Source organism: Grus americana, chromosome 25 (assembly GCF_028858705.1).
Source record: "Grus americana isolate bGruAme1 chromosome 25, bGruAme1.mat, whole genome shotgun sequence".
Lineage (NCBI taxonomy): Eukaryota > Metazoa > Chordata > Aves > Gruiformes > Gruidae > Grus > Grus americana.
Window position 1 is genome coordinate 2391462 of NC_072876.1, and position 113889 is coordinate 2505350.

Genomic DNA, 113889 nt, shown 5'->3' on the forward strand with positions numbered 1-113889 from the left:
AGCCCACTGCACCATTGATATGTTGCCTTACTTATCTTCCAAGTAGAATATAGGTCTAACTAATGAGAGCTTCATTTCTTCCTTACAGGATCAGATTGTCCTCATGACACTGTAATTCAAACCCCTCAAAAGATGCAGCATGGTCATCTTTCAGCTGGACCCCATTGCAAAGAGATAAATCTGGCTGTACCCCAAAAGTATCAGGTCTATCCATCACCCAGATCTGCCAGTTTAGGAAATTGCAGCATCGGGGACCCGCCAGATAGGATGGGGGAAAACTTTGTCAGCACCGTCAACACATCACGACAGCTGATGTGTCGGTGCAGGAAGACAGAAGATGCCTCCGACAGCTGGGGCAAATCCTGGAGGCTTGCAAAGATTAGGACCACCCCCTAAACAGGGCTCCAGGATTAGACAGGAGGTGGCAAGACCTTCCCACTTGCACATCGTAAAGCAAAGCGGAGATGCCAAAAGCCCAGAATAAACAACAGGTCCATGTCATCTGGGTGGGAAGGGCTCCTTGAAGCTGTAACATCCTCCATGCTCATACCCTTTTGCCCCTGCCCTTGTGAACATCTCTGGAGGGCCCAGATGGGCTCTTTGCACCCCAAGAGAACTCTGAAAGCAGCAGGGTGGATGTCACACGCTGTTACCTGGGCCACCACTGATTTTGAGCATGGCATCATGAGGTCCTTGACACAAGCGATGTGCTTCACTGGAGCAGAGGATGGAGCCAGGCTCCAAGGGATGGTATCATGAGTGTCAAGAAGGAGCTGTCACCCACAGCCTGTATAGCATGGGGAAGGGGACACCCAGGACTGACAGGGTCCCCATTGCCATCCCCAGTGGGTTTTATTCAAAGCCACGCAATGGGAGAGAGCAGGAGCCGTACTCACCTTCCTACAGCCACATCCAGCCCTGCACACATTGTGTGGAATATGAGCCCACAGGAGACACCACAAATGGCTGGAAAAATGGCCAAACTCCCTGGGACTTCAGTAGAAAGGAGGTGCCCAAACCCCTTTGGGGGAGGATATTGCCACTGGTTACTGATGGGAGGGTATCGCCACTGGTTACTGATGCGGGTGGAGATGGTTTCTGTGTGGGGCTGTCCCCTCCTTTCAGCTGCTTCTCCCCCCGCATCCTGCCCTTGCCCGTTCCCTCTCCAGGGGGGTTAAGTCAGACCTCCAGAAAACCAGGGAGGTCATATGGAAAACATACAGCGGCTGACCACAAATGCCAGCAGTGCTGAGGCTCGGGGCGGCTCAGCGCCCTGCCTGTCGCGTCACATCTCCTCCCGGCTCCCAGCAGCATTTCCAGCCTCCGTGTCACCATGATATTCGCAGCGCGCTGAGTCAAGCAGCCGGGGCAGGCGGCAGGTGGGCTGGGACGTAGGCAAGCTTTCCATTTTGTGTATCGCACGCAAGCAGACGCTTACTTCACCCCAAAGCAATGACTGCAGGCAGGGGCTCCCGGGGCCAAACCGGCACATGGGCTTGACCCCTCTCCCAAAGCCCCCGGGGTAGTGCCTGCTGTGGTGCCACCCTGGGGCAGGAGTTTTAAGCAAGTGTTGCTTTAAAATGTCCTTGTCTGGTCTAGAAAACACAGCCAGGCAATAAAGAGACATCGTCAGTGTGATTCAGGGTATCTCTGAGGTCCCGTTGGGCGTCCCTGGCTGGGCACAGAAGTAGGGTTCATGCAGCCCAGCTCCAGAGTTATCCCCATTGCATGGGTGCACATCAGCTCACACCACCATCACTCAGCATCGCCACAGTTTGATTCATTGAATCATCAAATCATCGATAACCCTTTCTTCACCAAAAGGGTTGTCAGGCACTGGAACAGGCTGCCCAGGGAAGTGGTTGAGTCACCATCCTTGGAGGTATTTAAAAGATGTGTAGATGTAGTGCTTAGGGACATGGGTTAGTGGTGGCCCTGGCAGTGCTAGGACAAGGGTCTTTTCCAACCTAAATGATTCTGTGATTCTGTGATCAGTTGGGGCAAGGAACAGGTTCACCACCACCAGGTCCTCCAGCATCGGCTCACGGAGCAGCACAGTGGGTGCCTGGACCTGCAACCTGCACACTGGGATCAGGAGCTGCCAGATGCGGGCAGGACTCATGGATGCAAACACTCAGCACTAACGACCTCTTTGGGGTGTTATTTTGGGCCTGTCATGGGATAATTCTCCTCTGAGCTGTCGGGGGGAGAGAAATAGAGAAACCCATGAAAGATGTCCCAATTCTGCCCAGTGCCTGGAGCTGAGCCAGGGAGCTCAGTGCCAGCTCCGTGACCCCTCCAGCCCGGGGACAGCACTGCAGGGGAAAACCACTGTGGAGTGGCATCACCCGCTGCCCTCAGCTGAAGCGGTCCCCGCAGTGCTATCCGTGGGGTCATCGCACATCACAGCCAGGGTGTGAAGTGAGCAGCACCCTCCAAATCGGCAGCTGCACCCAGGGCCGGCCGGGACAGGACGTGACAGGCCAGCAGAAGCACTCGCACACCTTGGCACCACATCAGTCACTTCCCGTGTCTCCAACACCCAGAAGCAATGCCAAACCCAGGGCATTGATCTGCCTTTGGTGGGGTTCTTTTTCCAATCCTGCCTTACTTCTGGGGCCGCCAGCAGGAGCTTACCTAGCACGGGGAGGCAGAGAGCCTTCTGGGGCTGAGCCCGTGCCAGCCCCGCCGTCCTCAGCCTGCCGAGGGTCACCTCTACCAAGGGTTGGGGACAGCAGCTGGGGACGCCAATAAGGCTCTGTCACCACCTGCCCTGCTCGGTCCCGCTCTGGGGCAGGGAAAGGCTGCAAACAGCAGCTTGGATTTTCCCTTCTGCATTAAAAGCGGTGGCGCTCAGAAAGTCTCAAAACGTCGCAAGCCGCCTTTGCTATTTCATTCAGGACATCTACACACGGCAGTTGCACCCGGGAGATGCAACCACACACCTGACTGCTTCTGTCCCTGAGCTGTAGCAACCCTTGCGCCAGCAAGTGGGGAGCTGGGAGGCTCTGCAAGAGAAGGGGGAGGAAACAGCTCAGCCCTGGCCTCCACCAGCACCGAAGGTGAAAGTCTTTATCATTCAGTATCAGCAGGGAGGTCAAGTGTTTGCTCTTTACTGCACAGGGGCAAACACCACTACCCAGACCCCCATTTTGCTCATCTCCATGTCCACAGTCCCAGGCAGCAAACAGTGTCCCAGTTCACCCAGTAACCACTGGTCCCCAGCAAGGGGGGGGATGCGAAGACATCAAGGCACTGAAACCCTGCCAGGGTGCACTGCACCGTTGGCCAGTTACACCCCGAGCACACACTTCTGGTCTTACTTGACTTTTGGCATCCCCTTGGGTCCCCTTACCGGCATTGAGGACTAAGGCCACCTTAGGTGTCCTCAAGGCCATTGCTCCTCTCCGGCCTCCAGTCCCTCCTGCAGGATCAGCACTGGGGGCTGCTGTCTCCATTACCCTCCCAGCTCCTCCTAATTTTCTCACACCCCTCCTTTCCCCGCCTTAAATGCTTTTACTTGGGCCCTCACCTGCCTCCTTTCTGCACCATCCAACCTCCTCCCCGCCTCATGGGGAGTCTCTGCCGTGCTCCATCCCACCGCAGCCAGAGCAGCCAACAGCTTGTCTGGCTGAAGGCATCACAGCAGATGGGTACGAGCATGATGTCCTGCAGCCAGACCCAGCCCAGCCCTGTCTGTACCCTGCCATGTCCAAGGGGTTTGTGGAGAGCTGTCCCTTCCCTGGATGCTCTGAAGCAAACAGGATCTGCTCCCTTAACTGGGCAGCATGTCCCAGACCCACCCCACATCCCTCTTTTACCCTCGCGCCTTCATTCGGTGCAGCAGCCTCCCTGCTGTGCCCCTCTCCCTGGAGAGTTTGCTGGATTAGAGGGACTATGAGAGCGGTTGGACCATCCCCAAATCCCAGTGACTCCCTCCATGTCCCAGTGAACTGGGAAGACAAACCACTTTGGGGTTATCCAACCATGGCCCAGCTGCACCCTTCCCTGCTGCCACCAGGGAGCATCATGGGGACATTTAATCAGGCCATCCTCACCCTGGGTGCAGCTGAAATCCTCCAGATACTGTGCCAAAGCTTTAGGAAGATGCTGTTCCCTTTACACCTGGTCCTTAGTGTCCCTGGTGTCCACACAGCCAGATTTGACCCAGCCCTGCTTTGGATGCACAGGCTCGATTTGCTGCAGGGTGCCTGCTGCCATGGTTGAGGCACCTGGGTGCTGGTCCCTGCCCTGCCCCATCTCTGCTGTCCCCATTCAGCTGTGCGACAGCCCTGTGCCTTCCCTGGAGGTAGCATCACCCCAAAGCACTTCCAGAGCAGCTGAGCCAGGACATGGGCTTCAGAGATCAAATGGGTTTTGACCTGTTGACCCAATAACCTGCAAGGGAACAGCCATGGAAGGGGACGCTCCATCCTCCTCCTTGTTGACGTGCATGTCAGCGCAGGAGGGACACTTGTATTTTTGCAGGGGAAGGCCACTGCATCCAGCCTGCCATGACCAAGGGCCAGTGAGGGCCAGGGCTGAGGCTCGCCGTGGCTTTTGCCACAACGCATGTGATGTGTTAGGAGGTGGCAGAGAGCCCAAGAGATCTAGGGACAAGAGGGAGAGATAGGGGAGTCCCGTGCCTCCCAAATGCTGGCCCTTAAGAAGGAAGAGGACTTCCCCAGCGAACGGCGAGCTGGATGGAGGGACCCACCTCCTGCTCCATGGTGCAGCTGACACGTGGAGACAGCCCATCCTTTCTGCAGGCTGGAAATGCCCCGGGATCCCACTGGGTGACAGTGGCTGGAGGGATGATTCCTGCCCGGCACCTGTAAAGCCCTCGGGGATCCCATGGGGTGGTAAAATGCTGCAGGAATGTGAAGCGATGTGCAGGGCTCTCGCCCAGCCCTGGGTGCCGCTGAAGGTGAGAAGCTGATTTAATTTCACAACCTGCAAAGCCCCTGGGGAGGTGGACACAGCCAGGCCAGGCACCAGGGCTGGTTATTTTCTGTCCCTGTGTGTTGGGTTTGCGTGGCAAGGTTTTGGTAGCGGGGGGGCTACAGGGGTGGCTTCTGTGAGAAGTTGCTAGAAGCTCCCCCTGTGTCTGACAGAGCCAATGCCAGCCGGCTCTAAGACGGGCCCGCCGCTGGCCAAGGCCAAGCCAATCAGCACCTCTGTGATAACATATTTAAGAAGAAGAAAAACACTTAGAGAGAGAGAGCTTTTGCAGCTGGAGAGAGGAGTGAGAAGATGTAAGAAACTCTGCAGACACCAAGGTCAGTGCAGATGGAGGGGGAGGAGGAGCTCCAGGCGCCGGAGCAGAGATCCCCCTGCAGCCCGTGGTGAAGGCCATGGTGAAGCAGGCTGTCCCCCTGCAGCCCATGGAGGAAGGATGAGGGGGTGTAGAGATTCCACCTGCAGCCCATGGAGGACCCCACGCCGGAGCAGGTGGAGGCACCTGAAGGAGGCTGCGGCCCGTGGGAAGCCCACGCTGGAGCAAGTTCCAGGCCGGACCGGTGGACCCATGAAGAGGGGAGCCCACGCCAGGGCAGGTTTGCTGGCAGGACTTGTGACCCCGTGGGGGACCCCACGCTGGAGCAGTTTGCTCCTGAAGGTCTGCACCCCGTGAGAGGGACTCCATGCTGGAGCAAGGGAACGATGAGAGGAGTCCTCCCCCTGAGGATGAAGAGGCGGCAGAAACACCGTGAGATGAACTGACCGTAACCCCCACTCCCCGTCCCCCTGTGCCGCTGAGGGGGGGAAGGTTGAAGCCAGGAGTGAAGTTGAGCCCGGGAAGATGGGAGGGGTGGGGGGAGGTGTTTTAAGAGTTGATTTTATTTCTCATTCCTCCACTCTGTTTTGCCTAGTAATAAATTAGATGAATTCCCTCTCTAAGTTTGGTCTGTTTTGCTCGTGACAACAATTAGTGAGTGATCTCTCCCTGTCCTTATCTCGACCCACAAGCATTTTGTTATGCCTTTTCTCCCCTGTTTGGTGAATGAGGGGAGTGAGAGAGCGGCTCTGGCGGGCACCTGGCCTCCAGCCAGGGTCAACCCACCACACCCTGGCAGTGTGACTTGCAAAGCAAAGTGTTGGGGCTCTCCATGAGTTCACATCTTTCTGCAAGCCAGTCCACGACCCACATCCCACCCCACCACCTGACAAGGAAAAACAGCCTTGGTGGTCCCTATTTTTCTGTTGCTCATGACTGTGGTCACCTCTTCCTTGCAGGGCACAGGAGAACCTGATGTCCTTTTGCACCCCAGCATGGCAACCAGGAGGGACAGGGAGGGGGGAGGATGGAGCTGCCAGCAACCGGTTATCTGATCCCGGCAGCTCTGGTGTAAACTTAGCATGGCCTTTCGGAAAGTACTTGCTGTGGCAAAACACGCAGTAAATCACTGTTCTGAATGCCAACAATATTTTGAGATTAGCAAATCTTACAGAGCTCCTTGGGTTAAAGCTCGTTTTGGGGTCGTGGTTTGCAGCCCTGCCAGTGTAACTGAGGGGCTCTCGCCACCCCGGTACCCATCAGCCCCCAGGGATTACACCAAGCTGTAAATGCTTCTTGCTCTATGGAGGAGATGGGGCAAGGTCTGGGGTCAGCACTGGGTGTGGGGCTGCAGGATGCCCATGCTCACGTGGGTGCCCACCCTGCGCTGCCGAGGAGCAGGACCAACCCTCTGATTTCCCTGCCCTCCCCTTCCCAGCCTGCTCATCCCAGCTTGGAAAATCCCCAATTTCCTCCTTTTTTTTAATCAAGTAGCAAAACCAGCTTCCCAGTGGCTGCCCTGGCCCTCTCCAGCATTGTCCCATGCTCCCCAGGGTGAGCCACCGTGACCCCCAGCACCATCACCCCAGCCCCTGATCCCTGGTGTCCCCAGCACCCCCGGCACTGACAGGTCACCTAACCACAACACTTTGGGATGAGGATGCCCAGGACTTTGCAAAAGCCCCCCAGAAGGTTGGACCCCGGTGCCACCACCTGCCTCCAGATGTGCCATGAGTTTCCCAAGCTCAGCTGAGGGATAATTCTGCACCAGGACCCTGCCTGTGGGACAAAGAGGAGAGAGGAGAAGTTTGAATTGGGCAGATAAAGGGGCAGCAAGTACCTAGAAGCCAAATCCAGGGGCTTCCAGATGGAAAATCAGCCATAGGCTTTGCACGTGACTAAACCCTGAAACATGCTCCTAAGGCCAAAATGGCCCAGAGTTGGCATTTTAACCCAGGACGAGTCACTGGCTCAGTACAGGAGAGACTGGGGAAAATCCTGTGCTACACCTGAGGCTGGGCTCTGCGGCTCGACCCTTTCCATCTATGGATGCCCGCTTGCAAACAGCGATGCCAGCCCAGCCAGGAGCCTGTAAACTGAGACGTCTTTGCACCTCCTGACCACTAAATGGCCTCGGAAAGGAGCAGTTTCCCTGCACTATATTTGCAAGGGGGCTGCAGCCCAGCACCCATCCTCCCTGCCCACCTAGCACTGCCCAAGCCCCTCTGCTGAACACCACCTCCAAGAAATCCTAAAGGTGGATTGAAATGGTTGGGATTAATACCCTTAGGTGCAAGGAAAAATGGCCAGATTAGCTTTGTTTTCTAATCCCCAGGAGTTTTGCAACCCCCGCTGCAACCACCACGCAAGAAATGGTCCCTAAAGCTTTTTTTCATGCAAAAATGTGCAGCCTTTGGGGTCTGTGACTTGGACTTGGGCTCTCTGCACGCCAGCAACTGGAGCAGGGGTGGCTTTGGGGGATCAGGGATGCGCCTTGTTAAGAAGCCACGATTTTAGTGACCCATGAGGGTCGACATGTCTTCTGCTTGCTGAGCGTGGGTTTGCTTTGCTTCTGGTCGTGGGCCAGAGTGTCCCAGCTGGCTCTCAGCCTCCCTGTCCTGGCAGCCCCCCTGCACCCACAAGGATCAGGGGGAAGGGGAGCAGGCAGAGGGTGTTACCTGGCACCCCATTTTGGGGAGCTGGGAGTGATCACCAAGCACTGAACACAGCAGCGAGCAAAGCATCAGTAGCAGAAATGGTGCAAACACAAGTGAACTGAACCCACACATCCTCAACCCAAGTGCAAACCTCCCACGAGCCAGATAACCAGAGAAAAAAGTCTCTCCGGAGGAAGGTCCCCTCTCCCACAAGGTCTCCCGGAGATGTTTCTTCGCTCTAATGCTGCCATCCAGTGGGAGAAACTCCCTGGCATGGGAAAGGCTGGAAACCAGGACCTTGGGGTCCCCAGCCCCAAGGGGGGCACCCACCACCACCATCAGCCTCGGGCTGCCCTCGGGGACCTCCCTGCCAGGGGTGCTGCAGCCAAACCTGACTTTCCATCTCCAAGCCCCGACCTCAGCCTGGCTGCTATGGGCAAAATAAAATCCATTTGCACACCACACGCTCGAGCTGCTCCAGCACCCTCCCAAAACACAGCACCCAGCAAGGGGACAGGGAAGGGGTGAGGATGAACCAGGATGAGGAAAGGGGGAGCAAGCCAAGCCTTCTTCGAGTGTTGGAGGAGGCTGAGGAACTGCGGTGCAAGCAGGGTCCCAGCGGTGAGGACACTCCAGTCCCAGTGCAATGGAGTCCCACGGGATGCTCACAACGGTGTCCCCCAGCCATCAGATATTTGCAGTCTGAACACATCACGCCCACAGAAAGCTGAATTCCAGCATGTATTCATCAGCACTGGGGCTGCAAGGAGAAAGGAAAAAAAAGAAAAAAAGGAAAAAGAAAAAAAGAAAAAAAAGGAAAAAAACCCCACAAAACTCCCCAGGTTTTGTTCAGGAAAGCGAAATGACTTTGGCAGTGGCAATGGAGCAGCGCGACAGCAAGTGTTGCATCCGCAGTGGCCAGCAGCCCCAAGGATCCCACAATGTGCCTGTTTGTTGTCCCGGTGGGTGGCTGGCTTCCCGCAGAAAGGAGCTTTCAGTGGGAATATTCAGAAGTTCAACCTCTTTCAGCAGCGCAAGGTTTGCTGGATTGTGCGATGGGCACAAAGGGACAGTGTTTCCTCGGGAGCGGGGAGGTTTTGTGGCTGGGAACACGGCTCTTTTCTTCCCCGCACAGAAGCCGTCTGAGCGGAGGCAAGGCGTTATCGAGGCGGGATCGTAGTCAGACACTTGCCTTAAAGGGAGAAAGCAGAAAAGATTTGTGTATATGGGAAAAAATAAAAGAATTTGGGGATTTCTTTTGGCTGAAAGCAGCAGCTGTTTTCCCAAGGTGGCTCCAGTTTCCAGGAAAGCAGGGATTTTCCTCCAAAATCAAGGGGGAAAACCCCTAACTTTTTATTTTCCTTTCGTGCCAAGAGGAAACTTCTCCTGGGAACAAGCCCTGTGCACAAATAAACAAACTGCCCTCTCCTCCGGGAAGCACAAGTGCTCTTCCACCCACTCCAGATCAGCCAGAAACCATCCCCTGGACCAGCAGTTCCCTGATAACCCCAGAGAGGCAGCAGCATCCCAGCCAGGTCAGAGGCACGTGCCCTGTGGGGACGCGTTTCAAAAGCATCTGCCACCACTGCAAGCAGGCAAAGGCCATTTCTCTCAGCTGCAAACTCACCCTCAAACGCCAGCCCACGCTCCGGGAAGGGGATGGGAGGTGTTGCAAAATATGAAAGGAGGAGATTTGGTGTAGGAAATCTGGTCTACATCTGCAAACAGCCACTCTCCAGCGTTAGGGCTGAGAACAGTGCACAGCTCATCACACCACACCTTAAAAGCCCTGTAACCCATAGCTGTGCCCAAAGCCCCTTCTGTGTGTTTAATTAGTGCATAAGCACTGCATAAAAATGGCAGAGGAAATATTAGGGGTGTGGACAGGCTAAGTAAGGGAAAAAGGGTTTTGGTTTTTTTTTTTTTTTAAAGATATCGCTGGTTTTAAAGAGACTTTCCTTGTTGGTGGGTCTGGAGTGGTAAAATCACCCCACAAAGGCGAGCAGCTCCACAGGCATCCCGGCTGCATGCCCGGGATGGAGCAGTAGTATCACAGTGCTAACGAACTCCTCTCCCTTCCTGTAACGAAGACCGATGGCAACCAGCCTCGAGCCCAAGAGTTGGCCAAGGCGCCTCTGAGTCACTCTGAGAGGGGGAATAAATCTCTGCCCAATGGAGAAACGCCAGCCCGAGGGAAAGCACAACCCGGCCGGCGTTCCCAAGCAGAGTCAAGACAAGCTTGCAGCCGATGGCCATGGAAATGAAAGCACGGTGGCATCGTCAGGGCGGCTCGGCTGACTCCCCATCACAGTGCAGAGCGGGAGACCCCAAAACCTCTGTCCCCTGGAGGGGATGGTTAAGTGTCATCCCTGGCCTGCAGCAGCTGCACTGGGCACCGTCCCCGGGACAAGCAGGTTTCTGGGGAGAAAAGGGAGGCAGGGAGGCCAGAGCAGGGCTCAGGCAGGGATAGGGATGCTGGAGATTTGGGGCAGAGCACTTTGTCCCCTGCAATGTAGGGCAAAGCCACCCTTGTCCCGGGGGTCCCTGTCCCGTTTCCCACCCTGTGCCAAGGGGTGCCCTGTGCCCCTGCCCGGGCTGTGCCTGGCTCCCCGCCGGGATGCCCAGCCCCGTGTGCGGGGGTGCTCAGCTCCCCCCCCACGCCCGGTGCTCCTGGAACCCCCCTATCCAGGTCCCTCCCGGGAGCCCCGTGCTTGGTGCTCCTTGCTCCCCCGTGCCCAGTGCTCCCGCTGTCCCCATGCCCGGTTCCTTCTGCTCCCTCATGCCCAGCTCCTCCTGGTATCCTCGTACCCAGGGGTGCTCCCGGCTCCCCCATTCCCGGTGCCCCCGGGACCGCCATGCCCGGGTGCTCTCGGTGCCCGGCGCTCCCAATATCCCCGTGCCCGGTGTTCCCGGCAACTCTGCAATCAGGTGCTCCCGGTCCCACCCCCCTTTCCCGATGCTCCCGGGACCCCCATGCCCAGTTCTCCCGGCTCCCCGTGCCCGGCGCTCCCGGGACCCCCCGTGCCCAGGTGCCCCCGCTCCCGGGACGGGCTCCCCGTGCCCCGGCCGGTGCCAGGTGCGGCCCGCCGCCCCCCCCCCCGCTCCTCCTTTCCGCTCCTCTCCGCCCCGTCTCGTCCCTCCCCTCCCCCGGGAAAGCGAAAGCGCGGCGGGCGGAAGCCGAAGCTCCTCGCCGGGCCGCGCCGCTCCGCACCGGGGCCGCTCCGGGGCCGCACCGGGGCCGCTCCGCGCCGGGGCTACCATGGCCTCCATCGGCAACTTCTTCCGACGGAGCCTGCGGCGCTCCCGCCGCAGAGGTGAGGGTCGGGAGGGGACGCCGGGAAGCACAGCCCCGCGTCGGGCTGCGGGAGGTGCCGGTGCTGGTGGCGGTGCCGGTGCCGGTGCGGGTATGGGTGCGGGTATGGGTGCGGGTATCGGTGCCGGTGCGGGTATGGGTGCGGGTATCGGTGCGGGTATCGGTGCCGGCCCCCGGACCGCGGCTGCGGGAGCCGACGGCAGCCGGCGCAGCGGGGACTTTCCCGGGCAGCGCAGCGCAGCGCGGCCACGCCGGGTGGGACCGCCGGTATGGGGACCGGCACCGGCACCGGCTCGGTCCCCTCCAGCCCTGCCCGTACGCGCTCCCCAGCGGAGCCCAGCTCGGGCCGTCTGCCCCCGGGGCTTACCCCATCTCCCGGGGCTTGCTCCATCCTCAGGGGCTTACCCCAGCCCCCGGCAGTGCACCCCATCTCCCAGGAGCACACCCCATGCCTGGGGGTTCAGCCCATCCCGGGAGCTGCACCCCACCCCCTGGGAGCCTTTCTAGTCCCAAATGAGTCTCCCCCATCCCCGGGTGGGGGTTCCCAATCCCCTGGGGGGTGCCCCATCCCAGGGGCAGCCCCCCAGGCTCCCTATGACCACATCCCCCAAAGCTTTCCCAGCAGTCTGCCCACCAAGCGCAGTGTTGCAGGGCATGGAGCGGACATCCGTGGGGGGCACGGTGCCCCCCGAGGTGGGTCAGTGTTGCAGAGCCTTTAGAGAATGGTGCAGAAATCGGTCCTTTGGGAACTGTGAGCTTTTCTGAGATACAGGATGGATTGTCGCGGTTTTCTCGACGGCCATATCTCAAACCACAGCACAGCAGGTTGGGACAACCTGTGGATTTGGGGGGGGGGCTTACCGCAAGCCGCCCCCTCAGGTCTGTTTTGTGCTGGCTGGCTCTTGCTCAGGGTATGATATATATTTTTCCAAGCTCAGCAGAAGAGGTTTGATAAAGCAAAAGCCATTTCCTCTCTGCTGGGGCAGGTGGGTGGCTGCATGGCGTAGGAAACAGAGCTCCCCTGCAAACCGTCACAGGGGCCAGTAAAGTTCGGCATGCTGCAGCCTGGGACTTTTCCGGGAGTAAAGAAACTGGTTGTGCCACATGACGACGTGGGTCAGAGCACAGCCCTCGGCAGATAAGAAAACACAGCCTGGTCAGGGAAGCTGGTTGTGCAGCAAAATGTCTTTTTCTGCTAGTGCTGGCGGCGCCGGTGCCATTTCCGCATGGGCAAGGGTGCACTGCAGCAGCCTTTGCCCTCTCTGTGCCCAGGGAAGGGAGGGGTGAAAATCCACAGCACCGGCAGCCGGTTGCCATCCGGAAGCTGTGTGAGCCCCCACAGCCACCTGGCTTGTTCCCCTCCCACTGCTGGGGGGGCTGTGGGCTGGTCCCCAAGTCTTCCCCACTTGGGCTACAGGAGAGTTGTTGGCCAAAGCTCCTGTGACAGTGGCTTGTGTCCCCCAGGACATGCAAGGGACTGCAAATCCTGCCAGTTTGGGGGAGTGCTGGGACCTCTGATGCCACATTAAACCCATGCAATACTGCATGATGGTGCCTGGCCCCATCTTCCAGCCCAGGGATGGGGTATTATGGTCTTGGAGGGATTTAGGCTCTGCCAGAGAGAGCTTTGCAACCAGATCCAGCACAGGGGAGCGCTGCCAGGTGATGCCACACTTTTGGCAGGGCTTGCTGTGCCAAGTCACGCTTTAGACAGGCGCGTGGGTCCATCTATGAGAGGCAGACCCACAGCCCCGCATGACCAGCCTCCCCGGAGCGGTGGGTTTTACTTGGCTGTTTGAAAACGCCATGGACATGATGCAAATCCCGCCCTTGCTTGAGAGCACATCTTGTATTCTCTGAAATACAGGATGGGACTGGATAGGCAGGATTTAACCAGACTTTCACCTTACCCTGGCAATCTGCGATGGGAAAACAACTGACACCGGTGTCGAGCAAGGCTGGGGGATGCCAGCAGCCCTCCCCGCTGCACAGCCCGATTCCTTGCGGTCCCCCCAGCCACAACCTGCCCCAGCCCTGTAGGCGAGATTGGACTGAAGCCATTGCTGGAGCATCCCAAGGAGGAGCAGGAGAAGCAAAGCACATCTTGTCGACCTTTATTCCCTGTCCCGGAGCACTTTGCTGGGCTGTCATCTGAGTGATCCCCATCGAGAACAAACCAGAGGTGTCTGCAGCTGGGTCTCATCCTCGAGATGCTCCTGGGCTTCCCCCTGCAGTGAAGGGACCTCTTCCAGAAGAATTTCACCTTGCCAAGAGGAAGGGCTTTGCAAGTGGAGGTGGAGTGGCCTCAGGGTGCACGTGGGGGGTGGCTTCATGCATCTCCCTGTCCCAATCTGGGAAAGATGTTTCTTGTCCCTGGGAAAGGACATCCCATGATGGGACTGCGAGTGTCACCTCTTCAGATGAGCTTTTTGCTCCTCTTGGCTCCCAATGACCTAGAGCAAAGGCTGGAAAGGTGTTTCCAGACTAAAGGAGGCGGCTACAGAGCCAGAGGGGATACACGGGATGGGGTATCCACCAGCACTGCTTTCAGAGGAGGATGTCATGCACAGGGGAGAAGGATGATGGGAGCAGCCAGCCATGGTCATGCCTTACCCTGCTGAGCTGCGGCAGAACCAAAAAAGCCCAGGTTAAACTCTGGGATGCAGAGACAAATTGCAAGAGTCAGTTGTTTCATCCAGCCATGTGTTTATTTTCCTGTCTGTTATTCCTAGGAGCAGCTCAAGCATTTTTGTTCCAGCTGCCCACTGTAATCAGAGCTGAGACCAAGCCTGGGCCAGTTTTGGTGCCAGGAACCTGGGATTTAGAGAGTTGCAAGTGGCTGCTGGGAGAGGGAAGAGCTGTGGCATGGCCTGGCTGCAGCTTCCTGATGGCATTTAACTCCTCTTCTTCCCATCCCTCGGATCTCGCTGCCCTGCCACAATCATCCCAGGGCCCTTGGAGATGTCGGTTTGGGCACTTTTCACTCTTATTTCTAGTTTTTCGGGTTGTGACAGCTGATGCTCTGCGGCTGTGCTCCCCAACCAGCCGAACAAGAAATGGAATGTAATCTCAGGGAATTGCTTTGCTTTGGGAGCTGTGGTTTAGGGAAAACCCTTGAGTATCTCATTTGCAAACAGCAGTTCCCAGGACTGAGGATATCTGGCTGGGAGAGGTTGGGATTCATCTTGGTGGAGCCGTTGGAGGTGCTCGAACAAGATCTGTGCTGTTTGTTTGCTGTTTTTTTCCCTAAGGGAATAAAATTAACTGCTATAAAAGCATTCGCACTCCTTCCCGCAGATGCTTTCTGCAGAGACTGTCTGCTCTCCGCCATCCCACATGCCAGCTTTGCTCTGGGTGTCCATCTGTCCTCGCTGGGATGGGGCAAAGGAGCGCTGGGGGTGTCTGATGGCATTTTGATTTTTCCAAAAGACTCATAAAAGCCATTTCTCTTTCCTTTCCATGTCCTGTGCCTGCGTGTCCCCAGCTGTTCACTGTCAGGGACCAAAACACGCTGCGCACCAGGTCCTGGTTCCCTCCAGCCACTTTGGCCGGTTCATGTGTAGCTCTGCATCTCCTCTCCAGCCATCAGGACACCTCCTGGCCTTTCATTTCACTCTGCTCTGGTTTTTGGGCTTTATTTTTGGCTACAGAAGGAAAAGAGGAGGCCTCTGCTGCAGAAAACAACCCCTCACGGGTGCCGCAGGGGAAACCAAGAGAGCGGACCTCCATCCTCTATTCTGCTGGACAGTTTTTCTTCGAGTACCTGGTGGTGGTGTCACTGAAGAAGATGTCAGATGGACGTTATGAACCCAAGATAACCTACCAGTTCCCAAAGGTATTTAGTCCCGTGTTTCCAGAAAGATGAGTTTTCTGAATTTAGATGAAAAGGGGATGTTGCTCCTTCCCCATCACTAGAGCCGGGGAAGGAGAACAGAAAAATACCCCCATGCCCTGGAGTTGCAAACCCAAACCGCAGGAGAAAAATCCCAGGGGTGCTCCCTGGTCTTCCATCCCAAAAGGGGTGACCATGGCAGCAAAATCACACCTTGGGGAGGTGGCACAGGAGAAGACCCCATGTTTGCAGAGAGGTCCCTGCGTGCCTCTGCTTTGCCCCTCTATCCATGGGGTAGAAGAGTCAAAAATCGGATTTTTGGGAGATGCTTGTCCAGGAATGTGCAGGCACCCTCTGCGTCGATCTAAGCAGGGGGTTGCTTTGGGACACACCCCATCGCACCCCATCCCCTGGGGCTCTGGGCACCCTCCATCACCCTGACTCTTGGCATCGCTTCGTTCCAGCGTGAGAACCTGCTGAAGGGCCAGAAGGAGGAGGAGGAACGTCTCTTGCAAGCCATCCCCCTCTTCTGCTTCCCTGATGGCAACAACTGGGCCCCTGTCACTGAGTTCACCAGGTAAGTGCCCCACCACGGGGTCTCGTCTGTGGTTTCTCACCCCTGAGGGCTGTGGGCTGGAAAAGCCATCCGTCCCCATGTGTTGTCTCTCCTTGCAGCGAAACCTTTTCTTTCGTCCTGACCAACGTGGATGGCAGCAGGAAGATCGGCTACTGCAGGCGGCTGCTGGTGAGCATCCCATCGCCCGTACGGCCATCGCTGGGTCAGTGGTGGCCGTGCCACCCCATCCCCATGGTGGGACACAGTGCCTTCTGCCATGCCCAAAGTACAGCTCTCGGGGACATGCCTTAGAAAGCCACTTGCCTTGACAAAGCTGATGCCAAGCAGCAAGGGGGTGCTCAAAGGGATTTTTTTTTTTTTTTTTTGAGCTTTTTTTCTGCTGGGGCATCAGTTGGATGCTGGATGGAGGAAAGCAGCCTTTGCTGTAGCCCAGGGCTGGCCTGAAATGCAACCAGGAGATGGGACGGTTGGGAGGTGCTGTTCCCCATACTGGTGGTCGCTGCCTCCCCACCTATCTCCCACAGCTTCCCCAGCTCCTTTCCCTTGGCTGCAGCGGTCAGGACGGCTGCAAATCCCACTTGGGATCAAGATGGGGATACGCCTGTGCCCATCCAGGTGCCAAGGAGCCGGGTGCCCTCAGCCCCGTCCCCAAAAATTGCTTCTGAACAGTGGCTGCTTTTCTCAACTCATGGATTTGGCCAGCTCGGGGGCTGCAAGGTGCGATGGAGATCTTCCTTGGCTGCTGACTTACACACAGCCTGCTTAGATAGGGACGTAAAGCCAAATGGCACGGCTTGGTGATGTGCTGGATCCCACCACCCTTCCATTCCCTGGCAAACCTGCCCACTGCTGCAGCCAGGGCTGAGCTCTGGCTGTTTGAACTGGGTGTCAGGAGGGCTGAAAGCACAGAGAGCAAACGGACCCAGGATAGTCCAGTTGGAAAGGGAAAAAAAACGCCTGGGTGCTCATCCTGCCGGTCCCTGGTTCAGCAGGAGGCAGGATGAGCCCCAGGGATGGTGGGGGAGGACGTCTCGGAGGATGCGTGTCTGGAGGGGAGGAAAGTTTGGGAATATGCCAAAGGGCTTTGCACCAAAATTATTAACAGCTTTGGCATATGAATTGCCTTCTGCTGGAACCCCCGGCTTTTACAGCATCAGCTGCACCCTTGGCCTGAGCCCCAGCTCTGAGAATCCCCCAGCGAGTGATTGGGTATCCTGGGGGGAGCAAGTGGGGTGAGGGGGGGGGTCTCTGGGGAGAGCACGGAGGTGGTGAGATGCTCTAACCCTTTTCCCACCCTATTCCAGCCATCCGGCCGCGGTGTCCGCCTCCCTGAGGTCTTCTGCATCATCAGCTGCCTGGGCTGCTTCGGGCTCTTCTCCAAGGTAGGGATGTGGCTCCGTCTGGCACGGTGGTGGCCCAGGCAGCAACTGCGTTGCCTTCCAGGGTTTCACACCTCACTTTTTTGTCTCCCAGATCCTGGATGAGGTGGAGAAGAGGCGCCAGATCTCTATGGCTGTGATTTACCCCTTCATGCAGGGCCTTCGGGAATCACCCTTCCCAGCTCCAGGGAAAACTGTCACCATTAAAAGCTTCATCCCTGAGTCGGGCACGGAGGTTGGTGGGGGTCTCGGGGGCTCAGTGGCACCTCCTGGACTGCTCCGACATGGGGAGCCTGGGATATCGCTGGGCGCATCCTCCACACCTGCAGCACACATGGGTGCTCGCTGGAGCAGTGGGTGGTGGGTCGGGCTGCCGGGGGCCTCGTGCCCTGGGAATATGGGTGCCACCTCCCTCTTTGTCGAGGAGGAGAGCAGCAAGCAGTGAGGATGAGGATGGAGCCCATCTACAGGTGATGCTGCCCCATCCTTGCAAGCAGCATCTTTGCAGCTCCATCAGCCTCGCGCTGGAGCTGCCAGCACAAAACCTCCCCGGACACTGTTTAACACATCGGTGCTTGCACAGCCTTTATGTCAGAACGGTGCATCACACCGGGGGCCGTGGAGCGGGGCTGGCTGCACCCCGCTCGTCAGCCGGCGTTCGCACCTCCAGGTGCAGCACGTGGGGCTGTTGGGGTGCGCAGTGGTGCTGGGGCCATTGTGGGGTGTCGCAGGCTGCAGCTTCCCCTCCGCAGCACTCAGCTCTCAGCGTCGGCACCCGCCCTGGTTTAGCATCACGAGCAGGCAGCGGCATGGCACAGGCGTGCGGCAAGCCCGGCCCTTACCTGTGGAAAGGAGATCTGATGCGGGCACGGTGCCCACGGGGCTCATCTCACCCACGCACGGCCCAGGCTCGCACAGGCAGAGCCTTTTCTTTTGCTTTTTCTTTCTCTTGTGGCAAAGCTGGGGTGGAAAAAGGGGGAGGATCTGCCTTGGCACCAGGCAAAATAACCTTAGTGCTGAGCATCCCAGGGATATGTCCTGCCAGAGTGGGTCTTGAGAGCAAGATCTCTCCTCTGTAGTGCAATTTAGCAGCTGGCTATCAAATTGCAAGAGATTTCTTCATCCAGGAAGGCTTGTGCAAGGGTTTTCCAGGTTGCTCAATGCTCTGGCCATGGGCCGTGGGCCAGGCTGCAGGGAGTGCGGCTGGGACGGGGAGGGAGGATGTACGAGGACGTTCTTCGAAAGAGTTGCGCTTTGGGGCTCCGGGCAGGGGCTGGAGCAAGTCAGAGAGATCAGTGAGAAAACAGGGAAAGGGGTGAAAAACAAATTCTGGGTGCTGCGCAGGCTGGGAGCTGGGGATTGTGCAGGATTTGTGCTGGAAAGGGGCTGTGAAGCCCAGCCAAGCCCTATGCTGCTGGCTGGGAAGATGCTGCTTTGCTGGAAAGGCAGTCTGGCACAGGGAGGAGGGGGATTCCCCCCCCCCCCCCCCCCCCGCAAAGCTGGGGAGAGGGGCTGGGACTGTGTCATGAGCTGCACAGTCCTGTTAACCCTTCAGTGGACACCGTCTCGGGGCTGTCCCCAGCAGGGCAGATGTATCGACCAGGTTTGGGAGCCTGTTGTCTGGGGCAAAGCCAGCAGAATAGACAGACCACCTGCAAATATCCATTAGATAATTCACTTTTGGGCCATCCTAGCTAGGAATAGATGAGCTGGTCCTGCCAGAGAGGCTTTTGAGGAAGCTTTTGTGATTTTTATAGCAAAGTCCTACCCTCATCCCTCCTCCCTTTCCTGGAAGCTGCTGCTCTCAGACAAGCTGTCAGATGCTGAGATGGGGGCAGTCCCTGCCTGTCTCCTACCAGGGACTTGTGAGCACTGGAGAAAAGAGGCATTTTGGTTAAAAATCCAGTGCCCCAATAAATAAACCCCACAGCGCACATCACCGATGGCTTCCCCTGCATCCTCAGCGCTGTACAGCTCAACTCCCCAGGCAGAACAAGATGAGGTTTGTCCCTTGCAGGAGGACATGATGCAGATGCTGCAAACTCTGGGTCATTAATTGCTCCCAAATCACCTTCTCGGGGGGTCAGGGTGGCGTGGGGGACTGTTGCGCCTCCTAAGCCAGGGTTTGGTGACTCTCCCTTGGCAGCTCATCGAGCTCACGCGGCCCGTGGATGCCCACCTGGAGCACGTGGAGTTTCAGGCTCTGCTCCAGCGGCTCAGCCCCCACCTCATCCTGCACATCTTTGCCTCCGCCGTGTTGGAGCGACGGCTCATTTTCCTGGCGGAGGAGCTGAGGTGAGTCCTCATCTGTTTATTTAAAAATAAAATGAAACAAAAAAAATCCTTGAAGAAGCACAGGATGCAGCTGAGCTGGGGGTGGGGTGTTCCCTCTGAGCAGTGAAGTTCCCTTTCCTCATGCAATGCCACCGTGGTGGCTCCTTGTCCTGCAGTGTCCTGTCACAGTGCATCCACGCAGTGGCTGCTCTCCTCTACCCCTTCACCTGGGCTCACACCTACATCCCCGTGGTCCCCGAGTGCCTGCTCGACACCGTCTGCTGCCCCACGCCCTTCATGGTCGGCATCCAGATGCGGCACCTGGAGCAGGTCCTGGACCAGCCAATGGAGGAGGTATTTCATCTGGGCAGGGGAAAGCATCTGGATGGAGGCATCAGTTAGCCTGTGACCCTAGGTTTGGGTTGGCTCTGGAGCTGAAGGCTCTGGTTGTACCCTTTTCCCATCCAGGGAGGCTGGAGATTGGGGCTTCTTCCCTGTCCCCTCCTGTTAGTACCTGGGGCAACACCTCCACGTCCCCCTGGGTGCTGCCGGCCACCCCAGGACGTGTAGCCCTGACCCTGGGGGGTGCAGGGAGCTGCTGTTGGCTGGGCCAACCATTGGCATCATCCCAGCCATGCAGAAGCAGAGAAAAGCTGTGTGGGGACAAGCCACCAAGCCTGCATCAAACACGGTCCCTCTCCTGCCACCCTCATGGGCTACAGACACACCAGTCTGATCCCAGAACGGGTGGGAGGAACGTGGCTGCCTTGGTAGGGCTAAACTTGGTCGCCCTCTGCTCTCTTTCAGGCTCTGATAGTTGACCTCTGCGAAGGGAAGATCCTCCGAGCGGTAGGTCCCCCCGTGCAGGGCGTGGGGTTGGGCTCACCTGGCCTGGGTCGCCCTGGGAAGGGCCCCTTTCCACCCCTGGTCCCAGCTACCTGGCTGCTTTCACGTTTTGGGGGCAGAGACATCTTGGTGTCGCCCATGCAAGGATAATGTCCCATGAAGGGAAGTCTCCATCCACTGCACCTCTCTTGTCATGAGCCGGAGTGGCAGGGTCCATGTGTTGGGCATCCCACTCCCAGCATCACTGCAGCACCCCACAATGATAATTAATTAATGAGCTCTGCAGGAAGCCCCGCTGGTGGGCTGCACTAACTGCTGCCTGTGACCATCTGAGATGGGTTCCCACCGGTGCCAGGTGCTTCACAGCCCCGTTGCCTTCCAGGTCGGCGACGAGGAGGAGATCTTGCCCATCAAGCTGCAGAATGAGATGCTGACGTCTCTGAACAGGCACAACAACAACAACAACATACAGAGTAAGGATGTCTCTTTATATACAGTAAAATGGATGCAAGCTGCCTTCCACAGATGGCCAGAGTCCTCAGTGAAATGGTTTTCCTAAAGAGACCTGGCCTGGGATGTTTCTGCCCCAATTTGCAATAAAATGCAGCCACAGGAGACAAATCCCTTGGCCTTTCTGCTGCCCTGTGAAACATGAGAGCAGGAACAATTGATTCTGCTGAAAAAATCAGGTCTTGCCAAAATTTGGCCTGCAAAGATGCTGCCACACTGGAAAGCAAACACAGCCAGTGCTCCCTCAGCAAAATTATCACAGAACCCCAGACTGGTTTGGGTCGGAAGGGACCTCACAGCCCATCCAGTCCCACCCCTGCCATGGGCAGGGACACCCTCCACTAGCCCACGTTGCCCAAAGCCCCATCCAACCTGGTCTTGAACACTGCCAGGGAGCCAGGGGCAGCCACAGCTTCTCTGGGCAACCTGTGCCAGGGCCTCAGCACCCTCACCGGGAAGGATTTCTGCCTCACATCCCATCTCCATCTCCCCTCCTTCAGCTTCAGGCCATTCCCCTTGGCCTGTCACTCCCTGCCCTTGGCACCAGCCCCTCTCCAGCTTTCCTGGAGCCCCTGCAGGGACTGGAAGGGGCTCTAAGGTCTCCCTGGAGCCTTCTCTTCTCCAGGCTGAACAACCCCAACTCTCTCAGCCTGTCCCCATAGCAGAGGTGCTCCAGCCCTCCGATCATCTCCGTGGCCTCCTCTGGACTCACTCCAACAGCTCCATGTCCTTCTTGTCCTGGGGACCCCAGAGCTGGACACAGCACTGCAGGGGGGTCTCACCAGAGCGAAGCAGAGGGGCAGAATCCCCTCCCTTGACCCAAGATCCTCCGATCTTGGCTTACTGGTGCACGGAGGTTTTAAGTCTAATTTCTAAGGATGCAGACAGAGATGAACCAGCCAGGTTAAAATAGGACCGTCCTTTCTGTGTCCAGAGGTCCCATCCCCACCTCTCGTGCTCCTTGTCCTCTTCCAGCATCTGAGCAGGTGAACACGCTCGTCTCCGAAGCCTTTGTGCAATTCTTCGTCCGAATTGTTGGCCACTACGCCTCACACATCAAGTGGAGTAAAAACGGCTCAGGCACTTTCCAGGAGCGAGCTTTCTACAAAGCCATCACCTCCAAGAACAACCGCAAGTTTGTGAAGAAGTTTGTGAAGACGAACATGTTTTCCCTATTTATTGAGGAAGCAGAAAAGAGCAGGATCCCACAGGAAGGTAAACGTCCCCATCTCTCCTTCCCTCTCCGGTCAGGTGAGCTCTGCAAAGCCCTGGGCTGTTTGGTTAAGGGAAAGAGATGCCCCGTGCCCAGAGAGGGATGCAGCTCGAGGCTGAGGATGCTCAGTGCCGCAAGTAGCACCCATTTGCTCACAGCAGCTGCATTTTTCTACTCCTGTCAAGCAATCAAAAAAAAAAATCCCAGGGCTCATTTTAGAGCTCATCGCTTAACTGGGGATGGGGCAGGCTTAGTGAGAGCTCAGTGTTTAGGCAAACATGCCAGCAGCAGCACAAATATTTGGCTTGGATGCAGGCAGCAGCTGGGAGCTGGCTCCTGGCTGCGCTGCCTGTGAGCCCAGACTCGTCTCTGCCACCAGCTCTGGCGCAGACCCGTGGCGGCTGGGTTGGTCCTTTTCTCTTCTTGAGGATTTATGAGGCACTGGGCAGAGTTCAGCCTCCTCCCAGCCTAGGACGAGGACAAACAGGGGAGATGGAGGTTGAAGAAGCCACCCAAAACACGTACCAGTGGCCAGAGACATCCTGGCCTGGGACTTGCCACCCCCAAGGTCTTGCTGCACTTGGAGAGAGTGCAGGAGGGCGCAGGCATCGCGCTCTATCAGTGACTGCTGTGTCGGAGCAAAGCAAACGTCCCCTCAGATGGCACCGTGTGGCAGTGAGTGGCAGATGGTGCTTGTGGTGGGTCCCTCTCCAGCCCATCTCCAGCCTGCCCAGGGGACTCGGGGACCGGCACTACCTCGTTGCTGCTTTCTCTGCCCTTTATAGGGCAGGCATGGACCTGGGTCTGCCTTGGGTTGGGAGAGAGGGATGGCACAATCCCAGCTTTCCCGTTATATTCCCAGTTTAGGTCATTTTTTTGGCTATTCGCATTCCCAGGGTCTCACACTTTCTCTCTTCTTTGTCGGTTGGAGGGGAAGCACAAAAACTGAACAGGAGAGAACGTGTGGGTTAGAAACTTACCCTAACCCAGCATAATAAAGCCCATTTTGGGTGGGTCAGAGGGATGGGTGGAATTGCAACAACCCCAATTTTGCCTGGGTCCTCACCTGGGTGCAGCTGGTGGTGGTGCAGCCCTGTATCCTCCCCAGCCCAAACGCTTGCATTTCACTAACTGACCTTTTCTCATCCACAGCGTATTTCCAGCAGAAAATAACAGAGTACCACGAACAGAAGAAGCACCGGAGAGACTCCTGAAGTCCAGCCTGAGAACACAGGAGCAGGGCTGGGACCGAGCAGTTTCCCAGCAGCAGCACCACACTGCGCAGACTCGATCCGTGCCCCGTCCAAGGACAGAGCACGCCGGACTCTGCTGGATCCGTTCACCGGTTCCTACCCATCTGTGACTTACGAGATGCGTGGGCAGCACTGAACACCAGTTTCTACCCTTTCTTTTTTCCTCAGGGCATCATTGCACTGGAAAACTCTTTTGCACAGAGCTAGAGCAGGCTGTGATTTCTTTTCCAATCTTGCTAGCAACAGGGACAAACTGCGACTCACAGTGCCCGACCCTGCGCAGAGTCTTTGGCCCCATCTGGACCTCACACAGCGAGGGAGGGAAGTCAGGGAGCTGGCTGCAGGACAACAGAGGTTGTAGAGTAATTGTTAGAGAAAAAAAAAATATATATGAGTAGGAAATAGCGCTATTTCTAATTAAAACAAACCTAGGTTTTGCAAATAAGTAACATCCTATCGATTAAGTTTCTGAGGTTTCTATTATTAACAACTGTTTCACTTTATTTTCTATCAAGATATGTTCATTGTTAAGTACCAGCAGGAACAGTTGTGGTGGATTTTAGCGGCTTCCTCTGTAGCAGCTATCTGCTTCATCAGTACCGCTTTAGAGCCCAGTTTAGCTCTTTAAAGAAACAGAAATATTCTTTTCCAACAGGTTATTTATTTGTTCTGTAAGCAAACTGTGAAGGCCACAGGGCTGTGCTTTGTAGTAGAGGGAAACAGCCGATCAACAGCTTTGGATAGGGAGGAAGTAATTGTTAAACTCAGTAGTAAAACATGTCGACATCCTCCTTGTTTCTGGTTTTGATGACAACTTCTTTTAAAACCTTGCAGTTCATTGAAGCACTGTTGCTTAAATGTGATGCCTGCAGCAGATTTAAAGCTAAATTACAGTTCTCCCCCTTTCCCAATGCACTCATCCAGGGAATAGATATTGCAGCAGGGAAAGCTGATGTTGGCTCCAGATCTGCCTGGTTCTTTCCCAGACAAACCAGGGCTAGATAACTTCTCCCAGCAAGGGCTGGGGTTGAAGGCAGAGCTTCATCCTTCTGGCTGGGATGTTCTAGCCAAGCTGCTGTATCGCTCGGTACCCACTAGACATATGCACACATGCAGATGCTGTAAAAAATACGGTTTAACACAACTTTTGCAGTGGCATTGAATGTCACAGTGAGAGATTTTACATGAACACTAAAAAATAAGCAGGCTGACTGCCAGACAGCTTTTGCTTTCAGAGCCGTTGAACACCTAATGAAAATGAGACGAGTTAGAAGGGTTGGTGCTACCTTGTGCAACTGCTGAACAAAGAATAGGTTGAAATAGGATCTTAAGTTACTTAAAGCACTTTTCCTTTTAGTACTGTTACGGAAAAAGGGACCTAGATCCATTCCCAGTGACCAGCCCAGAAAAGCATCCTTTGGGAAGCACATCAGCTCTCAGCTCAGCTTCTCAGTTGGCTACAGGACAACAAAAGGGGACAGCAGGAACAGGAGCAACCAGGCACTTTTCTGGCACTAACTTCTCTCCCCACCATCCAGCAGCAGCTTCAGAGCTACAGGTGGTGGCTGAAGATGCTGAAAAGAAATAAAAACAAGCCCAGGGGCATAATCTGTCCCAGGACCCCCAAATCTCCCCCCCCCCCAGTCCTCTCCCATCTTTCCCCTTTCGGTATGCTGTTCCTCTTCCCGACAGCTCTGTTCTTGTTTCCTAAGCCTGCATTACCGATGTCGTTCCTGATCAGCAAGTTTTAAGGGTTTCTTGAGTTGGGTTGGCCTGAACATTGAAAAGCAGCGTGATATTATCACACTTGCTTACTCACCTGACCGGTGCAATCTGGCAAGAGCTTTAACGCCCTCCCTTTAATGCCCGGAGGGTGGGCAGACCGCCTATTGCAAGAAGTATGCACATCCCTATGATCAAGATCGGCCAAGATCGGTGAAGAAAGAAGATGCTGTGCTGAAAGGGCAGATGCTGAATAAAATACCCAGTTTCTTTCTTTGAACTCAGTCTGCCTCTCTTAAACCACCTGCTTGTGGGTGGGGGCACTGTGTTTGCTGCTAGAGACACTGGGGTAAACTCAGCTGCTGCTTGCCAGGAGCACGGACACATCCAGCTGGGCTCAGGTCACACTGCAGCCTATCAGCAAAACTCCCAGCATATTTTTAAATCCTTCTTCCCGCTCAAGATTTGTCTAACACTTGATCTAAATCTACAACAGTAAATAAAACAGTGCCAAGAAATGTTTCCCTGAACTGGAAAGCGCTCATCTATTCTGCTAAATTGTTAACATAGTTCCCAGCACAGTATTAGCCAACTCACGCTTGTACAAACAACTCCCAGGCATGGTTTGGGAGTCAGCTCAGGAACGGCTCCTGATTTGTGTTTCAATTCCTGCTACGCAGCTGCCCTGCTTGGAAGATAAGTTTCATGTTATGGCATGTGTCACCCTCCGCCAGCTGGCCTCGGTGCCAGCAAATAGTCCTGGGCGTATTTAACCTCCCAGAGTCAACGCAGTTGTTATTGTTAAGCACTTTCGGATTGCTCCAGTACAGCAGTAGACACAGCTCCTACCTCTGATCACTTCCCACCTGGCTATAACCTCTGAAAATTGCTGCAGCCTTCACCTCCTGCTCTCTGGAAATGATTGAACTTCTCTGCAATGCCATTCCAAACTCAAAGACGGGGCACAGCAGCACCGGATGTACCTGGTGTATGCGGGGTAGGAAGGAAAGAGCAGAAAAATACTAGTGTGAAACAAAACTGAGACTCAGATGAAACAGCACCAGGCCCTGAGATATCTTGACCTGTCTCTCTGTGTCAAACTCCTTGCCAAGGCAAGGGAATTCCTTTACCAGTTCTTAGAAGAGGCAACACTCCAAGTAGAAATTTCCAGCTTGCCTTTACAGTTTTAGGGGAAAACTTGCTTATCAGAGAACAGTTTGTATTTGTTTTGAAGGAAGTACACTCGGACACAGGTGTTCCAGGAAGCTCAACAGGCTGCTCTTGCAAAAGCTCTTCCTTCTAAGTGTCTTCTGAATGCAACAGAAAGTGAAAAAGCATGTCACAAGATCAGGCTGAGCCCACAAAACTTCTGTCACCCTTCTCAACTCCTTGAGCAGCCCTAAGTAACCTATGATCAGTGACAGTCCATAACATACAAGTGCCAGGGTAAAGTTCATTTATTGCATTATTTATTATAGTCCTATAGTACCCATATCCATAGCAACACTTTACATGGCTTGGATTACCAGCAGTAGCTATTCCCTGATAACACTGAAACTTTAACAGGATAGAAATAGGGATTTTTTCGTGGCTGATCACGGAGGGCATTCAAACTTCCAGGTGTGAAAAGCTGAGGAAAAGGTACCCTATTGCATTTCCTGAACATCAACAGACTTGAGCTTAGACATGTTTTGTAAACAAAAGTTTGGTCCTAGACAACCCTTTAAAGACTTCAATTCTTCAGTCTGAAGCATCAGTGACAAATTATTTGGAGCAGCTTAATCTTAAAGCCCTGAAGACTGACACCATGATTCTCCTTGTTTGCCTGTCTAGAAAACCACTTGCACGCCAGGGAGGGACTTTCCAAGCGACCAAGTTTTGCACCCACTTCATGCTGATGAAAGGAAACACATGGTTTGTGAACGGGGAGACAGGCTCTCAGCACCTTAAAATCCTTCCAGACTTTGTCTTGCTCACCCCTTGAAGGGCAGCAGCAGAGCCTGGACTATCTAGATCAAACCTTCACCCAGCTGAATATGGTTAAAACTAAACAAAATAGTTACCTAAATTCCAGTTGTATCTAAAACTGTGATACTAAAGAGACAGCTGCCACCTTATACACTGGAGATGCTCCCAGTAGCAAGGCACTTGGACCATAATATTTCCAGGACACGTAAAGAGCTATGCCCCAGGTATGTGGTCAGGGTGTAGGAACCAAACTCTCCCCCAGGCTTCAGCCTGGCAGGGACCCTGTGGGGTCCCCCAAAGAGCCCTCAGCTGTGCTTGCCATAAAATAGCCGCTCACAAGCATGCACATGCCTGGGAGTTCAAGGGCCAAGCAGGAAAGCCTACATTAGTTCCCTCCTCGTCCTGAGGATGTTCCTCCTTTCCCCAGTGCCCCAAACCCAAGGCATGACCTCCAACTCACTTGCTGAAACAGCATCATGTTGTGTGAAGGAACCAAGACTCTTCTTGGTTGACAAGACAGAGCATGTCCACATGCTGAACACTCAGCTGAAGAAGTCGGCATCTCAGTTCCACTTCCTGCAGCATCTCAAACAGGGGCCAGCCCCATTCTTTCCTCGCAAACACTTCAACAACCAAACTGGAGCCATGCTCCTCCTGTGCTCTCTCTAGCCCAAGCAGTCTCATGTCTCTGCATGGACACAACTCGGGGAGACTGCGCACTCTGCCCAGGATAGCTGGGTACTGTCCCAGTGAGATGGAAGGAGATTAAAGCTCTCCAGTCACTGAAGGAACTGAATTTTCTCTCCACTTCCTGAGCACATTTTCTAATCACAAGGGTATCACAGGAAATATATGTCATCACTTCCCATGGCCAAGTGGGGGTTTGATTTATTGTTGTTGGTGTTTTCAAGTGAGCTGTGCTTAATTCCTTCAAAGAAGAGACACATGCAGTTGTGTTCAGGTACTGCTGTGGCTGAGTAGACAGAGGCATTTTCCAGACGTCTTCAGCAAGATGCTTCACGGCCAGAGGGTTAGGATTGCAGCCACCACATTCCTAGCGTTCCCCACCAACCGTCTCCCAAGCAGCTTCCCGATAGCCATGGCAGATCCTGCTCTGGAAACCCTCCCTTCGCTCCATACAGCGAGCTGAGGCACTGCATTCAGGGTCATTAAATCTAACTTAGCCTCCCTGATGCAGTTCATCACATTTTAAAAGGTATTAAAACAGCAACAAAAAAAACCCGCACCCACCCCAATCTTACTGCACTATGTAGCAGAGAAAGCTGAGAGAGAACACAAAGCATTAGAAATCTGCTTTCTCAGGAACAAGCAGCATTGTGCTTTGTAAGTCTATGTAGGACAGAGCAACACACACATCTGAAGACAACTGTTGCTCTCAGAATTCTTCTTTATTAAGAGCAGAAAGGAAATTTTGCTGAAGTTTTATACATAAAAAAAGTAAACAGTAAAATTTTCTTTTTATAGTCTTTCCACTGAAGAAAATTGAGAAATAAGTTGTATTTTTAGATAATGTTTATTTAAAAAAATAAAATTAATTGACAAAGATACCACACTATTTTGCATGCTGGTCATCCCTTCTGCTTGCAGAACCCTGTTCAATGCATTATTCTTTAGCAAGAAACTGCTTTATCAGCAATGCATAAGCAAAAGAACCACACCAGTCTGGACTCAAACCTTGACAGCCGCTTCAGCTACACAAGCTAGTGCGATATCTCTGTTTTTACCAGCTCAGGTCTTTAGTAAATAAATTTCAAATGGACACTAAACAAGTATTTCACTAAGAGATGATGAAATATTAAAATTAAAAGCAAGTCATATTGCAGCTGTAATTATACTACATTAGAAACTTCAGTTGTTGGGGATCCATTCACCATATATAGATTATTTTGTAATCAAGGTAATTACAAAGACAGAGCATTACTCCCTGCATGCTTTCCCGGGCTTTGAACCAACAGAGTTGACTACATGTAGAGTTGACTAGGGTGTACTTGGAATTCACTCTCTCAGGCAGGAGACTAGTTAAGGAGTGTTACTGTTAACAGAGAATAAGAGTTATAGAACATTTATTATTATAAATTACTTTGTTCTTATCTGCTTTTTGCCTTAGTCTCCTAAATATCTCCACATCCATTCATGTAGAAAACCAACTCTCTCTTATTTCTCCTTATGGCAACTCCCTGTTTACTAATGGTGGTTAGAATGTGCGGAGGAGGACTTGATTCGGAATACGTAGATGTGCAGATGGGCAGCAATCTGATTGCACACACTGACACAGTATCGCAGCAAATCAAAGAGAGAAAAGATCTGCCAAGAGAAAAAATTACAGACATTCAGATTTCTGTTTTCATGGAGTATAAGACAAGAGTCTAACACCACCTGCATAATTCAGAATAAAAGCACTGGGGTCTTTTTAAGAACTAAATCTCCAACTGGGGGGGGGGGGGAATCACTCAGTGAAGACAGACAGGTTCTAGACATGCTGGACTTTCTTCCAGCTTTGTAAGAATACAGAATACTCTCAATTCTAGAGTCAGAGAGGGGAACACAGATACAGTAGCTATACAGATACTGTGAAATGCCCCATTAACTCTGAGTAGCGATAGCCAGACATAAAATATCAATTTTATTAAAAGGTTAACACTGCGTTTTGGTAGATAACACTTGAGTGCTCAGTAAGTACATACAAGTTTAACTTCAGATATTTTTTCCTAATGGGTGCTGCTAGTATTGACAGGCATAGATGCTTTCAATAAATTAAGGCATAGCCATACTACGCTTGCACTGCACATAATGTATTCCCTTGCTAACAAGACAGCAACACAAATCTTCAAAATGTCCTATTCTAAGCTTTGACTTTTTGCTACGTTGCCTTAAAACAGTGTAAGCTATGCACCAAGCAAACCGTGATTACCTCTGTTTGCATGAGCTCTATTTAAAAATCAACTCAGTAATGTAGGTTCCCAGTCCCATCAACCTCTAGGTGAGTCAGTCAGGCTCAACCCACACAAACAGTATTTGTGAAAGAGTATGCAAAAGCCTGCGCTGATTACCGACAAGGAAAGTAAGCCCATACTTACCAGGGCAATCCAGAGTACAATATACTCATCAATAAAGCTGTTAAAATACTGGTCCAGAAACAATAGTGCTGGGCCTATGAATGCTGTGTCGTGCAGGTGCATTTCACTTTTGGTCATGTGTGCAACCTACATTTAAAAAAAAAGGAAGTTTAAGAAATAAGCATATGCCAGTCAAGGCAGAGTGATTTCAGAATACACAAAGCCAAGAAAGTTACAGTTCAAGCCACATTACTGTAAGATATATCAAGCACTTAAGTAGCAGCAGCAATACTGTTTCAACCATGAAAGTCTACAGTTATGAGACAAGGTTTGCAGAGAAGTACCTTTTATTAGAACAAAGAAAGTAGCTGTAGGAAAAAAAACAGACCCTAACACATTTTCCAGCCCACAAACTCTCTCTCCTGCCAGAAACAAAACAGTAAAGCGGAAGTACACTGGTAAATTTTAAGCCTGGAAACAAAAATTCACAGCTGCTAGATCTTAAAAAAAAAAAAGTCAGAGACACTTGGTGTTCCCCTCAGTCCACCTATTAGTTCCCATCCCATAAGGACCACCTCCTCTCTCTGGTTATAATTCAAAGATCATGCCTTTTCTTGCCCAAGTGTGGCATTCCCACCCTCCCCCACACGCACAGAGGCTGTCCTACAACACATCCTCACTTTCGCGAGCACAACTGTTCATGTGACTACGTAGTAAACTGGTCTTGGGAAGAAATAAACTTTTTGTGAGTTATGTCCAACACCGATCCAGTTCACGTGGCAATGCAAGATATGTCCACAGAACTGAGATGCTGTGGGGCAGCAGTTGTTTCACCCCTCACTCGGTTCAACCAGGGCTCCTCTCCTGATAGCATCACCATCTGTTCCCTGGTACAAACCTGTTAATATTTTTAATCACTATTTCTCTCCAATCATTGAATTTAAACCCTGAGCATCTGGTTCCAAACCTTAACAGCTGTCACCTTCTCCCCCTCTCCCAAACTTTCCTCCCCTCTGCACCAGCCACCTCTGTTCCAGCCCAGCTCACCACACATGTGTGCAAATACACTGCAGAAGTGTGAATAAACAGCTGGGAGAGAGGGAGAAACAGAACTCTGGCAACTCTAAGCTGTTCTGGCACTGACTGTGTAACCATGGCATTAGCTTAAGGTTTACCACTCCCCTTTCAAACAGAGGAAAGGCTCTGCTGCACCCCAAGATACTGAAAATAAGTAAAGCATGAGCATCACTTCAGTACACAAACAGATGCAAGTTAGTCAATGGAATAACCAGAGAACTCTAAAGTCTACAAAGAAACTCCAAGGTTCTGGTGCACTTACCACTAGTTTATTTGTTATCTTGGCAGACACAAAACCAAAAGTAAGTATATATAAGCAGGGATGCCTCTCAAAGAGCTGCACAGCAGATTTCTTGTAGATCATTGCAGCTAACACGATCACTGACCCAATATGAAGAAAAGGTGAAAGGACACTCGTTCCCTAGAGTGAAATTAAAACATTAGGTTAACAAAACACACACATTGCAAAGAAACCTCAATAAGCCAAACACTCACGTTTTATGCAATGAGTGGTTTCTAACTAAAAATCACATTAAAAACATGCTGTTCTGAACACTGGTACTAACAGGAACAAAGTGTGGTGAAACCTGAGCGAGCATCAGCTGAGAATGTGGTTGAACCTTCCTCGTGCTGGGGCAGAAAAATCAGGTTTCAGGCAGCAAGGAGTGCACAGTTCTGACACCTGGCACACAGGCAGCGGCTAACACTGTTAGCAAGTGACAGAAGACATACTTTATCACTTCTTCTGTGCCCGCTAGAAAGCGGCACAGCCTTCTAGGCAGCAAATAGTTACTAGGCCAGTACAGAATTGCTTTTTTTGAAAATTGCTGGGGCTCCACAATCGTTATCTTCACTGAAACAGAAGGTACTTGTGCAGATACTTCCACCTGCACTTTTTCACCAGTAGTATGAATAACAGATCCCTCAGAAGGATCAAAACCATAACCATTTTCTTGACAAATTTCCTTCTGAATGGATTTTTGCACTGGAGTTTTCAATGAACTCTTTAGGGGGGGTGTATTTGTATAACCTGTTTTATATGATTAATTCAAAAGCAAATATCAAAGTACCAGGAATATTTTTAATCACTCAATTTTAAAACTCTTGACTCCTAAAGCTACTGTTCTCACGCAGACAATATTAACTTGTTTTTTCCAAGTCAGCAAGGAACTGAAAGGAAAATATTTTACATGTAGGAGGTATTATGTTAAATAACGTAGAAGGTATTATGTTAAAGAAAAACTACAGGCATGGCCGAAAAGCCACAGAGTGCTGAAGAATAACTAGTACTTACTGCTATAGTGGATCCATTTTTGCCAACTCCACCTGTGAAGATCACACCAAAGTAGTTTGTACAGGAGAAGATGGTTCCTGCGACAGTACAGAGAGCTGGGAATATTTTCACCTGAATATTCAGTATTGGAATCTTAACGGAAGAGAGACAATAAGTTAAAATATGCACAAACAAACTAAAATTGGGCTTAATGCTTCTGGTGCACTCAAACACTCCACTTTCCAACACCACGTTTGCTTTTCTTTCTCTGCTATACAGAGATTTAAATCTTTAGAAGGCACAAAGAAATATGTATTTTTCCAATAATCCTTCCATCAAGCTTCCTGTATCTTCAGTTACCTGAAAAGAGCCATCAAAAGCAGAGAAATGGACAGAAACCAAGAACTTCCTAGCTAAATCGCCCAGCTATCATGTGGAAGAGAAATGTGTCAGTCATCTTTTCTGAAGCTGGCTGTAAAACTAAACTGCAGCCCAAGATCAAACTGGGCAAAGCAAGAGCCATTGGAGAGGATTACAGAAAGGCTCTTAAACTGGATACCACCTTATGGGCAAGATAAGGGAAGCAAACAGATCAGACACATCATCTCAGAGTCAGTGAGCCTGAGAGCAAGCGTTAAGGTTCCTAAAGAAGTGAAAAATGAGCACAGGCAGCTTTGAAAGAAAGGCAGTGGTTTTCTTCAGTTTTTAACAGCAGTGTTTCAAGCAGAACAGGAGAAACTGGAAGTGAAGAAAGAGTTCAAAATAAACCACAGCAAATATGTTATGGAAGCAAGTGTTTAGAGAGAACTACCCAAAGCTTCCCAACTTTATCTATACAACTACAAAAAAATCTTCACTTCACTAATTCAGGAACTGCAGTCACAGCACTCAACTGCATAAACACACTTGGCTCCGCAACAGCCAGGAGTCCAGCTACGCAGATGAGTCCAAATGAGGTCAAGCTGTTTCTATTTTTCTTCAATTACACTCTCAGCATAGCTTTCGCCAGCTAAAGAACATTAGTTTTCTATCACATTCAATAACTTAACCTCTCAATCTTTTCAGGGCACAATTCAGAGGCAGAGGTGGCTTTAAGTCTTCACACCTCACCCTAAGGCAGCCTACAGATGAGCACCCAGACCACCTCTCCAAATCACTGCCCTGCAGGCTTCTGGCCAGCTGGTATAGTTTCATGATACTCAAACATATTTCTCCCTTGCTTAGGCTGCACCGATAAGTCAAAGAACATTTTCTGGAAGACAGTAAAGAAAGAATAACAACAAGCAAACAAGAGGCAGACATCGCCATAGACTGGAGAGCTAACTGTATTCATTCATTAACATTACGAGGCACAGGACTTCTGAAGGTCTCTCCTCAGTCTTATGATGGAAGGTGCCTGTACTACCCTCTGCTTCAGTAACAATACTTTGGTATTTAAAGAACGGGCTGAATTTGCTCTTCTACCGGAAGAGTAAGACAATGGCAAGCTTCACATAGGAATCAAAAGACATTAAGTTTGACATTTCCCAAAGACAAGGGGAGTTTGCTTGAAAAAACCACCCCATGAACTCCCAACTACTACTACTACCACCACCACATCTGAGAGTGATGCTCAGGAAAGGCAGAAGGATGAGACCACACTGTTATAGCATCCAGTTTGGCTAATTATGCTTCATTAACACTCTTCATTTTGCTTATACAGTGATAGGTATTAGACTGCACTTAACTGGCAGAACTAACTAATGGGAAGCAAAGCTCCATACAGAAATTTGGCAGAGGAAAGTCAAAGGAGAGGTATAAAAAGGCAGCACCTGCTAAATTGCTTTGCATACAAAATGGAAGCAGCAAGGCCAAAGCTGGAAGCAGCAAAGGCAAGCAAATAGCACAGAGAAAAAAAAAAGTATCCAAGTAAAGGGAGAAGGGGAGTTGTTGTACCCAGAACTCTTCATACAAAATGGCATTGCATCCCCTGACTTTTTAAATTAGAGGACGCTACAGGGCATGCCACAAGACTTCCTTGTCTGGTATCCCATATGTCACTACAGCCCATGCAATTATTCTGACCTTGCTGGTAACTGCCTGGTTTCACCAGAAGTCAGATGCATGCAGAACTTCACAAGACTACATCAATAAAGCAGAAAAATATCACAAGCCAAATCTTTTGCAGGCAAATTACATTCTCTGTTAAACCCTTTGAAGTTGATTACAAGAGAAAGGCTACACTGCACAGAAGGCTTCTGAATACAAGTACATCCTGGTAAAGGGAGCATTCCAAATTTTGTTGAGAAAAAAACTATGCATGTTAATAAAAACAAGCAGCAGCAGGCAGAGAATGGATTAACAAGTGCTTGCCAGAGCCTGGATTAAAGTCCAGAATCATTTGCCAGAAAACTGATGTCAGGCCTCCAGACTAGAGGCCAGAGTTTCATGTAGCATGAATTGGGATTTTAAAAAAATATAATGAAGAAACAGAGAGGACGAGAGCACAGCTAAGGGCTCATGGAAGCAGCAGCAAGGAGCACACAAGAGACTCCCTCCAGAAACTCTTCTTGGCTCACTCCTAGTCACAAATACCACAACCAGCTGGGCAACTTGTAGTATCTGTTCCGAGTTGTAGTTTAGAGCTGTATGTATGTGTGCTTCAGTCACATCTGCAAGAGGAACAACAACTCATAGCAGGCCAAAACCAAGTTTGCTTTATATTAATGAAGTGATTTTGCTTTTAAAGATGACGTTGTGGAATAAAACTCTAGCAATTGCAGCACTTTTCTCACTTTAAACAGAAAAAACCCTCTATATAATCAATGCATCAAACAAGTTGCACCTAAGCTTGCTCACTTTACTCACATTTTCCAAATGAGGATCTCGGCTGCAGTCATACTCACCATTCACCAGAAATTACCGAGCTCCAGGAGCCTTGCAGAACAGCATTTTAACACGCTTTAAAGAGAATCTACACTGACAGAAAGAAGGAAGCCAGTACAGGTACACACCGTTTCACGGAAAAAAAAGAAAGCTAATGAAAGCAACAATTGACAAAATACACAATTCTGCATTTACTCTATTCAGATTGTTTTGCTTTCCACATGTTAGCATAAGAAAGTGGAATGTTTGAGTATACAACCACATTTTATTATTTCCACACACACGCCCCAGGTAGAAACGAACCAAAAATACCAAACCACCAATTCTGCTGTCACAAAAATGTTAAAGGATTGGGGGGGGGGGGGGGGGGGGGGGGGGTAAGGAGAGGTTGTGTGATATATTTTGCTCTGCAAGTAGTAAATAACATTTCTCTCTAAATAAACACAAAATCCCACAAGTTGAATAAAAAAGCAAAAATTCTTAATTGTGATGGGAAACCTGATCAAGTTTGTTCTCTGGAGAAATTAATCCAACATCAGACTTCAAAATAGTCTAATGTTTTGGGACCTGACTTAGCTAAATGCTCCTGCAACCCAGAACTTCTATTAGATTTCAAGATTTTGCTGAAAAGGGTTATTTAATATGTCATTTTAAAGGGTTATTTAAGTTATTTAGTAACACAAGAGAACCATTTCTAAGCTTACATAAACATCACCTTGCACCGAATCGTGCTAGAGGATGCTGTGACAGCATTATTTTTCCTTTTTTAAAAAAGGTAAAAAGAAAACTAATAACATAAATTGGGAAATCCCCATTTGTAATGCAGAATAGCAGCTGCATGGGGACGTTGGTCACACTAATCCCTCTGGAGAACTTTGGCACCAATAAGCTGACTTGTAGGCTCACTTTTTTTTTTTTTAGAATTATTTCTATCCACACTCATTCTCTTTAGATGGTATTTACTTTGCAGTTTATACATAATTAATTGGGGGGAGTTGGTTTTTTAAGCCTGAAAGCACATGTAGCAAAATTGGGGTAGCCAAGGTTAGTTCATTTATCTAGATATTCTCTACAATATTAGAGGGTTCATTTCTCATAATTATATGAATCAGATTAGAAATTCATCAATTTGGGGTGACATATTTCAGTTATTTTTGACCATCTCTTGGTTTTATTGCAAATCAAGATTTCTTTGTCCACCTTAAGAAATGCATTTATCCAGCACACAAACAAGATCAATACTCAGGAAGGAAAATCTTCCAAAAAATCAGTGCTTTGGATGTTATTTCCAGAAATTTGTTGTATTTATGCATGCACATATATGCTTTTCTCTGGGCAGTGCTATTTCAACAGCCCAACATGACTTCAGTAACACAAACTCAACATAACTGCCAGCTGACAGTTATTGCCATGTGACCTATACTCAAAGATATTTATTTCCATTTATGAGGAAAAGCGAGACCTTCCCCTCACAAATTAAACTGTGCTACTATTCGCAGGTAGTTCTTCCAAGTGCCTACTAGATTATTAAAAAGGATAAAATAAGAACATGAACAAAATTACCAGAGATTGCCAAAAAGGTGGTCCTCCAATCACTGCCAGTAAATGCATTATTATTATGAAGATTTGTACTTCAGTCACATCAATTCTGATTAGGTACAAAAAGCCAAAAAAAAAGAGCAAAATTATTCAAAGCAATTTCAAGTCAGTTATTTGCAAGCTCAGCAGCTCTCCTCTATCATGCACAGTATAAAAACTCCAAAATATTGGGGAAGACAAAAGAGGCAAAGTTTATAAATAATTTAGAAAGGAAAAATATTTTTTAGTTTTATTGTTAAAATTAAGAGCCATGCTGTGCTATACTTTTTGTTTTATTTCACAGTGCAATAACAATCCATTTTGTCAAAAGGAACAGTTGGAAATCTTTTAACTGACCACTGCCAGTTGCAGAAATAAATATTCAGTTTTAACCTTGCCCACCAAAAAAATGAATTTATTTCAGATGATAAAATTCAGGAAAGATATTTTTAATCTCTATTATATTCCCTAACTTTATTTTTTAAACATGAATAGTCTCTCTGAATAGCATCAAAATTTACAGAGAAACAGAAATCCCTGAAGAGTTTATGCAAATGTAAAGGGTACAGTCAGCTGCATTGCTAACGATTACACAATTCAGTCTCTAGCATGCAGCAAGAGGAGAAACCACTTCTGGTGCTAGCACAGCGAGTCTGTTTTGCAGAAGGGCAAGAAGAAAAGGCTCACGGAAAAGACTCAATTTAAGACTTTGTTTTAAAGAGCATGCAAAAGTCTTGGAGCTAGCAAAAGCGAAAAACGGCTATACAAATGAATGCCAGAAATAGAAGTAAAGAAAAATACAAGTGAAACAAAGAGGAGAGGCTTGCTGGTGTATTATATGAAGTCATATAATACTATCTCATACTGGAGTACTGTATCAAAAATAATCCTTCAAGTCAGTCTGAAATATTTATGGCATATTCCTTGTCTCTAATTATACAGTTCTGCCTAAAAGACTCAAAAATTGCTTCTTGCAAATACATGCTTTGCTGTGACAAAAATAGCATTGATACGATCACCTGCATAGGCATGAGGGAGTAACGATTTGGGGTGGATCTGTCTGCCTCAAATGAGCTACAAGACCATATAATTAAGTTTAATATCAGATCACTGTGCTACCTCAAGTTTTCTCTACAGCCTTTGTTCCACTTTTGGAGTGGATCCTCTCATCTGAGAATCTCCAGTCTGGCCCAAATATAATTTTGTTTCAGCAGCAGATCAATATGCACAAGGGATAATTACAAAGCTGTATCTAATTCCCCACATAGACCGTCCCCCAAAAGCATAAGCAAGCAGCAGAGCAACAGTAAGTGGCATTCAATGCAATCTCTTCTCTGACTATGGATTCCCTAAGTGCTGGCTGCTGCTTTCAGCAGGCTGTAAACACACTGCATCCATGTCCCACTGAGCAACTTCACCTTTCCATCAGCCAAGAGATTTTTCTGAACAACTTCCTAAGAGCAGGACACACACCTATGGAACAAACAGCAGAATCAGCACGCAGCGGCTCTGTCGACAGTAGGCAAACAGGATATGAGGCACCCAACTCGTGACTATCGCCGTTGCAAGCTACCACTGCTCCCTCCCAAAGTCATGGAGTAAATAAACAGCGAAGGAGCAGAGAGGAGCACACAGGATAGAGAAGATGGGAAAGCAGCAATACCAAGAACTAGCCAGACTCTTAGTATATAACTGGAAAGTTCAGCCAAAGCTGTTGGAAGAAAGCTAGAGAAGATTACAATAAGATGACAGTTTCCTTTAGATGTCTTTGTAAGTTTTCTTTTCACTACCAAGCGTGGAGATATGAGACACTCAGGAAATAATCTCAGGGGTCCTCCTATATTCTGATTTGTTCAATAACAATCCTGTAAGGCAATCAGAACTGGCTTGGGGAAAAAATAATTTCCACAAAGAAGAAAGACTGTTCTAAAAATCCATATTTTCAGGCCACGTACAAACAAATCAAACCATTGAGCTACCTTGCAAGACAAAGTAACAGTGCTCAGCCGTGCAAGAAGAGAGATACACAAAACATCTGATTAAATGCAAAATGCTTCCTCCTAGCTTTTGGAGTCAGCATGGAAATGTGTTTTCAGTGTGTCCAACAGAGGAAGGGCTGAAGGAGCTCCACAAACCCGTGCACAGGTTAAACAGAACGTGTTGTAGCCTATTTCACTGCTTCTGTCAATGACCTAAAAGGATACAAAGCAACTGAGGAAGCTTCACAAAAATCAGTGACTAATAACTAACACAGGTAACTCAAGTTTATAGCTTTCCTTGGGCAGTAAAACAGGTTTCTTTTAGCAGCAGTAATCTCAATGCAAAAAAAAGTCATATACTTTAAAAAAATAATTTCAGATCATAAAAGATAAGGTATACTGAAAGACAAAGTCTTACACAGAACTGGGATCCCAACCAAATCCATGGAACCAGTGCCTGGATGCAGGTTAGGGAGGCAGCATTATCATTTACACAGCCACGTACCACCTTTGCTCCGTTGCCTGTAGTTCTGCCTTCCCCACCTCAAATAAAAATAGCATCAGGCAGCTGGAAAGGGTTCAGCAATGAACTGTGAGTATTATTTGGTTAAAAACTCCTCCCTGACTTATTACAAGAATTTCATATTGCAGAACAAATTGAGTCTTACCTTCCACATAAAGAGAAGATTTTTAACGCTAAATGGCTCCTTAAGACAGAAGACAAAAACGTAAGACCAAATGAGGAGAAACTAAACACCTAAACTATCACCTAAAGTAAAGCGTAAGTTGTTAATACTAAGGATGAAAAAGAACTGGGAACATCTTACACAGGATTCTCTTGTCACCTATGCTTGTCAAAATCACTGTTGGATAACTTTTAAAAGACATGCTCCGTAACTGCAAAGGACATACCTGGCACTAGAATTATCCAGTGATATTTTTTCTTGCAGAATGTCAAATGGCCACTAAGAAATCCAAGAATACAAGGATCCAGACAGGCAGCTCCTTAAAGCTAGACCACAAAAGAGAACAACTTTTGGAAACAGAAGCTGGGTGAAAGGGAAGGGAAGCACACCATTCCTCTGTTCATTTAACTTGAATTTAAAACAACTGTGCAACTACAGCATAAACTAAATCCATGCTGCTGCTGAAAGGCGTAGCCATCCCAACTTCTCTAAAGACCAACCACTTTCTCCCCCCAAAACCATCTGCTCAGTCCCACTTTCTCCCTTGTGCCAGCACTACAGCTTCGTGCCAGCACTACAGCTTCATGCCATCAACTGGATCAAGAAATTGGCTTAACTAAAATGACCTAACTGAAAAAAAAGGAGAAAAAGGAACGTTCCTGTCCCAATTTCTAGTATATCAGCTTTTCTTATCCATTTTGTGTGGCCTCCTGACTACTGGAAGCACAAAGGAGAGGCCACAGGAAGGTCTGCACTACCTCTTTTGGCAGCTGAGCAAAACTGTGCTGAGTCAAAGTTGACTGTGCAGCTACAGACTTAGACAAGGGAGTAAGAGGAGGAATAAACAGGAACAAGTTAAAGCTTCCAATTGCGACACAAGCGAACAGCTACCAGCATTCATAAAAGTGCTAAACAGCCCTTAGAATGCAATTAGAAAACAAAGCAACAATGGTTTTGTCAAGAAATACACTGAGCAAAGGTAACGTATGGCAATACCCGGGCAACGTTAACGTGTCAGGCAATCTAGAGGACATTCATTCCTACGCTTTAATGATTAACTTGTATTTATTAATTGCTTCAAGATAAAATATTCTAGTAATAAAAAAATCCATAAATAGCCTCAGCCTCCATACTGTTTTTAAACTCTGGTAGAACTGGGAAGGTACCCAATAAAATGGCAAGACAAAAGCAGGGCTGCAGGGAAAGTGGCTCAGTTGGGATACAGACCGACTAAAACCTTTTTGTACCCCCCCCCCCCACTGGCTTTTTAAGGAAAGATTTATATATAGCTTGCTTTACTGGCTAGGGAAATTATTTGCAAAGCAAGGTGATAACATTCCTGCTTAAATACCACATAAATAGTACTTTTTGTTCCATATAAAGTTCTATTGCACATTGGAACGCCTCTTCCTACAATAAGGACTACAGAAAACACAAACTGGAGTAGCTGATCATTTATCAGCTATAGTAGAAAAATATTTTAGCTCCAATGCAAAAACATAGGTACCACAAGGAGAAAAAAACCCACAACATTAGGAAATAAAAAATGGGGAAAGGCTGCAGATCCTCTGATTTAATTACTGCACACAACCAGTAGCCTGGTACCACAAGCAGACCTGTATTAAAACAAAACCATTTCAAAGCAAGAAGGAGATCAGCCAGTTCAAAGTCTGATTCTATTTTCTCCTTGTGTTTGTATTTATTTACTTGTTTAAATGCTACAGTGGACATCCTAAGGAAAAACAAATGGAAAGAGCAAGCAGCATGAATTCTGCAGCTGAAGTGAGGGGGTTTCTTAAAGCCTCTTAACTGGGATATTTTCAGCAATCACTTGAGCCATGCTTCCCCTAACCTGACAGGTTTTTTTGCCTGATGCTTCCTGACAAATTGAGTTACATCAGCATTGCCCAAACAGTTTACGTTGCTATGATGATGCAGAGACATAGCACACAATGTGTGGCGGATCCCTAATACCTATGAAATGAAGAAAATGAAGAAAATTGTTTCCCCCAGGACATGCCCACACTACAATAGATGGACATGAAGTTATTGTAACAGTTCCTCAGCGGACACAAAGCAGTACAGTTCCAAAGATCACTTTTTCAAATAAACCAGGGACTCTCATCTTCTAGAAAATAAACAGAAGACCCTGAATTGAGTTTTTAAGTTCACCAGGAACATCCAGGCAAAGAAGCGAGGAACAAAGATCAGACACTGAAGACAAAGCAACAAAGAACCTAGACTCAATAGTTTGTTAAACTAAAAACGCCAAGACAGAACATCAATTGCAAGGCTGGGAAAAACATTGAAAATTACCCTGAAAAATACTGATTCTGCAGCAAACTGATGTTAGGAAAGAAATAACAAACAGCAGCTCTGCAGAACTGAGGATGGCAAGCAGGGACTAGGTCAAACAATGTCAATGCTGCACCAGCTACCTTTGTGAACTAAAGGCTGCAAACAAGAATATCTAAGTGCTTTAATTCAGATAAAGTCAGGGAACCATAAGAGTTGTGAGTTTGTAAATGCCCATTTCATCCCTCACTCCCTGCATGCCTAAACTCACCAGTCAGCAGAATGCCTATAGAGCCTCAAAAGGATTTTCCAATTCTTGCCATGAGACTGCAATGTATTTTACTGCACCAATCCCTCTATAGGGTTGTGCTAAACTGTATTAAAACTGCCCAGTTCTGGTCTTTGACAAAACACCAAAGTGTGAGGTAAAACATTACAAACACAAATTACATTCCAGAGCTGCAGGAAGAGGGATGTGGGGCTGAAGCTTTTTAGGATTCTGCACATTTACACTTCAAGTCAGAGTAAACCTGTTTGAACTTGATTTCCAAAATCTTTTTGTTTTCCATTGTTTAAAGCCTTCAGGCTCTTTTAAATAACTCCTCCGTAAGCTAAAGACATAAGCAAACTTCCTTAACAATTTAAGAATTTTTCCCCCTCCTTGATGAATGAAAAGCTTTACTGCCCAGCACATGCAAGCACAAGGTTTATCTGTGTTGCAAGAATCGTAAGCTATTCACTTCATATTTCGCCAGAACTCGTAGTATTTTCGAGACCAGGCTATGTTACTATACTTTCTCAAATGTTTGTCACATGAAACAGCTATCAGATGAAAAATAGCGCGAATATGTATTTCCTGTAGCTCAGCCATCTCAGAGATGGTGCAATACTGAACTAAAAATCTATACCACCTGACCTCAAACTGTGTAAAAATAAGCACGATGCTTTGTGTGTTCTGAGTAAGTGACTTAGAAGCAGCAGCATCTTTACTTACTAGTTAAGGCTAAAGATGCCAGAAGGCACCTGAAACTACATATGCAAGAATTTAAGATGATTAAGTCTATTCTGTAATTCAGTATGCCTGAAAATTGCCTAGAATTAGTGTGCATGAGGGGACTCATCACAGGCAAAATTCTGTTACTGGAGCCAGAGGGACCAAATACTCTGCCTGGCTCAGCCACTACACACACCACTCCTACCAGCCACTGCATTTATTTGTAAAACAAATTGCTTCTTGAATGGCAAAGGCATCCTTTCTGAGGGGGGAGACCACAGGTAGGGTCTACAGACTGACACCTCCATCAGCTCCAGATGACCTGTGCAGAGAAGCAGAACTCCTCCCTCTCCTCCATGAGATGGCAATTTGTCCTCATCCATTTTAAACAATTCACTTTCATTTCAGAATTTGAGTTGTTTCCTCTCACATAACTATCATACCAATGGGGGACTTCAGAAGTCTCTGAATGTGTCGGTAATAAGGGATTATTTTTTTTTTAATTCCCCTAAGTGACTTCTTGGGCAGCATCATAATGCTGTTATCACAACAGCCTAAAATCTTGATTAAGCTCTTCCTTCCTTCAAGTTATTGCTTGCCACATTACCATTTCCTGACATTAAGTGTTTCCAGCCTTTCAGAGACTGTCAACAAAGTCTTTAAAAATTATGTCATCTGACTACCTTGGGAGCACGCCTAACTGGCACTTGGCTTAAACTGTCAGATGCAGCCAGTGGAAATGACATGCACCGTGATTTAGCAGATTGCTGATACTGTTGGATCTAAAGCAGAGGTGGTAATTAAAGACTCTTTCTAATAGCCCCATGAAAGCAGAGATTGTGCTGAACCATTACATGAAAAAAACCCACAAAAGAACAGTGTAATTTGCATCAATAGAAATTTAACAAAGGGAATGTAAGCAAGCCACCGAAAAAATAATCTCAGTTTTATTCAAAATCTGATGCAGTTCCAAGAAGGCTATCAAAAAGCTATCTTATATCCTCAAATATTTCAAAGGAAACTACTGTTTAATAATCCAACAACTATGAGAAATTTCAAGGAACCCAACTTTTAATGACAACATTTTATTGAGGGGGAAAAACCCCACCTGTATATACTGTATTAAAAGAGTTGAAATAAGGAAGAGAAAGTCCTTTCTAGAGAGTAGCACAGACATAAGGAAAAGCATTTTGAAATTAAAGACAGCCTGAAAATGAAGTTACTTAATGATGAAGCTACAAGCAGAGTTAAGCGACTAGACTACACGGATGAAGTGGCATAGTTCAAAACCTGCATTTTTAACCAGTAGCTAACGACTTTTTAAGCTGTTGCACAGCATAAAGGTCTCTGAATCAGCCAAGCAATTCTTTTTTCTGGTGGAAAGGTATTTAAACAGCAACAAAAAAAATAATTCTACAACTTTAAAAAGCAGTTCCAACAAAATTACTCTACACCCACACTTACAGAGCTGCTTACACAACCCTGATTATCTTTTAGGAGAAGCCAGAACTGTGATAAAATAAAAATAAATGTTTAAAGCAAATTTTTCTGCTTAACAGTCAGGCTTTTCCTTTGTTTTCAAGTAAAGTACAAGGCTTTAAAACAAATTTATTTTCAGTTAGATCATATTTTTACTGCACATTCATACTTTGCAAACATTTTTTTCCCCCACATATTAAAGCACTTGTGAAATACCCTTAGTAACTGATATACGAAAAGCATCTTTCTGTGCATGACAAAGGTGCTGTCTCTGTTTAGTCCATGCCATTGTTCGCTAGGTAGCATTAACGTTCGCTTTACCGTATAGTTCCAGAACCAGGGCCCCAGAGTTCCTGTGAGAAGCTGGATTGCTATTGTACAGAGCATAGACTCTGTAACATCAAATCTACGTGTGAGGGAGAGAAACATTTTAAAACATTTTCCTGAGCACTTCAGTTAAGTGGAACCATTAAAGTGGGTCTTGAGTCACGGCGTAAAGAACAAAATCCAGACAACTGCTATGCAGCATTGAGATAAAGGTTAAAAGGAAGGGAATTAGTGAGCACAAAAAAATTAGACTATTAATGAATTAAGAAAAATACTGTAACCCACATGGAATTTTACACATTCAGAGCTTCTACAATTTACAGTACAACTCCAACATGCGGGCAACAATGTGCGCATGAGGAAACAAAATTAAATTCCTTGCTCCAAGTCACAGCAAATAAAATTCATAATCAAACACAGTCTAGAACCTCTCACCTCCCTACCCCACCCTCGTATCTCCAAATGACACTGAATATACCAATTCTTCATCTAAAGATGCTACTGCATAATTTTTGTAGAGTAGAAGCACAGACAGCATCTTCAGTTTGCTGCCTCTAAGGGAACACAAGGAGTTACACCTCGCTACTCACACCGCTCCTTGGCAAATACTGCTAAAAGAAGTCAAGCGAGCTCTGGACCTCTATTCAGGGGCAACCCAACTCCATTCTGTACACATTTATTTTTCATCCCTGACAAAGGAATGAAAGAATATGCTGTGGCCAACAGAGCCACAACTACTATACATACTGCTTATGTTAAAATGCAGATTTAGAGCATTTTATAACTAAAATATTTTAAGGTGAGATCAAACTAAAGTTACATCAAACCATCTAGTTAAAAATATTTCAGCAATAACAGATTCAGCCATAACAGAGATCCTGTTATTGCAGTGCTTATCAAAGTATGCCAGGATCAGAAGCATGCAGACTGCCATCCGGTGAAACGCCAATTGATTACAAAGGTACTTCAGAGAAACAAAGTTCATGGCGATCACTGACAGATGTGCAGTCCCATGCCTGGCAAGAGGGCACACTGGAATTCAGTCCAATAAGCATTTTCGGTTTAATTAGCACAGCACATAATGCAGAATAAGCTAGAAGAGGTAACATTTGGTATTTTAGGGAATATAAGAGAAAATCACGTAAACACAGCTAACGGTCCTTTTGGACAACTGCAGTTTCTTTTCCTTTTTTTTCTCCTATGTTATGAAGTGGTATTTGTAATTCAGACATGGATTCATTTTTTAAATATTATCTGGGAAAACTTAAGAGGGGGCCATCGACCTCGGCATGTGCTTAACTCTTAGATGTTGGCAGCGATAAGTTATTTTGTATGCTGTCTGCTCTGCTGGGTTCCCTCGTCAAGCTGGTGAGAGAGTCTTGAGCCAATTAACACACAATTGATTAGTCATGCATCCAGAATATACTCTTGTCAGTGCTAATTTATTGAGCATATTCCATGTGCCATTCTTAAAAGTTTGATTAAACAAGCCATTAGACTTTACAAGGGCCACCACTGAATCAAGTTTCAGAGTTTAGAGACAGCTGCAGTCAATTATTTCCTTGTCCAGCATGGTGAGCCTAAAGGATTTAAATCAAAGTTGAGAGATTTCCTGAGAAAGTGAACCAACCACGAACAACAGGAAACAGATACTTACACTGGAGATTGCTCTGAAATCAAAGTCAATCACTACCAGTACAGCTTCTTTTTAACATTGTGTGAAAATAAGGGGGGCCATTTATGTACCATCCTCCTCAACACACAGAAGTCCTTCAACAGTCCCGTGTAGCAAAACACTCTTACTCCTCAGAACCCAGAAGTTCGGAGGCTGGGAAACTCAAGGGGATACGTCTACTATTTAATAGTTTGCGCAGCAGCACTCTGGTCTGAGAAATGATGATTCTTCCATCTGTCTTATCCATATCTACCAAGCGTGCAAGTGGGATTACTCAGGCTGGGCAATGAACTATGAATCTGAGCATGACACAAAGGATTGTTTTCTTAAGGGAACCACCGCAGCAAGAAAAGAATGTTCAGCATCACAACACAAGAGGAAAAAAGGCTAAGAGTCACATGCTAGAAGTCCAAATGCTTCGTTTTAAAGGTTGTTATAGAGTTAAGATTAAACTCATTCCAACCCAGCATCTTTCTTGGATGCAATTAAATACAAATAGCATGAATAAAGCAAACCACACAGAAGAAAGAACAGCATAAGCAAATTAAAACTATTCCCAGCTACAGGAAATTAATCTTGAGGTAAAAATAATATTTGAAAAAGTGAGCCATAAGCTTTTCTCCTTTCCTTGTCACAATATATTTAAGATAATACATGAATTTTTCCTTTTGCTCCTCATTAACATAGATTAAAAGTTGCAAAGGTCAGATAATGAGGTGAAGCACGTGGCTATTATGTTGAAGCCCACTGTTTCACAGAGCAGTAAGAACATCTTTCCACGATAAAGACAGAAAGATCAGCAGCAGCATCTCTGCACGTGACCATACTGTTAAGGGACTTGCGAGAGGGAAAGGAGGAGGAGCAGCAGGATCATGATGTGGAAAACCTCCCTCATCATTTACGTCAGCACTCAGCAATTTCAGCTGTATGTATTAATGCTGTAGCAAGGCACTTAACACTTATTTATATGATACACACCAAGCACTAGAGAAATGCTGACAGGTGGCAATGATAGACTGAAGTACACACAAGGTTGCAAGCAGCAAACTTCACACCTACCATGATATCTCAACATAAAGTTCTTGCAAGTGTAGAGAAACTAATTCCCCCCGACATCAAGAGAGACTCTACTGAGCTTCAGACTTCTCTCTGCAAACACCCAAGGTGTTAAAGTTCTTCAAGAAGTCTTGCAAAAAAACCTCAGAAGATGGAAAGTTTCAAGCCCTATAGTCACAGAGATTACTGCCTTATCTCCTACCATAATCCTGAGATCCCAAAGCTGTTCTCAAGAGCAAGAACTCAGTGTGCTAACTTTGACTTGGAAGGCTTCCATCTCTGTATTTTGATATTTGGTGTGAACTGTCTATCCAAGACAACCCACCAACTCCTTTTCTGCTAGCTGCTGAAGAGGAAGGCTTCATTTTAGCTGCTGTCTAAAATACAGCCTCATTTACTGATCTCTCCCTTAAACCTCAGTGGTAGTATTGGCAAGGAGGCTCAGAAGGTTAACCAAATTAACCTTCTTCCCTTCCTAAACCAACCCATTATCAAATGGGCTCTTGCTTATGTACAACTGCTACAGTGTCACTGAACAAAAATGTTCCCCCAAATTCTCCAACATTCCTCAATAATGGCTGTTTTGTTTGACAGCCTGAATGCTTTTGCTTTCTCTAGGGACTATTATTCAAACAGTGAAGTAACATTTTTAACTTTTCAGTTATATGAAAGCTGGTAAGAACTGATCCTTCTTCTCAGCGTTTACCAATATCCCTTTATGAAGCATCCTTAGAAACTAATTTCCATCTCATGGGGTGAGTGTGTGTATATTTACACATATATACACGCACACACACCCCTTATAATTTCTACTTTCACCAACTTTCCATATTTCAATTAAGAAAGGTTGTGATAAAACAGATAATGCAATAACTCATAGGAGAAATGTTGGAGACCATGGTGCAGTAACATCCTCGTGTGTCTGGGTGTTGGACCCTTGCAAGTACCCACTGGGTTTTTAAATTATGACTTAGCACTTCCCCCAGTCCAGCACAGCCAAGTACAAGGTCTTTCCTTCTATCATGCTGTGTCTCGTGTCTCTTTAAGACACCCAAGTTGCAATGCAGAACCCAGCTTGGATCTGACTGAGACTAATAGCTCTAGCTTCACTTCTGACTACCCTGGATTTGAGACAGCTCCTGCAGAGCCAGACTGTGCACTGACCTTGTGAGGTTAGATACAGCACCAAACCTGCATAAACACACACATCTCTAAGATACTTCTCAAAGCCTGAACAGTGAGCAGGTGCACTACTGAATCTAAGTGGAACAAGTTTGAGTCTCTAAGAAGTTGAGCTAGTGGTTACAAGCGGGCTCCAGCTAAAGGCAGACAAATTCCTTTCAGGGTTTGGGCACCATATTCCCTAATGCTTCTGGTTTCTGCAGCATATTCCAAAAATCCTAGATCTGCTTCACCATGGATGTGTGGAAGTCCATTGGGGCTTGCCAGCTTGATTTTTGTGATATGCAGAAGAAAAATGCACTTTTTCCAGACCAGAGATGCCCCAGTTATGGCACAGCTGTACCCACACAAGACTAAGCCTGAAACACAGCTCATTCTGTACTGCAGCACAGCAAGTCCACAATCCAGATAAAAACAGTTGCTGTGCTGAAAAACAGGACAGGAGAACAAAATAATTATTTGAACCGCTTCAATATTGAATGTTTTCCTGCAATTCAGAATCATCTTTTTGTTTCTTTAAGTGTGCAGTATATTTCTGCTCTTTCACAAGCTCATTCCCAGGTTGGGTGTTTGTTCTTAAACAAAACCTCTGCATACAACTGTCTACGCTCTTCCTGCTGCCTTTGCACTGTTGATGTTACTTACAGATACTCTTACTGTAATGAGCTCAACTTGCTTTGAGACACTTCCTGCTTCCTCACAGGGAATTTTTAAGCAATACTGACCTCTAGCTATTTTTTGGAGCTATTTAACCAACTCAAGCAGCCTTTTGAAAAGTCTGCATCAGCTGCCAAGATCTAAGAAAACCATACGATCGTTTAAAGATGGGAGACAGATCACTGGGACCTATCTCAACTGATTATTCTACAATCCTGGTGCAGTGCAGGGCAGCTCCCCGCAGCTGTCAGTGGAAAGAAAAAGAACCAGCACAGTTGATGTATTCAATAATTGGCCACAATTAAACTAATAGCTTTCCTACTCCACCTGCAATCCTCCATAGGAATTTAGCAGAAGTGATTCCATTTCCTCCTCCCTCAGGGTGAACACTCCTGCTCTGCAGAGTCTGACACAAAGCACACTCTGCACAGCCTCAGTGAATTGTCAAGGCAGGTACAGTGACAGCATATACAAATCAGACATTCTGTTCCGCAAGCATACACTTGATTTGACACACTAATTTTTTTTTTAAGACAATGGACTTTTTCAGCAAGCCAAGATGGTTATACATTTAACTGTTCAAGTTTGAGCTGTGTGTAAGGAATAAAATATTAATCTCACCCTTGAGCAGTTGGCTGCTCTTCTCTGTTTCCAATTTGCTTATTGAGTTGATCTCTATGTCCAAGAAATTGTATTTTATTAATCTCACAGAAATACAATTAGCAATAACCAACTTTGTGCTCTTTCCTGCTTCTTTGGAATGGAAGGCAAGTTAGAAATGCTGACACGCTTCCTAGAACATCACTACTGTTCACAGCCCCCTCAGTGTATTTTTTAACATGGAGTTACTACGTAGGATACAGACAGGAAGAAGCTACTGCGCACTAAGACCTTTTCAGCTCCTTTCAACAGCAGTCTCCAATTCCACTTATTCAGGAGTAAGAATACCTAAGCCTGCATGTTCCAGTGAATCTGAAAGGGCAGATAAAATATAGACTTTTTCAGTGTTATGATTGGTAAAATGAAAGCATCAGAAAAAAACCTAGTATGAAACAGTGAGAATCATTTAACTGGATAAATAATCTCAGTGGTTTTGTCATGGAAATGAACATCAGCTTACAGCAGTCTATTAACCTTACGACACGTGGCAAATGAAGAAACCAATGTGCCATCCATTATCTAAAATAACAATACACATACATTTGTGTGCTTATTGCCTTCTCTAAATTAGCTACATATTGATGGATCATCAAATTTTCATAATATAAGGCCATGCAGAACAATAGTATCCGCTACAAAATGCTGCCTCCAAAATATAAAGACTCCTCAAAAACAAAAGCTACAGTGAATACCAGGAGTAATGTACACATTTGTCTGGAGCACAAAAGCAAATTGGGTGCGTTTGATACTTGCATCTGTAAAGTCAAGCACATGCCAAGGATGGGGGTTTTGGGGGGGGTGGGGGTGGTGTCTGACTGATAACAGGAAAGCTTTAATTATCAGGGTCCCATAAAGTTCGAAGGGAGCTAAAAGCATTCTGTATCAAGACTTTCAATACAGCACAAAAGTAAGAAGCCTAAAACAGTACAAGATTTGAGCCAGATGTCATATTTTAAGGATTTAATTATCACAGAATTGACTGAAACTATTCTGTCTGCTTTGGTGTAGTAAGGATTAGAATAAGGATATGCGTTTTTTCTTTTTTTCCTCCAGTAGACACGGAAAACTGCTCTGTCATCTTACATTTTTGAACATAAACACAGAAGTTTCTCAAGAGAATCCGCATTAGTATTCTGTCAATAGGAGCTGTTATAGGCAAGAGGTCCATAGTTTTAGTACTGTTTTAGCAGTCTCTGGGTATCCATAGATCAATAACAACAGGCTGCAAATAAACAGTGCATGTTGTTGCATTCTTTCAAAACCCTACACAAAATAAGGGCAAATTTCAGAGATTTCCAGGTACAAAATCATTCCGCAGTGTTTTTACTTGAAATTATGTTAGATCTATGAGTGCAAATGTAGGGTAAAGGTACATTTCTACATTAAGGCCGGTGAATCCCACAGCTCGCCGAGTCCTCGTGTACTCTTTCCCCACCTACCCTCACCCACCAGTAAACGGGATTTCAGCTCTTGACTTTCTCAGCATTGCAATTTTGGTCCCATTATTGACAGAAATATGCTCTAGACTAAGAGGGATTCAGACCTTTAAATTGTAGACACAATGTGCATTAATACATTTATTTAAAGAATTACGGTTAATAGCGAAGATTAGCTATACATCATCACAAGTCAAGCAATATCAAGAGATCAGTAATTAACTGAATACTAAAGTCGGACTGCCACCATCTGACATAAGCATTCCATTCTTGAGGATGAAACACCAGGTACTTTCCCTTATTTATTTGGATTTAAATCACATCGGAAACTCCTAATTAACTAATATGGCAAAAGGATATTTTACCATTCCTAAAACAAGCTGAGTAACAGTCAGTTTAATTGCAGATCCAACAGGTAATAGCTGCCACAAGCTCTAAGCGCGTATAGATGAATATAAACAATTTCCTACTGCTCTAAGGTTCTGACCTACAATCACATAAAACACAGCTAAACAGGAAAGCAGCCTAACTTTCAGTTTTATGTTCAGCCAAGGTACTTACATGCCAAAGCGCAACGTTCCAGAGACGTACGTCTGCCAATGCGCGCAGTAAAACATGAATGTTCCAGCAAAACAACAAAAGAACATCCAGTCAGGGTTCGTTCCCAGCTGCACAGCAATACAAGTTCCCAAAACCACAAAGACTGCAGAAGAAAATCAGTCACATAGTGAAAAGATAAAGTGTGTGTGGGTGTAAAGATCCTTATCAGAAACAAATCTAACAAAAGGACCCAGAAAAGGAGAGACAGTGTGAAGGTATCCCGAAGTGTTTTATTTCAGACATAAGAGATTAACACTTCCATTTTTTAAAAAAAGTACAGACTGTAAAATGTATATTTAAATTCATATCAGTTATCAGAAGTCCTCGGTATTGAGGGTTTCTTTGTCTCCTACATTTTTATTGAACTTAATGGGATTAGGCACCAAGAGACTCAAGTGATTTAGGCACTTGCAGCCAGAGTTTTGGGGTTTTCTCATGTATCCAAAATTTGCTGAACATATTTTTTTCCCCCCATTTTCTGAATTTTTATGATGCCATTGAGAAAATCCAAGGTCTGTCATTCAAGATTCATGCTCCCCCCACACCCTTAAATACACAAATTTGATAAAGTATTCATAAAAATGTAAAGCATAAGACCTTTAGAATTTAAGCAACCAAAAGCATCTGATCATTCTTTTACAAAGGGGTTAAACTTCAGGCTGGCTCGATGAACTCTACCTACCTAGAAAGGAACTGATCTTGCTGATTCTAATCTTAAACTCAGACTTCTACCGTCCCATTGTTTAGGCTTCATACCTGTCTTGCAATCGCTCTATATAGATTCGATCTAAAATAATATAGAAGAGCATTTTGACAGCTTCTCACAGAAAACTTTTTAGAACCAAGATCTAATAAAGCATAGACAGAAGACTGCTAGCTCAGACTGAATTAGTCACATGCTTAATTTTTTTCAGTGTAATACAAGACATTCAGTTGATCAAAAGTACTGTCTGCGGAAAGAAGGTTGACTGAAAAACTATACATTCAGCAATATCAGTTGTCCTCCTCTTCGTTAAAGAAGCATTTTTCTGTATTCCAGATTTAATCCCTGTAATAGAGTCATTTATCCTCATACTTCAATTAAAAATGACAATACCTGTGGAAAGCGAATCACAGCCATGATCAAAAAGTTCTCCTAACGGAGTACTGCTATTTGTCCTTCTTGCTTGTTTTCCATCTATAGCATCCAGAGACTGGTAGATGAAAAGGCCACATGCACAAGCAATGTATGCCCAGGGAGGTGCCTACAAAAGAAACAGTCAGTGAGAGTAAAAGCTTTTTTTAAACCTTAAAAAAAGAAGAAGCCTTAACTTAAAACTATCTTACACTCTCACACAGTAGTTTTTCATTTGCACGCACTTCCTCATCGCATGCCTGGAGCTTAGGACAGTAGCTGGTCCTTGCAGGAAGAGGCAGAGGGGGTTATGACATGCGAAATGTAAATAAAACAGTGACAAGAATTACTACCTTAGATTAATAGGTAAAGCACATTTTCTAAAGCAGGAAGCTGCACTGTACATCTGAAAGAAATTGTAGTTTTACATTTGCAAAGTGGTGTGCAATTAAGCTCTTTCTTGCTTCTCTTTCCTGCAGGGGTATTTGTAAGTTGTCCAAGTGATTTAGAAACTGGAAAGCTTTCTTAGTCCCCAAAACATGCAACTGTGTCACAAACACTGAGCTCATCTTCACAAGGCCTCAATGAGGCTGCCAGTACAGCATATTACCAGGTTGCAGTGGCCTTTGAGAACTATGTCATTGCAAAGTGCTCAGACTTTTAGAGTTCAGGTTTAGCTATTATGTTTTCTGAGATCTGTAAAGCTTCAGTGCTCTGCGGTACAGCACCTCCATCAACAACTGTTTTTTTCTATTACAAGGTAACAGCAGCTTTGCCACATTTATGTTAATAACCCTTAATATTCACATCCTTTTCGGCAATTTTTATTTCTACAAAAATACAAATGATACCAAATCCCTGCTAGACCAAAGACTACAATTCAAGCTTTTTTCAGTATTTGAAACACAAACCATTTTTACCACAAAAGCCAGAGGGTTGCCATTAGTCTGTCTCAGTTTACACATTCATAAACCAAATATTATTTGATATTTTGCAATATTCACATTTGACACACTTTTATAAAGTGAGCATTTATGAGCTGCTCTATTTTACAGACCACGCCAATAAAGTCCAAATACAGCTAAGTAGCTTAATCAAGCTGACTTGCCTCTCGTAAAGCCCTGGAGTCCAGCTTCTTTTGGTCAACACAACCATGACTCATTTGTAGCACCTCAACTTAAATATATTTCTTTCTACAGCTTGCATTGTGCCTGCTACTGCATTTTACTAAAAGAGTTCATTCTGCCTCAAAAGTCGGCACCATGCTCTACTGTTTAGCAGTGTATCCATAAACCAGCACAAGAAGAGAGGTAAAGGAGAAATGTGTCAGCCAAAAAGCAGAGGACCACATTTAGACAAGGTTTTGATGCCACAGAATTCCATCCCATAATAACATTTCTATTTTTCAAATATAGATTTTATATGCAATGTTTAGTTATCTTCAGTGTCATGCAATTTTTCTCTATAAACTTAAAAAAAAAATCAGATTGCTGGCTCTTCTGTCTTTAACACTACTTTCATTACCAGTGTAGGTGTTTCCTCTTCGATGTTATTTTCATCTGCATAAGATTTCACAGCTCCCTCTTATCCAAATCTTGCCTTTTTTTAAAAAAAATTCAGGTACCATTCCATTGCTCAGCACTTTGCTAGCTGGGGTCCCTCCAACTAAGCAGGCAGTAGAACTCTCTGTATCTCATTTTCTTGTTGGCTACCAGGGAGGCTGCGATAGCTACATTCCCTTGGCTACACCTTTCATCAACAGGAAGAGACAAGTCGCTTTTCAAAAAAGCAGAACTAAGACTGAGCTACAAGGAAGAGATAATTTACATCTGAAAGCAGTAGTGCTTTTGAAAAAAAAAAAATCTGTTTCTAGAATTTCAAAGCCCCATTTTCTTCCCAGACAGCTACTTGACACTTAAAAAAGCACACGCTTACAGCTCCAGCACCGAGATAGCATCCTCCCTGTCGTGCCAGCACACGGGGCTGCAGTGCCATATGGCAAATCAGATCAGGCTGAAAACTGCCTCAGCAGAAAGTTATTTTTCAGCTAAAAGGAGAAGACAGTCTCATTCACTTTGCAGAAAGTAACTCTCAAATTGTTAAGCACGAAACGGTGTTTTAATACAGCAGACTACAGCTAACACTATGACTTTCTGACACTCTGAGCGTAGCTTAGTGCTTACTTTAGAAGTTTAATTACCAACCAAAATACAACTGTACTCTAAATTATGTTCTGGTTCAGCGGCCATGCTAAATGCTGAAACAGAGACAGGCTGAAGTCTCTCAAACCGGATTTCAGAGACTCGGCCCCGTATAATACTGTTATCAGAGTAAATGGCAAGTTAAAACCAAGTCATACAACAATGCCATAGTCTAAAAAAGGGAAGGAGCTGCTCTAAGTATTCCCTGCTCACACTTAATATTCACTTTTTATCTTACACCTGCTAAATTCTGCAAGTTATTGTGAAAATATTTCAACACATCTCTAGAAGAGGCAAACATCCCTTTACTAAGTCATATGTGGAACAGGGATGCAGAGTGTTAAATGTACCATCCTACATGGGTTTACGTTTGTTTCTACCCAGACTCTGACTACGAAGCAACCTCCCAACCTCAGTTTGGAGGCTTAGTTACGAAGCAGTTCAGATATTTTAAAAGCTAAAACTCACAAGACATTCTCCAGCTATTTGGTATGGTTTTTCTGTACCAAATTATTCCCTTTTTCAGTGCTTATAGATATGAGCAGCTTTTAAAATTCAACATGCAAGTGACAAAACTTTTTCAGTGCATAAAAACAAAAGTCTTCAAGTACCTTACAAGGCAAGTCTAGTAAGAGAGAAGTCTTTGAAACTAGTAACTTGAAATGCCTTGTAAAGACTTTTGTAGTGCTGAAACCAGGAATTACAGGAAGACAGTTCTTCTGAGGTCAGAACCTTTTAGTGCATTCAGAACAAAGAGTAAAACCACTGACTTTTATCCAGCCTTCTCACAGCACGGACTACTCAAGCAGCAGGCTGCTCAAGATGACAACTTTGTGTTCCCACAACTGATCACACACTGTACCCACAGTCCTGATCTGAGCTGCCCGGTAATATGAACTGCCAGGGCCCACACGGTATGAAGAAAGTGTTCTTTATTTTAATAAGCGGGGTTTAGTCACACCAGCCGCGGAGGAAGCGGCCAGCCTTAATCTCTCAAGCTGCAGCACTCTGGAGCTCAGTCCCTTGTCTGAGCTCAAGTTCCTCACTGTGTTGCAACTCTAGCTGGGCCCGCAGGCAGACTCAGCTCACTGCCAATCGAGTCACCTTGTTGTGTGGTAACTCCAGATCAGAAAGCTGAAGGTGATTAACCCAGTCACAAGCAGAGAAAGTAAACAGGCAAAAACTCCACATGTCATGCAAGCAAGACAGCTGAGAAGTCCATTTCTTAATCATCTGCACATGCACCCAAGCCTTGTGGGGCTGCAACTTTCATGCAGCAGGTCCTTCACAGCTGCGACCAGAACAGTTATTTTGGTACTAGATCTTATTTCATACAGTGCACATTGGCCAGAGAAACCGCTGTTTCACTCAGCAAGCGGCGTGCTAACCCCAAAATCCATATGTGCTCTTTTTGGCATGCAAGAACTCACATGGAGAGTAGAGAATAGCTTAAATGTATGAAAACTGTGGGCTGGTCAATGAGAAACAGTTCTCCACAAAGACAAGAACCCACCAGAAAATGGTGCCAGCTGCTATTAGATGACAGTAACTATGAACAAAGATTCTCAGAGGTCTGTAACTTACCTGTTCTGTAGCTGTTGGGCAGTAATATACTAATAGCAGAGTTGTAAATATGTTTATTAACAGTCCAATTATGGTGATCAGATTTGGGGCAATCCATGCTGGAACTCTTCCAACTAACCATTCCCAGTAACCTTGCATTAGGGGTTCAAGCAGGGATCGTCCAGCACTCTGATATTTGTGTTCTTCTAACCGTTTCAGCTGATGCTTTGACAAGGGAGGTGTAGGCAACTGAACTAGTTTGCTTAACACGCATCCAGCGGTGGGACCGTGACCGCAGCCCGCAGGGGATTCCAGGTGCGACTCCCCACATCGCCGCTTTATATTTCGATGCCCACTCATGGATTGGGCAGCCTCAGAATTTTTATTTGGCAGGTAGCAGCTGTTACAGAGAATCATAAGATCCTGCAACATAAAGGGTTGAGACATATTGAAGGCAAAGAGCGCAAATGAGATTGATATCAAAAGTTTCTAGGAGCTGCTCTAAGGAACATTTCATTTGCCATCAGCAAACAAGGAAGCTTTTATAAGAGTTCTAAAAGAAAGATATTTAGAGAATTGCTGAGAGAAAAAACAGGAAAAAAGTGTTCTCAATGCAGTTATAAAATGGCAAGTTGCACTTGTTTACTTTCCTTGCTGCTTACTGAAGCAAATATCCTGCAGCCACCCGCCTAAGTTTCAGCAGCAGTAGAAACTTACACCACACCGACTTATGTTACAGACTAAGGCACAGCCAGTCCCCTCACATCTCTCTTGTAGGAGAGCTAGCTGTACGTATGAGACGTACACTACTTCAGCTTATCAACTGATGGCACTAAAGATTCCTCTGTATTTCTGGTGGTTTTAGTTTAACTGGTTTGAAGAAGCTTTGCAACTTCAGTGGCCTAAAGGCAGTTACAAGCATTTTTTTCAGATGGCTGTTACTTATTCCAGCTTTGCTGTGGCTTTTTTCTTCTCCAAATTTAACCCAGTTCAGGTGAAAGCTCACTGTCTCATCAACTTTTAAGCTATGCAAGAAATATGCAGGAGCTACAGAGCTTTGGCTGGTCACAGACAGCCTACAGACACCAGCACGAGGCAGCTGTGAAAAGAAAACATGGGGTCAGGAACAGCATTTCCAGTGCAAACAAGGACCCTCACACACACACACAAAAAAACAAACAAACAAAACCACCAAACCACAAAAACCTAGTTGCAAAGTCTAGGAGAATGAAGCTAGAGAGGGGAAGATGACAGCCATCTCTAAAGCCATCAGCAACACACATATCAGGTAGGGAAAACAAGTCATGTAAATCAAAGGTCAATACCAGCATAAGAACAAGTACTTTCATTCCCACTCTCCACAGCTTAATTAAGGCAACTTGCAACAGTAATAACCAAGCCTCAGAAAGCCCTGTCAGTGGGAGGAGAGGAGAAAGCAAGCAAACAGGGCCTTGCTTATGCAGGAACTCGATAAGTTTGGGAGCAGGCAGACTTGCACCCATTCACTTATCAGGAAACCTGACTTAGTCACCTAGGAGGTCCCTGTGGGTGTTGCCCTGGAAAAACAGAAAAATTAGCTCCAATGCACAAAACTACACGCGGTTCCCCTCTTCCTGAGGGGCTGATCCCCCCCGAGCCTGAGACAGAAGAGAAAACAACCAAAGACTGCCTCATCCTCCAAAACAAACAACCCCACACTACTCGGCTTCCGCAGGACTTTCACCCGGGCCTGGCTGCTGGCCGGCAAACACCTGGGGGAGGAGAGTGACGACAAGGGCACCTCTCGGCCCAACCAACCGCTTCGCCCCCAGCCCGACGGAGGCAGCCCCCGGCGCGGCCAGGATCCACCCGCACCCAGGCCGGGCGGGTACACCACAGCCCCCGGCCCAGCCCGCAGCACAGGCCCAGGCCCGACCTCAAGGACCTCCCCCCTCACCCACACGACGCCCCTCTCCCTCAAGGACCTCGCCCCACCCGGAGGGACACACAGAACCAGGAAAACGGACCCGACACCCCCGCCTACCACCCGCCACCAAGAGAAACCCGGCATTCACCTCAACCTCCCTGCACCGAGCGACGCTTTTACGCCCCTTTTGCGACGGCCGCAAAGGAGATGGGAGGTGGCAGCGGCACGCTCCGGGGGCGGGGCGGGGCGGGGCGGACAGGGGCGGGGCGACGCGCGGCCGCCGCGGGGACGGCGCGGGAGCGGCTGAGGTAAATTGGGGGGGGGGGGGAGAACGACACACCCACCGCGCACGGCCCCCCCCACCCCGGGTCCCGGCCCTCCCCGGTTTTCCCCTCAGCCCACCCTCCGGCCTCCTTTCTCCTCCTCAGCCACCTCCTCAGCCACCTCCTCAGCCACTTCCTCAGCCACCCCCTCAGCCACCCTCTGGTGTATCGTGGTCTCCTCGGTGTCATCCCCGGCCTTCTCCTTCCTGACCCCCCGTCAGCCCTGACCGCCCTCACCGCTGCCCTCCCTGCCGTCCCTAACGACCCGCCGGCAGCCCTGGAAGCCCCTAGAGACCCCCAGTTACCTCAGGTGCCCCCTCCCTGCCTAACAAATCCCCCGCCATCCCGCTCACGCCCCCCCCCGTGCCCCTCCGTCAGCTCTAGTCACCCCCCATCACTCTCCCTGCTGCCCCAGTGACCCCCAACCACCGTCTCCCATGGTCCCCCATTGCTTCCAGTGACCCCCGTGCCCCGAGGACCCCATTGAGCCCCTCTGCCCTTTCATGTCCCTGCCCCTAGGCCTCCATCTCCCCTTCCTCCCTGCCCAACTGCTCCTGAACCTTCCTTCCATCCCGGCCCTTTTCCCTCTGTCAGAGCTGCCCCCCTGCACCAGGCACCACCAGTCCCTCTCCGTGACCTTGCAGTAGCTTCAATTCCCCAGCCGTAACACAGGACACTGTCTCCCATGCTCCGCTTCGAGTACTCATGTATTTTTAGCTGTTTTTCTCTGGTTAGACAGGTTGGACTGACAGGTAGTGTGCGTTCATTCTGGACACTGAGCTCCTCAGTCAGCTGTAGTGACAGGCCAGTATCGTGGTATGCCAGGTTTCTAAGACAGGCATTGTTACATTCTTGTGTCATGGTGTCTTGTGCCTGGCTCTATTTGGTTTGGCACCATGCCGTTCTGCTTCCCCAGCTGAGTAACAGGGGCTTATGAGGGCATAAAGATCCTTGCCTCAACTCTCTGAAGGCTGACCCCCATATCTAAAAGATTTAATAGCAACTGTTTGGGTGTCTGTACTGAGAAAACACTCAAAACGAGTCATCTGTTATTACCCTGCAGTGGGAACAGCAAAGGTGACACATTTCCTACCTTCTTACTTCTAGCCCTTTGAGGATTAGTGACCTTTAACCGTTGTTATCAGTTTGACCCTGCCAATAGGTTGTGCAAATGAACATGTTCAATCCCTTTCTGACTCATCCCCATCTGACCTTTGTGTTTACTCAGGAACGCACACGGCAAATTGCTTTGTCTTCCTTCAACACAGTGTCTGTTGGAGTATTTTGATGGAGAGAAAAAGGAGTATCCCTTCGTACAGTTTTATCTCTGCCTGTCTTGCTGAGAGAGCAGGGAAAAGGCAGATTGACAATCATGGTATCTGCATTAATTTAGAAATTTCCCTTTTCCACACATACTTTCGACCATCTTCTCAACTTTATCATTCCAGGTAACATTAACTTTCTGACGTTAATGGCCTTGGCCACCTTTCATTTTCATTTGTAGTTTCTATTCCACATGCTCAAGCATGTGCAGAATGCTGCTGCCCACTTCCTGCATTTAAAGAAAAACCTGAGAGATGGTTAAAATCTCCTTTGTTTTTGAAACACTTCCTTGACTTGCTCTTGATGATGATTTGATAATGTCTATCACAGGAAAGATCTGTGATACTTAATCGGGGGCTTAAAAACCCACCACCTTAGGACAGGAAAGTGCCTACAGATCCGGATAAATGTTTAAGAAAATCAGAGTTATGTTGAAAAGAGAGGCTAGGCATTGCCATTGTATAATCAGTTGGCAAAGGACCTTATGAAAAAACAAGGAGGTTGAGTGTGTTTTCTTTCTCACTGTTGAAAACAATAGGACAAGATGAGGTGTTCATAATAATCTATTTCAGGACCTTCCAGCTGGCAAATTCCGAGGCAATTCCATCCTGCCTCCCAGTGATTTGAGATGCCTTATTATGCGCCTGCACTTGCCCAGACGCTCCACGTTTGGAGCCCTGTGAGCTGGCAGAGACACAGTGTATCTGCAGCAGTGCGGAGTTTGGACAGTCTTGAGTAGACGGTGCTGTAAATGTACACAGCGCTTTGCCATGGAACAAAGCTTGTGTTTGGTATATGCAGTCTGTCTGCATAATAGCATGAAAAAATACTTGATTTCACTGGAAAAGTCTAAACAAGAAGGAAGGTGAAGGGAGATGATAAGAATTATGGGAAGATCTTGACAGAGCTAAGAAAGAGAATTTAGTGGGGATAAAATTTACAAAACAGTTTTAAGTGTAAGGAGAGGTGGTCAGGAGTTTACGTCTGTGAAAGAAAGAGGACCAAAGCTGCGGTTTTCTGACAGAGCCCAAACTAGCTCTAATCCTCATGCTGTCAGGATGTACCAGCCTGCAGCTATATTCACAGTAAGAAGTCATGCCTCCCCAGAGCTCTCAGGTTGCAATTGAAGCTACAACACTGCTTTTTACACCTGACCACATGAAAACAAGTGTAATTTGTGTCCAGGCCTTAGCTTTGGGCTAAGTGACAGCATAGGTTGCAGGGATGCCCAATCTTGGGCTGTGTCTGACCAGCACCTGAATGTTGCAAATACCTGTGCAAGCTTATGGATATCACCAGCTAACAGGAATGCAGCACAGCATCTCCTCTCTGACAATTTCTCCGGTGTATGAAAATGGCAGCTGCTCATGTGAAGAGAAGACAGGAGTTGTGAGGTGTCTGATTAAATCCACGTTGCTTCCACACCTATCCTGCCACATATTTAGCACGGCACCAGCATCACATTGGGATGCCCATCCACAATGAAATGGGAAGACTCCATGTTCCGTCCTCTTCCAGCAGTGATCGTAGGCACTGGTTTTAATTGCATTAAAACAGTTGCATTCGTGGTTTTTTTTTTTTCTTGAAAGCTTCTCACTTCAAGTTAAATCTTTCACAGATTCACAGAATCCCAGACTGGAAATCATCTAGTCCAACCCCCCTGCTAGAGCAGGATCACCTTGAGCAGGTCACACAGGATCGCGTCCAGGCGGGTTTGGAATCTCTCCAGAGAAGGAGACTCCACAACCACTCTGGGCAGCCTGTCCCAGTGCTCGGTCACCCTCAGAGGGAAGAAGTTTTTCCTCATGTTCAGATGGAACTTCCTGTGTTCCAGTTTGTGCCCGTTGCCCCTTGTCTTGTCACTGGGCACCATAGAGAAGAGTCTGGCCCCTTCCTCTAGACATCCACCCTTTAGATATTGATAAGCATTAATAAGATCCCTTCTCGGTCTTCTCTTCTCCAGGCTAAACAGACCCAGCTCTCTCAGCCTTTCCTCATACGAGACATGCTCCAGTCCCCTCATCATCCTCGCAGCCCTCCATTGGATTTTTCCCAGTAGTTCCCTGTCTGTCTTGAACTGGGGAGCCCAGAACTGGACACAATATTCCAGATGTGGCCTCAGCAGGGCAGAGTAGAGGGGGAGGAGAACCTCCCTCGACCTGCTGGGCACGCTCTTCTCCATGCACCCCAGGACACCATTGGCCGCCTTGGCCACGAGGGCACACTGCTGGTCATGGAGAGCTTGTTGTCCACCAGGACTGCCAGGTCCTTCTCCGCAGCGCTGCTTCCCAGCAGGTCACCCCCTGACCTGTACTGGTACCTGGGGTTATTCCTCCCTAGGTGCAGGACCCTCCACTTGCCCTTATTGAATTTCATACGGTTCCTCTTTGCCCAATTCTCTAGTCTGTCCAGATCTCACTGAATGGCAGTGCAGCCTTTCGGTGTGTCAGCCACTCCTCCCAGTTCTGTATCATCAGCAAACTTGCTGAGGGTGCACTCTGTCCCCTCGTCCAGGTCATTGATGAATATGTTGAATAAGACCGGACCCAGCACTGACCCCCGGGGCACACCACTAGCTACAGGCCTCCAAGTGGACTCTGCACCACTTATCACAGCCCTCTGGGCTCTGCCATTCAGCCAGCTCTCAACCCACCTCACTGTCCACTCATCCAACCCACACTTCCTAAGCTTACCTATGAGGATGTTATGGGAGACGGTGTCAAAAGTCTTGCTGAAGTCAAGGTATACAACATCTACTGCTCTCCCTTCATCCACCCAGTTGGTCATGCCATCATAGGCTTTGTGTAGACGAGTCCTGTAAATCAAAAAGTCTTAACCAGTCTTTTTCCTGCGTTTCTACCATCCCACCGTACACAAGCTTCACTCCTTAAACCGCTTGGAACATAGGAAAAACATACTGTGTCAGGCCAACAGTCCATCTAATCCAATGTCCAGTCAGCAGCAATGACTAATAAAAGGAGAATAACTACTATAGAGGAAGAGGTGTAGAAGTACCTCACATCTTGATTATTTGTCTTTATATCTCAAAGATTTAGGAAAAAAAATGAAGCGAATGTGGAACTTCACCAGAAAGATGACTTTGGATTCCCCTTGAGGTGACATTTCTTTTGATGCCCTTGTTCTCAGGTATGTAGCATATTGTTTGTTTGTTTTCAGGCAAAAATCTATTAGCTCAGAAATAAAGTTAAGGCACCATTAACACTGAAATGCTAAAGGAAAAGTAAAATCTAAGCATCAGACCGACTGCTTGAAGTTTTGAATTACATGCCCAGGCACGTAACTTCTATAACAGAGAATGCCATGCAAAATATGCATTTCTTTTTCAAATTCCCAATTTACTCATACAAGAGATGGGATTGTGAAATTTTATTCATTACTATTTGTACTGCATTACAGTCTTAAAATGAAAGTCAACATTAGAGGTTAATGTTATACTTAGCTTAAAAATGAAAGCTTAAGGGTAAGAAAGCAAGCAACTTTAATTCTTTCACTCTGTTCTTATTCACTATGTCTCCTGTTAGACACCTTCATCTGCTTCATCTTCTTCACAAGCAGCTGAACCTTTAATTTTACAAGGATGTAATTGTACATTCTTTTCAAGGGTTATCAGTTAGAGTTGGCTTTTGTTACCTCCCAGGAGAATGCCAGAGCTCATTTGAGCTCTGAGCCACTGATACTCTAGGCTTAAAAGCAGCACAAACACAAGTCACCAGTTTCTGGTAAATGAGTAATTCTCATTATGCATTGTTATGCATTATGTGATGAATCTATCCAGCTGGCTTTCTGCAGGCTCTCCTAGACATGCCTGCTGGCAAAGGTCAGCAAAAAGATATGAGCAGGGTCTGCCTGAGACCACATACCTGCCATGTGCAGTAAGTCCATGTCAGAAGAGTGCTGAGGTCTCCTAAGTGGGATGCAAAGGAGTTGATCAGCTCTGATCTGTTGCAAGATTCACCCACTTTTGTTTCAACTTCTTTTTTCCTCCCATGAGACTTTCTAGTCTTGGTGCTTCCTATCTCTTCCTTCCTTTTCTCTCTCTCCTTTTTTTCAGTCTCTCACACTCTAGGCAATGCCCACCTCCTCAAACTTCTCAGTGCTGCACTCCTTCCTATTTTGTCTCAACTTTATTTTGCTTTTCTCACATACTTTGCCTGGACGTGCTTGTGTCTGTACTCTTTATTATTTGCTCTTCACCTTTCTCCTGTTTCATATTCCATTTACAACTATGCTTAAACTTCTCTACTCTTCTCACCAGTCTAAATGTAAGGGAATGCCATCAGTAAAATGGCATAAAACACATGGCCAAGTATAGCCTAGAGAAGAGAAGGCTCCAGTGGGATCTCATCAACGTGTACAAATACCTGAAGGGAGGGTGCAAAGAGGATGGAGCTGGGCTTTTTCTAGCAGTGCCCAGTGATAGCCCCAGAAGCATTTTGTCTGAACAAAATGGAATGCATTTTCAACTGTGAGGGTGACACAGCACTGGCACAGGTTGCCCTCAGAGGTTGGAGTATCTCCATCTTTGGAGATATTCAAAAGCTGTCCTGCACAACTGGCTCTGGGTGGCCCTGCTTGTGCAGGGGGGTTGGACAAGATGACCTCCGGAGATCCCTTCCACCTCAGCCATTCTGGGATTCTGAAGTCAGCTCTGCTTAACTTTGTATTTGAAGCCGATAGAAAATTACTTCCCTCTAGCACCGAGAGAGGAGTCACAGTTCTTTCTGCGTGAGCTCACCTGGGTGACACAACTGCACATTATTGCTCTTTGAGAGCTGGAGGTAGAGACACAGATTTGCTGTCAGGCTGCAACTTACGGAGCTGGATAGCGTGAGTACAGAATTAGCTGTTTCACTCCACTGTAAATGGACTTTGTCCTCCCACCTGTAAAATCTCAGTAGCTGCTACACTGCCACCAGGAATAAGTAGCCCTTGAGTTTGAAGGTTGTGGCTGGTTGCAGTCAGCTCTTGCTCATAGATATCTGTGAGCTTATTTAAGGGATGCTTATACCAGGTGTTGAGTCACACAGCGTGACAGGTAGTAAATGAGTGCAGATATTAAAGTAATTTTAGGTCATTTTCTCCACGTTTGCCCAGTGGATTGTTAATGGAAATTAGGGGCCCCACAACAGCCACTCTCAGTTAAACTGTCACTTTTGGGACACATGCTCTGTCAGCCTCACTAATTCTAACATGGTATTATGACACAAGGGTAAGAAGAAAATAGAGTCAGTTATTCACAGTGACCCATTTGACTTTGTTCTGGCAGCAGCAAATGCTGAGACGTAGTAAAGTGACACCACTGGTTTCTTTTCTCATGATCTTCTAAGAATTTCAGAATGAACATTCCAGATGTTATTTCTGCTTATTTATGATTGCTTCTGTGCCGTGAAGTCAAATGTTCACTTTGGGTTTGCAGGACAGGACTGAGAGCAATCTCAAATTGCTGTATTCGAGGCAGCTTGCCTCAGGAAAAGCAAAACCTCTGAGAAATCTTAGTAAACCTTTGTATTTGATTCCTCACAGTGTTGGGAGGTAGAAGTCAGCACTGAAATGTGGTGGTTTCAGCAAGGCCTCTCTGTCTTGCCCGTGGCTTTGGTTGTTTGGTCAGCTGCATCTTTTGTGTTTTCATACATTACTGCAATTGTCCTACACCACGTCGACCCTTTGGTGCCCTACATCAGGTCAGTAATGTTCAAACTGTCTCATAGTATTGAACTGGCCTCTCACTCCTGTGAATTCTTCCCCAACTCCAAACTTTAAACAGCAGTTCTTACCTAACAGCTCCAGTTGTAAAGTTACTAGCTGTTTATAGTTATTTGTGTGTAACTGTGTCTATTTTTGTGCAAAAGTCTAACCTTTAAGCTGTGGTTCTGTGAACATATCGTTAAAATGATGATGAACAAGAAAACTGAGGGTGCATCTCCAACCCTCTGTTCAGAGTAAAGCATCTTCCAGTTTTAGTTGTATCAGTAAATCCATTCTATAATCGATATTCCCAACTGCATTGCATCAAGGCTGTACATATGACCTTAGTTTTGTTTTTTCAGTTTTCCACATTCTTAATTTTTCCAGTTTTAATATTCTTTGTTCACCTTTTATGGAATCAAGATCAATATAAAAGGAATAGTTATACCAAGTATGTTTGTTCCTTGTTCTAAGGATAGCTTGTCTTTACCATGCTTATTTCTACAGCTCTAAAACTAGTACAGTATACTTTGAGTAATGAAAAATTCAGTGAAAAATATCTGGGAGGGTTTTTTCACAAACCCGTTTCTTACAGTTCCTTTGTAGACTGAAAGAAGTAAAGTTGTGTTGCAAGTATTTTTAGTATACATAGATATGTATTGCTCCATTTATCTCTTCCAGTGATACAGGGACAATACCACCTGAAAGATGCTTATTTGGGATCATGTTAAATATTTCGGCTTTCTTGGGTGAGTATAGAAAGCTGTCCTTGGCAATCTGCAGGCAGTTCTGGAATGCATACAGCTTTAAACTATTTAATTTCCTTATTCAGATCATTAAACAGCCCATAATTCTCAGTCAAAAACTAAATTCTAAGCAAGCAATCTTAATTTTCTTAAGCAATTCAGAGGAAAGTGTATGTCAGAGATATTCTCCACAAAGCCAGCGTGATAATTGCAGATTCCAGAAGGCCAAAAATGCATTTAAAAAAACCAACAGACTAGTAATAGAAATGGAAATGCAAATTCAGGGCAATCACCTTACTTGGGCTGCGATTATGGGGGGAGGGAGGGGGAAACAACCTAGTATGTCTTTCAAATGAAAGAGATCAGAAAAATCTAGTAAGTTGATTTGTTTACCATTATATTATTTCAGTTTTGACTTCCAGATTTTCAGCTTTCCTATTTCAGTGTACCATAAGACAGTTTTGGTATTTTAAATAGTTGCCTCTGTCACTCAGCATCTTCCCAGTTAAACAGGACAGCCTACTCATCAGCTGAAAATCTTACTGCATTTGGGTTCTCCGTTAACAGGTATGGCTACCATGTATGTCCGATACAAACAAGTTTACGCTTTGAATCCAGAAAAATCCAAGATCATCATGCTTAATAAGACTGGCCTTACACTAGGATTGATGAGCTGTTTTGGTCTTTGCATTATTGCAAATTTCCAGGTTTGTGCTTTGCTTGCAATGTCCCGAAGCTGTCCAGGGTTGTGTGTGTGTTTACTGAGATACCTGATAAAATGGGGGGTTTACTGAAACAAAACTTTTTAGGGCGAACCTGGTTTTTTGGTCAAATTCCCTACAGAAAACCATTACAAAAATAAGTTTGGGTTTAGAAATTCTTACTCATTTCTTATTTGCTTTGTCCACTGGGATTTGTGAGCAGCCATTCATGAAATTCCAAACCATTAAGAAACCCTCAAGTTCTGCAGAAAGCAAACTCATCTTGGATCTCCTTCTGGGAGATCTGAAAGCATTAGCTCAAGGTTAAAAGACCACAACTATTTTGTATTTTGACTCAAGAGAATCAAGTGTCAAATAGTCAAAAATTATTAGAACTAAAAGTAAAGCCAACAAAAACACCCAACCCCACAAGAAGTCCACCTCTGAAAAATCTGCCTTCTTAGGTAGATTTCCCTTCAAATCTGCCTAATTCTTGAAAATACTGCAGTGTCAACCAGCTTTTGAATTTCTCCCTCCTAGTGTCTCTATTTTTTCCCACCCTCAATACTTTGTTTTTCCAAAATCTGCTATTCTCACATATTGCACCATCAGCAGGACCACATTCTACATCATTGGCTGTTACATGCAGGATAATTTTGCATTTACCAGCCTCATCATATTAATGAGCAGCTGGATTTTTCAGGGGTCTGTAGTGGTGCCTTTAGCCACTAGAGGCTGCAGCGTCACCTTGGTCTCCTGCTGGATTAGGGCCAGGGAAAAGCAAAGAGGAAAAGCTCCTGGAAACCTCCACCTTTCTCCTTTCCCTGTAGCACAGCTCTCCAGTTGCTTCAGCAACCCCTGTCTTAGAAACCTCAGCACGCTCATTTTTAGGTTTGGGGTTTTTTTCGGAGGTCCTTACCACACCCACCAAGAAAAAGCCTTCAAGCTGTGTTCAACTCCATGATTTCCCTCTGCCACTGGTCAGGAGAGGGTACTTCTACTTTCTGTAGCTTTCAAGATAATCAAAGTATAGAAGGTGCATGTTAATTTGTAAACTAGTTAGTGTAACAGTTAATCTTGAGCAAGACAAAAATTGGAAGTGATGTCCCTGCATATCCAAGCAATGCTGAGGACTGGCTGAGGGCCACTCCAGAGGCAAAAGGAGCTAGCACCCCCTGGAATCCACTAGTTACTGAAGACAACTGAAGTCTGAAAATACATGAGTAATTCAGAGAAGCGCTAAACCTCGTTATTTTTAATTCCATTTTGGGTACTAGAACTGTGTCGTGTTTATCCTGCATTATCTTTCATAGATGTACAGATTCCTGGGATAGAAGTGCTCAGTAGATAGCCTGTTGTCACTCTCATTACCTGCCCGACTGCAGAGATTCCTTCATCCAGTTTCTGTGTTACTGACCATTATGGCTAATGAGAACAGCTCTTAAAAATCCATGTAGTTAAGATATAGCTGTGACCTGTACCTTAGCCACAAGAACTTAACAAAAGCAGCAATCCAGAGGGCTGGCAGGTGCTGGCTTCCAGCTAACTCTGTATGGGGTTTCCAAGAAAAATCTCTTAAGTACTAGCACGTTCCAGAACTGTTTAGCTTCGGATGTGAGAATGTAATTGAGTGGGTGGTGTACCAAATGTCTACAGAAGAAAATTGTTCTGAGAGTTTAAAATTAAATCAGGTACTCTACAAGCAGTGCTTTCTTTCCCTAGAAATGTATTCTGTACTACATACATGTGGTTGGAGCCTGCCTGACATTCGGCGTAGGGGCCATTTATATGCTGGTTCAGACCATTCTATCCTACCTGATGCAGCCAGAAGTTCACAGCAAAGACATCTTTTGGATCCGTCTGACCGTGTTACTCTGGTGTTGTTCAAGCATTGTGAGCAGTATCCTTTTGCTATGCAGTGTCGCCCTAAAACAGAGCAGCCTTCACAAATGACAGTATTTGCATCTACGTTAATTTAACTTAACAATGGGAAAGGCTGTGCCACAGAAGGCCTGTCATCTTTACCCATACAGCTTGTATCATGGTAACTATTTGTAGCCTCTATTGCAACCTGGGAACTTTAGGAAAAAGGGAACCATCAGGTTAAGCCCACAAGTGAGTCACTGGATAATAAGAAAAGGTAAGAGGGATGGTTACCACCCCTTCTCCTCTCATTTCCTCCTGCACACAAGAGCCTGAAAGTGGCAAAATAAGAGTTTATCACAGAGGTCTGTAGACGATGAAAGATGGGGAGAAAGGGAAGTGTGCTTAAGAGATGGGTGGTTTTAATGGGGGGGTAAAAAGCCAGGTAAGAAGTAAAAGCGTCTGTTCCCTGGTGACAGGAAAGCTGCAGCAAGTTTTATAGTTGGATACAACTAAAAGAGAACTACAGAATGTAGCATAAGAGAAAATACTACTAACCTAACCATGCACAGCAGTACTGCACTGTGCCAGCTGGCTCCTGGAGCAGGTTCAAAGTGCTGGCATTTGTCAGAGACACAATTCTGGAGCATATTGCCAAGGTTGAGTCAGAAGAGACTTTCGACCTCTGATCTCCTCCCCTGCCCATCCTACAGTTCAAAAGACAAGATATTTCTGACCAGCATTCCCTACAACCTTCCCATGGCTCTGGAATCCATCATCTCCCTTAACTTTGAATTCTGAGTGCTGGAAGCAGCTGTGGATTTTACAGAAATATGGGCAAACCCCTCCAGAAAAAGAGGCCTTTTGCCTGTTGAGAGTCACTTAACAGTCAGGAAACTGAACCACAGCAGTTCCTCTGCTCACCCTGATGGACCTAAACATTGTTATTTTGAAAATCATGACCCAGTTTTGTGTCAAACAGGGCTACAACACTAAAGCTTTTGAATTTACATTCCAAAGACACAAGTGCAAAAATCATTGCTTAAATGCTGTCCCTTCTGCAGCTGAATCAAGGCCACCAATTTAATCCCCATCAATTCCATTTATTTCCAGGCTGGCAGCCAAAACCAACTCTAAACCATACGCCCTGTTTCCCAGTGACGGAGCATCTCGCTGAACTCCCATTCCTGCTACTGCAAGATGATATAATCTGTACTAGTCAGATGAGAAGCAATAGTTGGGGTGCAGGCTGGTTAGAAAGAAGTGAGAAGGACCCTTTTCTGCTGAGGAGGCTTGACACCGAGCAAGGAAGTCACCTGTGAGACTTGCCATCCCTAGCAGAAATTTTTGGTGTTAGCAAAGAACAAGATCTTCAGCTCTGAAGAGTTAGGAGGCAAGTACAATTGCAGAAGACTAAAATGGAGCAATATGATCTGCTGCAAGTTAAGAGCCTTTTACAGATGTCAAAAACCCATAAACCTCAAATCTGTAGAGGTTTTTGAACCAGCATGGTCACACCAAAATTAGAGGGAAGTAAAGCTGTAGAAATAATGATAGATACGTAGATACGTATGGAAGGGGAAGAAAAGGGAAGTTGTCAGAGTATTTTCTAAATTAACAGCTCATAATGTAATAAGGGAAAGATGGTAAAAGGGAGAAGGCTGTGGCCATATGTGAAATGGTTGTAACTGGGACTGGAGGACAGGAGGAAACATACGTTTTGTATCAGAAATAGTGTCGCCAGCAGGGCCAGGGCAGCGATTGTCCCCCTGTACTGAGCACTGATGAGGCTGCACCTCGAGTTTCGTGTTCAGTTTTGGGCCCCTCACTCCAAGAAGGACATTGAGGTGCTGGAGCATGTCCAAAGAAGGGCAACGAAGTGGTGGAGGGTCTGGAGCACAAGTCTGATGAGGAGCGGCTGAGGGAACTAGGGTTGCTTAGCCTGGAGAAAAGGAGGCTGAGGGGAGACCCAATCGCTCTCTACAACTACCTGAAAGGAGGTTGTAGCAAAGTTGAGGTCGGTCTCTTCTCCCAAGTAATAAGTGACAGGACAAGAGGAAACAGCCTCAAGTTGTGCCAGGGGAGGTTTAGATTGGATATTAGGAAAAATTTCTTCACCCAAAGGGTTGTCAAGCACTGAACAGGCTGCCCAGGGACATGGTGGAGTCATCATCCCTGGAGATATTTAAGACACATAGATGTGGTGCTTAGGGACGTGGTTTAGTGGTTGGACTTGGCAGTGCTAGGTTAACGGTTGGATTCAATATTAAATGCCTTTTCCAACCTAAATGATTTTCTGATTCTATAAAAATACTCCTGATCCTCTGCTGGACTGAAACAGCAGAATTGCCAACACAGAAAGAACAAAGCAGTTAATTACCCACTCTGTAATGAGGGGAGGATGGGAGCCAGTTATTCTTATATCACAATGATTAAATTATTTCCATTGCATTAGTAACTCAGGCAGGTAACTAACAGCTGCTAAAGCCGTACATTTTAATTAGCAGAGAATTGGGTATCTTGCATTCAGATTAGTAACCAGAGCTCCCTGGACCACTCACATCAATTTTTTAATAAGCTTTGGAAGTCTGGGTTTTCAAAGACATGTTTGTGCCAGTAAGTTCAGCCTTGTTCACCATCAAAATTAATCTTCCGCATCAGGAGGCTCTTGATGTTCAATCTCAGTAACGATTGAAGAAGTTAGTATCTTAATCATATGAAAATCAGATCTATAAGTTAATGCTCCAAGTTTCATTTATAAAGGCAGTAGCACTGATGTAGCATACCTTCCCTCTGCAAGATGTTGAAAAAGTGACATCTCAATCACTCTGGAAAGAGCCCAGGTCTCTGATCAAATGAGGAATCATTGTCATGTGGGGTTTTTCCTTGGCTGCAGTTATCAAACCTTGAGTGAAGAGGGAAACAGAAAAGCTGATAACCCTCTCTGCTGCAAATGATACAGTATTCCAACCTGTAACCCACATATCAAGAATTCAAGGCGGTTGAAAAGTGGAAAAGCAATCAGAGAAAGATGTCTAGACACTATTAGCCTGGAAAATATGGCTAAAAATGATCATTCAAAATGCTAATAAGTATTTGCATTTGATCATAGTTTAAATGCTTTCATAAGGATGCTATGTTTGATCAAGGAGGTATAACAAGATGCAGCATACAGAGAACAAAGATGATCCATTTAGATTAGAATTCACTTTTTCATGTGACAGTAGTCAGTTGAAACAACCTACAAGTTAAGGGAATGACGTGAAGCAGTCCATGTTACTGTGACTGTTCATTATGCTAAGGAGACTGTGTGGACAACACGCAGAGATCTCCTCAGTGTGACACAATCCAGAGCTGAGTCTGAAATTTCTAAGTTGCTCATTCTTGGTCTTGAATCTTCCTTAACATCTTTCTTTACAGTGTTTGTTTCCTCGGTTGTCTTATACAGTGGCCTCTATGGAACAAATCTAGTGCAGAAATTGCACTGGGACCCACAGGAAAAAGTAAGTGATTGAATGGAGAAAATAAACAGAGACCAAAAACCAGTGACAAATGCATCTGGGAACTTCCTGCAGTTGTGTACATGTGTTTGAGATGGGAGAGGACAAGTGAGCCTTACCAGTTGAGCCAGTATGCAGCTACTTGCTGAAGTTCCTCTCTGAGCAAAACAGTTGCAGCTTCAAGCGTTATTTTAAATTAATCTCGCTCACGGGCAGTAACTGAACTGCCTCAACGAGTTGTCAAACTACCAGGTCTGTGCTGGTCAGCAATTCCCAGTCACTGTTAGACGGTAACCAGAAATAATGAATGTCACATGCCAGCTGGTTGCAGCAAAGCAGAGCTCCTGACTGCAGCCAGGTGGGTGTCTGGTGGAGTCAGGAGGAGAAAAAGGCCAAAGGATACAAGTGACAGAGCTGCCAGGGAAGTGATAAGTGCTGGGGTGGGACAGGGAGAGGGCCTGTAGGTCTTACCAGCTCTGCCTGCCTCCCTGGCCCTCCCCATCCTCTTTAGCTACTGCTGGAAGTGTGGCACTTACTGGAGGAAATATTACACAAGCTGGTTTTGAGGGCTTTTCCCACCCCTCCCTTTATTTAAAGCATAAGGAGCCTCTTGGAAGTCTGCTTACATCTGAAGGAGGGCCCTGAACCTTACTTTTGTAAAGAGGTTTTGCTGTTAGTCATGCCAAGCTCTTGATTGAGCCTTCGGGTTTTGCAGGTGGATATTAAATTCCCAGTGGGGGTCATCCCAGTTGCGTGGAGCAGGTGTTTTCCTGGGCATTCTTGCTCTTCTGCTGAGTTCAGCACTTCATTCTCAAAGACTCCAGATACGCTAAGAAATTTTGCCCTCCAAAGGGAATAGTTGTGGATGCGGGGTGCCGTATGTGCAAGCCATCTTTGTGCCATTGCCGGTTCAAGAGGAGCTTCTCACACTGATTTTTTTTTTTCCCTCCCTCACTATTACACAGGGCTACACAGCTCACATCATCAGTACCGTCTCAGAGTGGTCATTAGCGTTCTCCTTCCTCAGCTTTTTTCTCACCTATATCCGTGACTTTCAGGTAAAACGAAGTTAATGTTAAATTCTCTGCTTCTCCAAGCTCCAAACAGCTTGACATGATGCACGATGGGCTGCGTTTACCTGCTTCTAAGCTAAACAGCGTATTATCAGTCATCAAGGCTGAAAGACCTGTGGCATGAATGGCATTAAGCAGTCCTCTCTTCCTCAGTAGGATCTACCCCTACAGCGTTAACACACAGACCACAGGGGACGTTTGCTGTAGGACTGCAGGGCAAATGATGGTGTTGGTCCAGGAGAACAGCTTGGGAGTCAGGCTTGTAGTTCTGGAGCCCAGCTGCATTTTGGTCTTTCATCCGACTACTGAAATTGCCCATGTTGAACAAGTGATGAGCCTGTTAACTTGAATTTTCCTTCCTTTTTCCTATATAGAAAATTTCCCTGCGTGCAGTTGTCAGCTTGTATGGACAAACACTTTATAACACACCACAGAGCTTTGTGACTGATGAGCAGACGCTGCTGATAGCGGGGAGCATCTAATGAAGGTGAAGAGAACATGTTCTCAGCATAACTCAGGAATTTAATAGCAATAACGGTTGGTATTTCTAAGCATTTATTTTATATAAAGAAATTTATGAAGTGATTGTATTGTACTTGACATAAAGGCCTTTACTATTAACCCACACAGCAATGCAAATGTTATCAGTATTGTAAACAAGCCTGTAACATTTCTATACATGCCAATGTCATGAAGGAATTAAATGAAGGTTATTGAAGAGCTGTGACTCCTCGTCACTTCCACCACTCCCAGTTTTACCTCCCTCAGCCCCTCACCCTCCTCTCTCCAGTGTCCTCAGGCCAAGGCTTTCAGTGCCAGATGCGGCGGGTGTGTGCCAGGGTCTTTACACTGAGTGTTTTCACAGGGACAGCCTCCCACACACAACAGTCATGTCCAGACCAAGCCAGAAGCCTTAAAAATACACATTTGCTCTAGTTCTTCCGAAGCATAGCAAAGAAATTTGATATTTGATTACAGACAGACCTATGGAAAACATTACAAACAGCTGCCTTTGAGCCCTATTTAGCAGGAATAGCTCAGCTTCCTTCCTAAATTATTGCTCAAGTCTACAGCTACGTAAGCTCTAGCATGTGTTTCCTCCCACACCAAAATAGCTAATGCTGGCATCTTTCCTTCCCTGAGGGGCAGGTAAAGCACCAGGAGAGGAATTTAAGCTGGAGGCCTCCTGGAAATCCCAGCAGCTGCCCTGGGTGACTCTTTCTCCCAGATTAAAATAGGATGTCTCTGTCACAGTCATGCTTTATTTGCGCTTGCAGCCTGGTTCAGCCCAGCGTTCAGACAACTCACGTGGTGAAAACAAGCTTTGGAGCCAAAAATCTGTCAAAATACTTACGTCAGAGGAGTAAGAGGACAAGCAGACCCAAGTGACATGGAGTCACAAAGACCCCAAAGGCTCTACGGCTTGGGGAAGATTTCCCAAAATACTGTATTTTAGCTGCTGATAAATCCCTAGGGATCAGGGCCTCCCTGGGGAGTTGCACACTTGGCCGCACACTCTCCAACAAGGCAATATGTGAACCCCAGTTTCTGGTTAACTGCTACATCAAAAATACGATGTTTCAGCTCGCAGAACCCTGTGCCTCATTTAAGTCTCATTAGGCCAATGGTTTAACCAGGAGATTGTCGCACCAGTGACGTACTGCCCTGGGCTTGCAGAGCCTGATCCCTGCTGGGGGGCAGGTGAGAGCCCCTCTGCTGGCATGGAATGGGGAAAAGCAAAATGCCCACTCGGTCATTCATCATGATCCCGTCCCCTCTCTCCCCCACGGATTACTGTCAAGCACAGAGAGGTTGTTCCTGACAACGATCAGCCAGGCTGTTCCTGGGGGCAATTCCTGCTCCAGAGCGCCCCGAATTTCTCTGTAGCAACAGCACTCTGATGAGCCAGCCAAGACAGACTGTGGGCAATCAGGAGTCTGAGCTCTGGGAGGAGTTTGAGTTCTACCTAACCCAGCACATTCCTGAGTTTGCAGTTAAAACCCCACAGCGCCCCCCAGCCACCCCAAGGCTCCCCCACCCAGCCAGCACCACTCGCTGGGTTTCTTGCTCATTTGCAGATCCACGGAAGTTCAACCTCAGAGCACCAAACTCCTGTTTAACAACTCCCTCAGCACTAGGAAAACCCTCTTCCTCCTCTCCCACCCTTTACCACAGGGACAGGGGTGAGCAGCACCCAGGAACGGCTCCGTACTCCTGAGTGCTCCAGAGCTGCACGACCCTATGGCACCACTGCCTCCCCCTTCTCCCCCTTCCCTGCAGTCCCACCAACACAGAAGGGAGCTCCTGGGGGCTGGGCCAGGTCTTACCTCTCCTGCAAAAGACTTCTGATGGCCAGTGTCCCTGCTGGAAGTTGGGCACAGTCCGACTGTGCTCCCCAAGGAAAGGCTGAAGCCTCAAGCAGTCAACCCAAGGATCTGTTTCCCTCACTGCTACAGGACTCACAGACCCCGAGGGAACCGATACACCTTAATTGTGCTGACCAGCCTCCCTGGGGCCTCCTCACACACTTTCTGCCCATGGTCCAGGAGCTCCACGTCAGCCCAGGCTTGAGCACCCAGTCCCAGCCCGAGCTATCTTGTAGGTAGACACCTTCAGTTCTGCCCCTGGTTTTATTTTGTGGACAGACCTCAGACCTAGATCGCAGGTAACTTTCCTCCAACCTCATCTCCTCAAGCGTGCAGTCAGTCCTGTCTCCAGTCCCATCTCCTGCTGCTCCTGACGGACCCAGAACTTCATTCACCACGTCACCGTGCCTGGGGGTGTCCATGGACCCTGTTACCACCAACCTGCTCTGCCCTACCTGGCCCAATTCCCTGGCTGCTGAGGGCACTGCCCGTGCCCAACTGACCCCCAGCTCATCCTTCCTTAGGGACCAGCCCCACTCCTGCTGCTCCCTGACAAGGTGAGATGTTTCAGTCAACTCCCAGTGAGTTCATCAGCATTTCCTCGTTAAGGAGTGGCATTCATACTTCTTGTCTTTGTCAGTTCCTGTGAACTTGTTCTTCCTTTGCTCCTGGCCGACTGCAGTAAACTTACAGGCTTGGGCTAGAGAAACTGCCACCTAAATGACACCAGTGACTTCTTGTGAGACCGTAACTGAGAACAGGGCTGACTTTCTCATCCGCTTGGTGGGCAAGGTGGCTCTATAGCTTTATCCATGAGTGAGCCCCACACCCTGCAGCAAGGACAGCAAGGATGGAGGCATCTGTAAGCAGCTAAACGTTGGAGATGAAGCATACCAAGAAATCACAGCCCTCTGTGACAGGAGTGCTAACATAAGACATCTATTAAAAATGGAGAAAAACCTGCTAAAAATGGCAACATCCAGCCATCACTCAAATTCTCGGTGAGTCCTCGTCCTGGCACTTGGCCAGCTCAGGGCTGTCAGATCACATTAAGCTTAAACACCACGTGTCACATGTGGGAGGCATAGTGGCTCTGGCAGAGATGGAGTTCATTTTCCCCAGAGCAGCCCTCGTAGTGCTGTACTGTGCATCGGTAGCAGCAAGGTGTTGGTAACACACCGGTGTTTTGGCTGCTGCTGAGCCGTGCTGGCACAGCACCAAGGCTGTCGCTCCAACATCCCCCCTCACCAATAGGCTGGGCAAGATCGTGGGAGGGGACACGGCCAGGACAGCTGACCCAGACTGACCCAAGGGATACTCCATACTATATGGCATCTGCTCAGCAATAAAAGCTGAGGAAAGGAGGAGGAAGGTGGGGAATTTGTTATTTATGACATTTGTCTTCCGGAGCAACCGCTACGCGTACTGAAGCCCGGGAAGTGACCGGACATTGCCTGCTAATGGGAAGTAGAGAATAAATCTTTTGTTTTCCTTTGCTTCTGCATGCGGGCTTTGCTTTTGCTTTATTAAACTGCCTTTATCTTGACCCATGAGATTTTTTTCATCTTATTTTCTCCCTCCCTGTCCTGCTGAGAAGGGCAGTGACAGAGTGGCTTGGTGGGCACCTGACGTCCAGCCAAGGTCAACCCACAACACGGAGTACAAAAATAAGCATGTATTTCCACCCAAAGCCAAATGGGAGGCTGCCAGCTTGGGGGGGCAGTTTTGGTGAGAGAGAACAATGTGGAAGAAAGATGTGGTAAACATGCAAAGTAAAAAAAAAAATCAGAACATGGCAAGTACTGAGCATTATCTTCAGAGAAGCATGAGAAGATGGGGCAGGAGCTCACTAGGAGCTTGTAGCATTACAGAAGGAAACTGTTCCAGTTGACTCATCCTTTATGCATTGAAACAAGGTCTTTACAGTTTGGTTCTTTTTATTGTTATTATTATTTAAAGAAAAATTATTAGCAAGTGAGGCCATCAGCAATTAAAAAAAAAGAATTAAAAGGGTTAGCCTAAAGGGCAAAATCTATGCAAGGTGATGGAGACTGTTTAGACAGCAATTGTGTCCCACCTAGCCCAAAAAGACTTGGGCGTGAGGGGGACAGCCAGCATTGCTAAACTGGGTTAAGGCAGCCATTAAGTGTGGGAAAAAAAAGCCTTGGATAAATTGAACTTGCATCCAAATGAGCCAGTGACTTACAGGACAAGAAATGTGTTTTCAAGCATCAGGAGGAAGTTGGCCAGAAGGTTGAAAGAGCAAGATATAAAATGAGTCTTCAGAGAAAAGTCTATCAGAAAAAAAATTAAGATATTGGTATCCACGACCACCACAGAAGAGCCCAGAAAGGTTCCCATCCTTTCATCAGAGGGAACCGACAGATCTGTCCAATACTGAGATGTGGGTAAGAAGTTTCAAAACAAAACTGATGAACAGTAATGAGTTTATGAATGAACAGGATTATACTCTCATGTTCAAACAGGAACTTTAAAGGAATAAAAGATGAAACAGCTGAAGTTAGTTCTCACTGAGAACTGCTTCAGCACTAGATAGGAGAGTGGCAAATAAATACAACACCAAATTTTTGAAGTGTTCCCAGGGATGTCTATGGAGCCATAAGAGCAGGACTTTCTTGTCCATACCAATAAAATAGGTAGAAATTATAATAAAAACAGAATGATGGAATAGCAATGCTAGACTGTGTAGGAAAATATGACATTGCAGCAACGATGCAGTAAATTTCACTGGGAGATCTTATTTGAGATGTTATTGTTTAAAATTAAAACCCTCTCTCACTCTCATAACCACAGGCAGGTACCAAGGCAGGTGTCGACATCATCCGGCCAGTAGCTCAGTACAAAGACACCTATATCCAGGCAGCTTGTCCAGTGTCACTTGCTGTGACATGGAGAATGACAGCAGCTTCCAAATCCTCCCCACACCTCCTGGGTGGTTCTGATTTTGGCAACTACTTACTGGCTTTGAAAGTACCTTTTCCTGCCCTTTAGGAGCTGACAGATTGATCTTTTTGTCAGCCCGTCCTTCTCCATTTCTGTGAACCATCTGGACCTACTTACTAACCTTTCCCTTCTTATCTGGGTGTCTTGCGACTCCTACTCTCTTCCCACCATCATCTCTTAAAGACCTGAATTTTCATTTTATCTGTTGCCTTTTTTTAGACTGTCATTAGTTTCCTGAGCTGGAGGTCCTCAGCAGCTACAAACAGATGTGCTGGGATCTTGATGACCTGCTAATTTCAGTGCCATCGACTCCTGCCATTCTCACAGCCCTCCTGCCACTTGTTCTACTGTTGCTCCCATGGCTTTTCATTCTCTCTCCAGAATGGTCTTCTCTGTTGTGTTACAATTCTTTCCACCACAGAAAAGTCTCTGTAGACTCAGTTAAGACAAGACCTGCCTCACAAATCCAGTAGTGTTTACAAAAGGAATTGGTGTTCCTGTAAACAGGGATCTATGCTCAATCATCTACCTGGACTTCCTTCACCATAGTTTTACAGAAACCAGGCTGCTATGGCAAAAGATGGACTGTCCTCAGCTGCGTAAACAGCTGATTTAAAGAGAAGAAAGGCTGACCCCACAGTCAGTTTCTCAATGAAAGGAGGAAGTCCCAGATACTCCCGTTGGAGCTTGTACTCTTCAACATTCACAAATTATTTAGAAAAGCGGGTGAAGAGCAAGATGTCAGAGTTTGCCAGCAGCATAGCTCTCAAGAAAATTGAAAAATGCTTCTGAAGGTTCTCATAACACCAAATAACTGAGCAATAAAATTATGCAATTCAGTGCAGATGAATGAAAACCCTTGTGTTTCTATACACAATAATGAGCTCTGAATGAGCTGTTATGTTCAAATAGATCAACAAATTCAGTAAATCAGTCCACAAAAATATCAGCTTAATAGTAAAGAGCCCTGGAATATAAGAATTATTAGGGAGTAATAGAGAGCAAAACAAAAACCATCAAAATGCCACTGTAACTCCATGATGCAATAACATTTTCATCAGTATAGCAGTTCTGGTCCATCCATCTGAAAAAGGCTATGATGGAACTGGAAAGCTATGGAGAAGGGCAAGAAAAATGGTCCAAAGTTTGAAGTAGTTTCTGTTCAGAGGATGCCTACACAGAATTTCCTAGTCTAGGAAAAGAAAGACTGAAGAGTAAGATGAAAAAAATCTACAAAATCATTTTTTGCTTGGACATAGTTACACTCGCCTCAAAAAGTTAAAAGAAAAATATAACAGGCAAAGAAAAAAAAAATCAAAGGGTATTAAACATAAAGACACCGCATCCGATTAAGAGCTGGAAAATGAAAAGCAACAGTAAAGTCTTGCGTATGATTATTATGTTTGTGTACTCTTTTCTAGACATCCACTATTGGTCTCCATTCTGATCTTCCCCATGTTGGTCTCTGCTGGAGACATGATGATGGGCTGGATGGATCTTCAGACTAATCCTGCACTGACTGCTTATCATTTTATGTCTTGCTTTTGAAAGCAGTGCCATTTTCCTTCCCATTTGCCAGAAGCTGTCTTTGGATGCACTGTAACTGATCTACACTTCCCAGATCCACAAGAGGAGGACAGGTAGGGCTCTGCCAAATTCAGCCTTGGTACATGCTCCTACTGCCAACTGTGCCATTGGAAATTGGTCACAACTTGTCCACTCACATGACACAACTGTAGGAAATTCAGGGTCAGTTCCATACTGTCCAAAACAGTTTGAAAGCTGAACCTGCATATCCCTGATGAAAAGTATCTGCAGATTAACTAATTTTCTAGTATTTCTCACACCTCCACCCCCAGCAGCTGACTGCTGGCTTGCCAGGGAGAAACTGGACCTGATGGACTGTAGGGTACCCAGCTTCCAGGTGGCGTCTCACACTACATATGGTTGAGTCACCATCCCTGGAGGTATTTAAAATATGAGTAGACATGGCACCTAGGACATGGTTTAGTGGTGGACTTGGCAGCGTTAGATTTATGGTTGGACTCAATGATCTCAAGTTTCTTTTCCAATCTAAATGATTCTATGATTCTGTAAATGGCTGGGACAGACCTCTGTGAAGATTTGTGTCCTTATACAGGAACGGTGGTGCTGTGATGGGTTGTCCTCTAGCTGAAAAGTAACATCTTTGCACATGGATAATTCTGGCCAGATACTCCAAGTCACCAGGTTAGGCTGATGTTGGCAACTGGCCCACTATCATCTTTGCTTCCCAATCTGCTTTGTCCAGCACTTACTGCCACCTTTGCTCTTTGGGCCCAGAAACTCCTCTGAGATCTTCCGTTGATTCTTCCTGAATATTTGCTTGAAAGTAATAATTTAAATTCATAGCCTAAATCCATGGGTTTCATATTGCTATGTAGTTAACCCAGCAAACATGGTGTGTAACTGCAATGTCTCCTGCCAGCCACGGCTGCACACAGGGATGGCTGCCAATAACTTTCACTCCTGCAGCTGCAGCCAGCATTCCCAGGACTCTAGTTTTTCTGTCACAAACAAACTCAACGCATCACAGGACTTCAAGGATGAACAGTGCAGAAAAATAGAATCTGTGCTACAGATGATGTGTCTGGATGAGGAGCAGTTCCAACAACCTGCAAGGTCCTTGGCTGTTGGAAGTCCCCTTCCTCCTGCTGTTGGTGCAACCTTCCCACATCAGCACACCAAGGGGCTTCTCTTGGCTCTCAGTGATCCTTTCAACATTGCACTGATGTTCCAAGACAGACATCTCTTTCTCTTCCACAGCTGGCTGGGCTTTGTCTTTCTGAATTGCACCAAGTGTTTTCCATTACTAGATTGCAAGGAAATAGCCCATTCACTTTTTTTCCACCAAATCCTACTATTCGCATTTTTTCAAAACCTTGCAGTGAGGATTCTTCTCCAAATTTTCAGTATCTTCTCATTGTCTCTAGAGAAAACTTAGGCTAACAGACCACTTTGCTAGGGTAAAAGAGGTTCTGGAAGAAAGATGGTGGTGTGTAGTAGAATGTCAAACCTAGAATCCTCCCAGCCAAAGGAGAGGATAAGTGAACTCGGCTTCATTAATTTCTTTGGAGATCGTTGGAAAATAGAGGAAGGACTTTTGTGAGAAGATAATTAGGATAGGTGAGTGATGTCTGTTGGAAGAGTATCACAACAGGTGACTGCAGCACCAGACACAAGACAAAAGGCTGCTTCTATCTCCTTTCTATCATCCCGTCATACAGGGTCTGGCTCAGATGGAATTAATTTTCTTCATAGCAGCCCATCTGGTGCTATGTTTTGGATTTGTGAGGAGACAGTTGTGAGGGAGACAGTGTTGATAACACACCAGTGTTTTGGCTATTGCTGAACAGTGCTTCCATGACATCAACGCTTTCTCGTTTTCCTCACTCAGCATCCCTCCCCGCAAGTAGGCTGGAGATAGGCAAGAAGTTGGGAACAAATAAAAGCTTAATCATCATAGAATCACAGAACGGTTTGGGTTGGAAGGGACCTTAAAGACCATCTAGTCCCAACCCCCTGCCATGGGCAGGGACACCCTCCACTAGCCCAGGTTGCCCAAAGCCCCATCCAACCTGGCCTTGAACACTGCCAGGGAGCCAGGGGCAGCCACAGCTTCTCTGGGCAACCTGTGCCAGGGCCTCACCACCCTCACAGGGAAGGATTTCTGCCTCACATCTCATCTCCATCTCCCCTCCTGCAGCTTCAGGCCATTCCCCTTGGCCTGTCACTCCCTGCCCTTGTGAACAGTCCCTCTCCAGCTTTCCTGTAGCCCCTTCAGGGACTGGAAGGTGCTCTAAGGTCTCCCCAGAGCCTTCTCTTCTCCAGGCTGAACGACCCCAACTCTCTCAGCCTGTCTCCATAGCAGAGGTGCTCCAGCCCTCTGATTAGCTTCATGGCCTCCTCTGGACTTGCTCCAACAGCTCCATGTCCTTCTTGTCCTGGGGGACCCCAGAGCTGGAGGCAGTACTGCAGGGGAGTCTCACCAGAGTGGAGGGGCAGAATCCCCTCCCTTGACCTGCTGGTCACACTGCTGGTGATGCAGCCCAGGACACAGTTGGCTTTCTGGGCTGCAAGTGCACATTACCATCTCATGTTGAGCTTCTTGTCCACCAACACCCCCAAGTCCTTCTTCTCAGGGCTGCTCTCAATCCGTTCTCTGCCCAGCCTATCTTTGTGCTCAGGATTGCCCCGACCCATGGGCAGGACCTTGCACTTGGCCTTGTTGAACTTCACAAGGTTCACAAGGGCCCACCTCTTGAGGCTGTCAAGATCCCTCTGGATGGCATCCCTTCCCTCCAGTGTGTCGACCATACCACACAGTTTGGTGTCATTGGCAAACTTGCTGAGGGTGCACTCGATCTCACTGTCCATGTCGCCAACAAAGATGTTAAACAGCGCCAGTCCCAGTACAGACGCCTGAGGAACATCACTGGTCTCTACTTGGACATGGCGCCATTGGCCAGAACTTTTTGAGTGTGACCATCCAGCCAATTCCTTATCCACTGAGCGGTCCATCTCTCAAATCCATTTCTCTTCAATTTAGAGATAAGGATGTCCTGCGGGATAGTGTCAAATGCTTTGCACAAGTCCAGGTAGTATCCCCATTGCAGAAGGCCACCGAATTTTTCAGGCAGTTTGCCCTTAGTGAAGCCATGCAGGCTGTCACCAATCACCTCCTTATTTTCCATGTGCCTGAACATAGTTTCCAGGAGGATCTGCTCCATAATCTTGCTGGGCATGGAGGTGAGACTGACCGGCCTGTAGTTCCCTGGGTCCTCCTTTTTTCCCTTCTTAAAAATGGGGGTTATGTTTCCCCTTTTCCAGTCAGTGGGAACTTCGCCGGACTGCCAGGACTTCTCAAATATGATGGACAGTGGCCTGGCCACTTCATCCGCCAGTTCCCTCAGGATCCGCAGATGCAACTCATCAGGTCCCACGGACTTGTGCACCTTCAGGTTCCTTAGATATTCTCAAACCTGATCTTCTCCTACAGTGGGCGGTTCTGCATTCTCCCAATCCCTGCCTTTGCTGTCTGTGACTTGGGTGGTGTGGCTCAAGCACTTGCCAGTGAAGACTGAGGCAAAGAAGTCGTTGAGTACCTCAGCCTTCTCCATATCCTGGGTAACCAGGTCGCCTGTTTCATTCCGGAGGGGACCCACATTTTTCCCTTGTCCTCCTTTTATCACGAACATACCTATAGAAGCTTTTCTTGTTGCCCTTGACGTCCTTGGCCACGTTTAATTCTATCAGGGCTTTAGTTTTCCTAACCTCATCCCTGGCTGCTCGGACAGTTTCTCTGTATTTCTCCCAGGCTACCTGCCCTTGCTTCCACCCTCTGTAGGCTTCCTTTCTGTGTTTGACTTTGCCCAGGAGCTCCTTGTTCATCCATGCAGGCCTCCTGGAGTTTTTGCCTGACTTCCTCTTTGTTGGGATGCATCGCTCCTGAGCTTGGAGGAGGTGACCCTTGAATATTAGCCAGCTGTCTTGGGCCCTTCTTCCTTCCAGGGCTTTGTCCCATGGTACTCTACCAAGCAGATCCCTGAAGAGGCCAAAGTCTGCTCTCCTGAAGTCCAGGGTAGTGAGCTTGCTGTGTGCCCTCCTCACTGCCCTGAGGATCCTGAACTCCACCATTTCGTGGTCACTGCAGCCAAGGCTGCCCTTGAGCTTCACATCCCCTGCCAGGCCCTCCTTATTGGCGAGAATAAGGTCCAGCATGGCACCTCTCCTCATTGGCTCCTCTATCACTTGGAGAAGGACCTTATAATCAATGCATTCCACGAACCTCCTGGATTGCTTGTGCCCTGCTGTGTTGTCCCTCCAACAGATATCGGGGTGGTTGAAGTCCCCAGCAAGGACCAGGGCTTGTGAACATGACGCTGCTCCTATCTGTCCGCATCCATTCATTCTTCCCAGTTGAGTGGCCTGTAGCAGACCCCCACTATAGTGTCACCTGTCCCTGCTCTCCCTTTGATCCTGACCCACAAGCTCTCAGTGGCTCCTCATCCATCCCAAGCAGAGCACCAGGCACTCCACCTGGTCACTGACATAGACAGCGACACCCCCTCCTCATCTCCCCTCCCTGTCCTTCCTAAAGAGCCTGTATCCTTCCATCCCAACACTCCAGTCATAGGAGCTATCCCACCACGTCTCCATGATGCCAATGAGATCATAGCCTTGCAGGCGTGCGCACATCTCCAACTCCTCATTTATTCCCCATGCTATGTGCATTCGCATAGAGTCATTTCAGTTGGGCCCCTGATGAAGCTGACTGACTGGCTGGAATTCCTTTGTGCTGCACTCCAGGTGCTCTCCTGCTGAGGTGTGATCCTTCTCCTGGTTATAAGTATCTATTGCTTGCACTGGCATCAAACTGGTAGGAGTGGGATGGATTGAGGTTCCCCTCCCCTGGCAACATTAGTTTAAAGCCCTGTTCACCAGACTGTCAAGCCTATGACTGAAGATGCTCCTCCCCTTCTCTGACAGAGGGATCCCATCAGCCCCTAGTAGACCAGGTTTCTCAAAGCGAGTCCCATGGTCTAAGTAGCCGAACCACTGGCTGTGGCAGCCGTCCTGTAGCCATTTGTTGACTCGCCAGATTCAACTGGCTCTTTCAAACCCCTTCCCTTTGACCGGGAGGATTGATGAGAAAACTACTTGCCCTCCAGAGTCCCTTACTGCTGCTCCCAGGGCTCTGTCATCCTTCTTGATGCTCCTCAGACTGTTCCTGGCTGTGTCACTGGTGCCCATGTGAAACAACAGCAGCAGATAATAGTCAGTGGACTGTATGAGGTTTGGTAGTCTCTCGGTGACATCCCTGATTGGAGGTCCTGGTAAGCAGCACACCTCTCTAGAAGAGTGCGTCAGGTCAGCAGATGAGTGCCCCTACACCTCTCAGGAAAGAGTCGCCTACTGCTATCACCCATCATCTTTTCTTAGTTGCGCTGGCTGTTATACTGGGAGCAGACTGGGCTGCCTTACTCAAGCTCCAGCTTCTCTCCTGATATGGCAGGTTTTCAGTCTGCAGAGCGATGAAGCAGTTCTGCAAGGGCCCCTCAGGCTTCAGGGGAAGTCTCCTCCTCCTGCTGGTCCTTGCCATCACAAGCTTCCATTCTTCTGCATTATTGGCCCCCTTCCCTTCTGTGCGCGCTGTAGAGGGAGGTTTTAGCTGCTTGGCCATGGGTCCACTGCAGACTGTGCTTGGAACCAGCTATCTAACTCCTTTTCAGCCTCCCTGGTGTTATGCAGCCTTCTCACTGCCTCCTGCAGCTCAGTCACCGCTGCATGAGGTCCTCCACCTGGGCACACCTTTTGCAGGCATGTCTGCCACCTGTCCCTGCCCCAGGAGAAAGGTCTGGGCACGTCCTGCAGCCGGAGGCCTGCACTGCAACCTCTGCCTTCAGCAGTTCCATATGGGCAGAGGCATCAGCCATCGCTGGGGTAGATGGTGCAGATCCCCCACCGGAACTCTCAGACAAGCACCCACCATTCTGCCTCAAGAGCCAAGTAGGATGGGTGTCCTTGACCTTCACAGAACAGTGCCCACTTGCTGGGTTATGTACTTCAAGTCTCTGTCAGCCAGTGGAACGCTCCTCCTTCGAAGAGGCACCCTTCCTACGCACCTTCCGGCACGAACTGGCACACGAACCGCCATGCCGTGCGCTGGCTGACATGCCATGCCCTGTTTGCCCACCCTGGTCACTCGCACTCCCTGGGCTGTAAATTGCAAAATTGTGATTTGCTCTGGCAATGCCCAGGACGCGTCGGTGCTTCCCGTAAGAGCTGCTGGCTCCCGGCACATCTCTCCGTTCCTCTGGTGTTTCTCTGGCTCAGGAAAACCCTCCATGCGCCGAGATCTGCCGCTCCGCTGTGGGTCAGGCCAGGTCCGGAGCAACTCCTCTCAGCATCTCAATGAACAACTTGAAATGAAGAGGATGCAGGGATGTTTATGGTTACAGTATCTGTCTTCCCAAGTAAACATTATGCACATTGAGACCCAGGAAATGGCTAAACATCTGCCTGCTGATGGGACACAGTAATTACATTCCTTATTGGTCTGGTTTTTGGCTGGGATAGTGTTAATTTTCACAACAAGCTGGGAGGGGACACAGGCAGGACAGCTGGCCCAAACTAGCCAAAGCGATATTTGATACCATGTTATGTCACGCTTGGTATATAAAGGGGAGAACTGGCCAGGGAGGGCAAATTGCTGCTCAGGGACAGGCTGGGCATCAAGTTCCGGGTGGTGAGCAATTGCATTGTGTATCACCCACTTGGTATATCCTGTTATAAGTACTGATGTTATTATCCTCTTCCTTTGCTGTCCCAGTAAACTGTCCTTATCCCAACCCAAAAGTTTTACCTTTTTCTTCCCATTCTCCTCCCCATCCTACCACAGCGGGAGGAATGAGGGAGCAGCCACATGGTTCTCAGCTGCTGGCTGGGGCTAAACCACAAAACTTTATTTTGCTTTGCCTGCATGCAGCTTTTGCTTAACCTGTTAAACTGTCTTTATCTCAATTAACAAGTCTTGCCTGCCTTCTATTTTCTCCCTGTCCTGCAGGAGGGAGTAGCAAGTGAGCAGCTGGGTAGGTGCGTGGCAGTTGGTCAGGGTCAACCCATCACACCCACATACATGTGGGGAATATTCCCACTTTTCACACAAAACAATTGTCTCCTCACTACTGCTTATATTTGACAGACAGGCTTGGCCAAACATACGCTTCCTCCGCACTTTCTGAAACAAGCACAGATGAGACTGCAGAGAGTTCCTCACTGGTATCACTGGTTGCTCAAAAAAATCATCCCCCATAAATTAGCCTCTTTGCTTTGCACATTTACCAATAAAGGACAAACAACATCTATGCATACCTGCTCCATAAGTAACTCAGCCTCACTGTCTGGCTACAGGATGCAGGTCACTGGTCCAATCAACACAGTCCTTTCCTCAGGTGCTCAGCTGTCTCACATGTGCTCCCAGCTCTGCATGAGAACATACGTCATGAGGCCCAATTCATTCACATCATTCTCTCCGCTGTGCATCAGCCCTTCACTAGGCATCCGCTTCCCTATGCTAAACTATGGGATTTCTGCCCCAAAACACCCACTCTGTACACAGTGAACCCATGGATGCCCATGATAACATCACCCTTACTTGCTTGCTCTATCACAGTCACTTGCCTCTTACACAGTAATCTCAATCATTAAAGAGTTTAGTTCCATTATATACCTTCCTTCTTCACCCACCATTACGTGTTTGGTGTATCATCTTCTCCTATACTTGGTCTATCTCAAGCTCTTCAGAGCAGGGACCATCTTTTCCTTCCCTTGTAAAAGGCTGTCCTGCCTCTCTAATCCACTTGAGTTTTTCATATTGTCAAGATGCATATTAATAAGAAACAGAGAGTGATACAGTCTACTAGGGTCTCCAAAGATACATCTCCAAAGCAACATCCTTCCCCAAAACTCTACACATCCACTAGGCATCCACGTCATAATAAAGAAAAACCTTGCAGATGAAAATTTGATTAAAATACAGAAAATAAGAATAGTAGCAAATAGTCTACCGTGAACAGAAATCAGCAATGGAGTTCTACAGGGATCAGTGATGTTGAATATAACCATAGATGGACAAGAAAAAAAAAATGACAATTCTGTTGGCAAAACAGTTATTCATGGCTGTAACAATAAAGACTGAACAACTGCAGAAGGGCCTTACAAGATTCAATGACATGGACAACAGAGGGTAGTGAAAGGCATCCATACAACACATGACAGAATATGCTGGGAAAATACACTACAAAGATCTATAAAAATTATGATTGCAAAGACAGTTTGAGTGAACATTCCATCCTACAATGCAAAACTAAGGTAGCATCAACTAAAGGTAGCAAGAGACATGTTCAAATAACAACTGAACAAACTAATGGAAAAGTTACACATCAGGAATTATTAAAGATACAACCCCAGGATAAAGAAATATGCCCTTTTTGCTTCGACAAGTTATTATTCAATTATTCATAGTTTCTATGATTCTGTGATAATTCTGTTTAAAAAAAAATACAACTCCCCCCCAAAAAATAACCCCACAACCAAACTCCAACATTGCACAGCTGGCAAAGGCCTTATAAAGGCTTACAATTATAACAGTAAGAGACACTTAGCTAGGTAACTGTCCGCAGAGGTTTCTACTGCTTCTGTCTTCACGGTTTTATATAAATATCTGCATTATTACTGCCTAAAGTCTAATTCCCAGATCACTTAAATAGCATTTATTAAACACTGACCATTGACCTTTTATGACAATTGATAGTTCTCAGGAATTCACAAAAGTTGTCATGCACTATAAAACATTAGGAAAACAAAAAAATATCTACAATTGGGGTTTGCAATTTACATTCAGTTTCTAAGAGACAGGCCATGAAATTCCAAATTGGAAAAGTTTATTTGCTAGGACTAATACAGAAACTCCTTAATTCAAAATATAGAGAATACACTAATAAAAATGCCTATATTCTGTGTTCTCTCAGAAGCAAGATTTTATGGTCCAAGTCTTTCATTTCTGGTATTTAACAAAAAACTTATACTTTTCTAAATACACACAGACTGTAAATCTGATTAAGATCTTCCATCTACCAGAAATATTCATGTTTGTTTAAACAAGGAGTTTCTTCTTGAAGTCACTGAAATGAAGATGAATATGGTCCAGATCACCACCTTCAGTATTTCAGCTTTGCTGCATTTTTCTACGCATCTCTTCAAGTGCTGCTTCTCGTTCTCTTAAGAGCTGTTTAAGTCGTTTTATTTTTTCATCCCGTATTGTTTCATCCAAGTCTGGGGGAGCCAAAGGGAAAGCATCATCTCTGAAAGAACCTTCAAGAAGTGAAGTATCATCTTCACAAGACACTAAAACTGGAATACTTGAGTCTGTAACGTCACTATGTTGAGAGCATGGGTCTTGCTCAGAGTCCCTCCCTAGAGACGATATAACAAAGTCTGTGGAAATACTTTGCTGCAATAAGACCGGTGGAGGTGAAACACTTCTGTTAAGTACACTGGAACTTGAGCTGCTATTTCCTGAACTTGGACTTGTGGTTGATTTGACTAAAGTTTTCCTTCTCTTTCCACTGTCTGATGGTGAGGACTTTATTTTTCTTTTCTTAGTCAAATCCTCTTCCAGATCCACAATTATCTGTAGAGTCAAGAAACATACAAAATATACTTCTGTTAAATTGAGCATCACTCTACATTATAACATCACAGTTCAGTAAGCACAAATTACAAGTTATTTGTTGCAAGCTTCTTGGAATTAATATATGGAAGAGATTTCTTTTAGCAATTTGAGTAAACATACTTCCATGTACAATATTTTTCTAGCCAGTTAACAAGTGAACAACACTGAATTCCTTCGTCAACAGTGCACTTCTGCCTTTCCTGTGCATACCTATCATCTCCTGTTGCCGCTTAAGTTCTTTAACTGTAGCGTAAGACAAAAAACTTCCTATTTAACTTGACAGGAAAATTCAAAACATAGAAGAATTCATGATACTTACATCTCCAAAAAGCTCAAACATTAGCAATGATGTCCATTACAAGGCTGCATTCCTCTCAGCTGTTTGGTTATTTAAATGTTAATGTACTTTACGAGCAGCCAGTAGGTCTGCTGAAAGCAGGGCTCTAAACACAGAATTATTAAAACCTGAGAAAGCCTTTGACTGGGTAGAGTAGAATCATACAAAAGAAAATTTGGAACACTGTGGCTGAACCGAATGACTTTGGATGGATAAAATCATTCTAATGCATCAAGATGGAAGCCCTTACATCGAGGGAACCTTTCCAGAAGCACCAAGCAAGTTCCTAGCCAATGACAAAGGACTAAGTTTATAAAGACGTTTGTAATTCTAAAGATTAGCCAGTTGCACAGGTAAATTTATTTTAATAAAGCCACACATGACTAAGCGGATACCCTTCATTGGAAGTCAGCCACACCTAGTCATTCAGTGACTGACTGAAGTGCCTTGAAATAATGGCACTTTATTGATTTCAAACTCAAGGGTAAAGCCTCACAAGAAATTATTCTTCTATTATTCTGCTTATATCCATTGCACTACTAAACGTAACTTTGCAGAAGGCTAAATATAAATCAGGATATAGAGGTGTGGTTTCTATTCCAATAAAGACTATCCCTTTGACTGTTCAGCCACCACTAGAGGGTCCAGTCTTCTTCAAAGCATTTGTTCTTCAAATTTCCTCCAGTGGAACCCAGAAAAGAGGATAAAAATTCTTAGATGCTACTCAACTCGTACCGAAATCATACAACTCTGTTGCAGTACACAAACAAGATCTAGGAACAATTCTCACAGGGACCATAACAATTACTGACTTGCCCTGGTGAATCCAGAGGTGGGAGGGTCCAAATAAACATGCAGCTCTGCATTGACTATACATGTGCTGCTTTCTGAATGTGTTGCAGTACACATTTTAGCACTGAAAAATTTCAAGATACCTTTTCCTCTTTAACACATTCCTGATGTTGATTTGTTATTTCCACATCTAACGATGATGAACTGCAAGAATCATTTTTCCTTTTCAAGCTGTTACTGGAACAAACCCTTTCTTCTGGTTTCTCATAGGAGGTCCTTAATGGTATTCTCTTAAGGTACACTCTCTCCTCCTTAGAAAGACCAAATTTTTTCCTTAATTCCAAAAATTGTTTCCAATGTGGCTTCTCTTGGTGTCTGATTTGAATAACCTTTCCCGGTGAATCCATCTTTTCACACTGGATCTGAAATATAGAAACAGTGAGAGAGCCATCAATCACACTCTCTCACTCTCTCTCTCCATACATATAAACTAAAAACTAGTTACTAGAAAGACGGGTGAACATCTGTTTTGTCTGCCATTCACCAAGAGTTACATTTAACACAGGTAAGCCAATTTTGAGAAATTATATACAAATTATAGGTCTAACACTCTTGTTATTTAAAACCCCAAGTACATGTGGAACATCCAGAAAATGCAGTCCAACTAGTAAACCACAGAAGTAAAAGAAGCAACAAGGGAATCACCTGTTCTAAAACTTCAAAGTTACAAAGGAAGATGGATGGAAGATCAGATAGTGTCTTTACAGCATCACTTTCAGATTGTTGAATACATTTCATATTTGCATTGTGGTTAATGCTAACAATGCGTTATTAGCCATCTCTCGTATCTAACCTCATCGTAACCGGAGCTGCTTCTGATCTTCAAGTTCAATCTCACATCAGTATGCCTGGCAATCCATGTGCTTGCAAACTTACAGACTAAAAGCAGCAAACATTTGCTATGCTATTTTTCACAGAGGTTAAAGAGAATGAGAATGCTAACACTTGACATCACATGACACTGAAGAAAAAAAAAAGTCTTTTTTAACCATCTTTAGGTGAAGACAACCAAAAAAAGAGGTCCTACAGTCTGTTGCAATGATTAAATATCTAAATTTGCACAAATATGCTTAGCTGACATTTTCTTCTGCCTGGTTAAGACAAGCAAGTATAAACTAGCTTCAGAATGATTTTTTTTTATCTGGAGGCAAATTCATTCTGGCCTCTTGAGCAACTGAAAACTTGACCTACAATCCTTCATGGGTAGAGTTGATGAGATTTAAGGCTAAGAACTTCTTACATATTTTTCACATTATGAATTTAAAAGAATATGTAGGTCTAGCCTGAAGGGGGAAAGCCATTAAAGATCTCAAGAGTTTCTTCTGCCTGACATGAAACCATGAGTCAAAGAAGGTGGATCCCTCCCCTTCATGGCATGAAAGGAAGGAAAGGCAACTCCTGCCTTTGGCTGTGAGCTAGCAGAGACTGGAGCTGACTTAGTACAACACCAGTTTGTCTCTGGATGACAAACCCTGCTCTTCTACCTTGTTTTCCTCTTGTGTAGCTGCAAACTTCTCTAATTTACATCACATCTACAACACAATCAATGGCTGTGCTGTGAGAATGTGGCACCAACATTAGAAAGCAGATAGCTCCGAGAGCTCAAACAATGAACAACTTTCCTATAGTTTCACTTGTTACCAACAATTTATCTTGTGAGGAAATAAAGTCATCTTTTCCCTGCCCTTTTCTTTATGCATTTTCTCACTTGCATAGTGCAATCGGAAAAAAAAAATAATCATTTATTGATTAGAAACACACTTTAGACCAGCATTTCCAGTGACAGGATAGCTGGCTACAAAAATCTGTGAACTTATTAATAACCATTTTATTCAACTAGAACCAGGACCTTATAACAATTTAGCAGAGACTGAGATCGGCATGTTTATTGGAGAGAGTTACCTTTTGCCAGTCTTCACTGAAAGCACATTCTTGCTTAGACTGAGGTAAAACAGCACTCGCTGCTTTGGGGGAATGAATCTTTTCTTTGCCATTTTGGCGTACATTTTCCTGTGTCCCTACTGCTGTAATAGGGGTCACTCCACTTGAAATGGTCTCGGTGAAGGGCAAACTCTTTCTCTGGTTTACAGTGGAATTCTGCTGATTAGCACTTGGTGTCACCAGAGCTGCAGGTGCAGATTTTAAGTCATTTCTTAAGCCAGTTGGTGAAGAATTTTTTGAGTTTGTACATGTTTTTGGATCTTTCTGAGACAGCACCATTCCTTTGCTTTTTGACAATACCAGATTCACTACTTTATTGGTTATTTTATTGACTGCAGTAGAATCAATTAGCTTGGATGTCTCCTTCTTAAGCGAAGCATCAGAAGAGGAAGATGCTTGTTTGTCAGCTTGCGCTGACAAAACATCAGAGCCTCTTTTGGTCAACAAATAGACTTTCCCATTGTACATGACCAGAGCATTATCTTTAATAGGTGTGATTTTTGTTTGGCTTCCACCAGGACCACTAGAACAGAGTGGTAAAATATTTGCAGAGTTAACTTCTACGTTCTTCGTGTCTGACAAAGTTTTCAAGATCTTGGAAGCCATATTATTTGATGACTTTACAGGAATAAGGCAAGGCGCTGATGACTGTGGACTTTCTTGCACAATCCATTTCATTGGAGTTTGCTGGCACTGCTGACCATCAGATGTTACTGTCTCAGGAGAAGAACTATTTCCCTTTTGTGTAGCTGTCATTATTAATGTTTTTGAAACTTCTGTGGCAGGTTTTGGGCAAATGGCTTGCAAACGCTTGGGAAGTACTGTTTTCACTGTGTTCACTGGTGACACGTAAATAACAGTTGGCATTTTTGTACTGTCAGCTCCTCCAGACACATTTGTTGCTGCAGCTGCAAGTATTTTTTGCTGTATTGCTGGTGGTAAAAAAGAAGCTGGGACAGATTTCACTTCTGCATCAGCTGGTATCTGGAGGTGGTGGCCAGAGGGCAGTACTGGAGACTTCACCGTAACTGGAAGACTTTTTGTGTTTACCAGCATGTATGCAGTGTTACTCTGGTTAGATGAACTTGTTACAGCAATGTTCTGCAAAGACAGTCTATCAACTGAAACACAACTGCTCTGGATGTTAGCAGCTGATTTTGGAATTAACCTTTCTTTTTCAGAACCTGTCCTAACACTTTCCTGTTTGTCTAATGTCCTTGTAAGAATAATCTTTCCAGGATTAGGAGACTGAAAAACAGGTATCTTAACAGATGAAGGTGCTGTAGTATTGGCAAGTTGTGTCTTAAAAGTAAGATGGACTGGACTAGAAATATTTGCTTTAGAATTATTTGGCATGGCTGAAGACTGAACTATTGGCACAAAGCTTCCAGAAGACTTAGAAATTGGAAGTAATTTCAGAAGGTTTTTTCCATCTGGTCCCGTCGTCTGAACTACTCGGTACATACAGCCTGCAATGCTTAACAAAACAAAGAAAAGAGAAAAGAAAAAGAAAAACGAAAGATAGCATAAATGAACACAGCATAGATATTTTAATTAATGTGCATCAGTGAATTGTATACCCAGTGCTGCTAAGCCTTAGAAGCAGATTTACTACCGAAAAATGCCAGATCTAATCTTCAAGAACTTCACTGGCAAAACTCATACTGATCTACTTAGTGTTCATTTTGGGTTAGCGTTTCAGAATACCACAGACTATCTGAAAATAATGTCCAACTTTTACACAACAGAGTAGCAAGAAATGGCATGCTTTTCAGATAAAAATGAGTTAAAAGACCCAAGAAAACACCTTACAGTATCCTCCTCTTCTACTTATAGGGCCTTTCATTCTGAAAAAGAAACACGTTCTCTCCAAATTTCATAGAGAAGCCATATTTTTTTGCTCTTCTATCTCCTTGTTATTATTTATATCCCTACTCAGTGCTATGAAGTATGAATTTCAGGAAAATACAAGCAGATTAGTTGCATGGCAAGATGGAAGCAGAAATTACTTCAGACACATACATACAAAAAAAAAAAAAAAAGAAACTAAGATGCAGAATACATTTACTTTGTGGAATAGGATGTAGGGTGACCAACTCATATGCGTACATCTCACCAGTCTGCTCATTCCTTAGGCAGATAAAGACTACAAAAGTGGTCATCTTCAAAGAGATGGAAAAAAAAACAAACCACCTCAAATGCTATCAAGGTACATACATTTAAGAGAACAAAAGTCTAAGTCTAGGAAGGCAAAAGGCTTCAAAAACCAGGTGGAATACATGGAAGCAGCACCATTGAAATCTGAAGAGTAAATACAGATTTTTTTTGCAGGTGAAGATAGGAACTCAAAACAGCAGACAGACAGATAGAACCTTGTCAAACCAAAAATTAGTTGTGACTGCTTCAAATGCCAAGATTTTTCAAGTCCATTGCAAGACAGAGAATCTTTTCCACTTCAAGTGAGTTTGCCCAAATGCAGGCATCTTCCCCAAAGAACTCTTGGACTCTCAGAAGAACAATCTCATGCCCAAAGCACTGCAAAAGCAACACGGCACGTTGAGATATATATGATCAAAACAGAGTTTCCCTCACTAGTAACGAAGAGACCAAATGAACTGGAAGTAGGTTTCATGGTCTTGACATCAGATCCAGAATGCTCAAAAGGCAAAGCTCCCAACTCCACTTTCAGTCACCAACAGCATTCTAGCTCTGTCCCACTGACTTTCTACATCAATAAATGCATTGAGAACATGGACATGAGATTACTTCCCAGTCCCATTCCAGATGACATCAGTACTGTGTTCTGTTTACTGTCAAGTAGTTTTGAAACACTGGCATTTTTTCTGGCAGTGAAGCATTACAGTTTGGGTTTCCAACTCAGCTTGGAACAGAGCGACTAGGAGATATCATTCATGCGTCCCACCGTTGTATCTGCTCAAGTCAGTCTAGACATTCCTTTTCCCATCAAGTGAGAAGTCACAAGAATGGTCTTCACTCCCAGAGTTGGACAGCTCCTGCTACAGTCTGAGGGGTCACATTCCCCTTGGTGGTTGACATAAATAACCATGCTATTGTTCGTCTAAAACATAAAGGCTTAGACACGCAGAGCTTTCCTCGCTGTAACCTTAGAATTAACTCCCATGTCCAATATTTTGGTACGATGCCTCATTTCTAGGCATACTGTGCGAAAAAGCAGACGTTTACGTGATTTATCAGTGCAGTGGGCAGGAAATTCTGCAACACTTTCGTTTTTAAAATAATATACTGAAAATGAAAACATGGGCAGTAGACCACATGGTTTCTAGTGGAAGCTGCCATCAGAGGTTTTAGTAGGAAAATGGAGCTGGATGTTTTGGGATCAGAAATGATAGTTGAGAAGGACTGGCATTGAAGGGTAATGTAACCTTACAGAAATGTTTTTGCTTAAACAAAGAGCAACTAGAATTATTTGTATGTTTGAACTTAATTAAAGCAGAAAAGGCTCACTTTTAGAGCCACTTTAAACCTCCTAGCACTACTGACAATGCAGAATTAGGATGACCAGCACTGAGCTCCTGGACAGCTTTTTGCATCTGTATCTGTTATATGCTTTGAGTTTCTCAATGCTTCTTTAATAACCCCATGATCTACAGTCTCAACTTCTCTTCTCTTCTATAAATAAGAATTCATATTCCAAAGGCAAATTCAGCAAGTTCTACAGATACAGAACTGCTGAACCACTACAGCTTTTACAGAGCAAACAGGCACTTAGTTCCACTCAAACTAATTAGCACTGCAAACAGGCAAAGGGCAGAAGAAACCTCCAAAGAGGCATGCTCCTTCACCTGTCAAGGCAAGGAGATACCTCTAACTTTTGGGCAAGAGGAGGGACAGCAGATCAGAGAGAGAGGAAGCAAGAAAAACAGAAATAGAAAAAGAGAGATGAGAGAGAGAATGCATTTGCATGAGTATTTCCTTCAGTAGCAATGCCAGTTTCCAGTGCTTACCTCCACTCTTCTCATTTCTACCTTGAGTCACTGTTCACCTCCCGCACGATGGACTTAAAAAACCTGGTTTTGACACTGTGCTACAAACAGGATCTTTTAAGTAGGCTGAGGAAGAAACCTCCTTCAAAAAATCCAGTTTGTGTGAACTCCAGATCATTCTCCTTTTCATGATTACAGAAGACAAGTGCAGCTTTTTATCTTCACACTCAGTGCAAAAAGAGTAGGAAACCCCCAAAATTACAGTTTTCTGGAAAATAACATTCTTATACTCGAAACAAATAGCAGGTACTTACAGGATTGCGGAATTACAAAAAGCTAAAAGATAGACAAGAAAGAAGGAAAGGAAATGTTCAGATAAGATATTGAGAAGTTGCATTGACACACATTTACTCAAACACCTATGAAAGACGAAGGAAAGATGTTACTGTCAAAGTTTTTAGACGCTTTTGCTATTTCAGCCATAAGTTGAAAATGCTTCACCATATAAATCTCACATCGCTAAAGACCTTTCCAGGTGATACAAAGAAATCAGGACTGACATTTTGTGTTATCAAAATAAAATAAAGCATTTTCAGCTTTTTCATACATTAGTAAATGATGAAGAGGAGAGCTAGAAGCTATTTTAATTCACTCTGCAGGCCACTGTTTCTTTTAAGAATATGTTCTAAGAATCCCTTAAGCAGAGTGAAAAAATCCCCCTTTAAGAGTGTCAGGTTAATTTAGTTTAAGAACAGGCTAATCTCTTTTCCTAAAAAAAATAATAGTAGGAATTCTGTAAATCATGTCAACTTGTACTTGGGAATTTTTCCCATAATAATTGCAGTAGAGTTTTCTTTCTCCTCTTCACCCTCCTTCACTTCCCTACCCCACAGATATAAACTCTCTCAAATCTCATATATTAACACTCAGAAATACTTCTATTGTTATAACACTTTAGCATGGCCCAAGGCCTGAATATAAGGCAGATCCCTGATCAGATCTTGAGGACAATAAGCTCGTAGAAGAAAAAAATGTGGCGGTCTCATAGAAATCTTCTCTAATGTCACCATAGAAACCATCAAATTCAGATAGTTGACTTTCTTAAAAAAAAATAAAAATCTGTGACATTCACAGAGGGAACTGTCAATTAGACGCCATTTTTCTTGACCAAAAAAGGTCATTATTTCTTTAGGTAAATAGTCTGCACAGCAATATTGAAAGCTTCCTAGTCGACAACAGAAATGGCATTAAGCAAGTTATGAAAGCAGAGATAACAGAAAGAAACAGGAAGATTGACTGATGCATTGATTTCTACCAAGCTAGAAAAATAAAAAGAATAGCCTACATTTCCCTCAGTTGAAACAGAATTCCTGTTTTCTTCACTTATATGATCAGTCACACCAATTTTATTGTCTAAAGTTCTCACCCCATATTGTTTGTTACTCCTACTAAGCAGCAGGCTCAAATAACAAAATACTGAGTATTTAAAAATTCATCTTCCATCCCTAATTTTTGCATTAACACAAATACCCTCAGAATATTTTCAGTAAATAAAACCATTCACCAAATACATTGTAACCACCAGGGCATCCCAACACATTACTGCAACACAAATCATGATCATGCCATCTGAAAATATGTCAGTGGAAATAAAAAAAAAGACAGAAAGACTTGCTCAAACTTCAATTATTCTTCAAATTTGTCAGAAGAAACATTCCCTTTCAGCAGAAGCAAGCTACTTTCTAGTCTGCCTTTACTCCCAGCTATTACTTTACAGACAAGTTTCATCTTCTATGAATATGAATAAATCAAACAGGGACTACAAGCCACTATAACCTTCAGAGAACCAACTTCATTTATTTTAATGACTTCAGTTGAATCTAGGAAGAGGCAAAATAACATTTATTATAAATTGGAAGCATACACCAAGGGACAAACCAAAATTAATTGTTTGTAGTCTATATTTATTTTATATAGCCATACCCCATCCATGTATTAGCTGAACATTGTAACAAAATACTTTTTGTTATTATTATCTGAACGAAACATGGAAATTTATGTTGAGTTTGCATACAAAACTGGGAATCCTGTCCAGAATTTAGGTCCAAGCCACTCCTAATGGCTTGGGGTTTTATCATAATCCAGACACTTTCAAAAATGACAGAAGAAACATTTTCTGTTTGACAATAATTTTGCATGGAAACACTTTCACACATTGTGGAATATTCCTTGGAGTATAGATAATACTACTAGGATGTGCTAACTGCCAGGAAATGGTCCCTGTGCTTTACTGTAAACCACAGCTCTACCGATCAATGACCGGGTCCTCCTTCAGCCATAAAACCTTTAGCAGAATTGCAAAGAACGTCAACAGCGCCAAAACTATAGCCCACAGCCACAGCAACCCCGTGGCTCTAACAAGCTAACCCGAAACTCTTCACTGAATAGATGCAGCAATCTGAGAACTCTCCAGAGAGAAGAGCAAAACGCATCAGGAACCAAACCACAACGCGAGCAGTCAGCCCCTGCTGAGCTCCTGCCAATTTAAAGCAGGAATGCAAACACAGAGTCTTAGGCAGCTAGAAAATTTCCTTGGCATGACCAGAGCCAGTATCACCCAGCTCACATCAGGTCTACGGCTGCATGTTTATGTTGCAGTTGAACTAACAGGTCGCTATAAAGCCATTCTACTACTGTAAAAAGTTAAATCACAGTATCTCAGATCCCTCTTCCTTTTCCCAATTTCCTGGCTGCCGCCGGCACAATCCTAACCGCACCAGGACTTCACTGGCCTCACGCAAACGCAAATCCCTGACAACGAAGGAGCAAGCGACGTCGTGCCAGGCGAGCTGGGCGAGCGCACTGCGTGCTGGGGCGGAGGCGTGAAGAAGAGCCGAGAAGGGCGCAGGTGCAGCAGGAGGAGGAACCGTGACATTCCCTCCGCCCCCTTCCCCCGCCCGTCCCCGTCCCCCCGTTCCGCCTGACGGGTGGCGCTCCCCCAACCAACGCCCCGACACTGGCGTACACCTCGTCCCTTCCCCGCCCCGCGAAGGGGGCGGATGGCGGCGCCGCTCCCCTCCTTCACCGCCGCTTCGCACCCCGCTGGGTCCCGAGGCGCACGGTGGGGCTCCGCCGAGGGGCGGGAGGGAGGGCTGCGGGACCGTACCTTGCGGGTGTCTCCCTGCTCGGCCGTGCTGCCCGGGAGAACAGCGGTACCGGGGCGGCAGCCGCCCGTCTGCGGAGGCGCTGCTCGCCTAACCTCTGCCCGACGCCGGGAGGGGGCGAGCGCTGGGCCGGCCCGCGCCGCACCGCGCCGCCCGGGGCCCGGTACTCACAACTGCGTGGCGCTACCCGGCCGCTCCTCTCGGCTCCGCGGGGCCCCCAGCGGGCGGCTGGACATGGCGCGGCGGCGGCGGCGGTGGGAGGGGCCGGGCAGCCCCCGCCGCGGGGGGGGGGGGGGGGGGGGCCCCGAGCGCAGAACCACCGGCGGACAACGGCCGCGGCGGGCGTGCGGGGTGGGGCACGCGCCAGGCGTCACTTCCGTTGGCCCCGCCTCACCGCCCCACCGCTCGTAAGCGCTCCGGCACCAATCGACGGTCACTTCCGCCCTGGCTACTTCCGGGAGAGGGAGGAAGTGGAGAGCGGCGCCGCCGGGCGGTCGCAAATGGCGCAGCGAGTGGCCGCGGCACTTCCGGCGGTTACCGGAAGTAGTTGGAGGCAGTGAGGGACTGCTTCCTGCTGAGCCGGTTTTGAGGCTGGAAATGGCCGGTTTCAAGGCTGGAAATGGCCGCTTTCGTTGCCAGCGATGGCCCCGATGGGGGTATGGGGCAGCCTTGGGACGGGTCTCCCCCTACCATCACCCCATCAGGCCCTGGGGATGGATGGGGCCAAGCCGCCAGGCCAGGCCAGGGGCAGCGCCAGCAGTGGGGCCCAGCCTAGGCAGGAGGTGACGCTGCTGCAGGCCCTTCCACACGGAGACCCTGTCCTTGTCCCCACGGAGACCCTAGCCACAACACCCGTCCTCACACATTTGGCCAAGGCGCTCCTCGGCCCTGACAGCGCTGGATGTCACCTCACGGGACCCGTCGTCAACCTATGTCACCTTCCTCAGAGCCGTGCACTGCTGTCATGGCTTTACGCATCCAGCAGCTAAAACAACCACACAGCCATTCACTCACACACACACACAGTGGGATGGGGGAGAGAATTGAAAATGGAAAAAAAGTGAAACTCGTAGGTTGAGATAAAGACAGTATAACAGGACAGAAAAGGAAAATAATAATAACAGCAGCAACAACAACAATAATAGAAGATACAAAACAATTGCTCACCACCCAAAGCTGATGCTTAGCTAGTTCCCGAGCTGCCCCACCTCCCGGCCAACCCCACAGTCATATATGGAACATCACATCATAAGGTATGGAATATCCCTTTGGCCAGTTTGAATCAGCTGTCCTGGCCATGTCCCCTCCCAGCTTCTTGGTCACCCCCCACCTTCTTGTTGGCAGGGCAGTGTCAGAAGCTGAAAAGTCCTTGGCTGCTTGGCAACATCTAGAACATCAGTGTGTTATCAACATTATTCTCATGCTAAATCCAAACCACAGCACTATACCCGCTGCTAAGAAGAAAATTATCTCAGCCGAAACCAGGACAACTGCACATGTGGACTGTCCAGGTGGCAGTTACCCCCAATGTGACTCTTCTGACCAAAACCAGTGAGTGCAACCATTGCCATTTTCTGCTGTGAAGTCACGCAATCACAGACCCACAGAATGGCTGAGGCTGGAAGGGACCTCTGGAGGACATCTGGTCCAACCTCCCTGCTCAAGCAGGGCCAGCCAGAGCTAGTTTTCCAGCACTGTATCCAGACATTTTTTTAATATCTCTAAGGACGGAGACTCCACAACCTCCCTGGACAGCCTGTGCCAGTGCTCCATCGCCCTCACAGTGAAAAAAGTGTTTCCTGATGTTCAGAGGGAACCTCCCGTGTTTCAGTCTGTGCCTGTTGTCTCTTGTCCTGGCACTGGGTCCCACTGACGAGAGCCTGGCACTCTACTCTTTGTATTCTCCCTCCAGGAGACTCCCCTGAGCCTTCTCTTCTCCGGGACCAAACAGTTCCAGCTCTCTCAGTCTTTCCTCATGAGAACGATTCTCAAGTCCCTTCATCATCTTCATGGCTTTTCATTGGAATCTCTCCAGCGTGTCTCTCTTATACTGGGGAGCCCAGAACTGGACACAGCACTCCAGGTGTGACCTCACCAGTGCTGAGTAGAGAGAGAGGAAGGCTCACCTCCCTCGACCTGCTGGCAATACTTTACCTAATACAGCCCAGGATACCAATCGTCTTCTGTAGAGCAAGGGCACATTGCTGGCTTCATATTCAACCTGGTGTCCACCAGGACCCCCAGGTCCTTTTTTGCCAGGCTGCTTTCCAGCCGGGTGGTCCCTAACATATACTGGTGCAGGGGGAGTTTCTTTCCCAGGTGCAGGACTTTGCACTTCTCCTTGTTGAACTTCATGAGGTTCCTCTCAGCCCATTTCTCCATCCATATTGAGCTCAACTCCAACATATTTTCTGAAGCGTCATGGTCTGTTTGGATTCTCAAATCTACAGGACAACATACTCTGTGATTTGAACTTTATTTCATGAACTCATTAAGAGATACAACAAACAAATATGACAAACAGGACTCAATCCCCTTTGCCCATACTACTATATCTTGTGCATTCACTTATTCACCACCAGAGTCATGAGGTTGCATAACTTATAACCCATACCTTTTAATTCATGCACTTAAGAGGAAAAAAAAAAATTAGTTACCTAGCCAACTTCTTCCTCCTCCTCCATGTGGGCATCCCCTGTATTACACCAGAAAGCACAAAAGCCTCAGCAGTCCAGCCGCTGTTGGATCCACTTCAAAAGCTTTTTTTGGGTAAGCTGATGTTTTATACCTTCCAGCTTGGAGGTTTGGTCTATACCATTTCCATAAGTTAGCAATTCTGATGAAACTTCCAGACAAAAGATGCTGGCTGCAGGAGACAGCAATCTGTAGGTGATAATGGCTGCATCATAGCCCTTTAGCTCTTTCTGGCCACCTGTCCTGCCTACGTGGCACTCTCACCTTGACCTAATGGTGTTGCTGTCAGCATACATGAGGCCTTATCATGAGCAGTGTCAGCCAAAATCTGAGCAGGAGTTGAGTGAACAGTCATATGAAAGCAGAACAGAGCTGCCCAGGCTCCAGTGTATTTCCAACCCCCAATTCCTTTGGCACAGGAAGATTATCAAAATAGCTGCTCCCAACAGAGCATCTAGATAGGCTTTCTCACACAGTTCATCTTGCCACTTCAGACATGATGGTGGCAGCAAAGCTTTCAAAGCGGTACCAGCTCCGCGGCACTTACGCATCCTGCCATGGGTGGCACTGTGCACAGGACACTATAGCTCTAATGGCCTGGCTTCCCTCAGCCTTCTCACATGCTCCATCTGTCGTCCCCACCCAACTAACTGCCCACACTTTTTCCTCACTGGGAATCCCTTTGCTGTGTATGGATCTCTTATTCCCAGTTACTGCTCTGGAAGCAACTCTGCTTGTTCCTCAGTTACATCTCCTTGCTGCTAGCTCTGATATTCCTTAATTGCCATGAACTAATGTCTTCTAATTCAACTGAACCTACTTCTTCCAAGCCGTGTCATTAACAGGCATCCTCAATTACTGACCACTTATATCAGCTCTGCCTCTGCCATTGAATAAGCTCCACCTGCACTTGGACAAGACTTCTATTAGGTATCCCTGAGCAAACAAACTACAACATCCTCAGGAAATCCCTGACCTGCAAATCATTAAAATCTGGGAGAGCATTACAAAGGAGGAATTATACACACTCATGGGAAATGTGACTTTCCAGCTTTCACTGGATCTCAGTGGCTCCCTCTTCTCTCTTTCCCCATGATGTCACCACATCACACCCAGAGTCTTCCCTTCTCCCCCCAGCTCATCCCAGTTTATCACTTCCCCTCAAAGTCCACCACATCAGTTGCCAACTGACTTCTTCAGCCTGCTACATCTTTGACCTGTGCTTACTCCACTTTTGTAGCCTCCTTCTTCTTCTGAGTTTTCACACTTTCACTGGCATCCATCCCCTACATTCACAATCTTTGTAGATGTTGTCTGCCTTTTCACCCCTACTTCATTTTCTCCAACATGAGGCACCAGCTTCTCTCATTAGCTCATCCAAATAAAATTCCACGGTGGGTTAGCTCTCAGTCCTTCATCCACCTACCGATCCCTTCACTCCTTTCCATCTCACCTTACCCACAGCACTTACTTTTCTTTCTCTCATCCTTTTTTCTCTATCACCTATCTCCCCTTCAATTCCCTAGAGAATCCTGCCACATAAATTATTTTATATGACAAGTCCTTATAAATCAGGCTCAAAGGGGGAGGGGGATAACATCAGGCCTGCCAGCAACATGTTGTGGGATGACATGCCCAGGTTGGAGGGATGGAGTGCTGGTGAGGGCCCTCAGCCTACTGCTCAGAGACGTGCTGGACGCACCTGCAGCATGCTCGAATCCTAGAGGAGATGAGCTGGGGGCCCCGGATGCAACAGGAACCAATGGGAAAACACTGGGAAGATACATCAGAAGAATTCCAGCCACTCCAGCCAATAAGTCAGCCTCATCGGGGGCACAACTGAAATGCCTCTACGGGAACACACAGAGCATGGGGAATAAACAAGAGGAGCCGGAGACGTGTGTGTGCCTGCAAGGCTATGACCTTATTGGCATTACAGAGACATGGTGGGATAGCTCCTATGACTGGAGTGTTGGGATGGAAGGGTACAGGCTCTTTAGGAAGGACAGGCAGGGGAGATGAGGAGGGGGTGTCGCCGTCTACATCAAAGACCAGCTGGAGTGCATGGAGCTCCATCTGGGGATGGACGATGAGCCGACTGAGAGCTTATGGGTCAGGATTAAAGGGAGCGCTGGGGCAGGGGACATCATAGCAGGGTTCTGCGATAGGCCACCTGACCAGGGGGACTGAGCAGATGAAGCCCTCTATAGGCAGATAGGAGCAGCCTCACATTCACAAGCCCTGGTCCTTGCTGGGGACTTCAACCACCCCGATATCTGTTGGAGGGACAACACAGCAGGGCACAAGCAATCCAGGAGGTTCGTGGAATGCATTGATTATAAGGTCCTTCTCCAAGTGATAGAGGAGCCAATGAGGAGAGGTGCCATGCTGGACCTTATTCTCGCCAATAAGGAGGGCCTGGCAGGGGATGTGAAGCTCAAGGGCAGCCTTGGCTGCAGTGACCACGAAATGGTGGAGTTCAGGATCCTCAGGGCAGCGAGGAGGGCACACAGCAAGCTCACTACCCTGGACTTCAGGAGAGCAGACTTTGGCCTCTTCAGGGATCTGCTTGGTAGAGTACCATGGGACAAAGCCCTGGAAGGAAGAAGGGCCCAAGACAGCTGGCTAATATTCAAGGGTCACCTCCTCCAAGCTCAGGAGCGATGCATCCCAACAAAGAGGAAGTCAGGCAAAAACTCCAGGAGGCCTGCATGGATGAACAAGGAGCTCCTGGGCAAAGTCAAACACAGAAAGGAAGCCTACAGAGGGTGGAAGCAAGGGCAGGTAGCCTGGGAGAAATACAGAGAAACTGTCCGAGCAGCCAGGGATGAGGTTAGGAAAACTAAAGCCCTGATAGAATTAAACGTGGCCAAGGACGTCAAGGGCAACAAGAAAAGCTTCTATAGGTATGTTCGTGATAAAAGGAGGACAAGGGAAAAATGTGGGTCCCCTCCGGAATGAAACAGGCGACCTGGTTACCCAGGATATGGAGAAGGCTGAGGTACTCAACGACTTCTTTGCCTCAGTCTTCACTGGCAAGTGCTTGAGCCACACCACCCAAGTCACAGACAGCAAAGGCAGGGATTGGGAGAATGCAGAACCGCCCACTGTAGGAGAAGATCAGGTTTGAGAATATCTAAGGAACCTGAAGGTGCACAAGTCCGTGGGACCTGATGAGTTGCATCTGCGGATCCTGAGGGAACTGGCGGATGAAGTGGCCAGGCCACTGTCCATCATATTTGAGAAGTCCTGGCAGTCCGGCGAAGTTCCCACTGACTGGAAAAGGGGAAACATAACCCCCATTTTTAAGAAGGGAAAAAAGGAGGACCCAGGGAACTACAGGCCGGTCAGTCTCACCTCCATGCCCAGCAAGATTATGGAGCAGACCCTCCTGGAAACTATGTTCAGGCACATGGAAAATAAGGAGGTGATTGGTGACAGCCAACATGGCTTCACTAAGGGCAAATCATAGAATCATAGAAGCATAGAATGGTTTGGGTTGGAAGGGACATCAAAGATCATCTAGTTCCAACCCCCCTGCTATGGGCAGGGACACCCTCCACTAGACCACATTGCCCAAAGCCCCATCCAACCTGGTCTTAAACACTTCCAGGGATGGGGCCTCCACAACCTCTCTGGGCAACGTGTTCCAGTGCCTCACCACTCTAACAGTAAAGATTTTCTTTCTAACATCTAATCTAAATTGACCCTCCTTCAGCTTAAAACCATTCCCCCTTGTCCTGTCACTACACTCCCTGATAAACAGTCCCTTCCAACCCAAACCATTCTATCATTCTATGATTCTATCAATTCAAACAGATTCCAAGAGTTGAAGTGCCTGTATTTCATGGAAGGGAAAACTTTCAAAATAATCTGTTAAAATTTTGCTTTTACCAACCATAAATCGTCAAAGTGACATGAAACTTTGAGCACATGTTGGCCTCCTCTCCATTTTATGGAGGAACAGCTTGCTAAAGCTATTTTCTTCCATCTGTGTTGACAGGCTCTTTGTCTCTTTTTGATGGGGACTTAACTTGTATGGCTAGTATTAAGCAAAAAAGAGTGACTCATCCAATCCCTCTCCAGATACCTGCAGTGTAGATGTCCATATCTGCTAATTGTCCCGTGTAGCCAGTCTGGGAAAATAGACTGTTTTCAAGTTTGCTGATCTATTTTAGATGCCCATTTTAAGATTAACTCAGTCAGAGTTAATGTTAATGGTCATTAGAGTTAATGGTCAGCAGAAGCCTTGGGTGAGACAGAAGCTGACCTCTAATTTAGGACCTCAGAGCTAGGCCTTTGCATTTAGTCAGATTTTAAGAAAACCCTTGGGTATGGACTAAAGGTCTCAGCAGCATGAAGTACAACCTGCTTCATGTCAACCCAAATTCCAGCTTCCCAATGCTTCAGCTGCTTCACCGGCTCCCAGCCAAAAAGCTAACAATCACTAGTGTTGCCAAACACTTTGGGAACAGACTGAAAGACTCTCTTGTATTCTGTCCTCTCTCTTTTGCTCCATGGCCATAATCTCCCATTAATTTCCTCCACCCTAAACAATAGAATGAGTTAAAACTGTCCAGAGTTGTGAATCAGAAGGCAAAATTTCCCCTGGCAGTACTGTATGTGTCCAGACTGTGGTAGCGGGAGGGCTGCAGGGGTGCAGGACCTGACACAGGAGCAGGTGGATGTTTCCTGAAGAAACCACTGCCCATGGAGGAGCCATGCTGGAGAAGGAGAGAAGTGTGAGGAGGGAGGAGTGGCAGAGAGGAGCTGTTACAGGCTGACCACAGCTCCCCATTCCCCATCACCCCTGTGCTGCTCAGGGTGGAGGGTAGGTAGAGGAGTTGGGGATGAAGAAGTGAACCTGGGAACAAAGGGTAAGTGAGGAGAAGGTGGTGGTTTAATTCTTGTCTTTGTTTCTTACCATCCAAATCTATTTTAATTTGCAATAAACTAAATTAATTTTCCCAAAGTTGAGTGTTTCGCCATGATGCTAATTGGTAAGTGATCTCCCTGGTTTTTGCACAACAAATGAGCTTTTTCATCTTTTTTTCTCCCCTTGTGTTGTTGAGGAGTGAGAGAGCAGCTCAGCAGGCATCTGGCAGCCAGCCATGGTCAAGCCACCACAATGACATTTGTGAGGGCTCATCTGGAGCACTACATCCACTTTTGGGCAGTGTCCCCACCCTACCATACAAAAAAGACATAAGCCAACTGGCAGTGGAGAACCACAAATATTGTCTAGGGTTGGAGCACTTGGTATACGAGGGGACACTGAGAAATGTGGGTTTGTGTAGCTTCGAGGAGAGAAGGTAAGGGGGACTTAAGGGTCAGCCACCCAACTGAGGGTCAGTAGAGAAGACAGAGCCGACTCTTCTCATAGGTGTGCAGTGAAAGGGCAGGAGGCACAAGGTGTAGCAAAGGGAATCCTGGCTGGATAGAAGAAAAATATTTCACTACACAGGTGGCTAAGCATTGGTGCGGGGGCCCAGAGAAGTTGTGGGATCTCTTCCTAGGAAATATTCCAGACTTAACTCACTAAAGCTCTGAACAACCTGGCCTACCTTTGATGTTGGCTCTGCTTTGAGGAAGGGTTGGATGTTCAACTTAAACTATTCTATTATTTTGTTAGAATGTCCATGAGCAGCATCACCTTCGGCTCCGAACGGAGAGTTCCCTTCTCTGACTTACTGATTCACAAAGCAACCTGCCAAGGGGTTGGAAAATGAAAGAAATAACCTTTGTGGTAATATTTTTTTTTTTTAAATTATGAATAAACACTCCTTTTTTCCCTACCTCTTGTCTGGGATAGCTCAAGGCACATTGCCACAGAGATTTAGACCATCTTCTGATCTATATGGTTCCTGATAGACTTGAGAAATAATAATCTTTAAAAACCATCAATTCTTTATAAGACTAACTTTGGAACCTGCCATGATTGTATACATGAAACAAATGGTGTGCTTACATGGAGACATGGAGCATCAGAGGACACTTGAGGACAGAAATTTTCTGGAATAGCTCTGGCAGGTGAAGCCAGGCAGAAGCACCGTGATCAGTCACAGTCTATCCATATCACCTCTCTGAGAAGGACCTGCACCGATCCAACCCCTGAACTGTTTCAGGAGCTTGTCTGGAGAAAGCCCTTGTCGTTTCAGCCCAGAAGGAAGCCTGTATCATCTCTCATGTATACTTCCTGACTTGTGAACGGGATCTGTTTATACCACAGCTGGTGCTTGTGAATCTCTTTTAATTTTTCTACAAGCCCTATAATCTTTACTGAATTTTCTTTAAAGCTCCAGAAGCCCTATCATTAGAGCTGATTTTTCACTTCAAAAGTTAATTTTCATAGAATTAGAGAATCATAGAATAGTTAGAGTTGGAAGGGACCTTAAAGCCCATCTAGTTCCAACCCCCTGCCATGGGCAGGGACACCCTCCAGTAGACCAGGTTGCCCAAAGCCCCATCCAACCTGGCCTTGAACACTGCCAGGGACTGGGCATCCACAGCTTCTCTGAGCAGCCTGTTCTAGTGTCTCACCACCCTCACATTGAAGAATTTCTTCCTAGTATCTAATTTAAATCTACCTTCTTTCAGTTTAAAACCATTACCCCTTGTCCTATCACTTCATGCCCTTGTAATCAGTCCCTCTCCAGCTCTTTTTTTTTTTTTTGAGTCTTCCTGTTTTCTGAGGATGACCTGAGAATATAAACTATTATTGTTAAAATTATATAAGGTATTGTGCAATTGAAATAATAATAAAAAAAATTTATGCTATTGGGGGATTTGCTTTTTAAAATATTGATGATGCAGTTCATTCACTGCTTGGAGACAGTGAAATAACTATCACTTCAGAAAACCAAAGAGATGGTCTAGATAGAATAAATTTTCTAGTTCCAAATTCATCAGCAATGCTATTCATTGGAGGCTGGAAGCCAGAAAAAAAAAACAACCAAGGGTGAAATGAAAGAAGTTGCCTTGGACACAGAGTTTTCAGGGGGGGCAGCTTGTAAAATCTAAAGAAGAACTTGATGTGTGTAGAGAAACAAGAATCAGTGCACAATTCTGTATTAATTTATAATTAATACAGGTGCTGCCCTGGAAATTCACCTAACCCGTAAAGTTGATTTTCTGCCCTAATGAAAATAACCCCAACAGATCCCAAACTTCCATCACATATTCAGGCTGAAGTGGGAATACCCCCACATCTGAATATATTCAATGGGGTGGATGTATTCTAACCCAAAGAAGGGGCAAAGCTCTTGGCTCTTCCTGTCCTGCCGTACCGTACGAATAGCAGGACTTCACCTGAAGCTACTTACAGTGATTCCTACATGCCTGTATGTCCCCAAACAAGAGTTTGGAGAATTTCTAATCACCAATGGGTTCACCAGAAGTCACCACTCTACCCAGTCAAAAGCTTTTTCTCCTCATCTCCTTCCCTTCTCACCTGGATATCCCAAGGAATGAAGTTTGGGGTCTGACTGAATTGGAAATATTGCATCTGACATGTTCTGGACATTATCTGTTCCAAGGCAGCCAGGTAAAAGTTCTGTGGGTAAGTTTTCACTATTTCACAGCAGACTGGTGATGTTCTGGCCAGTACATTGAAATCACACATTTAGACAGAAGCTGGCCTCTAATCTAGAATGTATCAAAGACACACATCATTAGGACTAACACTATTTTTTATTTCTTAAAAGCAAAGAAAGTTAGTCTCTGAAAAGTGATTTAAAATTTACCAATCATTCCAGTAGCCTCAGTGCCCTGCAGATATTTTGTTCCATTAGATGGGAGCTGATCTGAGCCACTTGTTTTCTCTGCAGTCAGTTCTTACCACAACAGGATCACCATTTCCAAGCAGTATTTACTGTACAGTTTTTATTGTGAGAGGATGCCAGTTGGGCTTCTGGGAAATTCGGGTTCCTTCAGATTTGGACAATTCTTGTCAAGCCTTTCAAGCTCCCTTTGAAGTGGCAAAGTACTCCGGCCTCTGTTAATGGTGAGGTAGATCTTTGCCTTTTTTGTATATAAGAAGCTAGACTAAAAATTTCTCTAAGGTTCTTTCATAGTCATAACTTTTTCCTCATGTTAAATTCAAACATGTTGAGTGAGGTGTAACGCAGCTTCCTCTAAATTGCAAAACAGACCCATAGACTTCACATGAACATCAATTTTGATGCAATCCTTGGGGAAAATAATTTCAGCTGCCTGTCTCCTTTGCCTGCCTGTTCATCTGGCATAATTTGTTTTTCACTTTGAGTTCACTGTGTGTCTAATGAAAATGAACACTTGTGTGCAGAACTCACAAGCTGTTTATTTATCAAATGCTAGTCCAGTCTTCAAGAAGATTATTTGGTTTGTTGGTCTGACACTTCAATTAGACAAACAGCCAGACAGATGCATCCTCTGCCTGTCAATATGGATATTGTAAACACTTGCTCTTATCAAACTTGATGCCACTGAGATATCATGAGATGGCAAATTTAGCTAACATAACTGCTCTGGAGTCTTGTAGCACTCATGACAGCACTAAATGACACTGAATTAGAGTTTACTGTGTGCTCCCTATTCAATCCATGCTACATGAATTATAAACTGTTTTATAGTTCTCAATGCAATTTTTGGTGTCATCAAAGGTGTACATGTCCTCCAAAGGCTGGGTTCCACCTCTACAGTAATGCATGCCAAATTAATATTTTCAACCATGTAAAGCACATTTGCAAGTATAAAGTAGTAAGACTGCCTAAATTCACTGCCAATTATACAGCTTGAAAAAGTAAACTTGGTGTTAGATATCGTAGAACCTTATTGTATTTAAAATAGGATTTCATGAGGGTTCACAAGAATTTTGCATTCCACTTCTGATTTCTAGACATTAAACAAATGACTGTTTGAAATCCTATTAGAGGTTCACCAAATCCTAGTTAATATTGCTTATTTTGTTAAAGATATTTCTTTGTACAGTTACAAATAAACCAAAAAGTATTAAAATTCAAAACTCATCTGAAGTTTGAAATGCCAATGGGCTGTTTGAGGATCCATTACCTTCATGTTTATAACCAGTGGTTGCTTTGTTGTTTTAAAGCAGGTGAACAGCTTATTAAAAATTCGATTAATTTAAAGAGTAATATTTTCTAATAAGACCAAGTATAGAAAGTTTCAGGGTTAAAGAAAAACAGTTGAGTGAGAAAGGAGACGTAAGTTACAACTTTAACAGGACAATTCAGAGCATGAGGGGAATAAATCTTGCACAAAAGCTGCATTTTCTACCTTGGAGAGCACACTCCACCACCTCCTACCAGCGTTTACCACACATAGGAGGGTAATTATTGTTTCTGCTAATAAATTCAATAAAATAACTCAAGAACTAATCTACTTAGAATTCTAAATCTCATTTTTTTAAAGTGACATATTCCTTATCAGTATAATATAATGAAAGACATTAGGATACAGATTTCTATGTTCTTGGAGTCTAGATCTAGGAAAGGATTTAGATTTAATTCAGACACAATTTCTGAGTTTTTATATCAAAGTTTAATACCCAGAACTTCTCCCATCAGCAGAAGCTGGAGAAATCATAGGTTAGTTCTCCAGAAAAACCCAGTCAGTCTAGAAATCACGTATTTCTCCCCTAAACATCCATCCAAAACAAGACAGTATTGTCTAGGGAACAGGCAGGTTGTTCTTCACACTCCCCAGCCTGTGAAGTTTCCAACAAACAGCACCCAGAGGAACTCAGCCCTTAACTTGCAGTCATGCTGACCTGAAGCTGTGACCCAGTGCATGCTGTGAAACTAAAGTGCATCAGGCTTGTAGTGAATAAGTTTCTTCCACGAAGTATTGTCCATAGGAAGCATGGACAGGCGACTCCAAGTTCAGTGTCAGCTCCAGGCTCACATCAAACATCTCCCTGATGGTTCTTTGCTGCATAGTCCTCAGCCAGCTAGGACTGTTTGCACTTTCTGCTTTGCTGAAGTGAAGACGTTGGAACACAAATGCTTCAGCACTGAAAATACAAGACTAATAGGGTCAGTTGCAGCAGTACTTCCTAGGCAAGTTTCACTCCAGCAGACCCCAAGCCTTGGAGATCACCTTATTGCGGTGAGGCATGGAACTGCCCTCTCCTGTCACTCCTGGCAAAGACCCACCCGTCACCATCCAGGAGCGAGCCCTCCAGGATAAGGTTATACCATCACTCCTGTTTTCAGCTAGTGATTTCAGTCCTTCAAGCCAACCAATGAAGTTCGTTGAACTCTGAACACTATTAGCAGCGAAGGTTTCTTCAACAGCAAGGAATGAAGCTGTCTCATCAACTCCACTGTTGTCAAAATGCTAAAGCAGCTCTGAAAACTCTGCATCCGGTTGGGAAAGGACCCCTGAAGCGGAAGTCACTACAGGCAGATGACGTAATGTGGCGACCTACCTACGGCATGATTCACCACAGCGTAAGTGCCTGTTTCCATCAACTGTGACACAAACCAAAGGAAATGAGATCAGAAAAGACACCTCAAGCCCTAACTCACAACCCCCAAAACGTAAACTTAAAAAGTTAAGCCTCAGAAAGAAGGAAGAATGAGGAAAAATGTCACCTGGA

At 46.2% G+C, this 113889-nt stretch overlaps 4 protein-coding genes across 10 annotated transcripts; 2 read left to right on the forward strand and 2 right to left on the reverse strand.

Annotated features, from left to right (window-relative positions):
• Positions 1–11069: 11069 nt before the first annotated feature.
• Positions 11070–23943, forward strand: DENND2D (DENN domain containing 2D). The gene is made up of 12 exons (XM_054803862.1): positions 11070–11246; positions 14896–15080; positions 15542–15654; positions 15753–15822; positions 16959–17036; positions 17128–17268; positions 19180–19328; positions 19484–19661; positions 20115–20156; positions 20536–20626; positions 21639–21878; positions 23029–23943. The coding sequence occupies exons 1-12, from the start codon at positions 11192–11194 to the stop codon at positions 23088–23090; spliced, it is 1404 nt and encodes a 467-aa protein (XP_054659837.1). The 5' UTR covers positions 11070–11191; the 3' UTR covers positions 23091–23943.
• Positions 23944–28207: 4264 nt separating this feature from the next.
• CEPT1 (choline/ethanolamine phosphotransferase 1) lies at positions 28208–58723 on the reverse strand. Of its 3 annotated transcripts, none has more exons than XM_054803863.1 (9): positions 58648–58723; positions 56615–57016; positions 52812–52959; positions 51677–51818; positions 36675–36759; positions 32268–32399; positions 31236–31394; positions 29918–30043; positions 28208–29144 (listed from the first exon to the last, which is right to left on the reverse strand). In XM_054803863.1, exons 2-9 carry the CDS (start codon positions 57008–57010, stop codon positions 29025–29027), a joined length of 1308 nt encoding a protein of 435 aa, XP_054659838.1. In that variant the 5' UTR covers positions 57011–57016; positions 58648–58723; the 3' UTR covers positions 28208–29024. The 3 variants fall into 3 exon arrangements, with proteins under 3 accessions (XP_054659838.1, XP_054659840.1, XP_054659841.1); XM_054803865.1 differs by lacking the exon at positions 36675–36759 and adding an exon at positions 44444–44528; XM_054803866.1 differs by lacking the exon at positions 58648–58723 and adding an exon at positions 58600–58619.
• Positions 58724–58736: 13 nt separating this feature from the next.
• DRAM2 (DNA damage regulated autophagy modulator 2) lies at positions 58737–74452 on the forward strand. Of its 2 annotated transcripts, XM_054803867.1 has the most exons (9): positions 58737–58807; positions 63196–63292; positions 65690–65847; positions 66533–66600; positions 67165–67304; positions 69021–69198; positions 72582–72664; positions 73627–73719; positions 74109–74452. In XM_054803867.1, the coding sequence occupies exons 3-9, from the start codon at positions 65717–65719 to the stop codon at positions 74214–74216; spliced, it is 801 nt and encodes a 266-aa protein (XP_054659842.1). In that variant the 5' UTR covers positions 58737–58807; positions 63196–63292; positions 65690–65716; the 3' UTR covers positions 74217–74452. The 2 variants fall into 2 exon arrangements, with proteins under 2 accessions (XP_054659842.1, XP_054659843.1); XM_054803868.1 differs by lacking the exon at positions 73627–73719.
• Positions 74453–89529: 15077 nt separating this feature from the next.
• LRIF1 (ligand dependent nuclear receptor interacting factor 1) lies at positions 89530–100922 on the reverse strand. 4 transcript variants are annotated; one of them, XM_054803858.1, is made up of 4 exons: positions 100770–100922; positions 93431–94946; positions 91612–91890; positions 89530–90297 (listed from the first exon to the last, which is right to left on the reverse strand). In XM_054803858.1, the coding sequence occupies exons 1-4, from the start codon at positions 100832–100834 to the stop codon at positions 89833–89835; spliced, it is 2325 nt and encodes a 774-aa protein (XP_054659833.1). In that variant the 5' UTR covers positions 100835–100922; the 3' UTR covers positions 89530–89832. The 4 variants fall into 4 exon arrangements, with proteins under 4 accessions (XP_054659833.1, XP_054659836.1, XP_054659835.1 ...); XM_054803861.1 differs by having other exon boundaries at positions 100601–100904; XM_054803860.1 differs by having other exon boundaries at positions 93431–94938; positions 100770–100841.
• Positions 100923–113889: the final 12967 nt, after the last annotated feature.

Coding starts and splice junctions, on each gene's coding strand:
- LRIF1 (XM_054803858.1), bottom strand. CDS start 100,834: ATGTCCAGCCGCCCGCTGGGGGCCCCGCGGAGCCGAGAGGAGCGGCCG. Junction 94,947..100,769: donor CCGGGTAGCGCCACGCAGTT/GTGAGTACCGGG, acceptor TGTTTTGTTAAG/CATTGCAGGCTGTATGTACC. Junction 91,891..93,430: donor TCAGTGAAGACTGGCAAAAG/GTAACTCTCTCC, acceptor TCTATATTTCAG/ATCCAGTGTGAAAAGATGGA.
- DRAM2 (XM_054803867.1), top strand. CDS start 65,717: ATGTGGTGGTTTCAGCAAGGCCTCTCTGTCTTGCCCGTGGCTTTGGTT. Junction 72,665..73,626: donor ACTGGGACCCACAGGAAAAA/GTAAGTGATTGA, acceptor ACTATTACACAG/GGCTACACAGCTCACATCAT. Junction 73,720..74,108: donor CCTATATCCGTGACTTTCAG/GTAAAACGAAGT, acceptor TTTCCTATATAG/AAAATTTCCCTGCGTGCAGT.
- DENND2D (XM_054803862.1), top strand. CDS start 11,192: ATGGCCTCCATCGGCAACTTCTTCCGACGGAGCCTGCGGCGCTCCCGC. Junction 20,157..20,535: donor AAGGGAAGATCCTCCGAGCG/GTAGGTCCCCCC, acceptor GTTGCCTTCCAG/GTCGGCGACGAGGAGGAGAT. Junction 21,879..23,028: donor GAGCAGGATCCCACAGGAAG/GTAAACGTCCCC, acceptor TCTCATCCACAG/CGTATTTCCAGCAGAAAATA.
- CEPT1 (XM_054803863.1), bottom strand. CDS start 57,010: ATGATTCTCTGTAACAGCTGCTACCTGCCAAATAAAAATTCTGAGGCT. Junction 31,395..32,267: donor AAAATGGATCCACTATAGCA/GTAAGTACTAGT, acceptor ATTTCACTCTAG/GGAACGAGTGTCCTTTCACC. Junction 29,145..29,917: donor TTGTACTCTGGATTGCCCTG/GTAAGTATGGGC, acceptor TTCTCTTGGCAG/ATCTTTTCTCTCTTTGATTT.